Here is a 144,179-nt window from a genome sequence, read left to right as displayed (position 1 = left end):
TTTACTTTTAATTGTTCTTTATCTTACTCGACTACACGATTTAGTGTTTTTATGTAAGTATGTGATGTAACAAAATTTATAAAAGGAAAAGCTGACTGACTGACAGATCTATCAAGGCACAGCTTAAACTACTGTACAGATCGGGCTGAAATTTGGCATGCAGATAGCTATTATGACGTAGACATCTGCTAAGGAAGGATTTTTGGAAATTCAATCCTTAAAGAAGTAAAACAGGAGTTAGAAATTTATGTAGTCCACGCGGATGAAGTCGCGGGCATAAGCTAGAATCTAGATACAACATAAACTGGGATAAAACATAGCCTTAATGATTGCAAATCTCCTACCGGAGGTTGGCAGTTATTAAGGCTATCTGGATCTTATTTATTGCTGCCCTAAACAGTGATCTTGTACTCATGTTAAACCACTGGCGAAGGTTCTTGAGCCAGGATATTCGTCTACGGCCAGGTCTACGTCTGCCTTTTATCCTGCCCTGTATTATAAGCTGCAGTAGTAGTACCTACTTTTTAGACCTAAAATTAATGAAGTATCTTTCGGCTCCAAGGTATCACGCGTACCTATACCTACACTTATTTCTGTGCCTACAGTGAAAGAAACTTTTTCGTGCAACTAGTAGGCTGTGTTTATCTTTCACGGTACAGCGCTAAATGCCAAAGCTTTTACGCGAAGTTAAGTACATGAGTAATCCGATTACAGTTTCCCCACAATCACTGCGTTCAAGATAAGACTCGTGGATGGAAGAGAAACCTTACATAGAATTTTGTACTGATATATTAAGACTGCTCCACACTCGCGCGTAAATCGTGATTGTGAATAATTCTGCCTGCGATTCTTGAAATCTGCGCGAAAAACATAATATCCCTCTAAACAGTGGCGGAGAGATCGTTTGTGCACTTATCCGTATTCGATCCGTATTCGTGATTCTTCGAAGTGGTTTCCATACAAATACTTACATTCTATTCGTATTTTTTTGACGGATTTGTAAAATTCTGGATGAGTGCACAAACGCCCTAAGGGTGGGGCGAAGGGTGCGATCCGCCCCAGGTCTCAGATCTAGAGAGGCCTCCAAGTCTTGTTTCAAACCTCCAATTATAAACCAAAATCCATAATAATATGTTTACCAATATAATGAACGCGAAAGTAGGTATATATTTTGTGTTTCATGATTCTTGAAACCGATCTTGATGTTTGGTACAGAGATAGCTTACATCCTGGAGAGCTACTTTTAAATCCGCAAAATCAAAAAGTTGCTTCAAAAAGTAAACACGACCCTCCTTTGGGCTTCACCGCAGTCGGATAAAAAGTAAGAAACACGACTGCTCTGCCGTATTGATTTTTAAAAAATAGCCAGTTGTCACTCGAGATAGGATTCTAATATTCAAATCTGTTCAGGAATTTAGAAGATAAGTATTATAGTGGAACAAAGAAATTCATAAACAAATATTATTATAACCGTGCTAACCCAGTGCGGGCGAGTGCGGGTGACGTGTGGGTGTACGGGGCCCCCCCCCCGCCTTATACCCCAATTGCCATATCAACCTGTCGCGGACTATACATAAGTACCTATATTCCTTTTTTAGGCACACGTGAAAATACTTGTTTAATCTAATAAAACATCTACTTCGTCCCGCCATATCATGATCCAATATTAGATACATTTTCTAAGTTATTTTTTTCCAGCTTTTATGCTCGGGTTCCAGAGCATGGAGTCTCGGAGGCTACATAAAGTTGAAGGTAAAAAGCATCTATTATCGTAAAACGTGTCAGAAGCGTGAATCCAGTCGACGTTATATCATTAAGTATATTGGATTTACGTAGGTAAGTATTATAAAAATCACAAAGGAGATTGAACATTTTGCTGGCTTCAGGTTTTGAGTTTCATTCTTGGGTTTTCACCCACCTCCTTCGCACGAAAGCTGTGCGTGGCGGATTCTTCGACAACTGTGCATTTTAGCCATTAGTGAGGCAGTGTCAACCAGTGATTGCTAGAGTCAGATTTCAGTAACTCCATAATAAGTATACCTATCATCGTGAACCTATTGAGAATTTTATAGAACTTTATTCCATAAAATCTGTACTTATTTGTAAATAAAAGGAGAAAGGCCAAGCTAGTTTCATCATAACACGTAGAAAAGTATCTTACAGGTAGGTACCTACATAGGTACCTTTCTATTCTTATAAGTGATTTATGGAAGAAGACCGGACAAGATCATCTAAAACATATCAAAAACACATTTATACGGCCGCATCGTAGGTATTTACTCACGAAGGCGAACTTTTTATGACCCACTGTTATTAAATGTAGGAGTAAAGTTTTTCATAATATTATCTCTGTGTTTTTTGGCAAACCTTTATCGTTTATTATTATAATATAAAAAAATATATCATAAATGCGAAAGAGTATCTTTCTGTACTAGCAAACCATCTACTTGACAAGGTGAGCGTAAATCGAGCGGGATAAGGACAACGCTTTACTATATACTACTACTACTACTATATAGGTGGTGGCAGAGTAAATAATACAAATTAAGTACTTAATCTGTGGTAATAGTAGGCAAGTATTATTAGGGTTCCGTACCTCAAAAGGAACCCGTATACTATAAGGGTTCCGTTTTTCCTTTTGGGGCTATAGGGCTTATAGGATCACTTTGTTGTCTGTCTGTCTGTCGGTCTTGCAAGAAACCTACAGGGTACTCCGTACTTCCCGTTGACCTAGAATCATGAAATTTTGCAGGTAGGTAGGTCTTATAGCAGACATTCGGGGAAAATTCTGAAAACCGTCATTTTGTGGTTACATCACACAAAAAAAATTTAATTGTGGTCATGAACTAAAAATTAGTATTTTCAATTAGCCTATGTCACTCAGGAATAATGTAGCTTCGTACTGGAGAAAGAATTTTCAAAATCGGTTCAGTAGTTCCAAAGATTACCCCCTTACAAACAAACTTAACGACATTACCTCTTTAGAAAAAAAAGTACTTAGAAGTGGGCAGTCACTTATTAGCACTTTAAAGTATCTTGCAAATAGAAACAAAATAGCCAGACTGATCGATTGAACATCTATATAGCAGGCGGCGACAATTTGCGAGTTATGACATTCCTATTACATAACTGATGGCTTGTTGACGGCTAATCGAACGGCGCTGAAATATGGCTCGATCGTTATCGACTATCAATTTAGGAGTAGGCACAGATGCTGTGCACATCATTATTAACTGTGTAGCGTGGGTATGGTTAATTGGTATTGACGTCATAATGTAAGTTGATTTATTTTACGGACGTGACATAATTAAGGTCACGTTGCACATTAGGTGGTTAAAGTTATGTTACGGGTACCGTTAAACTTTGACCGTCAATGAAAGCACATTGGGTTGACAAAGTTAGGATTGGATTTTTATAATCCCGTGGAAACTCTTGGATTTTCCGGTACAAAACGTAGCCTATGTGACATAGGCTACGTCCATCCCCGGGATGCAAGCTATCTCTGTACCAAACATCAGAACCAGTTAAACGGATGGACCGTGAAAAGCTAGCAAACAGACATACTTTGGCATTTATAATAATATTAGAACGGATTAGGAGGTAAGTATTACTTATTGTGATCTTCCAAACGTTTCGAATGTTTCATAAAGTACCTACTTACCTAATATAAAGTAATTTGGTATTAATTTGTTAAACAAAGGGCGACTAAGCCTAATCCGAAGTAAACGGTTTTATGTCTGGACCACAGAACTTAATATTTTTTTAATAGAAGTGCGATCTTGTCGCTGCGTAGATGACTAGTGAAACATCAGTGATTTAAGTGAATCACTTTGTCTTGAATGCTGAGATACTTACTTAAAAAAGCTAAGTGTAACCGAAATAATGACCATCGTACAGAGAAAGGTTCCATTTTTCAAAGAAGATACCTATACTAGTGTTCTGGAAGGCAAGATTCACGGAAAAAGAGCAATAGAGAGTTAATAAAGAAAACTTGCATGACGCAAACTTCGCCGTGATGTTCTCAAATGTGTATGAAATCTGCTAATCCGTACTTACGCAGCTTGGTGGACCCATACTCACTCCTAATGGGCCGGCAATAGATTGAGATGAGTGAGATATTAAAAATCAGCGACACGCTATTCTGACAAATAACCTTTCTAATAAACTTATTTAGAACTCTGTGGTCTGCACCAAAAGCTAGGTAATTATTAGGTAGGTACATCTGCTTAGGATAAGTCCTTTAAAGCGTTATTAATTATTACCAAGGGAACAGTTAAGTAAAGTCCCTTTAAGCAAACCCTTTGTTTAAAGAAGCCTTTGCATATGACCACATCAACAAAGTTTCTTCTAGCTTACAACTATAACACAAAAAGGTACAGTACGCGGCAGAAAGTAAAATACATCGGCCTTTAGAATGACATTCCGGCTTTGTAGAGCGTTTTCTCTGTCATTCATTTTGTCGGTCTCAACGACAGGGATAACGCTCTACAAATCTGCTATCTCCTTCTAAAGGTCGATGTACATAACTTTCGACCGCGTACTGTGATTAGCATGTTTAACCCGAACTATCTTAAAAAGCCGACACGGTGTTACTATTTCGATTAGCTTATTTAAAATACTGTGGTTTTAATGCCAACGCATATAAGTCCCGCAAATTGCTATTGCGCTGGAACCATGTCTCATTAACTTCGAAATAACGTCATTTTGACGTAAGCCGAAATAAAATATACCATCAGCTCGAAACTTCAGTCTAGTGCTGACGTCACAAAAAATGGCAGCCACGCGCATTAGCAATTTGCGGGAATATACAGACGGAGTGGAGTGAAGTGGATTACAGTAATGGAATATAGAAAACTCCAATGCCATACAGTTCTATAATGCAGGTGTTATGTGCAAATGAATAAACTACATCATATCATTATGTCTAGTAGCATCATACTCGTAATATACCAAACAAACCTCCTTCCTCCCACGTACTATCCCTCCCCATATATGTAGGTACAATTTGGCGCAGGTGCACGTAGCAGCCATGAAACTATAATTGCCTATGTATTTTGTGCGTGTAGTGCTTGTTTATAACCTACAATAGATTTTTGATTCAATAGTTATAGAATTTTGGATAGAAACGCAGACTAAGATGATAGAAACCTTAGAATTAGATTCAAAAGAGCAAGGTCATCAGGGGCGTGCAGGTCATAGAGGCATAAATGCACTGCTTACCCCAGTTGTAATAGCTCAATGGATATTTTTCATTTTGACCTGCCAATGAACAGATTCCTAGCTAACTAATGCCTACCCTGGCTTCAAACCTGTACACGCCACTGAAGGTCATGTACCTAAGTATGTGTAGTATAGAAACACCATCCATACTAATATTATAAATGCGAAAGTGTGTCTGTCTGTCTGTCAGCTTTTCACGGCTCAACCGTTCAACCGATTTTGACGAAATTTGGTACAGAGATAGCTTGCGTACCGGAAAAAGGCATAGGCTACTTTTTACCCCGTAAAATCAAAGAGGTCGTCCATTAGTATCTAAGAGGTGGCGCTGATTTATTTGGTTCCAAAACCGTGAAAAGTTTTGTTCGCTTGGGCATATCTTGTCATTTATATCGATGGCTGCACATGTTTCGTTAACCCCTACGCTAGAGAAACGTTATGGTGAAGGAGTGACACGTTTGTAAATTAAAGCCACATCAAATACGAACTGAAACGATACTGAAAGCAGTCGAACGAGCGCGGAATAGTCAAATGATTGTGATTTGCTATTCACTAAAACCGCACGTTGGACCATGGACGCTGACATCCCTTTACGTCAATAAACAGCAATATCGAGGTCATAACAAAGGCATACCACATTTCATAGCCAAACAGCTCGGGGATTTTTTGTTGTAGTTCATGATACATGAAAGTTTGTAGTAAAGTTTGCATTTACTTATGTGAACTTAGATCTGCTACTTAGTCTGTGGTGAATTATTAAAGACACGGATTTGATGATAACTTGCTAAGCCTACCTAATCATGTCAATATTATAAACTTTGATCATATAATCAGTCCTCTAACACCTTGGGCTCGATTGCGGTAGAATGACAGCTACAATGTCACGATCGCAATCACATCTGTGGCTCTACCGCGGTTGTTTGACAGCTACAATGTCACGATCGCAATCATCTCTGATTGGTTAATGCTCGCTCACTATTGGCCACAATGCATTGTTGCAACAAGAATCGCACAAATTCAGCCAATCAGAGCAATTGAGATTGTAATAATGATTGATGCAGGTTTTAGACAATCGCCCTACTGATTGGTTGTCGCTCGCTCACTTATTGGCTACAATCCATTGTTGCAACAAGAATATCGTAAATTCAGCCTATCACAACAATTGCGTTTGTAATAATGATTGGTGCAGGTTTTCCGGAATCGACTTACTGAAATATAGCGGTAAAGCCGAAAATAAAAGCTCGTCTACAATAACCTTGTTATACCTACATGACAAACTTCCAACTTTCGTCAAACTTATTTTTGTCTTGGCAGGGGTATGGCAGTTTAATTAAATCCATAGATAGCGGTTATGACGTAACCCTTACTAGTTTTTTACGTAGCATCTCTCATTGGAATCCTAAATCACTTGGCGGCAAAGATTTGCCAGTAAGGTGGTAACAACTAACAAGCCACGGTCGACCACCAGATGTCAACTTAGAAATTATAAATTCCCACTGTCACTATCACACACACCCGCTGTACTATCAGACCCTCCAAAAAGACCATAGTAATCAAGATGTAGGGTTTAGCTTTTTAAAATTATCCACTAGCTCTTTGATAATCATGTTTGACGGCATTTTCACGGCATTTCACCGCCTTTCCGACGTGCCTCGGAGTCCACGTCTCGTTCAGCTGTCGACCCACGTTTAAAGTCTGTTCACTAACTTAGTGTCGCTACACCCGCAGGCGAATTTATTATTTTGCTTTCACTGTGTTTGTTAAATAAATGTTTTCTATTCAGAGTAAAATAGAATACCTGCTATATTATTCTTATGATTATTGTAATAAATAATAAACACTAGTTGGGTAGTGACACTATGTTAGTGAACAGTCTTTATTACTATGTAGTACATATGTATTATGTACCAAGGTTCAGTTACATGACAGGCGGTTAAAATTATGTTCCTGTTACCTTTGACCGCCAATAAAAGCAATTTATAGGGAATGTCCGAATCGTAATACGGATTTAGTCAATATGGTTTTGCAAAATTTCATGGAACAAGGGACTACCTTAGAACTTAGAAGAACTTTACTATTGTTATGTTACTATGTTATTTACCTACTACTTTTAAGTAAGATTTTTCGTACCCGAAGGGTGCAGACGGGACTCTATTACTGAATAAGCCTCCGCTGTACGTTTTTTTTTTTAAATAGATAATATAGCGAGCAAACGAGCAGGCGGGTCACCTGATGTTAAGTAATTACCGCCGCCCATGAACATTTGCAGCACCAGAGGAGCCGCCGATGCGTTGCCGGCCTTTTAGGAATTTGTTGGTCCGCCCCTTGAATGACCCCATGTTATAATCTAGTTATAACGTCTGTCTTAAACTCGAACTCAAATCATTTATTCAGATTGGGTATTATTGTATACACTTTCTGATGGTCAGTTGCTGAATTTGCAATACAATGATGTAGTGGTGATAATTTAATTACGTAAACTTAAAACTAAAGCTACGAGCAGCACGTAGCTACGCAGCACACCGCACCGCACTGTGATTAACAGATAGACAGGCATAATTAAAAAAAGTTCCGGTTTTGATAACGTGTACGTAGATATAATGCGCGCGAAACAAGTTGTTCAAACTGAACACGAAGCATCATATCATATCGTGATGATTTATGTCTATACGATGTTAGGTAGTCCAATATGAAGTCTGTCGCAACTTCAGGTTGGACTACTTACTTGTTTTGCGATCACTGTAAATAACTTGAACTAAATAAAACCTTCTAACTAAATTTCTTGAAGATAAAATTTCAATTTATTTGTATTACGAACAATTAAGCACCATTACACAACTTTTCGTATCTACGTACCTTAATCACAGTGTAAAAATAGATACAGTGAGACAACGCTTAGCGGGCGGCCCAGCTGGGAGCGGGTGCCGCCTGCGGGGCAACCAGCGTGTAGAACAAACTCTTAATATTTATATGAAATTCGAAGGAAGACGCGCGGACGTGTTCTAATTGAGAGCGGGTGCCGAGCGCTATGGAGAGCATGGCATCGCACCCGCTGCCCACAAGACGCATCCGCTCCCATCTGGGCCGCCGACTCATTAAAGTCTGCGGATAAGCCGGCTACGGCGTAGCACCTACATAATATACTCCATCGTTCGAACGACTGATCCACTAAGCTCTCCGTTCGGTATAATTCCTTCCTCGTCTTGACCCTGTGACTACGCACTCTACGCAGGTTTAGTATGAGGTTTTATAACTCACCAACACATTGATTAGGAGTCGAGCGAGAAAAAATCCGTCAGGTAATATTAAACGTCTTTGATTTACCGAAACTCAAAAATTCAGTACTACTTACTGGTTTTACAAGGTTTCTGCTTGGAGCCCTAGCTGTATATGTGTAGATGAACTTGAGCTTTAAAAAAATATTTTAAAGGTCCATTTTAATTTAACGTTGAATAGTTTGACGCTTGAATTCTATCAACGTTGGTGGGATATAAAATCTCATACTAAGCAGTAAGCACGCTGTTTTGATGTCATCGAGGACCGACTGTGTTAAGTATTTCTATACTCCAGCCTGTAGGCAGCTGTAAAAGTATTTGGGTTTATTAAAATAATTCTGTTGACAAAAGTCCTAAAGCTACGGGCGCGGATTAAGTGTCGCGTGAGTAAAGGACAAATCGAGTTGCCATCTGGCCTCGGGGTTACCCTTCGCTCCCGGACCGGAAGGGGCCCAAATGTTTTACTGCCCTTAGAAAAAAACATCAGCATTTTATTTAAGTTGATCGCATATATGAGAGCCGCAAGACGCCGCGCCGCAAGAGCTGTCAGGTCATATACGTGCTGAATGCAAAGTATATTTCAAATGCAAATTACAGCATCAGCAGGCTATCCAGCTCCTTGACAGTGCGGATCTAATACAAATATTATTTTTCGATAACCTCGAACCCCCAAATAGGCGTCCGAAATCGCTATCAACGCATTCTTGATCTTGTAAAAGATAATTTGAATAAAAACTTTTCTGTTTTATTAAACATTCTTGCGACATATGCGCTGCAGTACCTACTCTGCGATCAGCATAAACATCAGCGTTTTATTTCAATGTACCCACGTGTACTTTTGGTGTTTCCAACTCGTTCTATAGGCACTTATGTCCGACCGGAGCTTACAGGCACTTCACTTGGGAACGGCTTGAGGTAAACCGTAGACCTCAATTTTAGTCCGTACTCTAACGGGTTTGTTTTGATTTTACAACTGTGAGAGGGTTGTGGGTTAGGTATTTTCTGGGTCACACGAATGTATAGGCAAAAGTAGACTTCGATTCGAGGCACGCGATTGCGATACGTGACTAACTATCGTGCGATCGATTTCTTCTTCTTCTTTCTTCTTGGGTTTCTTTTCAACACTTTGACAACCTCCCTGGCGCAGTCGTGAGTGCTGTGGTCTTATTAGTGGGAGGTCCCGGGTTCGATTCCTGGCAGTGGAATTTTATAATTTCTCTGGTCTGGTCTGGTGGGAGGCTTCGGCCGTGGCTAGTTACCACCCTACCGGCAAAACCATGCCGCCAAGCGATTTGGCGTTCCGGTACGATGCCGTGTAGAAACCAAAGGGGTATGGGTTTAATAAAAACTGTCATACCCCTTCCAGGTTAGCCCGCTATCATCTTAGACTGCATCATCACTTACCACCAGGTGAGATTGCAGTCAAGGGCTAACTTGTATCTGAATAAAAAAAAAATCTTAGGCATAACCTCCATTGTACATGAGCCCAGTGCGGCTCCAACCAGCCGAATCACTCCAACCACCCGAGGTCACTCCAAAATCCTAGCAGACCACCCAGGTCGGCGAGGACTTCGAATATAGTTGTTGGGAGGTAAGTAGGTTTCTTGTTGGGAAGATACACCGCTGCATTTGAGCAGCAGGTACGTGTTCCAGTGTATCGGCACTCTCCACGCATGTTCTGCAACCCGGGACCGTAAAAAGAAGCAAAGGATAGAGATAAATGGACAAAAATTGTAGAAAAACCAAGACCTAAGGGTTATATTATATGTTCAGTAAAGCCAGTTGTTTTTCAGGATTTTCAGCTAGCAATACAAGCCACTCTCGCGCCGAACACCGGACTATCCTGATTGGTGGATAGCACTGATATATTCGCATCACACGTCATAAGTGATGCATTAACTGTCCGTTGCAAGTCACCGTGCGTCACGGTCGTACATACATACAGAGCGTCTCCCCACGCCGTGCGTGAGAAATACAAATACAAAACATTCGAATCCCACGTTTTACCCCACCGGTGGACAATTGTGCTGTGCCGTGCCCATCCCTTTGTGTGCTGGTGATTTTTGGACGTTCCAAATCAAGCGGTAAGTGGTAGTTTTGTAAGTTGTAGATTTTGGGAAACTCTGAGCAACTGAACACCCATTTTCCTAATTTTTGATAATTATAACAGGTCCTTCGATAGCTCTCCAACAATATATTCCCGAAGGATACTGCTTAAAATATATTAAACTTGCCAGAAATCCATACTAATATTATAAATGCGAAAGTGTGTCTGTCTGTCTGCTTGCTTTTCACGGCACAACAGTTTAACCGACTTTGATGAAATTTGGTAAAGAAATAGCTCACATCACGGGGAAAGAGATAGGCTACTTTTTATCCCGGAAAATCAAAGAGCTCCCACGGTTTTAAAAACCTAAATCCACGCGAACGAAGTCGCGGGCATCCTCAAGTATAATATATTTAACTAGCAAACTGATCACAATTTACTGCCATGTACGCGCTCCATTTATGCAAAATAAGCGCTTCGCTCGCACTGTCCACTAATCCTGCATTGGAATGGAATTTGAATGTGTTCTACACTAATTGCTAGGATTCTAACGTGTTTAAAAATAATTGAATTGAACTGAAACCATAGAGATCTGAAACATTCTGTAAGGTGGTTGTCGCAACGCAATCTGACATGACGATCGACCAATCGGAGCGAGTCTCGAATGTCAGTCAGACTGCCAGTGCGTCACGACAGACTAGTATACTCGTCTTACACGTCTCCATACAAAATGTATGAATTCGATAGTCTTCTGTCACATCACGGTAATCCACAGGCAATAACACAGTAATGTGTTTGCACGTTACATTTCCAATCCAACTAATTTTATCATTTGCAGTGAAATTTGCAAGAAAACATATTATAATTACTTAATTAGTAAACTAATGACAATTTATTGCTCTATTTGCGTGAAAGTGGAACTAAGCCCGCCCTCAATTTATGCAAATAAGTGTTCAGACCGTGCTGGCAGCGTCCACTAATCCTGCACTGGAGTGTAATTTGAATGTGTTCTACACTAATTGCTGGGATCCATTCAAGGAAACATCGGTACTTGTATATGCGTTTAATGGGGTGGCCTTCCAACATCAATGGTTTAAAGACACGAAAAAAAAGTTGGGAAATGCTCTAAAAGTTTTGATAGTTTTTGTGAAATGGTGATAATAAAAAGAATATCGAACAGATTTTGTTGTGAGCTGCAGTAGAGGAGCGGAGATCCTACGCGTGTTTCGCAATGTGAAGGCTTTCACACAGTTGAATTACGACCTGCACGAAAACTCTTTCGCCGTTAGTACAGAGTCGCATGTTAAAGTCTTTCGGTCACGTCTGTGTGAAAAAACAAGAAATTCAGCCATCCCTATTACATTTGCCCAGACAGCAAAGTAAGGAAAGGATATGGAAAGGAAAATAATAGCATCGCTTTTAGGGTTCCGTATCCGAAGTGTAAACGGTGCAAGCTGTCTCTGTACTTTTATTCAAAATCGGTTGAACGGACCGACGTGAAAGCTAGCAGACCGACAGATACACTTTCGAATTTATAATATTAGTATGGGTAGTTAATTAATGCATGAATATTACATAGAGAGAGACTACAAGTTTAAGTGGAGGAGAAATTCCTGGGAAACGCTTGGTAAATACATAAAGTGACGCTAAGCAACCAAGCAATGGCCTTCCTGCGATGCAGAGATGGCTTTAAGAATTCTCTTTTGCATCCCAGAGTGGTAGTTAGCGTTTGAAAGCGTATTTTGAGTTTCAAGAGCTTAAATTTATAATGTAATTGCTGTCGAAAACTTGATGTAAAACGGATTTTAGGATTTAGAAAGAATACAGAGAAACTGACTAAGTACCTAAGTATTTTCTCTATAACAAGCTGTTTCTTAGACGTTTCTCTCTTTATTATAGAAATAGGTAAACAGAAAAAAAGCATAGAATTGCTAATGTAATTTAAATTTGAGAGTGCTCAATTATTTTAATAAGTCCTCAACCAGCGAAGGATAAAACATAGAAGCACCGCTATAGTGGCCTAATGAAAACTCTACCGTGGTGGGCGGTGCATATACTCTACCACACGCGTCTTCAATTTGATTGATCTTCGTAACTATCCTCGCAACCAACCTCGCATTACACACAGTATGAACATATTATCATGGGCCTGTTGCGATTTTAGCTAATTTAGATGGTGGAAGTTACGTATTTGATAGACCTGACCTGAGATGTCAGTTTTTAGCCTCTATTTTCGAATGACAATAATGGTTAGAAACACGTCCTCTATGATTTATCGTTCGCTGACCTCAACTATTCAATCCACGCGGCCGAAGCCGCAAGAAAATGATACTCCTTTACCACCCTAAAACTTGTTTAATTTAGAGGTTCTTTAATTAATTTTTATGATATAATAGAAATATTTTACAACCGTTCCAAATTTTACAAGACTGGGACTTAGAAAGCGGTTTTGTTTGAAACTTCTTTCTTTTTGTCCGCAAAATTGTTCCCGCCGGGCAGAATTTGTGTAACAACTAATTATATTAGACCCGGTGCTACGATTTATCATTATGTAAAGCTTGAAACACACCAGCGAGAGATTGACTCATTTTAAAAGCGCACGCATAGTACGCGACCGTTGGAGATCTCAATCGGGTGGAGACACCTCGCACACCCGCACACATCTTGACCTGTCGCGTACTATAGATACGCGTGTACCTATATTGAAGTATGACGCGGGTGCGTGGATCAACGCGTAAGTATAGTCCAATCCACGAAGACGCGCCCCACTATTTTTCGTGCGGGGAAATCGCGGGTGCGGGAAGTGATCTTTGCCTAATTTATCTTCTTGTGCGAGTGCCCACATCGCTGATCGGTGCGTTACAACTTACGATAGAACTCACAATCTAACAGCACATAGCACATTTGCGTTGTAACAGATTGGGACAAAGAGCGCGTCATCATGGATTGAAATATCTATACACTTCATTTAATTAAATATGTATTGTAAATTCCACCGTAAGGAACATTACATAAAGCTGACGTTTTCATGCTTTAGGTACTGTGTGTCGAGTCGGAGTGGAGTCTGAGTAATGTGCGAAGACCTTTAACGTCGACGCGTTAGTTAGTATGCGGTAGTGAAACTATTAAAGTCTTTATGCTATTGATGTAAATGGCAAAGGCCTTAATATAGCATTCGAAATACGCTGGTGTAAAGACGTAATAGTTTTGCTACGCATGCAAATGCGTCGGTGTACCAAAGGCGTAATTAATTCCTCGGAAATATCAAAAGGAAAAACCTCAAGTACATGGTACTTATAACATTCATAGTATAAGTACCTACTTATTTCAGTAAATATTTAAGTACTTAATGTCGAATAGTGAGTAGGTATTTTATTGTAGCAATTCAAAACGTACCTATTACGTAGAACTATTTAGTTTGGGTGGGTTCATAATGCTTTATCGGTTTTTACCTTAGCGGTTGAAAAGTAAACTATGTGGGCATGAAAAGCAGATGAACTTTTGACAAACATGTTGGGTATCAGCTCTATATTGCTATTATTAGAGATGGTGACATTTTCCAAGCTGTACAAAAAACGAAATTTCCCGTGAAATCCAAAAAATAGCTGCATTCATATCATTTAAGAAAAATTAAAATTTCTTTGAAAGCAAAAGATTCCCTTTTCTGAATTTTTTTCACTTCCTCTACATTTTATATGCTACAGTTTTCATCAGCTACAATGTCACAAAGGAGCTAATTATCCGACGTCCGTAACAAACGCCCGCAGTGGCTCCCGTCATCTGTTCTGCAGAAAAACAGACGTTTTATCTGTCAGACCGCCAACCGCAGCAGTTTCCGCACTTGTCATGTCTTTACAAATTCTCTTTGATGTCAATTTCTTGGCATATTGTAGCATACAATAGTGGTTCGCTTCCAACGTAGCGAACCACTATTGGTTTTCACATAATTTTTTTGATTTTTTTGAAAAAAACTGAGAGAAAATCTGCACTCTTTTACACATGAAACATCAATTAAGTATTATGTGTTTTTCTATTTGAAGAGACATTTGGTTTCTGTGCATTAGAACCATAAACGTCATACAACTTCCTCTAACTATGTAGTGTGAAAAGGGAGTGTTAATTTTTTATATAATAGGTAGGAACTGTATTTACACATTTACCAAAGAGCGCCCACCGCTTGGTAAGCCGCACGAGACTTAGGTATATAAAGTCTGAGCAAAGTTAAAAGTACACCCAATACCTATAGCTCTCAGCTTTATTATTTATTTAATACAATTTCTATTTAATAAAATTCTTGAAAGGCCGGCAACGCATTGGTGGTTCCACTGGTTGCAGTAGCAAATGTACATGGGCGGTGGTAAGCACTTAACATCAGATGACCCGCCTACCTGCTCGTTTGCTCGCCATTTTCATTAAAAAAAAAAGAATTTAATTTATTGTTGTACAACGCATCACAAACTTTATTAATTAAAAATAAAGCTAATGAACAGGCCTTTTTTTAACCAAAGGAATTGTGCCTCATCAGTCATGTCAATGAGATTTTTCGGGTTAGCGCGACGCGCCGCGTGCCGCGCTGCGATGGCGAATATGTAAATGGAAGGCTAAAATTGTTACGCAAATAAACCCCTCAAATATTTATACCTCTTACAATTTTGACACCCTTTAGCACCCCCTCGGGTATGGGAAAAATATTTTTAATGAGAGCCTACATCATAAACCTACACAGTTTAAAGTGTAAACATGACTTCCACAAGTAGGCGAGCAAAAAGGTCATCAAAATGTTGCCATTTTGATAATGAGAACTGTGGCATAAAAGGTCCTTTAATAACATTTTTCCCATTAAAATTTTGACACCCCATTTTACTCCCTGGGGTGTGAATTTTATAAAAAAATTGTAATTAAGCTGGGTTCCTTTTAAAATAATGAGTTTACCATTCAAACTATATTTTCATAAGCTAGAGACTTGCAAAGAGAAAAATACTTTAATATTCATATTTAAAATGTTGTAATATTGTAGGTATAATTTATAAACTAAATAAGAAAATAAATATCATTTCATTAAACACCAAATCCACCATGATCCAAACAAACATTCCTCCCAGTGTTGGGGACAACACGCAGAGAAACTTTCAGCTTTTATAAAATAAGAAAGTTCTGGCACCCACTGACTCTCTTTTGAAAGCAAGAAAAACATTTATATAAACTGAAATGCGTAAAAAGCACACTCTACGCGGCCCATAGGACCTTGTTACCATGTACTCTGGTGGTAACATGCGTAATGTTTATAATAGACACTGGCTATAGTACTCGTATAGCCAAGGAATCCAAGGCGCTAAGAAAGGACATCAAATCAAGAGTGAATAGGCATCTTCTAGGTAAGCGCGCTTCACCTTAGGCTGGCATCATCACTTGCCAGCAAGTTTGATTGCGGCCAAAATGTTAGTCTTTAAATTAAAAATAAATTAATAAAAATCTATTAGACTACTTTTAAGATTCAGTACACAAAGAGTAAAAACGGAACCCTATTAATGTTACTACTGTATGTCTATCTGTTTGTCTGTCTGTCCGTTTGTCTATCTGTCCGCGTGTCACAGGTCTCTAGCTCGTAGTTACAAACCTAAAGTTTTGGTAATTCGTGTAGAACGTTGACCAAAATCCAAATGTTGAAGTCTTTTAACGTACCACCAAAGTCCAAACACGGCCTGAACACGGCCAACTGCTACAAATGTTCAAATAACATAATCGAACCTAACCTATATAAGGCTGTGTTCGAGATGCAATTGCGTATATCAAGCCTTTGTGCTTGGCAAGCGACGTTCTCCCTAATCGATAAGTAAATGGGCGATCCGACCACGTACGAGTAGACTCAGAATTTATGCGTTTATATTCCCCTCGGCCCGGAGAGCACGTTAAGCCGTTGGTTCAGGTACGTTATCATCCTACGCGATAATAAATGTACGAGAAGATTGATACCCCGAAAACACTATTACATATTTATCGTATAGGGAAAGTCTTTTGGGAACTATCGTATCGGGTATTTGTCTATTACTATTCACTACTCGTATTATAAATGCGAAACTTTGTTTCTTAGTTTATTGGTCTGTTGGTTTATCCTTCTACCACATCGCAACGGATCGGCGCGATTTTGCATAGGTATAGTTAAAGACATAGAGAGTGACATAGGCTAATTTTTAACTCGGAATATAAAAAAGTTCCTACGGGACTTTCAAAAAACCCAAATCACGCGAACGAAGACTTTCACCATAACATAACATCAATATCATCATGATCAGCCCATTGCCGTCCCACAACTGAGCACGGGGTTTCTCTCAGAGTGAGATAGGTTGACGCTATGGTCTGCCACGCTGGCCCAGTGCGGTTTGGCAGACTACACACATCTTTGAGAACATTATGGAGAACTCTCAGGCAAGCATGTTCCTCACGATCAAAACACACGGAAACAGAGTAAGCCATAGAACATATTATGCAGCGTTGTATTTCCATTAAAAGTTTCAAAATTCATTGTGAAATCGATCCTATATAGTTTTCAATTGTTAGAGACATATGGGCCGCTCGTGAAAACCAATCGAGTTTACCTTTATTGCCTATTCGTTGAATTCCAATAAAATTAAACGACAAACTGCAAAAAAGCTCGCAACTACTGCATATTGATGAACCCATATCCGTTATTCATTCCGACTAGAGCCTTTTTATTCTATTTCGCTCACAGCTCCAATTCCGGATGTCGATATCAAAATACAATTGGTAGTCAGTCGCCATTGTTTTTGTCGGATGTGTTTCCAGGGCGGTTTTGTGTTGTAACACGATTGGCTGCCCAAAAAAGGGGTTTTCAGGGTTCATGTATTGTATGTGAGTTTATTTACTCTACCATATTATGATCTAATTGCCTGAACAGATTTGGATGTAAGTATGGTTGACGAAATTTGGTACTGAGGTAGCTTGCATCCCGGCAAAGGACATATGCTACTTTTTATCCCGGAAAATCAAAGAGTTCCCACGGGATTTTAAAAAATCTAAATCCACGCGTACGAAGTATTGGGCATCATCTAGAAACTAATAAGCTGTCTATCAAAACTTATCAGTTCTTAAGTATGTAGTCGGTTCAGAAACTAATGCAGAAATCTATAATCCACACTCGGTGTCGGTTAGATAAGCTTGATTAATGTTTCTAAGCGTCCCGAAGGAGCAAAAGTAACATTCTATAGATGTAAGTGTGAAAACTTGTTGTTTTCCGACCCTAACTTAATAAATATAGATAGGTAAACCTACATTAAATGTCGTCAGGAAAAACCTCCGACCTTGAACTTGCGCAGTGGGTGATTTATCGATCTATAAATAATAAATAATAATAAATAAATAATTTATTGTTTCACCAAAATAACAACCAAAATTAGGTTAAGCCACCGATGCCTAAAATAAGTTGTACACTCGTGTTATAGGCATCAGTGCTCTCCCCTTACAGACTAGAATATTAAAAACAATAAAGGAATGAAAAATATTAAACAAAACAAAAACATTTTTGACATTAGGTTATAATAATATGAAGTTTAATATATACCTACATATAATCATACTATATAACCTCTCTGGGAAATAAACTAATATAGTACCTATAGTGTATGTCTGTTTTATATGTGTGTGTATGTGTGTTATGAGAGAGGGTGTGTAAGATACAAAAAGTGTGAAACAGTTTCGAATACAGATACGTTTAGAGGATATTTGGAGAAAATCTTTAACTTCAGTTTCTATAATTTATTTAAAAGTTGTAAGTAAATTTTCGGTGTCTTCATAAGATAAGTTATGTAAGTATGAAATTAGTGTTTTTTTGCAATTAGTTCTATTTAGTGGGTAGATATGTGTCAATGCATTAACTTTATTATAAATATGAGGTCCCTGGAAGCAGTAAAATTTTTCAATGAAAGCTGTTTTTAATTTATGTGGTATGCTTGCTACTTTGTGTATTCTACGATTATTTAGATGAGAAGTATCATACGTTAGTTCACTATGCTGTTTTAATAATATACTCAATATGAACAACTTTCTTACTGAAAGAACTTCACAATCTTGATAAAGCAAAAATGTTGGGAACCGAAACGGGCGAAAAGTGGAAACCTTTAAAATTGTGCGTTGACCAACTTCAGCTTTCATTAAGATGGTTTTAGACGCTCCTCCCCAAGACGATATGCAGTATGTAATGACAGATTGGCACAAGGCTAAATATATAGATTTTAATATTTTAGGTTCAACTACATGCCTGAGATTTTTGAAAATGTAGATCATTTTATTCAGTCTAGTCCTTAGTATATTAATATGTTCCTTAAAATTTAAGTGACAGTCTAGGGTCACACCCAAATATTTTATATACTGAACTTTTTCCAATATTGGACAACTGCAAGGGGAAATAATAGAATGAGAGCATGAGTGAGCTACTATATGGAGATTATCGGGTAAGTTAACGGTTTGACGTATTGAAAAGGTGATATATTTGGTTTTATTAATGTTTAGGGACAGAATATTATCATGAAGCCATTTAGTAACAGTGTCAAAACCCTCTTGCGCTGCCTCAAACACCAGCTCCTGCCAAGAGTCCGCAGCGAAGACAAGTGCAGTGTCATCCGCATACGATACAATTTGCCCCTGTCTTAGTTGTAAGCGAGTAAGATAATCAATGTATATCATCTGGATGGAGTGAAGTGAGATTAAAATCTAAATCCACGCTGATAAAGTCGGGGGCATGATCTATTTGTTACAAAGATACACGCCGTATACGGATATAGGCGGCTATTTATATGATGCAAAATAAAGTTCTATTGGGATTTTTAAAACCTAAATCAACGCAGACGAAGTTGCGGGAAGTCTAGGGTTGAAGCCAGTCAGAAACTGCGCAGTTAAATGCAATTCATTATAAAACCATATGTGTAGGAGACAGAAGTGGCGTGGAAACCATTTTAATGCATGCAAATAGCTGATAACCTGCACGAACGAGGTGGCGAAGAGCTGAATTTATGCATGTGCGGTCTGGAATTGAATGTATATTTTCTTATTTAGATGGAAATTTCGATGTATTATTAACTGAAAGTAAGTGAGGTCAAAATCGAAAGAAAAGACTTGATATATTTAATGAAAGATAAAAAAAAACTATTTTTTTTTCAACTATACAGATAGGCTTGAACTTGACTGTCAGGGTGATGATGCTGTCTAAAGTAGAGAGCGCCTGCCTAGGCCCTAGAAGGTGCCTATGGTCTGCGTCAAACATACTGGGGAAATGCTAAATGTGTTTAAACTATTTATTAATTAAAACAATTGTACATTGGTTGTAATTAATTGTTTTTTCCAAAACAAAAATTCTTGGAAGGAAAATTTTGAAATTTTGAATCAAAAACTTAAAGCAAGTTAAACAATACCTGCTAGGTATCCTACATAACACAATTGAGAAAATGGAAAAAAGTGGAAAAGAAAGAAACTCGTTATTGCTGTTGTTTTCGGAGAAATTCAAAGCCAAACTTTTATTACAAACTTTTAGTAGTAGCTGTACAACTACAGTAAAACTTTTTAAATACATGGATAGGTACTTCCCGCTATGAAAGATGAACTAATTTAAAATCCTCGTATACTGGATTTCATCAATCCGAACATCGTCATCGGCGTCCACTCTTAGGCCAATATCGGCGGCGCCACCGCGGTGTCTTGAGCTACTAAACGAGAGACACCAGAGCAAACAACAGGGTTAGAACAATCTCCGCATATCAATAGTGTATAGGTACGTGCGAATGATATCTTGATCATCGCACGAGCAGTGTGCGGACGTGGCATCCCTGGTAGCGGAACTGGTGGTCAAGTTTTTGTGCCGGCAATAGCTCTTACACATTAGTGTTGCGCTACCAGCGGGTGATCCTGGTTGCCACCACCAAATTGGTTGTGCTCCGTAGATGATAGAGCTTTATGTATTTATTTTGCTGGTATTGCGACTGGTTACACCACCACTAGTGTCCTAATGAGATAGTGTCCTCAGGTCTTCCCTAATGAGCGCCACCATACGCAACCCTCTTCCTAGGCTCATCCCAGTCACTATACTCTCTATATCGTCGGTCAATTGTGTTGGAGAGCGCCCCACACTACCATTCTCGCTTTGCAAGTAGACATAATAAATAGTCCCTTTCAGTGAACAATTATTATTACTGTTCTAAAATGATGATTAATATCTAAATAGCTACTAACTCCTAATTAATCCCCCACAAACGAAGAACGCCTTCGCTCTCTCGTAGTAATTAATTACAATAAAACGAAATAGATTTGTCGTCAATTACTCGTATTAAGTAAAACATTAACGCTGCAAGCTTTAGATTAGCTATTTAATTAATAGCACTTTTTCCCAGGTTCGTTACCAACGGATTAGGCGAACTGCATAACTATAATAATATATCCTTAATCGACTCAGTTCTTTTTACTTGATAATGAATAAAAATTTTATTAAAATTGATCTCTATTTCATTCCTAAATAATTCAACCGCGACGCGTGCGCTGAGTCCCTGTGAAAAAGGACCCCGGAAAGGTTCGAAACTAGTCGGGTTAACGTCGACTAAACACGTGAGTAAAGCCGGGTGTGAGACATTTGTATAATGGAAATCACTCACGATAGTTTAAACTCTAAAATTTAAAGCTCTTTTTACCATTACCACTTAAAGTCCTTTACGTTACAAAGATAGATCCTTTGTAACTGTTGTAGGGCTAAAAATATTTAATACGTTCTGACCCTCTAGTAATTGGAGTTTTTAGAGTGTAGGCGTTTGGTTTGTTTAATTTTTAAGTGCTCCTTTCCTTTTCTGGAATTGGCCAATCTTATTTTGTATGAAAGTATAAAGCTGATTGTATGTTCTTCTTTTACATATTTCTTTTTGTGTCTTTTTATTTTTATTTCTTGGTGTACAATAAAGAATATTAAAAAAAAAAAAAAAAAGTAGATCTATGCCAACATAATTTTTAAAAAGAGTACCTAGGTAATTAGTAAAGTAATTTCCTTTTTTATAATCTTTTTAATTAAATTTCCTTTGATTTTATCGGTTTGACGAATCAAATTATAATAATAAAAACTACCAACCATAACGTTTAACAATATGAAACAATGATATGAACCAATTATTTTGGATAAATACACACATTTTATTCTTTTGATATCCAGAACAAAGATACGGATATTATACGAGTTGTAGAATGTCTTTGGAATGCGGAAATTGCTAGGAATATTGTTGCAAGTAGGTATATTGTTTTTATTTTCTCACATTCCTCACTGCCTTACTTAAAAAAAAATAGACAGAGGCGGTTGTTATAATAAACGTTAACCGAAATAGGTAGTAAAGGAAAAGCTTTTTAATTTTTTTTTCAAAATGCAAAATGAACTAAAAATCGGTCAAGTGCGAGTCAGACTCGGACACAAAGGGTTCCGTACCTTCGTACAAGAAATAACACTAATAATAATGTCACTCGGGATGATGTAAGGATTCAAATGATTCTACCCCATACCTGTTCAGGTATTTAGACGTTATGGCGGAAAAAAGAAACTAACATACTCACAATGAACCCTGATAACATTACACTCCTTTTTTGAGCAGTCGGTTATAAAAATACTTTGAGCTCAGAAATATCAGACACAAATAAAAAAATACTAAGCAACATCAGGCGACTAATGGGCAATATTCTTGACAATAATTAAAATGCGACAAGTCAAAGCCAAGAGCTCGGAGAGTTGCCGACAATTATTAGGTGAAATCCATCTGAAGACTTGCTTTGACTCAAATGGGTGAAGATAGATCGGCCGCCTGTGAAACTTATTGAGTTTGCATTTTTGTTCCTTTGTCGAGAATTCCAATAAACTTAATGACACGACACTTAATTGCAGGGAAAAAAAAGCATACATATTAAGTAATTTTATTTATTAATCGTGTTCAAATGACCTACTACGGAACTTTGATGACGACATTGATGTAGGAGGAGAGTGTCTGTCATAGGTAAGATACTTAATTGGTTACCTACGCTGTTTTTTGACATTTTATCTATATAAGAACAATTAATGTCAAAAAATAGACACTTAGCGATTAGAGCGTCCATGGTTTTACTACGGAACCCTAAAAATAATTTTTATTTGGACGTTTACGATTGATTGATAGAGATGGATCCAGTACTGAAATAACTTGAGGCCGTCTGACGTAAGTAAATGGTTTGATGACGTACCATAGCATAGCAAGCATAGTACCTATTTAACTATTTAAAAAAAAGCGAGCAAACGAGCTAGGCGGGTCACCTGATGTAAATTGACTACCGCCGCCCATGAACATTTGCAGCACCCGAGGAACCGCTAATGCGTTGCCGGCCTTTCAGGAATTTGTTGATCCGCCCCTTGAATAACCGTATGTAATCTACTAGGAATACCGCCGAAGGGCGTTGGTTCCACAGTTTGCATGTGCGTGGAAAAAACTTGCACTTGGACCGCCCGTTATGCTAGATCCTGCCACAACGGGCGGTCGAAGTGCCCTAGGCATCAGGTGAGGGTGAAATTGCTTATGGTGATTCATCATCATTATCATCATGATCAACCCTTCGCCGGCTCACTACTGAGCAAGGGTCTTCTCTCAGAATGAAATGGATTTGGCTATATATACTACGCTGGCCAAGTGCAGATTGGCAGACTTCACACACATTTGAGAACATTATGGAGAACTCTCAGGCGTGCAGGTTTCCATGTGATGATTTCCTTCGCGATTAAAACAAGTAATGTTTAATAGCTTAAAATACACACATAGCTCCAAAAAGTTAGCGGTAAGTGCCCGGAACCGAACGGCCAACCGACTAGAAGGCCGATGTGTTAAACACTAGGCTAGTACAAAGATTATAATACTTTGAAAACTTCTTTTAGAGATGGCAATAGTACAAGAATATTTGAAGACATTTTGTATCTCTCTCGTGACCTCACGTACATCACAGAAGCTATGCAAACTGAGCTCATAAATCATAACAGCTCAACGACAACAAGAATAGCTGGCTCCCGAATAGTTAACAAGTAACTACGAGTTACCCTCCCCAATGTTATATTGTCTCTGCTCTCCTACCACGTATCTTCGTCTTAGTGTATCATTCACGACTAAGAAAAGTCCAAAAGTCGTTTGTGGGAATCTTTTATAACCAAACTAGGTGATACCCGCGACTACCGCGTGGGATTAGGTTTTTAAAAAATCCCGTAGGAACTCTTTGATTTTCCGGGATAAAAAGTAGCCTATGTCACTTTCCAGGTCTTTACCTATACCCATGCAAAAAATCACGTCAATCCGTTGCACCATTGCGACATGATTCAAGGACAAACCAACAAACCAACAAACAAACACACTTTCGCATTTATAATAAGGGTACCTATTGATTCCGCTTGAATTTACACAAGTAAAAAAAAACCTGAAAAAAGCATATCCCACAATCGATGATTATGTAAATTATATAAGACCGTGGATTTGACTTGCAGCTCGCTCCAGCGATTACTTGCATGGCATAAGTTCAAAAATTGACTTTTTGAAAAGAACAATCGCCGAGTTTTTTGCTGGTTCTTCTCGTTAGGAAAGGCATTCCAAACCAGAGGTAAGATCCACTGGTGCGAGATTGCCATGCTAGCACTTTGGGAACCCAACGTCTGTCGTTTTACTGAACTATGTGCTCTACCCATTGCCACTTCAGCAGCGCAACCCGTCGAGCTATTGTCGGGTACTCCGGTTTTCCTACTGATCTGCTCATTTCTGATTTGCGCTAATATAAACGGCTACAATTAGGCCACCACTTTCAAAGTCCACCCAAAAGCTCCCCATGAATCTTATAAGTCAATATTATGCTAATTGAGGCCATATTTTTAAGGAAATCTGAAAAGCAATTACTTCCAATCTCCCCAATAAAGAAGGAGGAATATTAGTCATGTCGAAATTATTCATAACATTCGAGAAACTAGCTTATGCCCGCGACTTCGCCCGCGAGAACAACCCAGATTTCAAATCGTTATTTTACCCTCTAAAGGGTGAATTTTCAAAAATTATTTCTTAGCGGATGTCTATGTCATAATAGCTATTCTTCATGCCTTCCAGCCCGATCCGGATAAGATCAGTCAGTCAGTCAGCCACCTATTTTATATATTTAGCTACGAATAACAATTTAATAGGTATATATGTTATTTGTAGATATTTAAGTAGATAAGACGTATTATGCTAATTGAGGCCATATTTTTCAGGAAATCCGAAAGGCAATTGCTTCGAATCTCCCCACAATCTTCCCAATAAAGAGGAAGAGAAATATTAGTCATGTCGAAGTTATTCCTAACATTCGTTTATAAGGAAATTTATGAAAATCCATTCCGTCATTGGGAAGCAGATTTGTCCCGCGGCATCACCTTACGCCCCACCCTCATACCCTCAGTTATGGTGACTTTACTCTCCATAAATGACTTGAGACTTGAGAGTCATGATTCGAACCGACAAGAGGTATCAGATTTTCATAAGTTCTAAAAATATTAGAAAACTAGCTTATGCTCGCGACTTTGTCCGCGTGAACTACACAAATTTCAAACTCCTATTTTACCCCCTTAGGGGAGGAATTTTCAAAAATCCTTTCTTAGCGGATGCCTAAGTCATAATAGCTATCTGCATGCCAAATTTCAGCCCGATCTGTCCAGTAGTTTGAGCTGTGCGTTGATAGATCAGTCAGTCAGTCAGTCAGTCAGTCAGTCAGTCAGTCAGTCAGTCAGTCAGTCACCTTTTCCTTTTATATATTTAAGATTACTTTAAAATATCGCTTTAAAATAACTTTATTGATCTACTGACATACCAAATAAATTATACAAGGGATAAATTATTACGGTCCATCATGGGTTCATCTTTTATTTATATTTGACTAGCTAATGCCTGGCATGCCTATTGCGTAATGCGTACCAATACAGACTCACGATTCTGACGTAGTACCTAATATGTCGGAAGCCTTCACGTAAGTGCCAGTAATAACTGTACAAAGTTTCAACTCAATCGGACGGCAGATGAACGAACACAATATAAACGCATGGGTAAAACCATAGATAAAAGATTCATTCCTCTTCCTGCGTCGTTCGCTCAATTTTGAGGATCGTGGCTCCCCTTAGATCCAATCTTTGCTACGATGTTTTTCCATTTCCACTGTTTCTTGCCGCGTGGCTTGCATCACAGACCGACCGCTTCTTTTATTTGGTCTGAGTTCTGACCAACGTCTCGGGCTACGTCCGCGTAGTCTCTTTCCTTCCTTCCTTCCTAAAAAGAAAACGATTCCTTATCTGTAGGTAAAACGAACATACGAACATTAATTTTGTGTATAGATTAACTTTTTTTTTTCAAATTCAATTTATGTTTTAGTGCAACTTCGCGTGTTAGTTTTACCCACATACATATTATATTACCTACCAGTGGATCAATGTAGGATCTAACTTCCTAAAACTCTCATCTAAAGTTAGAGGTAATTTTACGCGACATTGCACGTGCTAGTATATAATAATATTACTACATAAGTATTTCTCTATGTATACTTATTACACTCAAGATAACTACACTCTGGAAGTAAACAAGTGCTGCACAAAGTCATGAGGCTATTGTAACCCATAACGGGAAAAAGGGCTTTTATCTTTCAAACAAGCACACTTTCCGACTTTTAATATAAACGTTGGTATTCCTAATGCGTTTCAAGTTTCAGCATGTACAGCATTCATGTCCGCATAAAGTTTTCCGTCCGGTTACTCGTATGTTTCACATGTTGAAATCGAGCCTTCCGTGTTCGACGTAAATTCTTTTTTACGTCTATTCATATTCCGTATTCCGTGGAGTTGTAAAAGGGATGCAGGTATGGGAGATCCGGGCGTGTGACTCCGGCCATCCGGCACGGGTAGTATATCTCCCCCTCATCTCTCCCCTTCATTATAACCGGCCGGGTCGCAGGGGTGCGGAGGGAGATCCAGGGTTGCCAATTACAAGGGCACTTTTCGTCCGGCCCATGAGGTAATGAAACACGCCATTAGTGTCTTCATAAAGGAAGTCCTTTATTACGGCCCATGAAATATGACGGATTCGGAGACCGGAATGAAAATTTCCATTGTGTCGAAAAAATCTTTAACGACTTCCAATTTACAAATCGTTTTTGTATGGAGTTGTGGCTTAATATTATGTGTTTCCAACGGGGAAGGTTTCGACATTAATGTTTCCAAAGTTTTTTGGATGTTTTTTGGGTGGAAAAACAATGCATGTAAAAAAAACTTACAAACGTTGCGGTTGATTTTGAAAACTGTCTGTAAACTGGTTATATTTTGGAAGATAACTAACGTGTACTCGTACAAGTTGAGCTACTTACGAATTAATAAAATAATATTTTTTCTATGACAGATCTCCTGTAGAATTAGATTTTTGCAGATGACATCCATCGATTAGTTCCTTCGAAAAAGCATTTCCCTTTCTATTAAAGCATCAGTAAAAGCTTGTTTTTATCTTTTAATTCAAAATTATACCTCCACTACTCACATAAAAGCTTCAATAAAAGCGTGTGTAAGATTCTGTTAAAGTTTATTTTTATTTTCCTTTATTAAAAATAGTATCCACACGTAGGTGTATATATAGATATAAGCTTCTATAAAAGCTGTAAAATTCTGTTAAAGCTTATTTTTCTTTTTCCCTATTAAACATTTTATAACACACATAATAGAAAATTGCCAACATGCCACTATACATGGCACCATAATATTGTATATCGAATCTTTTAAAGGAGCAACCGCCAAGTTTCTTGTTGGTTCTTCTTCATTTGGACATTCAAAAGTAAAAGTTTATTTGAATGAAAGATATTTCTATTCTATTCGATTCTTTATTTTTATACTATTCTATTGTATACTTTGTAAATTTTTTCAGAATATTATTTCCAGGTACACTTTGTGACGGGGTGTTTTTGAGCTAGTCCTGGCAACCCCGGGCGCACGGGGCGCTGGGCGCGTCCGGGCGGCCGGCGCGGCAGTCCGCGCGAAGCGGCGCGGTGGCTTAGCGCTCCGCAGTGTCCCAGCCGGCCGCCCTAAGGTACGCGGCATATCTGTTGCGCACAACAATGTTTATAAATGCCTACTCACACACTTTCAACTTCCCTAGTCTTTGTTATCTTTGCGTAGATTTTCGCGCGCTTTCGCTTGGGTACTTTGATACCTTTGGTGTGATTTTCTTTTGCTGCATATTACCTATATAATTATAGAGTTATGTATTACTAACAATTGATATCATCGATTGTCGGCCTAAAATTAATATTAATTTTAAGGTTTTTCATTGAAGATGTTTTCTTTGTTACCTACTCAAAAAATATATTTGACGGAACTATTAAATCAATAAATTGGAATTCACATTGTATATAAGCTTAAAGTGAATAATCAAAAAAAAGAATTAAGCTATCGACTATATCGGTATTTTGTGTGTTATAAATAAAAGTAAACCTGGAAGCTACAATGAATTAATCACAAACTGGCTGACACCTGCTATAAAAAATATCAAATGGAGATAACGGTTGATATTATCGATTGATAAATAATATTTTCAGTTTACAATAACTGAAGTCTCATTATGTTTTTAAACTATTACAATGAAACCAAAAGGTTGAACACGCACATTTGATATCGAAGATCGATTATTCTATATTCTATATCTTCTATTAATAAAATTCAATTGACTATTGAAAAATTGTATTAAAAATCACTATTCCATTCAACATTCCATAGCTTTGTGGCTATGTATAATTTTGATATTACTATTTTACCATGGATTTAGAAAGTAATAATAATGATGATGGTGATAGGTAATTTTACTAACGTTCCAAACTCGCTTTGGTCTGAGAAGAAGCCGATAATAAACTCAGTTTCCTTAAATAATTGAAGCAAAACTTTTTTACTCTTTGTTGAGCGGTATATATACATCAAAAATGGTACACTATATTTTGATACACTGAAAACAAAGACGTGGCCCGGAAAAGATGAACAGCGCTAATAGTCCTATTTGTAGAATTGATCCTTAGAACCCAAAGAAAGATTTTTATTATTTCGAAATGAAAACATACCTAGAGCTTAATTTTAACGTACAGCAACAGTATTTTAGGTGGGAGTACATTCTAAATTTCTAGTAACAAAAAATATAATAAAAGATATACTTAAATTAGGCATGTACCATAAAACGGGATACGTCCGATCCCTGCCATCAAGCGTTGTATTATGTGCATTTCTTGTTGGCAGAGACGGACCCCATATTTAACACTTATATTTAAGTTGGTCTACTTTTAGATATTTCTTGCTATATGTGTCATAAGCACGTATGATGAATCTGTTTTGACTACAAGGATTTAAGAAATGGAGCCATAGCCGCGCTTTATTGCCATTATGCCTGCACTCTGCCAGTATGCGCTACTCCTAAGAAAACACGAACTAAATATAATCATCATCATCATCGGATGCCATCTTCAAATTGAAGTTTGGCGGTTTGTAGCAACTCTGATAAAAGTGTTTTTCTACATGAAAAGAAAAAGATGCATTCGATTGCATCGTTTTTGATAGTTAAGTAATTGACATTATATTTCCATGTCCTTCGGTTCATTTAATGTGTATTTTGCGACCTCTGGACATTTATTCCCACCTCGTCTGAATATTTTAAAAGAAGTGCGACGTGTCCTACTAAAGAATTCCATTTTATTGTAAGTGGTGGAAATACTTATTTTCATCCATGTCTACTAATATTACAATGTGAAAGTTTTTCCGTCTGTTACCATTTCACGGCCGATCGTAACGCTTAACTAATTTTGACGAACATTGGTATGGAGACGGACATAGCCTACTTTCTACACCGGAAAATCAATTCATAAAACGACTGTATCGATTAGTAGATTAAATTGATTTCTTATCGAATCTAGATAATTCGATCCTTTTATCATTAAAATTAAAAGTTTTCTATCGCTTACATTTTACTAAAGAATCATTGTTTCATCTTAGAACTAATCAGACCTGGGACGAGGGACGAGAGATAACAAAAGTTGTTATTAAGGCTTCATTGTGCCCTGGTTCAGCCAACCTGGACTACATTATGGCTATATCCGTCGAATTTGAGGGAGAAACAATCACGATGAATTTTAATTAGATAACTTCCCTTTTGGATTGGAAACATTTGCTAAAGCTTCGCTTTGAAACCTTATTGTAAAAGTATTATCCGGGTGAAGGGGCGATGAGGGATTTTGTATGAACCCCGACCCACCCTCCAACAATCATAGGGTCTGTGTCAATATGTTTATGAGGATCTAAAAAGACAAACTACCTACCTTTTTCAGTTGCAAAATATATGGGGGTTTCCTATACTTAATAAAAAACATTTCTGCAAAAATGTGTTTATTATTAACAAAAATCTCTCTCATATTTCTTATACAAAAGTATATTTTACATGTATACATATTAAAGTTTTTTTACAAAATACTTGGCTATTGAACTGAAAAATCATTTTTAAGTGCGTCGAATTCTCAGCCGAAGTGATACCCGTAACCCAAGATTAAGTATAATATATTCATACACTTAGCATTTAATATTATAGGTACCTGAAGAAAATATCAAACGTTTTTTATGGTCCCCAATAAAATAAATATTTAAGTATCTTATATGATTACATGACATTACATGACACACTAAGAAAATATTGATGTAAAAAAATTGAATATCAATTAGATAAAATCCTAAAACCCCCAGGAATATTTGAACATCGCCTGAGTATTAAAAGTCAAAAGTCAAAAGTCAAATGATTTATTCAAAATAGGTAATAAATTACTCTTTTTGATATATAGAGATATATAGTGGTGATAATTATTACGCAAACTTAAAACTAAAGCTACGAGGGTTCCAAACGCGTCGGTCTGAGAACGTTAAATTCTGGTTAAATTGGAGAAATTAAAGTCTGGTTTTCAGGATCCAGTGGACCAAAGTTGCTCAAAGTTGGGTGAGTAACTGTATACATTAGGCCTTATAACTCTAAAAGTATCTTATCGATCCAGTTTTTGCGGAAGAATCACTCAAACATAATATTATGGTTTTAATTCGATTCAAAAAAGAAGACTTCTCAATTCAACCTGTATTAGGTATTTACGTCTTTTACTTCAGATTTATTTTAATCGCTTATAACATGGGTCGGAATCCCGAAAAAGTGCAAGCTTTACATTTAACCCTTTAAAGCTTTCTCGAGGACATGGGTCTTACATGACGAGAGGTTGTATGACATAATTGTTTATGATTATGAGACGTGTCACAGATGTAAATATAATAAATATAATTCTATCTTGTGTCCTATCACAGTTCGGGAAAAAATTTGTTAAAAATTAAAAAAAAAGGAAACTTATCACTAGATTTTAGACTTTACAATTTAGTTTAGTTTAGAGTTAGAGATTGTGTACCTGCAACAGAATTAGTTACGTTGTCTACTTTTAGACGCTTATTTGTGTAAAGGTAAAACCCCCTTAACAGCAATATGTCACCAAAGTAAATAAACATCAGGGAACATGTGGCTTTTAACAATTCATAGGGAAGGGTAGGTTTATTTGAAGGAAGCTTTTAAGGCTTTTACCCTTAAGGCATGCTACTTCATAATGTAATAACTTTTATAATTTAATTAATTTTAATAGTATGTTCATCGACATTAGAAGAGTATAGGTCGACTTCTACGGTACTTACTGCACAATATGTACCTACCTAAAAAAAATCTCAAACAAGCATCGGTGCGTATTTCAAAACTTTTGCAATTTGTCCAGAAATTGCTGTGAAAATTTGATGGTAGAGCGCGTAGAATCAAATGAAGCTTTTGATTAAGTTACCTTTTTTTCAGTTCTTATTTGTTTTGATTTAATTCCCTAAGGCGATTCGAGATTCGAGCCGAGATTTTTGCTAGTTCTTCTCGGAAAGAAGGGTATTCCTAACCGGCGCGGTAGATTAACTTAACCTTTCCAAAGCACTTGTGAAAGTTTATTAGAATAAAACATTATTCTATTCTAATTTTTGATTTTGAATTTCGAACATCGAAACCGAAAATTGTAACAAGAAACTTTCCCACCAATTATCTCTGAACATCTCACACTGAAACTCGAATTATTTATGGTATCTCCGATTGATACATTGCTTACACGAAGCTAGCGACCAATATATATATAGCCAAGTGCGGATTAGCACACCTATAAGAAAATTATAAAGAACTCTCAGGAATGCTGGTTTTCTCAAGATATTTTCCATATTTAATTGCTTAAAAGTTAAAACGCATAATTAAAGTAGTACTTAGACCTCAATAGAATTTTCTTTCCGAACTGGTGGTATATTATCATTAGTGGCACATGCAGTTCTGCATGAAATAAATAAACTCATTTAATTTAATTTCAAATTCATTTCTTTAAAGTTAGACATGCGTGTCCGAGACCGAACTCCAGACCCCCGAAGTATTAACCACCATCACTCCTTATATTGCAATATCACCGCTTATATCCCAACTAGCTTATGCTGGCGACTTCGTCCACGTGGACTACACAAATTTTAAACCCCTAATTCACCCCCTTAGGGGTTGAATTTTCAAAAATTATTTCTTAGCGGATGCCTACGTCATAATAGCTATCTGCATGCCAAATTTCAGCCCGATCCCTCTAGTAGTTTGAGCTGTGCGATAGATCTGACAGTCAGTCAGTCACCTTTTCCTTTTATATATTTAGATTACTAAACCGGTGTACAATAGGCAGTAAGTACCTATAGGTATTGGGTTTAAAGCGTGGATGATAAGCCTCAATGGCTGAATGATTCAAGGAATGGACTTACAACCAAAAGTCGTTCAAATATCATCCGCTGTTCCACTATTTTCGTACTTACCTACTTCTGGGAGCTTTACGCTTATTTGGTGGGAAAAGGGAAATATATTTACCTGATACCTACTTGTTATTTTTCATTCGGTGGTTCAGCAGTAATGACAAAATCTTGTTTCATCATTAAAAGTAAAGAAATATTATATTGCGGAGTCTCATTATGCGAAGATTAAATGAATAGCGCCCCGCAATATTTTTAAAGACTAGTTCGTCATACAAAATTTTGTATGTCAAGTTTATTTACTCAAAATCTTACGCCCAAGGCTCTTATTATACTTAGTAGGTATGTTTTCTCCGCGATAATTGGTATAACATAAAGGATGATTCAGGTTACACCGTGCTTAGGGCGGGTCGTGTGCTCAACCGAGCGCTTTCAATATTTTTCAGCTTGGGCCTGTGCATTGCGCAAACGGCACACTTGGGCACACTTTTGGTGCGATATAGACCGCGGTGCGGCGAATAGATCGCTATTAGCGATAAACCTTTGCACACTGTGAAGTTCTGTTCCTAGTTTTTTTGTTTAATTTCTTCTGTGTATTCTTTGGTGTGTAATAAAGATTTTAAAATAAAGTAAATATAAATAAATAGTCCTTCGTTTATGCAGCGCAGCACCTAAGTACACAAAACTCAATGAAATAAATTGACAGGACTTAAAATAGCCCTATCTTAAAAGGATGCCACCAATCTTCTTTCTTTCTTCACTCTGGGTTGGTTTCCGCACTTTAGCGTTTCCGTCTGTTGTGCGTGCGTTGCCACTCTCGCCACTAATCTTGTTTAATATTTGTCTCATCTGGGCATCGAAATCTGGGGCAAGGCACGATCCGAGTACGGTGTAGTGGGAATTCACCTTAAAGCATTGCTTCGTGATATATAGATATTATTTGGGTCGTATTTTGGTTAGGTGCCGTATTTTACTGAAATAGAATGGATAACGTTCGTCGCAAATGAGGAGACTTAATTAACGTTCACTAATTAGAAATTTTGTTGTTAAATACTTTAATTAATCTGCATAATAAAATAAACAAGTAATTTATTTTTAGAGCATTTTATTTGCAATAATTTGTAAAATATAAATATCCTAGTGGAAATTTCACGGACTCGTAGGTACAAAGTGATTCGCTTCCTACTCTAACGTCCTGCTAGATTAAGGAATGCCCTTCTTCATTTCGTCTTCGTCTTCGGCACCATTTAGGCAACGCACTCCACCTTAGGCTGCATCCACGCTACATCATCCTATTGCAGTCAAGGTTAAGCCTATATAATTTCAAAAATAATTGATCTACTTACCTATACTCTTTCAGACTATCCTGGATTAGCAAGTAAAGCCTTAATTCAAAAGTACAATACCTAAGTAGGTACTTACCTGTATTCAACGAGATATCCGTTTCTTTTACTTTGAATAGAAGAAAAAGATATTCAATCTTAATAGTCCCGTTCTTTCGGAAGCTATATTTCTAAATAACTCGCTCGCTCTATGCCTTGAGAAATGTTCGTGAGAAATGTTCTTGAGAAATCCCTTAATTGCATTGCGGTGAGTTAAGTACTATACCTAGAAATCTTAGAGATAAACTTCTAATCAACAAGGCATCTGTTTCTTTTACTTTGAATAAAAGAAAAAACGATATTCAATCTTAATTTAGTTGAAAGAACGGTGTTTCGAGAGCTATATTTCTAAATAACTCGCTCTTAGTTCCTTGAGAAATCCCCTTTGCATTGCGGTGAGTTAGGTATTGAAGAGAGTGGTCTTGTATGCGGGAACCTTGAGAATTTACTCACTTAGCAACCGGTCGTAGTATGGTAGTATCGGACCGAAGTGTTTCAAATTATTTATTGAGGGTGTACCGTCTTATACATGAATTTATATCAAACTGAAGGGTTTGATGTGCAAACTAAAAAATGTTGACTGTATATTGCGGCTAATTTTGCTGTACACAAACTCTTAAACTAAATTAAATAACCTGCAGGTATAAATAAATCTTGCTAAAATGCTTTTTCGCAGCGAGCATTGTGAAAGGGATAGCAATAAATTAAGACCTGTCATTTTAGTTTAGTTAGAGATTTCGTACACCAGTTTTTTTTTTTTTTTTTTTGATTAGTCACAATGATGATGTAGGTATTCGATAACCTAAGAAAATAAAAAAAAAATGCCAGTCAGTGAGGCCTGTCGACAATAGTGAAAACTTAAAACGGTTTAACTATGATATAATAGTGGTTTTTTTTGGATTTTCAAATAACATTAGCATGTTGGTGACGTGACATTGCATCTTTTGCTTCAACTAGGTACATATTTTGTAAAAACATAGCTGTTGAACCCCTTTCCACCAGAGCTAAGCTATAAGTTACCTATCTTATGAAAATCAAGTGATCATATTGGTGGGTTTCACACACATCCATAGCTTAGCTACGTAGCATAGCATATCTATGTGGGAAAGGCAGCCTTATTCTGTGCCACTTAGCGCCAGTCAGTTATGTTAAATCCTCCGAGGGGTTATAATGTCTCGAATACATTATTTTATTTACAGCCACCACCCGTATAATAATTCCGAGAGATTCCAAGAAAATTAATCAAACCACTCAAAGCTTACTTCGGCTCTAGCGCACAACGTCTATTTTCATCTATCGATTAGTACCCTACGGGCTACAGTCTTTTGCTTGGTAGGAATAAAATATCAGAGATAATTGGGATGGTGCCTATGTTCGCTGTTAGTTTTAAGTTTGCTAACCATTTAAAATTATCGATTTTAACTAAAAAAACACGTCAAATGTTTATGACGTCCCATCTTATTTTTCATACTAGCTTACGTTCGCGACTTAGTCCGCGTGGACTAACACAAAAAATTAACACAAATTTCAAACCCCTATTTCACCCCCTTAGGGTTGAATTTTCAAAAATCCTTTCTTAGCGGATGCCTACGTCATAATAGCTATCTGCATGCTTTCAGCTCGATCCATCCAGTGGTTTGAGCTGTGCGTTGATAGATCATTCAGTCAGTCAGTCAGCTTTCCTTTTATATACATATATAGACAAGCTCCCATACTAAGCAAGCGCTTAGTCGTCATGCCTATTTCTATAGCGTTTTATTTTCCTTTTGTAATATAAATCTAAAGAACTGAACCTACGTTTGTATGAAGAGCATTGGGGAGCGCGCTAGGGAAACTTCTGTTAACCCATACTCATGAAGTTCAGCCGCTGTGCCGAATGAATATAATAAATCGTCCCTGTTTAACTCCGCTGGCTTTATTATTGAGACATAACTCACGATTTCAATTTAAATTTTCCACTCATTTGGGCCGAAATCCGTTTAATTTTAACAAGTCCTCATTAATAACTTGAAGTTAACGAGCTTTTGAAACGATACCTACATTAAATACATACTTCACTAAAGAATAAAACATTGCTAGCCTACAAGCAACAGGGCAATACGCTTGGTAATCCCTCACTTAAATGAGAGTCGAGAGCTGTTCGCCATCAGAAGTGTTCTGGCATTAAATAGCCCTCTTTTGTTTAGGGTCCATTCACGAAATAGCGATAGCGTGTCAGTTAACTAATATAACCCCCGTTACCACTTGTCGATTGTAGTTTGTCGTTTGTCGCTTGATGTCCCAGTGGCAGTACATTTTGACACAAAATCGGTTTCCGACAAGTGTGAACAGCTTCATATAAAATATCCCGCTCTCTAAAACACCAAGCGATAAACTACAAACGACAAACGACAAGTGGGAACGGGAGGTAACTAACCTCTTTCGTAGGTAGGTAAGTACTATGAAATTCGTTGGTTGCACAGCCATGAACATAATAAAGAGTGTAGACACGTATCATGACATGACAGTAATTTTGGTATCATGACATGTCTGACACGTGTACTGCACTGTACATAATAACATAATAATCATAATAATATTATTAGAAGGCAGAATAGCACACCTACAGATTTGCTAGATTGAATTCTGTAGAATATACGCCGCACCGTAAACATTACGTAGCAATGGAAAGCAAACGTACCCAATTGTATTTTCTTTACAAGAAAATAGAATTATGATTACCATATTAAAGTAAAAGAAAACATATAGGTACCTATATTTCAAAGGTTCCAGATTTATGATATTAATATTATTAAAGTATAATCGTAAAGATTTCATGATGCGATACGTATGTAAGATAGAAAAAAAAACGAATAAGTAGATTTTTTTTGTTAGGAGCTAGGTACGTGTCGAGGAGAATTCCCTTTTTATAAAAGAAAAACCACAAAATCATGACCAACTTTTCTTCAAGGTTCTACGAAATGGTGATACTAAAACTTCTTTTCGTTAACTGAACATACTGGTTATTTACCAGGGTAGAAAAAAACAGTTATGTTTAACTTACCGCCTGTCACTTACCGCCACGACGGACACGGACATGACGAAACAATAATGATTACTTGTTTTGTGTTGTTTGTTTTGTTTAGTACGGAACCCTAAAAAGTTATTAAGTACCAAAAGATAGGATGTTTTTAGAGAGGTTTTTCTATATTCTATGCAAGGATAGGGCAAGTTAGCTAGTAAAAAATAAAACACCAAAGCATCATCCAAACCTGCGCCACCAAAGCGACTACGAAGCGGGAACGTCAGCCGCGCGGCGGTGATCTCCTACATCACACACCTCTGCGGTTACAACTTCGTGGACACTCTGATGTGCTCCGCATAGCGTCCTGCATCCCGCGTTCATGACGCATAGATGTGGCTGTAGCTTTATTGAGTTGATACAATCTATACTAATAAATACAATAGAAAAATAAAAAGTTAAATAGGTATTCAAACAATAATTCTATAACCCGATTGTACGTTGTTTTCTTTAAAAAATATTTTCATAAGTACTTTTAATTAAAATATTTAATGCAGTTTTCGAACTTATTGTTAAGATAAAAGGTTTTTCTTTGCGAAACAATCCATTGTACGAAGCTGTTCAAGCTAATTAAGGCTTTAGCCATGCCTCGTGCACTTTTTGTGATTATTTGCATTTTACCGCTAAATTGCGCTCTGCAATTTCAACCGCTATTTACTCAGTTAAGAAATTAATTCTGGTTTCTTTTCGGTATTTTAACTAAAGTCTGAATTTATTTTCTATTCTAGATCCATACTAATATTATAAATGCGAAAGTGTGTCTGTCTGCTACCCTTTCACGGCCCATCCGTTCAACCGATTTTGACGAAATTTGCTACAGAGATAGCTTGGATCCCGGGGAAGTTATAGGCTACTTTTTATCCCAGTTAATGATAGAGTTCCCGTGGGATTTTTAAAAACCTAAATCTAAGTCGCGGGCATCATCTAGTAATAAATAAGATGGACTACTTACAATAATTATTATTTTTATTGTTCAATAAGCAGTGCCGTGCAGTGCATAGCCAAGTGATTAAAACTTTGGCCTTATATGTTGGGATGTTCGGCGTTCGATCTTGTGCACGGACCTCTAACTATTCGGAGCTAAAGTGCTTTTTAAGCAATTTAGTAGGTACCTATAAATTATTATTGGTTTAATAGTGAAGGAAATCATTGTGAGAAAACTTACCTGAGTCCTATATGTCTTCTATTTTTTAATTTTTACTACAGTGCGACAAGGCTCTCTTGGCTCTTGAATGACATTGACAGGGGGGCGCTGGTGGAGAACAAAGGCTTAGACTATTCAAAGAAGAACAAAGGAGACACTTGGCGACAACGTTAGTTCTGATTTTCGCCACGCGCCAGGAGAGTGTCGCACTGTATTTATTTGTTGTTATAGCAGCAATAGTTTAACACACTGTGAAAGTTTTACTCTCTACCTATAACGGTTCATGAGATACAGACAGACCGGACAGCGAAGGCTTAGTAATGGGGTCCCGTTGGCATACTACGGAACCCCAAAAAATTATAAAACAAAGCTATGAAGGCTTTAGGAACCAGAGCATTTATTTTCTTCTCCTACAGTTACTCATATTTCTCATTACACTTTAATCGAATTACTCGCTTCATTTTTCTTAGCGAATGAAGGCGTGTTGTAATTCGTCGCTTTTGAGTTACAATGGCGGCTCGACCCGCGTCTATTCATCTCGCGTGCGACCGAAAGCGCAGCGAACAGCGTTACACCTAACAATAGGTTACTGGAATTGGTCGACAAAGAGAGAGAACTCATGCCCACCACCATGCAAAGGAAGCTCACTTTCTGTAGAAATTTACAGACAAGAGGCTAATTATTTATCATTCCCAATATTAGCGTTGGAAGGTAGAATAGAGTCTTGGACTATAGTAATAAAATGATGTGATTTTTTGTATAGTGGTAGTTTATGGGGCTTAGTTACTCAAAGTTATTCAGTCCTACCTATTATAAAGTCCTGCTCAGTTGGTTCTGAAGCTGTTACTTCAGCTTCGGAACCAACTGAGCTATAATGATAAATGTTACGTCAGTTACTCTGGTTTCCTCATTTTTTATTTGATCACGTGGAGAAACTCCAAGCATCCATCTCAACTGCATCTTAGCGGATGCCTACGCCATAATAGCTACCTGCATACCAAATTTCAGACCAATCCGTCTAGTAGTTTGAGCTGTGCGTTGATAGATCAGTCAGTCAGTTGCCTTTTCCTTTTATATATTTGGATTACAGAACTCAGCACTGCGTTACGAAGGTCATCAAAGGTACAATAATTGTATAACATGCGCAACTGAATCAGCCCTTAGTTCGTGCCTCGTCAATGTACGTTCATCGCGATCTTTGAGGCAGTATTTTGTTTGTATCTTGCTTACTAGGAGCGCCCTTTGTCGGCTTTACGGCAATTAGAGGGAAACGCTTCGCTTTTCTGCTCAAGTATCTTGATTATTTTTGTAGAATGTTCTGTTGAATAAAATAGAACTCTTTGTGTTTTCCTTTACAAAAAAGAAATGTTCGAGAATGCTTAAATTACTCGTGTTTGTACTTACACGCTTGTTAACATGTGATTTTTTGAAGCGAGGAAAACTCTTTTAGAAAGTGAATTTCGCTTTTCGTTCGTGATTTAACGTATTTTTCGTAATTCTGCTGCACTATTTTACAGAATTAATATTTAAACTTCGAAAAACATCCGCTTTATCTGCGATGAGTTCGTGATGTTATTAAGATCCCTCTTGAGAGATGAAGTCACGTGTATCTAGCCTATACTAGCGACCTCGTCCGCGTGGACTACATCAAACCCCTATTTTACCCCCTTAGGGATTGAATTTTCAAAAATGCTTTCTTAGCAGATGTAGACGTCATAATAGTTATCTGCATGCCAAACAGCTCGAACCATCCAGTAGGTAGTTTGGTTTAATCTGTACGTATATGCAATATCAATCAGTCAGTTTGTCCTTTTGTAATGCCGTCCTATCTTTAATAGTGGAGAGGTATAAGAAGAACAAATAACTATCGACAACCCATTTAGTCTGAAGTGTAAGGTCGTAAAGCTCTCCGTAGAGAGATGGACCTTGCAGCCCGTCTCTGTAAATTCCTCATAAGATATTGTTACAACTTACGAGGCAATAAAACTGAGGGACAGCTTCAGGCTGAGAATAACTCCGCTGTCGTCCGCCATTACACGACTCAACGTTTCATTCCCTAACAAGTGACGTCACAGGGGAAATTCTTACTTGGAAGTTGGAACCACTATTGTCTAATTGTGTATTTATGGTGTACACTCTAACAAACTACATGAAAAACTATCATCGTCATCATCAGACTTCTATTGTGCCGTAGACATCTGCTAAGAAAGGATTTTTGAAAATTTAATCCCTAAGAGGGTAAATTTTACCTAGGCTTTTAAATTTGTGTAGTCCACGCGGACAAAGTTGAGGGCATAAGCTAGTATTTAGATAAGATACTTGGGCCATAATAAGGGTCAACGCATATAGTTAGACAGTCTTTTTATTATATCTACTGTTGAAATTAATATACTGAAAACAAAACTTTGGACTGGGCCAGTCCTGCGCCCTATACCGCTGCCTTTATAAAAAAAAACTAGCTTTGAATTGATATCAAGAAAAATAAGCAAGGTCTGCACCTTCGCTGTACTCCACCCTGTCTGTATGCGTTGTGCATAACTCGAATACATCATAATTATATTATAATAACTCACTTGTTTACGAGTAAGCAAGGTTTAATTATATCCGAATAGTTTTCTTTAACAAACCCTAACTATTCCATGTTAACTTGTCTGCATTGACTTAAGTTAGTTAGGTTAGCCGTAATGTTATAACTGCAACACCGAACACCACCCCTGGCGGGCGATTTCTGTAACAACTTTCTCCCACACATATTGAAACTTATTTAATTTTAAAACTCCCAAGTGCATAAAATAGCAGTCTCCTTTGGAACTTGTAGTTCAAGTAGGTATGAGTTCAAATTTTGAGTAAGTAAGTATCTATATTGTTATTAAACAATTACCTTTGTTGATACTACCCTACTTGATATCGGACTTAGAAAGGACTTGAAAAGTTATCAATTACACTCGTATTTTTGGCGATGTTGTATAGCGTCTAACTCTCATAGCAAAGTTTTTTTTCTGACATTTTGTAACGATCTTTTACAGATGATCTAGGTATATGCCAGCCCCATTGCATCGTTACAAATTTAAATTAAAATCAAACTACATAATTAAACCTAAAACTATAACAATTATTTGAGAGAATTACTAACAAAGTTGTGTAGTATTAAACTGATCCCATTTTTGGTGACACTCGATTGAGTTCTTTTCTTTTGATTAAGATTCCATCTCTTATGGAGAACAAAAAATCTCATCAGATAGACACCTCTCATAGATTCCATCTCTGATGGAGAAAAAAAAATCTCATCAGATACTTAATATCAAATCGCTCGCGATAAATGTTACATTCTTAGTTAAATTTACTTTATAGCAGACTTTTTAACCAAAATTGAATTATGTATACGGAAATATTGAGGGCGCCATTTTTTGAAGCACGCTTGAAGGCGTCAAAAGGCGCGTAATCCCCAGCTAAACGTATGTGTCACACAAGCGTACGAATTTGTCTTCACTTTTTAAAATACAGTAATTGCAAGAGCTTTGCCTGTCTCCAGACATTTTTAATATCTTTGTAGAAACAAGACACTTTATTTCAATTTCTCAGGTAGTTTAGACAGAAAAAAGATTTTTCTTTATTTTATTAATGCAAAAAATCCGTTGCATTAATAAAAGTAAAACGTACCTTAGTAAATTAGTTCCAGCGAGGGGTGCTATAAGAAAATGTCATGGCACAGGTGTTTTTAACTTCTTTCGGACACGCTCGGATTTTAATAATTACAAGGAAGCAAACTTTATTCCCATAAAATATTGATTAACTCTTCTAACCGCCGTACTCAGAGTCGCTTAATCGTTACTTATGTTTAGTTAAAACGAGACAGAGCTATATCTCTCACATAAGTCTGTCTCGTTTTAACTTAATCCTAAGTAATGCTTAGCGACTCTGAGTACGGCTGTAAGTATATATTTTTCTTTAGACATGACCAATTTTACTGATGACGCATTGGTGAGCGCTGTGGTCTTATTCTTATAAGTAGGAATTCTTAGGTTTAAATTTTAGTTTGAATTGCAGTGTAGGGCAATTCAAAAAAATCTTTTAAAAAAGCTTGGATTTGACTCGCTCCAGCAATGCACGGGGCTGCAATGGCTTGAATAGTACGGTATAATAACATTGTAAATTGAAAAATTAAAAAGAGTTCCTTGCTGGTTCTTCTCGGTAGGAACGGCATTCCGAACCAGTGGTAAATTAAAACTACCTGACTATTCATAAGCACTTGTAAAAAGTTTACATGAATAAAAAAACTGAATGAAAATTCTATTCTATTCTATTCTGATCTGTTTTGGTGATAAGCTTTAGCCGTAGTTGGTCATCACCCAATCGCTAAAGTTGTATCGCCAAACGATTTAGTGGTCTATAGAAGAATCTGGATGTACTCACATGTTTTTCGACGTAAGACACAGCGGTCCGTGCAGGCCGCGGCGCGTGCGGCTGAGTCCCTGTGAAAAAGGACCCCGGATGGGTTCGAAACTAGTCGGGCTTACGTCGACTAAACACGTGAGTACAGCTTTTTAGTGGTCTGATACGATGCCGCGTAGAAACTATTCAGTACTGTAAACTGCCTTGACTAACCTGAGCCGCTTCCATCCCTACCTCCAGGTGAGATCGCAGTCAAGGGTTGTCATTGAATAAAAAATGAAAATTCTACCAAACAGAATAATTTTTATACATATAGGTACACAACATAAATCGATACAGAACTGAAATTTAATATCACTCTACGTAGGCCGCTGTACCTATTGATTTATCGTCAGTTATCGAAAAAACATTAATATTGTCAATGGGTTGATCTACCCTAACCATACCTTACTAATGACAGAATGTACTTTCCTATGTATTTTAATATTTCTTTGTTTACATAAATACTCGCTGCGTAGCGGTAATTCAAAACCTTTGTACTTTGTACTATATCGATACTTATTGTAAAACATCATTCAAACCTGTACCCGTATTATAAGATTTTACGTCTCACCAAACGTTGCTAGAATTCGAGAATCGAAACACAATAACATCAAAGTAAAATGGACCTAAAGAGACTTGAATTGAAGTCAAAAATTCAATGCCACTGATTTAATTTCGCAACGTTTCCGCTTGGAGTGCTTGCTGTAGATGTGTAGACAAACTTGAGCTTAAAAACAAGGTATTTACGATCCAGTTTACTATAACGCAGAAGTGTTTCGACTGTCGAATTCTAGCAACGTATAATACTACGGGACGTTAGTACTATTATATTATATTCTGTGCTACGGGTACTGTACCCGTAGTACAAGATTTAACGTCTCACCAAACGAAATCAAATTCGAGAGTCGAAATACTTCCGCGTTACAGTAAAATGGACCTAAACAGCCTTGAATAATTGAAGTCAAATATTCAATGCCACTGATTTTAATTTCGCAACGTTTCCGCTTGGAGTGCTGGCAGTAGATGTGTAGACAAACTTGAGCTTTAAAACAAGGTATTTAAGATCCAGTTTACTATAACGCAGAAGTGTTTCGACTCTCGAATTCTAGCAACGTTTGGTCAGCCGCGCGGAGGTCGCCTCCTACGACATATTTAGTCTCACCACGTACACCTACGCGATTACAACGCAATTCGAGCGCGTCTGCAGAATGGGATGCACGTCTAGTGTATTCAAAATAAGGTTCCCGATTCGCATTGTAATCGTGTAGGCGTGCATATATTATAGAATCGCGTCGTGGACGCTCCCGCATCACATCCCGCATCGCGCGTTTTAGACGCGCAGGTGTGGCCGTAACTTACAAAAGAAAACAAACAATTATTTGATAAACTAAATAATTAAAAGTTATAAACAATTCAATAATGCGATTATATCGCAATTGATTAAATGATTGAATGTATTCGAGTAGATATTTTACCGACATTTGTATTGTAGACTTCCACGCACCTACGTTCCCAATTTCCCTAACCTAATTCCATTATTTATTACATTATTAGCCTTTCTAATTTCCAGCAACATCAGGCTGAGAACAAGAAAATCTTATGTTTAGTTTTACTTTCTAACATACATAACTAAACTAAACATACATTTTTACATAGTGTTTAATCACCATGACTTATCATAAAAACAGGCCATTAAAAAGACATTATCATGACCGAAAGCTGTAATGTCCTATTAATAAAGTTTCCGTCTTGCAATTCCCTAAACAAAGCCAGGAGAAACTCAAAATTCCCGAGTCAAGCTTAAACTAAACAAATTAAAATGCATTCAAGTGTAAATTTGGGAGGACATTTTATTGCGCGAAATATTTTCAAAGTGACAGTGAGGCATGGTTTCAGCGGTTAATTATCTTCAGGCCCCGACTAAATAGCGCTTCGCTTGAGTCTTGAAGTATTCTATTCTTCTCCTAACTGAATGAAATTCTTTCGTGGACTTTTGTTGGGAAAAACATAATGGGATAAGCAATTTTATAAAAATAAACTGTTAGGTACCTATATAAATGTCACGTAGGGATAGTTCATACATACTCGTAGCAAAGTCATTGAGTGATTAAAGTAATATTAATAGAGACTAACTGACCCGCCTCAGCTTGCCCTTTCATTTAATATGTTGCACGGTCGGGTTTGCCAAACTTTTTTTAATTTTCTGACTTTGCCCCCCCAAAAGTGACCCCCCATTCAAAAATTATTTGTTAACGTTACACGTCCGTGTTTGGGTCACAAAAAATTCATATGTGTACCAAATTACAACTTAATCGGTCCAGTAAATTTGGAGCGTATTGACTGTAACAAATGGACCAACAGACAGATATACGAGTCAGACAAATGGTCCTATAAAGGTTCTGTTTTTCATTCGGTCATACGGAACCCTTAAAAGAGATACTATAGATGAAGGATAGGTACTTTATTGGGGTTTTGTTTCTCTTGGCTAGTACAACAAACTGGGAAACATGCGGGTAAATGTGCGAATGGAATGAAGATTGATATGACAGCTGAGGTGTCCGATATGAGTTGGCGCGGCGAGTACAATGGACAGGTGGTTTTTATTGTGCCACGTTTGTGTCATAATAGGCGAGCATGTGATAGGAAAATAGAGGACAAAAGGCAGTGCTTGATAAACTGACGTTTGATAAGAAGATATACTTTTTTTACAAACTTTGTATTATTAACTTTGTTTTTAAATCCGTAACGTACATAATGTAAGTGAATATTCTAACATTAGAGCTACAAGGGAAACTTTGAAAACTTATGCAATTTTGATGATAACGCAATAACTAGTAATATGGTTGTGGTACTAGGTATTTATAATCAATATTGAATCAGATTAGGTACTTATATCAAGTACTGCTCATTAAAATGCGTAATGGTAATGCGCAGTACGATACTCATAAAAATGTTTTTAGTATCATCATTCATCATAAGGGCGGTTAGGCACTTATCCGATCCGAGTCCGTGAAAATACGTTCCGAAGTAAGAGTCAAAGAACTATTTGTATGGTAGTTTATGTCATATTATGACGTGGATATTTTTATATCCGTATTTTCACGGATTCGGATCGGATGAGTGCGTGATCGCTCTAAATTATGTAAAAGGAAAAGCTGACTGACTGACGGACTGATTGACTGACTGATCTATCAACGCACAGCTCAAACTACTGGATGGATTGGGCTGAATTAGAGCCTCAATAGCTCAACGGGTAAAGGAGTGGACTGAAAACCGAAAGGTCGACGGATCAAACCCCGCCCGTTGCACTATTGTCGTACCTACTCCTAGCACAAGCTTGACGCTTAGTTGGAGAGGAAAGGGGAATATTAGTCATTTATCATGGCTAATATTCTTAAAAAATAAAAAAATAAAAATTTGACATTCAAATAGCTATTATGACGTAGACATCCGCCAAGAAAGGATTTTTGATAATTCATTATTCAACTCCTAAGAGGGTAAATAGAGGTTTAAAATTTATGTAGTCCATTTGGATGAAGTCACGGGCATAAGCTAGTTTTAATATAAAATACAAGAGGGAAAGAACAAAAAATAATTAATACAAACAAATAGCTCGCCAGCTCCCAAATTATCAGTCCAGATTCCAAATAAATATAATTATACAGAAAGCAAAATATTAGTGAGCCTTGTCTAACTTATTTCTATTTAGGTTCAAATTAGGCATTACATTGCACAGGCATTATCTAAATTGTCTGTTAGGATCTAATTATATTAGCATTGTTGATTGTGTTACTCGCGTTAGTCAATCTTGTGTGCTACCAATCTTGTTGTCTTCTAATTAGTTATGAGATCGACCAGGCTTAGTCTAATTACTTTAGCTTACGATTATCTATACTACCAATTTATAACATAACTAGATGATGCCCACAAAGTTCCTGCTGGATCTATTTACTATCTCTGACTCTATTCGTATTTTTTTTGTTTTTTTCTCTTGTATTTTTTAGTGAAACTAGAGTAAGAAGGATTTTTTTAATAAACCGAACCCACCTAAATCCACACAGGTTTAGGTTTTTTAAATCCTGTCAGGCCCCTCTGATTTTTAAAATAAAATTATAACCTATGTTCGCCTACAGGATGCAAGCTATTTCTGTAGCAAAGATTTGACAAAATCGGTTAAACGGGTAGGCCGTGAAAAGGTAACAGACAGACAGACACAGTTTCGCATTCATGGACTAGGGCCTAGGGCACAAGGTTTGCTTTAATACAATAATAATAAAATTTAAATAAATTATACAACAACTATGAAGTGCTACGCCGTTGTCTACGAAAATGCTACGAAAATAATATTACACCAAGTACCTAACTAAAGTTTGTTTTGTTTACAACGTGGGGGTTTGCGTTATAAAAAAGGTTTTCAGAAATATCACCCACCCACCCCAATCCTACCCCTTGATTGGTCAGCTAGATAAAAAAGATAAGAACTGTGACCTTTCTCCCACGGATATGAAATTCTGTAATACCATTGAATTTAAAACCCTTTTCTGACTAAGCCTTTACTCCATTCAAAAAATCTCTGTGGCTTTATTCCGAGGAACCTAATTAAGGTTGTCTTTACAAATCCTTCCTCAGCGACTCATTAGTACACATCTAGTTATGTAACGAACACAAAAATAAACTGTTTTTTATTTTTGATAAGCTAACCCCTGCTTACGATCTCACTTGGTAAGTAATGCATCATGCATTACTTACCACAAGGTGATAAACTGTTATGATTGACTGGCCGACTGACTGACTGACCGACTGACTGTTTGACTGAATGATTCATTGACCTATCAACGCACAGCTCAAACTACTGGATGGGTCGGGCTTATTGGTATGCAGATATATAGCTATTACTAGCTGATCCCCGCGGCTTCGCCCGCGTAGATTTAGGTTTTTAAAGATCCCGTATAGCCTATGTCACTCAGGAATAATGTAGCTTTCTACTGGTGAAAGAATTTTTAAAATCGGTTCAGTAGTTCTAAAGATTACCCCCTACAAACAAACTTAACGACATTACCTCTTTATATAATACAACGGGCCGTGCAGCAGAAATCGTAATATTTTAATTTCGCCATAACTTCAAAACCAAACGTCCAATTTTAATCATTCAAAGACCAAATATTATCTCCATAAACTGTTCTTAGTGATGAAATCATTTATTTTGATAAGGATTAATAGCATGAGTAAAATAAACGCGTTTAAATGTAGTCCAAAAAAAATTCAAGATTTTTAAATAAAAAAATGGTTGCTGTGCCTCACTCGACATAGATGGGTATAGTGTGTCGCGGACTTTTTTGTAGATATTTATAAGATCTACAATTAATTAGAACATTTTATGGTTCTATCTTTTATAGTTTAGGCAGCGTACGCAAAATAAGTAACTTTTCTGGTTGATTTTTTACACCTTGTGTCCGAAAAACCCAAATATCTTACGGAACCCTATTTTTTTCCAAAATAAAATATAGCCTATGTTACTCGTGGATAATGTAGCTTTCGAATGGTGAAAGAATTTTTAAAATCGGTCCAGTAGTTTTTGAGCCTATTCAGTACAAACAAACAAACAAACAAACAAAGTTTTCCTCTTTATAATATTAGTGTAGACAACGGGCCGTGCAGCAGAAATCGTAATATTTTAATTTCGCCATAACTTCAAAACCAAACGTCCAATTTTAATCATTCAAAGACCAAATATTATCTCCATAAACTGTTCTTAGTGATGAAATCATTTATTTTGATAAGGATTAATAGCATGAGTAAAATAAACGCGTTTAAATGTAGTCCAAAAAAAATTCAAGATTTTTAAATAAAAAAATGGTTGCTGTGCCTCACTCGACATAGATGGGTATAGTGTGTCGCGGACTTTTTTGTAGATATTTATAAGATCTACAATTAATTAGAACATTTTATGGTTCTATCTTTTATAGTTTAGGCAGCGTACGCAAAATAAGTAACTTTTCTGGTTGATTTTTTACACCTTGTGTCCGAAAAACCCAAATATCTTACGGAACCCTATTTTTTTCCAAAATAAAATATAGCCTATGTTACTCGTGGATAATGTAGCTTTCGAATGGTGAAAGAATTTTTAAAATCGGTCCAGTAGTTTTTGAGCCTATTCAGTACAAACAAACAAACAAACAAACAAACAAACAAACAAACAAACAAACAAACAAACAAAGTTTTCCTCTTTATAATATTAGTGTAGATAACGTGGACAGCCATTCAGAATGGATTTTTGAAATTCAACCCCAGGGAGTAAAATAGGGGTAAAAATTTGAATAGTCCAAGCGGACAAAGTTGCCGACGAAAGCTAGTACATTATAAAGCGTATTATCACAATCACGAATAACTTATTATGTAAATGTAAAAGCACTGTAATAAACTCACGTCACGGAAGCTTTAACCTGTCTATAACACGCTTTTACGTAGGCGAGAATAATTTTGTCATAATGCTTTTTATGGCTCAGTTTTTATAAAGATCTGTGATACATTAAAATTGTTATTTAACGAAACTGAAACTCAATGTTTAACTGTATTTATTAAATAGACTTAAGAAAGATATATATATTTTAGTAATTAATTAGGTATTCACATAATAGGTACCTAATTACTGACACTTAATGAACCATTTAATAATGTCTGAATAAAGAATTAATTCTTATTATAAATTATTATCAGAGCCGTGATAGCCTAGTAGTTGCGACGTCAGCATCCTATCGGGAGGTCGAGGTTCGATCCCGGGCACGCACCTAGAACTTTTCGAAGTTATGTGCGTTTTAAGAAATTAAATACAGCGTTCGCTTTAGTGGTGAAGGTAAACATCGCGAGGAAATCTGCATGCCTGAGAGTTCTCTATAATGTTCTCAAAGGTGTGTGAAGTCTGCCTATTCGCACTTGGCCAGCGTGGTGGACTTAGGCCAAACCCTTCTCATACTGAGAGAAGATCCGTGCTCTGTAGTGAGCCGGCTATGGGTTAATCGTCATGATGACAAAATTATTTGAAGTCATTTTTACGAACTTAAAAATCTTTTCTTTTCACCAGGTTATCAGTTCAATCAAGGGGTGTGTTAAAAATCTTTACATTTAATTAAAGCTCTAGTGTCTAGACAATAATGAAGACACTGACTGACTCGTATACCTTCTAGATATTCTAGATATCTAGATATCTACTCGTAGATATTTAAATTAGCTCAAGGAAGTCAAAATTCAGATTTCAAATCCCTTCCGAAAGTCAAGTACATTGTTAATTCCAATGAAAACATTTGTATGCATCAACATAATAATGTAGGCTGACGCCAAAAGCAAAGGCAAAGCCATTAGAACGATTCCGGCTTAATTGAGCCCTCTACAGTGGAGAGGGGTGGTTTAACAAATACGGCGGAATGTAAGGCGCATCGCTTACTGCACAGTTGAGACATAGAATAGAGAAGTAACAGAAGATGCACTCTATACAACACTCTACAACAGATACATTCACACAGATGCATGTGTCAGTTCTGGATAGAGACATCTTAAAGTTAGTTACGAACACAAAACAACATAAGTAGGTAATTAATTTTTTTTAAAGTGTTGTTACACAACCACTTACTCATAATATATTATGATAGCCAGTGTCACTAATTCTGTAGTACAACTTCTAAACTTAATTATATGACAAGTCTAAAGTATTGATATACATATGAAGAATAGCAATTCTTTTAGACCTGTCAATTTAGTTCACTTAGTTTACAGATTGTGTACAATAGAATTAGCCACAATATTGTGAATGGTTGTGTAACTTCAAACTTTTAAAGTCCCCGCAGACCACAAACTTTTTATCGGCCGATAGTTTGGTCGGTTTCTTAATCAGTATGAAGATGTATGTAGGTGCGCAAATTATAACGATTCCATCTTCATACTGATTAAGAAACCGACCAAACTATCGGCCGATAAAAAGTTTGTGGTCTGCGAGGACTCTTAGAAATGTAATTTTAGAATAATGTTTTGATATACATTAAAATTACGACTCTGTTTATATTTTTGAACGTGCGTACGGCAAGCTCAGCCTAATAAGCTCAGCCGACATGCCGACATTTGGCTGACTAAAGCTTACTTAGTCTTGATAGGCGTGTAGGATATAATATTATGCATCCATACTCTATAAATATTATGTAAGTGCGCTAAGCAGGGAGCAGTGGCAAAACGTGGCAAATGCCACGGACGAAGTGCGCTAGTTTACCGTGCGTTATAATGAGCGGACCTTCTGTTTTGTGATATAGGTGAAGTCGAGGCAACGTGAGGTGTTATCCAATAAGTTGAGGCAAGGGATTTTATGCCTTATTACACTATTGGCACATGTCATTATCGTCTAAAATGACCGTCGAAAGTCGAGAAAAGGGTGCGCTATCGCTATGACGCACACCCTACATGCTATCTTTAGATATAGTAAGCGGACTACATAGTTACATAACTTATATTGTGGTAATCCGACCTACCAAACTTCTCCAAGACACACTATCTACTGGTAAAATACTTGATTCTTTCTTTACTTTTAGTTTCTTTACTTTCTTCTTATCTTTTAATTTTGTTTTTTATTACTAGCTGATCCCACAGACGTTGTCCTGTCCAATTTTTTGCTATCCATAATATTACTAATTAACTCTAGAGGGAATCCTCAAGAGTTAATTTTGCGAAATATTTCTTACTCTCCTAATTTTTTCCTAGTAAATTTTCCATGACCTACGAAGTACGAAACAAAAAATAATTACATACGTACTTTATATCCTTCATTTGAATCGTGAGTTATGGTCTTGAGCTCATACAAAAATCCTATAAAATAATCAACGTTCAGTTTTGCTTTTTGTTCTGGTAAACTTTTCCGATTTTTCTTTCCATCAGATATTTAAAAAAAAAATGGCTTGTCCAGCCGTTCTCAAGTGATGCGACATTTTAACATTTTATTTATTAGATTATATTATAAGTACCTACTTAGACTAGAAAAATATTTACTACCTACCTACCATTTCTGTATTTATATTTTACGAGTTAACCTATTATAAATCATAATGAACACACTTGGATTGTAATTTATCGACGTATTTACTTGAAAGCTCTCACTAGATTGCCTGCTCTATTATGGTTGCACATAACAACTTGGTTCGTAGTTTATAGTTACAAAGCAATGTTCCTGAGCCAAGCACTGTGTAATATGGCTTTTGGTTGGATAATTAAATATTGTAAGGCAAATGCATTGTCTTTGTGGGTATTTGCGCAGTGAATTTAATAGCTTACTCTATATTGCAATTTCCATATTATGCAGTACAGTTTTGCCGTATAATGTTGTTTCATATTAGATGATACCAGCGACTTTGTTTCCGTAGATTAAGGGAGATCGCCCATCGAGACTTTTTGCAGCGATATAGCCGCAAAAGGTCGCGAAGTATGAAGCGTCGCTCGCTGGCCTCACCTTTGCCCACGATTCTGTAAGTAGGTAGGTATCACTTCCGCTTTAGCAATAAGGCCGCCCTTGTACCTTTTTGTAGGTATATCGGTATGGATACTTTATTCTATCTATATCTTCCATACAAAAGGAAAAGCTAACTGACTGACTGAGGGATCTATCAACGCACAGCTCAAACTACTGGATGGATAGGGCTGAAATTTGGCATGCAGACATCCAGATATTCACGTAGACATCCGTTAAGAAATGATTTTTGAAAATTCAACCCCTAGGTTTGAAATTTGTGTAGAGAGTTTACGTGGACGAAGTCGCGGCCATAAGCTAGTCGTATATAAAAGTCCCAAACCACCGGGCGTTGGGAGTTAGTAGGTAAATTAGTGACTAGGAGTAGATGGGTACCTGCTCGTATCGAATATACGGGTGGCTCCGACATCAGTGGCGTATACCTTCTCATATATTTAGACAGTCAAGAACCAAGTTCAAATAGCTAACCTCGGTGGCAGAAATCTTCTCACTAAATTTGTTTACTGCATCAAGATTACACCAGGACGAAGCACCTCTCAGAATGTAACTAAACCACAGTTTAGCAATAATACAGTAAAGAAACGCACGTCACACGCTGTCAAACTGATGTGCCTCACAACATTTTTACTAATCATTTCCGATTGGCTTAGACTTTCTTACTGTTGACGACCGCCCTTGCGCAGTGGTGAACTCGGCAGTAGTTATTATTTATAAGTTGTCTCTGGTCTGATCTGTTGGGAGACTTCGGCCGTGGCTAGTTCACCAGGCAGTACCACCCTCCCGCCACAACCGTGCCGCTATAAAGTCATTTAGCGTCCATCGTTTGTTCGTTACGTCTACTACTTACTAAGCCAAACTTAGAAACTGAAATAAAAGTCATCTTTAACATGCCTAGATAATATTTTTATACTAAGTAAATCAGCAACACCGCTATTTAAACTTCGACAAAAGTAGCAACGATGCCACGTACCTTAAAAACCGAACACTCTTAGTTTTGAACTGTATGATCTTTAAACTACGGCTAACCTGACACTCGGCGATATAAATTTTCTAGGCAAATTGAAATTTTCTGTCGCGCTGTAAGCATATTTTATCTAGTATTTCATCAGCGTTTTTTAAATTAAATTGTATGTAATCTCCTCAAACGCGTTTTTATGAAAAAGGCAAAAAATTGAATCGGTTTTATAATTTAAATATATCCATTATCCATACTATTGATAGCGTGTCTGTGTCCTAGCTTTTCACGGCCCATCTGTTTAACTGATGATGATGATATTTGGTACAGAGTATATTATATCGTGGCGACAGACATAATATGCTACTTTTGGTCCCGAAAATTGAAGTTGCAGACAGCACTACTTGGTACAAAGACGCCTTGCATCCTGGAGAATGTGCTTCCCAGGGATGCGTGCTACTTTTACCCAGAAAACCAAAACGTTTCGGTGGAATTTTTTAAAGCATGAGATTTTGCAAAAGATTTACATAAATTCCGCCTAAGCGTTACCAGGGCAGGTCTGCTAGTTATGAATAAAATATCACTATAGTCTATACCATATAATTTACAAAGTTATTGTTAATTAACTTTTTTATATAAATACATATAGACCTTATAAAACTCCTTGCAATAAGAAGCTCTAGAGACATTCCAATTGTTGTGAATTAAAAACGATTTGTCTTATAGCTGTACGTTTTGCTTGTGAAAGCGTTGGAAATGATAAATGGTATGGGATTCGCATGACTTATAAATTGAAATTGAATAATGAGTAAATTATTTCATTGCTCTGTTCGCAATCTCATTTGATTAATGTTATTGAAATCTGTATCCATACTAAAATACATTACAAATGCGAAAATGTTTTTGTCCGTCTGTTATACCTTTTTACAGCCCATCCATGTAAACGTTAACTGATTTTGACAGAATTTGGTACAGCGATAGCTTATTTTCTGGAGACGGCTGGTGCGAAGCCGTGTAGAAACTGATCAGGGGTATGGGTATGATAAAACTGCCGTACGCCATCCACGTTATCCCGCTTCCTTCTATTCTAAGACTGCATCATCATTTTTCATCAAGTGAGATCGCAGTCAAGAGCTAACTTGTATCAGTATAAAGATACCCACGGATTTTTTTATAAAACCTATTCATGCGGATTAAGTCGTGGGCATATTCTCTATTCAGCTCAGAGATAGCTTACATCCCGGAGACAGCCACAGCTTACTTTTATCCCGAATAATCTGAGGGTTCCTATTGGATTTTTAAAAAACCTGAATCCACGCAGTTGGATTTGCAGGCAACATCTCCTTATTTAGTATTCTGTGCTACTACATAGCCACATTACTCAATTCTGTGATCTGTCGTGTTATTCGAACGTGTCGTGTTCGTAATCCTGACACCGTTCGGCTTAGTGTTCGGTGTTCACGTTGAGCTTTACAAGACGCCTGGGTGAATCAATTTTGGCGCTTTAGATTGTCTAGAGTCTGCTTTATGTATACCGAACTGTATAGCTACCAATCCTAATCTAAAACATTTCACTTTGACTTTGAGTATGTCAACTCACAGCTCAAACTACTGTATCGATCGGGCTGAAATTTGGCATGCAGATAACTATTATGACGTAGACATCCGCTAAGAAATGATTTTTGAAAATTCAACTCCTAAAGGGGTAAAATAGGGGTGGACTACATAAATGAAATGTGTGTAGTCCACGCGCACGACGTCGCGGGAATAAGCTAGTACATAATATATTGGTCCAGCTATACCTCGTCAAGTAGGCATGCATATACTTACATAGTCTTAAACATAATACAAAAATAATACTACCTACGACCATCACAGACTTTGAAACCATATGTAACCCAAGCTGGTTTCATTAGAAAGACGTAGGTGGTTTTAGACCACTGAAACAATGCATTAGTTACATTCTTTTTTTAGCGTAGTAGCGCACACCGTGTACCTATCTGCTGTTTACATATAAAAAGAAAAAATGTCCAAACACGTATTTTCTCAAAAAGATAAAAATGTGACTTGGATCCACTTGAATCAATACGGTTCTACCGCCTATTTTATATTATTTTAATAACCGTGCAATCCAATTAGTAGTAAAAAAAATTATGATACGCTTTAGTAGCCCTTGTGGTATCTTTCCGTATAGCTCGTGAAATTATAAGAGCCGGGAAAGTCCATACTAATATTATAAATGCGAAAGTGTGTCTGTCTGTCTATCTGTCTGTCTGTCTGTCTGTCTGTCTGCTAGCTTTTCACGGCCCAACAGTTAAACCGATTTCGATGAAATTTGGTACAGAATCCCGGGGAAGGACATAGGCTACTATTTATCCCGGAAAATTAAAGAGTTCCCAAAGGATTTTTAAAAACCTAAATCCACGCGGACGAAGTCGCGGGCATCATCTAGTGTGTAATATATGAAATATTTCGAAATATGATTATGTCAGTCCAGTTAAGGGTAGTTTAATAAAGTAACTTTACATGAAACGAAAATCGCTGCGTTGAACAAGTGTATTAACATAATTTTAAGTTAAACTAAGCACTCTATTTAACTTATCTAGTATGTCAATCAATTCCAAGGCTGAAATGTATAGAATCTATCTGTAAAATTTACAATATAATTACATTTTAAGGCAAAACTAAATTTTTATTTATGTGGAATTCCTATTACGCTACCGACAACTTTTTTGAAAATTGCCCAATTATTTAGCGATAAGTTACCAACATCTGTTTTCTATATTCATCTAGCAATTTTGTTGATAAGTTACTTAGCAATGTTGTTATTATGTAAATAAATTGTATGGTGTAAGCTACTTATTGATAGATTACAGATAGATTGATTATACGGCAGAAAAAAAATGAAATTCAATGACAAAATATACATAGATACATTATACCTACTAGGTAGGTAGGTACTGGCTGTATCCTTTCACAATTAGCAGATCCTTGGTCATAACAATTTAGGTGGATCCCTGCAGCATCAGGATTGAGTATGGATACGAGTACATAGCTGTTAAAAGGGATTAACCATTTCACAGCTAGTAGTGATGTGAAAAATCACGTGAAAATCTTTTTCAAATGAAACACTTTTTGAAGTAACAAGTCGGAAAGTCGATGCAAATGTAGTGCGAAAGTTCACTTTCCATGAAAAACCAACTGTGAAATACCACTGCTTGATCATAATTCTTTGTTAAATCAATGTAGCATAGGACTGTGATTGCTCAAAATAAAAATTCAACAGTGAAACCTCTGTGAAGGAAAATAATAATTTCAACAAATAAAAATGGTTTAAAAGTCGGTAGCAACAATGCCTATTTCCGATTGCCAATGAATTAAAGGCTCAAATAAGACTTAAACTAATCGAACACTACCACAGTAAGGTTTCAGTAGTAAATAAACATAAAAATCGTTGAACTAACGAGGCTAACCAAGCAAACTGTATTCCAAATTAAATAAAGGTTGTATTATTTCGTGTTGGCATCGTATTGACCCGATTTTTCGCCATCAACGCCAGACGTGTGCCTACCAAAAAATAACAGAACGAATTTCATCCCGATTCCTATTTTTCTTTTACCTTTTACATTACCTTGCTGTTCATGAATTTATTCGTTTGTGCATATTACATTACAGAGGATTTTCTGTTTTCATGTGGAAACATTTCATACATTTTATGATAACATTTTCTTCCACGAGTGAATTTCAAAATTTTCTCATTATAGATTTTAGATATGACGTAAGATTACTCAGGAAATATTAAAAAAACGTTTAAATACGAACCAATGCCCACCACTTCCCAAAATCTCGTGGGAACTCTTCAGTTTTCCGGGATAAAAAGTAGCCTATGCCAATCCCAGAGATACGTGCTATCTCTGTACCAAATTTCGTAAAAATCGGTGAAACTTGAGAGACTGACGAACTCTTTGAAAATAATATTATGTTTCTTGTAAGTTTCTGTACCTATTATTAGAAGTAAGTTCAGCTAAAAGGACATTTTCATGCTCGTTAGTGTCAGCTGAGACCACGTACCGACTTAATAAAGTGTACCTACCACTTTTCGCAATATGTATTAGATAGGTAGCCTAGGTACTATGTATATAGACATATAATAGTACATTAAAGCGTCCGGAGCTTAACCTATCGCAGTGTCATGAATATATTATCTTTTAAAATGTCGCCTGAAATCAGGTTTGTTAAGCTTCGTGCATTTTTCATACAGGTATTCTAAAAGTTTCATATCCCTTTATATTATGTAACAGGATCTAATGAAAATCTCGGTAGTGAAACTAGAGGTTTGCAAGCTTGCAATTTGTAACAATGAAAATGCACCCGCTGCATAAGATAAGATTTTAAAATAAAATTGCCTTGACACAGGATGGCTGAGTAACGGCTGAGTATCATCATGATCAACCCATTGCCACACACTACTGAGCACAGGTCTCCTCTCAGATTGAAAATGTTTAGGCCATAGCCCGCCACGCTGGCCAAGTGCGGATTGGTAGACTTCACGCACCTTTGAAAACATTATGGAGAACTTTCAGGCATGCAGCTTTGTTCAGGCATGTTTTCCTTCACCGTTAAAGCAAAATGATATTTATTGTTTAAAATTTACAACTGCGAAAAGTGCTAGCCCGGAATCGAACCTCCGACCTCCCGAATAGGAGGCCAACATCTTAAATACTAGGCTATCACCGGTTTTAAATAAAAATATTTTCTACTAGCTATTGCCCGTGACTTCATCCGCTCGGAATTAGGTGTTTTAAAAATCCCGTGGGAACTCGTTAAATTTCCGGGATAAAAAGTAACCTATGTCACTCTCCAGGTCTATATCCATGCAAAAAACACGATAATCTGTTGCACCGACCGTTGCGACGTGATTGAAGGACAAACCAACAAATAAACACACTTTCGCATTTATATTAAGGGTACTCTTTTCTTGCTTCGTTTTAAACCTCAATAGCTCGACTTACGCGGCGAAAAGACATTCAAAAGGCGTTTTTCCCACACTGTATAATTTACCTACTTCGTTCACAATACATTAACGTTCCCTCACATAATGCGAAATGTATGGAGACTTAAAAATATATCCTTAATCGGACTAGGTATCTCTGAATTCCGGAATCGTAAAGCAAAAATTATTTTTACAGATGTTCATTTGATTAATTTTCTCCAATACCTAACTGTAGAAATATTATTTCGCGTTGAGTGCCAATCCATGTTATTGCGTAGTCATTCCTCCAGAGCCACCAAACCCACCGGTGATATTCAAACTCGTAGATATTATATGTATGAGTTAACAGATTATGGATATTTTAGCGTTTAAACTACCGTGAGTGATTTCCATTATAAATACTATCTGTCCCGGCTTTACTCACGTGTGTAGTCGACGTTAGCCCGACTAGCTTCGAACCCATACGGGGTCCTTTTTCAAAGGAGTCCGTCCGCGCACGCGCCGCGGTTTTGACTCGAAACCTCCTCGAAACTCCTTGAAAAAGGACCCCGTATGGGTTCGAAACTAGTCGGGCTAACGTCGACTACACACGTGAGTAAAGCCGGGACAGATAGATTATGGATAAGTATTTTATTGAAATTAAATAATTTCGTTAGACTAAACATTATTATCGAAATGCGTTTGTTAATTTTAATAATATAAAACACAAAAATATTTCAGCCTACGTCCGTTCAAAGTCTATACTTTGAAACCATCCAACCACCCACACCGGTCTCATTAGAAAGGAAATAATGCGAATATGGTTTTAGACAAAAAAAACAATGCATTAGGCACATTATTTTTGACGACAATCAGAGGACATGGCAATCAGGGTGAGACGGAGGGACCCCCTGATTGCCATGTCGACCTGTCGTGAGTATGACGTTATGGACCTTGAAACCACCCAACTAATTGTGTCCCAAACCGGTTTTATTGGAAAGGCAATAATGCGAAGATGGTTTTTTAGCGTGGTACCACACACTGGGTATCCGCTAGTCAATAATAAATATTGACTACAAAAAGCTTTCTGAAATAATCCGTCATTATTTATCGTGTTTCAAGTGTTTCAATTGTATTGACACGGCTGTGGCGTGTTTACCCACAATCAGATGCCCGTCGGTAATATCCACTTATTTGTGAAACCGGAAAAATATTCCGTGTTATTTCACTTTTAAAGCTTCCGTACCTCAAAAGGAAAAACGGAACCCTTATAACATCACTTTGTTGTCTGTCTGTCTGTCGGTCTATCAAAAAATTCGGCCCTGGTGATTTGCTATAAGTTTGTTTTGAAAATGCTGCCAGCTGCCACCAAATTATGGTATCTAGCTAGGTATACCACCTATTCCACGTAAAATCAGAGATGTAAAACATAACGCCAAAATATTCAAAGCCAATTAAAACATCCTTTTAAAGCTTATTTAATCTTACCACAAACAGAGGAAAATGGCAAACCAATATCGTAATTTTAAATCGATGCAGTAAAGTATTGGAAGCAAGTTAGTGGTTTTAATTTTAGCACCAAGCTTTCTTTATTTAACAAGTTTCTCGAAAAATTTTGATATTTAAAGATTTAAGGGCAAAATTTCTTTCTTTATTTTGAAGGATTTGTTAATTCCTTATACGGTGTACCTCCACAATAACATTTTCCCATTTGGTTCAGAAACGATAAGGTCTTAAGATTTTATTATTATCAACTACTTAATAAGTTTAAGGAAAAATAATACTTCTCCATCTTTAGACTCCTGTCATTGTATTTTTAAAAAATCAATACCCTTATTATAAATGCGAAAGTGTATATGTTTGTTTGTTGGTCTGTCCTTCAATCACGTCCAACGGCGCAACGGATTGACGTGATTTTTTGCATGGGTAATAGATAAAGACCTGGAGAGTGACATAGGCTACTTTTTTCCCCGGAAAATCAAAGAGTTCCCACGGGATTTTTAAATCCTAATTCCACGCGGACGAAGTCGCGGGCATCAGCTAGTTACTCATAAAAACAAAGCCAATGAGTCCAAATTCGAATTTTCTGCCGTAAGCCATCAGAGTTCTAACTTATAATATCTATCTCCCATATCCATCATCAGCTGATAATGGAACCATAATTATCTATTGTCATCCAAACCACACTGACTGCCTTTCAAATGAAATTGGAAGTCGCCGAAAAATCATTTACCAATTTCAACGACATACCTACGAACAAAGCAACCTAATAAAAAGCTTTTATAAAATAATCGCCTACTGGTTTTTGTTTTTTATTCCGGAGCGCACAATAAAAGTTTATAATCATTCCATAGACCTATTTATTCCTCCAAGGATCATTCATTCAAAAACGTGAATATTTTTGCCCTGGACATTATTTACGAACGAGAATACCCGGCTGAGTTTGATGTGGGCTCTTCTCAGAACTAGGCGCGTTTGAAACCCTCGTAGCTTTAGTTTGTTTACGTAATTAATTATCACCACTATACAATATTATCATCCTACAAATCCAACAACTGAATATAAAAAAAACTACAATACTTTGAAAAATATTTGAGTTTGACTTTGAATACGTATTGGAGATGTCTCTGAACAAGTTCAAAGTTTTCATTAAACGTTAACTTCTGAAAAATCCTGTTGCAATGTAAATTGGGAATGATCAGTTGTTTTACAGCTTTAATAAAATAAAATAAAAATCTTTTTTATTCGTATAAACTTTTACAGTTCTAATAAGTTCTAATAAGCTTTAAGGGATTTTGTGAAGTGGTGATAGCAAAAAGAATACCCGGCTGAATTTGTTGTGGGCTCTCTTCTCAGACCTGCCCCCCGATTGTGTAAGAATATCGTATTCATCGTTATCGTAATCGTCAAAAAAATCTGCCTTTTGATTAGTTGATTCGCTGTTTACATTGTTGACGATTACAATAACGATGAATAGGGTTTTCTTACACAATTGGGGGGCAGGGCGCATTTGGAACCCACGTAACATTAGTTTTAAGGTTACGTAGTAATTATCTTACAAATTCAACAATTAACGATCAAAAAGTGTATAACAATATAGGTAGGTACCTACTACTTGAATAAATGCTTTGAGTTCGAGTTTGAGTTTTGAACTATGATATTTAAATCCCAAATCCACAACTTAGGGGAATTTTGTTACAAAAAAACAAAGGCAAATTAACAGTGCGTTCAGCTTGGCTAAAACACTTACTTGTAATAACATATGGTACTTTAACATCTCATACATGCATAATTTGAGCGTTTTCTAAGACTTGGAAGTCTGCTCCAATTTTAAACGGAAATATTATTCATCCTATGGTATTTCATACTTCGCACTTATTGCAAAATTTACTGCCTATTATTTCACCAGGCATTGGAATAACTGAATATCTTAAAAAAGGAGGGGAAGTTTGGGATAGAAACTCTTAGGGAATATGAAAGTATTATGTTTTAGTCGTAACCGGTGATCTAAAAGCGGTCATAGCCTAGTGGTTAGGTCGACCGCCGCGCCGTCGCGCGGGGGTTCAGTCCCGAGCACGCACCTTTAACTTTTCAGAGTTATGTGCGAAAACACCGTGATTAAACCTGCATACCTGAGAGTTCTCCACAATGTTCTCAAAGGTGTGTGAAGTCTGCCAATCCGCACTTGGCCAGCGTGGTAGACTATGGCCAAAACCCTTCTCACTGTGAGAGGAGACCCGTGCACTGTAGTAAGCCGGCGATAGGTTGATCATGATGAACTGGCTATTAACTCTAGTGTGACATTGTCAGTCCCCTATTCGGGAGGTCAAGAGGTTCAATTCCGTGCACGCACTTTTTTTTAAATAGAGATAGCGAGCAAACGAGCAGGCGGGTCACCTGATGTTAAGTGATTACCGCCGCCCATGAACATTTGCAGCACTAGAGGAACCGCCGATGCGTTGCCGACCTTTTAGGAATTTGTTGGTCCACCCCTTGAATAACCCACTTCTAACTTTTCGGAGTTATTTAATTATAATACGAGTGTATCACTTCTATAATTTATAATTTTTGTTTATGTAGCGGCAATAGGAATACACACTCTGGAAAAATTTAAACACTGTATGTTACCTATTACGGTTCATGAGATACAGCCGCTAATAGATAGAGAGTCCGTTGGCACCATTCGAGTTCAGAATCCTATATTTTCTAATCATTTGTCTTTTCAAGTGAATTCGGCCGACATTCTTCTGTGTACACAAATCTCTAAACTAAACTAAAATGGCACGTCTAAATCTATTGCTATCCCTTTCATAATGTTGCTTGCGGAAAAGGATAGCACTAGATTTAGACCTGTTAATTTAGTTTAGTTTAGAGATTGTGTACAAGAGAATCGGCCCCAAGCGTCATACCTAACTCTGTTAAATATAACATAGTTAGAACCTGAAAATCTGCTCCTTAAAATAAGGTTGAGCTTTATCCGGAGTTATGAGTTATTAGACATTTACTACGACATAAAACAGCTATCAGCATCAGCTATCAAGTTTCAGGGAAATGGCTGCCGTATTTTATGACGACATGTTATTATTTGTAACGGATCAGCGGTATTGACTTTATGTTGATAGTCTTTATGGTACAGACAGTTGCCGGCGACCTCGTTCGCTATAGATAAATTTCATTTCATTAGGACTTTGCATCAGTGTAGCTATCAATGAATTATACGTAACTAGGTGATGCCCGCGACTTCGTCCGAGTGGATTTAAGTTTTAAAAATCGCTTGGGAGCTCTTTGATTTTCCGGGATAAAAGTAGCCTATGTCCTTCCCCGGGCTGCAAACTATCACTGTACCAAATTTCGTCCAAATCAGTTGAACGGATGAGCCGTGAAAGGCTAGCAGACAGACAGACGGACAGACAGACAGACACACTTTCGCATTTGTAATATTAGTATGGATTGTAAGTGCATGGAAGCACATGTTGATGCGAACAAGATGTCAGCCTTCTATTATAGAGGTCTAGGTTTCAATCCCGGGCACGCACCTCTAATTTTTCGGAGTTATGTGCGTTTTAATCAAATAAATATCGCTTTAGAAAAAAAAATCGCTTGCTTTAACGGTGAAGGAAAACATCGTGAGGAAACCTGCATGCCTTAGAATTTGCCATAATGTTCTCAAGATGTGTGAAGTCTACCAATTCGCATTTAGCTAGAGTGGTAGACTATGGCCAAACCCTTCTGATTTTGAGAGGAGACCCGTGCTCAGTAGTGAACTGACAATAGGTTGATCATCAAGATGATGATGATGTTGATACTTAATAAGGTGATGAATTATAAGAAATGTAAGGCGAAGGTTATCTACCATATTAACAACCAAGGGCTCTATATATGGTCCATACCTAAATTTAGAAAATACAGGTCACGTGCGAGTTGGTCTCGCACACAAAGGGTTCCGTACCGTTGTAAAACACCTAACACTTTTATTCAGACCACTGCAAATTAATGACGGACTGTGCCAAGATATGTGGTTTAGTAAATTTTTTTTTTCGTGAAACATGTTTTTTGTGATGTAACCGCAAATTCAAGGTTTTTGGATTTTTCCCTTTACTTGTGCTATAAGCTATACGACCTACCTACACCTGCCAAATTTCATGATTTTAGGTCAACGGGAAGTACCCTATAAGTTTTCTTGACAAACTCAGCAGACGGACAGACAGACAAGAAAGTTATCCTATATAGGTTCCTTTTTTCCTTTTAAACGTAACCCAAAAAAACAGTATTAATCTACACATTTTAAAGCCAATTGTGTTATATCATTTATATGTATTGAAATCAGTATGTACAAAGAGATCGTTTGTGTTATCACAGTTTTTTACATCTGGTAGTATAATATCTATATATTATGTCAGATATCAAGGCTCAAGAATATTTGAAACTCAGCGATGCGCGAAGAACATTCCTCTCTACCAATCCAATCATTTTATTCACTTTGACACCACAAATCCTCTCTAGAGGAAATAGATGTACATCTATGCCATATTGAGATGTGAGAGTATCAAACACGAGGTTATAATAATACTAGCGACCCGCCCCGGCTTCGCATGGATGCAATGGGACACTAGATAGTGACTAAATAGATGTGATAGATAGATACTAATGTGGTATCAGGGAGGAGTGATTCTTCCGACATTTTGTTCAAATGTCGTCATATTTCAACAAAATAACAAACTAATATTAAACTATACGTAGGTATAAACCTTCCTCTTGAATCACTCTATCTATTGGTGAAAACCGCATTAAAATCCACAGCGGGAAGCAACTTTATCTTATACTATGTAGAGATAATACTAGATGATGCTCGCGTTTTCGTCCGCGTGGATTTAGGGATTTCAAAAATCCCGGAGGAACTCTTTGATTTTTCGGGATAAAAAGCATCCTTCCCCGGAATGCAAGCTATCCCTCTAGTCATACTGGCTATAGGCTGTAAATTTCAAGTCGCGCCCCAAAAGTCTCACATAACTGTATTGTTCCAAAATTACAGATTGTAACGAATTCAAACTTTTCGCTTTTTAACAACGAAAAGCTTCATAATTAGGTACATAATTAACGAAGTACACTACCTCGCTACATAAAGTTATATTGAATGTACCTAACGGGCCAAAATGAATTAGCCTGTTTCAAAAGTGGGTAACGTTTTTAATTAAAAAGTTTAAAAAGGTAAGCAATGGAAGTTCAACCCTGTACGCCGCGGTGGGACCACAGTAAAAAATTTGGTTAAGCACGTACCCTCTGAATTTTTGATAATCAAAGCCGCTCCCTTAATTCTACAGTCCCTCGGTGATTTTATGGCGTAAGAAAAGTAAGAGCAACTCACTTTTTAAATTTAACTGTAACTGTGTAACTTCTGTAGCATCGGCTTCCTAGCGTGCATCGAAGAAATGCTGATGCTGATGATTTTATATTTACTGTACTTACCCGGCAGGAAAGAGTACACGTCAATCTTTAGAAACAGATAAATGCCAGCTTCGGGCTCGCAAGTTTACTAGCATGTTTGCCATTTTGGTACCACGAGACTCCAACGTTTGTCGGTTCTCCGAGCTATGCATGCCACCCATTGCCACTTCACCATCAACTCCTTGAGCTACATAATAAGCGGCTTGCAAGTTCACTGGCAAGTTTGCCATTTTGGTATCTTGGGATCTCAATATTCGTCGGTTCTCCGAGCGACACATATTGCATTTGCAGCATTGAATCTCGTTTGGTTATGCCAGTCACTTTGGTTTTTACAGATTGTCTAAAAGATGTGCAGATTTATTAAACATATTTAAGTTTTTTTTTAACAAACTGAATAACTTTTATTTAATAAAACCTCTCTTATAAACTTAAATCTATGAATTAACTGTCTAAAAAAGGTTCATTTATGTATGTACTATGTGAGTTTCTTTAAATTCCATAATAACTTTTGAATGCCTGAACAGATTTGGATGTATGGGGTATCCTTAGAATGCTTACATCATCCCGAGTCACACTAGCCATACATTTTTTCGAAAAATATTCAACATGGCAGGGCAACAGTCGTGTTTTTCATTTTTTTGAAATTGGATTGATTTGAGGATTTGAGCTTACACAGTGCACGTACTTCAAGTAAATCTGATAACAATGATTTAACATTTTTAACGGTCAATCGGGTAATTCTATTCGCAGCAGTAGCATGAAACACGCAATGAGGAAGCCTGGTTCACTTTAAGTAAATTAACTCAGAAAGCAATATAAAAGTCACAACACGCACTAGCTTTTAGAAAAAGGTAAAGTAAAACTTTTCTATTTTCGTTTGAAGTGATTTCCGGTGACGGTGTGAGTAAGAAAATGCCCACTAAAGCAATTACTTTTTTAATTTTTGAACTGTCACAAACCATTGAATTATTATGTACCTAACTAGTACACACGTATTTTATTGGCCAAAAGTACCTAATAAATCAATCTTATCTAACACCTAATATAATCTGCCGATAAATCACTTAGCAACGTTATTTTTATCTAAAATTGTATGGTTTAAAAAAATATATAATATTATTTGCTAAGTAACTTATCGACCGATTACAGATAGATAGATTATTAATTTCGGCGTAAATCGAGCCTCAGTATTTGAATTTTCTCGGATTCGGATCGGATGCTGTGCGAGAAAGTTTCAAATTTCCACTGCACGGCCGCTCTTTGAAAGAATTATTCAGCATAGAATGACGCATGTGATTTCACGAGTTATGAGCTTATGAGTCATGAATCAAGAAACATCCATACATATATTATTATAAACGCGAAAGTGCGTCTGTCTGTCTGTCCGTCTGTCTGCCTGTCTGTCTGCTGGCTTTTCACGACCCATCTGTTTAACCGATTTTGACGAAATTTGGTACAGTAATAGCTTGTATCCCGGGGAAGGACATAGGCTTTTACTTTTTATCCCGGAAAATCAAAGAGTTCCCACGGGATTTGTAATAACCGAAACTTAGCGGACGAAGTCTCGGGTACCTAGTTTTAAATATAAATTTAACGGCATAATGATATTGCATGAACATTCAACGTACCATGGCTTACCTAGTAGATAATATTATGTTATACAGCACAGCAATATGTAATTAGGTCAATAAATAACGTATATGAATATTCTCGTATATAGGAACTAACTAATAATTAGATACTACATAATCGTGTATCAAAATGAGGCCACATATTAATTAGCCATGTTGTACTTACCATGTTCTCTATTATCTGTAATCTGTATTGGCCTAAGAGCCAGCGCGTGCCAGACCTTCCTTATTTTATAAAAGCTGAAAGTGTCTGCGTATTGTCAGCCGTGCCCGTAGTAGAGCCCTGACTAGGAGGCCGACGACGACTATCACCGCTTTTTTATGCTGTATTGTGTACATTTATTTGTGTACATATATATGTGTGTACATTTATTATTATTATTATTCAGATTCAAGTTAGGCCTTGACTGTAATCTCACCTGGTGGTAAGTGACGATGCAGTCCAAGATGGAAGCGGGCTAACATACTAATTACTACAATTATTGTGGCTGAAATTATACAGGCATAAAATATAATAATGGGTAGATTAATTAAATATGTATCACGAAATTTTTAAAACATACCTATTAAGTGTTATGGAATATCGGAATAAAGCTAGGGTGGTAATTATCGATATCATTTTATACTTAATTGTAATGGCCGAGTTTCTGAAATTACGGTCATAAAAACCTATTTTCACGTCATTTTCATGCAATTTAATTTTATAATACACATTCAATTTTACTCGGTACAAGCTCGGTACGATATCGTTATTGTTATGCATTGTGTGTTATTATTTAAGTTATATTGTGTTATTGTGTCGTGTAATGAAATAGTTAGACATGACGTTACGTTCATTGTACAGTCAAAGGCCAAAACTCGTTTAGCACCTTAATGTAGTCGAGTTAAAAGTGAATATATGTACATACAAATGAACGATAATTGCGAGTTTCTTTTGTACATTTAGAGACGAGATCTATCTCATATAAAATTTAATTTACATAATAAACTATTTACAGATATCCATGTTTTGAATTAAAAAAACTAGTCAAGTGCGAGTCGGATTCTCACAGGAAGGGATTTCGTACCATGGTAGGTACAACGTTGACACTATGTACCTACTTTTTTTTTTAAATTACATGGCAGCCATTTTGAAATTAGCCATCTTGGTCTTTTATTATTTGTTGTTATAACGGCAATAGAGACAGACACCCTATAAAAATTTCAACTCTACCTACTACGGTTTATGAGATACAGCCCGCTGACAGGCAGACGAACGAGCAGACGGACGGACAGCAAAGGCTTAGTAAGAGGGTCCTGTTGGAACCCTTCGGGTACGGAACCCAGAAGCAATCGTCTGTTTAATCATAGGCAAAAAAATGGCTTTACGCACACAATCACAGTTCAAATAGTTATTGAACTGTGAATCAGCTTTAATCGCTGTTCAAAACTGTGGTACCAAGCGGAGATTAAGCGTACGCTTCGTAAACTTTTACGAGGATTATCCTTTGATGATTGTTCAGCTTTGCTTATTTGTTTAGGGCTAGGTACCAACAATGTTTGGCGGGTTATTTATATGTATACAGTTATTTGCCCTACCACATTTCGAAGGTCTAACAAGCAATAAACATACCTACCTATATACCTTAAAGTTGTTTACGACAGATAGACACATCTTACACTTTGTAATGTTAGCACGGATTAAAAAATCAATCATCAATTATTTATCCAAGAAACAATAAAAAACAGTTTTTATACCTAGTTTTTGAACTACAGTTCACGGACAAAATCATAGTTCAATTAGTTATGGAACTGTGAATATTTGAACTTCAATTGCTGTCCAAAACTGCGTTACCAATCGTAGGTACGCTTCGTAAGCTTTTACGAGAATATCCTTTGGCTTTTCAGCTTAGATTGTTCAGTTTTGTTTATTTGTTTAGGGCAAGGCACCAGCGATGTTTTGGTGGGTTATTTATAGGTGTACAGTTCTTTGCCCTACCATATACATTCGAAGGTCTGTCGCTTTGTTCTTGCTTTTTGGAGTTATGTGCATTTTAAGTACATAAATAAATATCACTTGCTATAACTGTGAAGGAAAACATCGTGAGAAAACCTGCATGCCAGAGTTCTCCATAGTGTTCTGAAAGGTGTGTGAAGTCTGCCAATTCACACTTGGCTAGCGTGGTGGGCTATGGTTAAAACTCTTCTCATTCGGATGGACATGCGACGGTGATGACGGATTAGAGCTGCTATCACCCTAAATTAAAAGAGAGGCAAAAACAGGAGCACGTAGCTCACATTTCGGTACAGTTTTAAATAGTTTTTGAAATGTTATCCACGCACATTCACAGTTCAAATAAATTGAACTGAGGACTATCCATGACGATTGTTCAGCTTTGTTTATTTGTTTAGGACTGGGAACCAACGAAGTTTCGTGGGTTACGACTTGCGATGGTTATTTATATGTGTACACTTTTTGACCTTCCGTAGCTCAAGGGTCCGCAGCCGATTCGACAGGTTTTATCTTTTATTTTGTACTAGCTGATGCCCGCGACTTCGTCCGCGTGGATTTCGGTTTTTGAAAATCCCGTGGGAACTCTTTGATTTTCCGGGATAAAGAGTAGCCTATGTATCCTTCCCCGGGATGCAAGCTATCTCTGTACCAAATTTCATCAAAATCGGTTGAACGGATGGGCCGTGAAAAGCTAGCAGACAGACAGACAGACAGACAGACAGACACACTTTCGCATTTATAGTATTAGTATGGATATGGATAGTAAGCTATATTTTGACTGCAACTTCGCCCGCGTGGTCTGATTAGGAATTATTATCATACCTATGCTATCACAGGACTTTCAGAATTTTCAGAATCAAATTATTAGTTCCGGAGGTTACCTACCCCCTACAAGCAAACTTAATAATTTTGATCTATTTATATTATATAATTTTTTAAATAAATAAAAGATTGGCTTCCTTGAAATTAAATTAAGTTTGAACCGGCGACTTTTTTTACGGATTTCAATCCGCTCTTTTAACCGTTGAGCTTTATATAGATCGCTTTGCGAAAGAGTAGTCTGCTCTCTACCCCGAAAGGATCCCTCTTAGGAATTAATGATGATTGACTTAGTGTAGGTAAGATATAAAACGAAAACACAATAAAGTAGTGCCCCAACAAACCATTTTTACTAAGGTACTGTAGGTATAGATCTCTGGATTGCTGAAGTCCAAAAGTAAGTAGGTACAGGACGCGGCAGAAAATAATGTACATCGACCTTCAGAATGAGATTTTGGCTTTGTAGAGCGTTACCTCTGTCACTCATACCTTATGTGATGTTTTGTCAGTCTTAACGACAGAGTCAATGCTTTACAAAACCGCTATCTCTTTCTAAAGGTCGATGTATATTATTTTCTGCCGCGTACTGTAGGTACCTATTTCCCTACAGTAAATAAGCTTAGGTATTTTTCAGTTTTCATGAAAAAAAAATCAAATGGGCTTTGCCAAATAAGCACGGATTAGACCTAAAAACTTAGCTCTCGCAACTCTTAGTACTAAAATATACTTCTAAATAAATTAAAGTAAATTATTACTTAAATTGTTTAATTTTGAATAGACGCCGTTTGTGTACAAAAGTCAAATTAGTTTAGACAACAATCTGCCCTCAATTCATGAGGCAACAACATTAAAGGAGCTTCAGAAAATAAATTACAGTTCAGAAGTATGCGAAGTTCGTAATTAAAAGTTAAAAAGGTATACTTACAGTGGAAGTTTTGACGGTTTTTGACGCTATCGCCATCCGCCGGATAGACCGGATAGACCGCGGATAAAGGTGACCGCATTTATTATAAGGGTAGCACGATAATAGGGGTAGTGATGTGTGCGGGTTGGCCACAAAGAAAATTATCTTCTGTACCTCTACTTTCCGTAGCCAACAGATTACAGAACACTAACTTCGTCAATGTACCGTACTGCTTCGCTTCCTCAGATCATTATTTATTAAACTTCGCTACGGAACAGTACGATTTAGTACGAGTTCCTTCATCTCGTCAACATTGATAGATTTCGAGTAACGATAAAGTCAGAGTAAAATCGATCTAAATCATTCTTAATTATTCGCCCATCCATCTCTAGTTAGCGCCCCAAGAAACTCCTCTGTGACCAGCCCCTCAATTGTGTGAGTATAACGGATTGTGTGAGTATTCATCATTATCGTAATCGTCAACAAGTTCTGCCCTTTGATTGGCTGTGAAAAAATGTAAACAGCAAATCAACCAATCAAAGGTCAGAATTTGTTGACGATCACGATAACGATGAATACGTTTTTCTTACACAATCGGGGGGCTGATTGTGTTTAGAATTTTCAAATCTAATATCGTTGTCGAAGTGTACCAAATCGTGCTAAGGGTACAAGCGTAAGTAAGTACTATAAAGAGGGTAGGTGAAATATTGCTCGGGAACTTGGTCGTGCACCTGCGTTAATTATTTATAAGTTATGGATTTCTCGTCTAATGCCTTGCGTATTTTATTTTGCCTCTCTTTTGATAAATTAACTATCAAAAAATTGCTACTTCTTGTTGTGATATAAAAATAGAGGCTAAAACCCTTGTCAGTATTAAAAAAGAAAATGTGTTTTTCAAAGTTTCACGGCCGATTTACATTGGTAGGTACAAAACTTAGAGCCCGTGTTACTTTGTAACTAGACATTTTTTCATTTACAACTTTTACAGGAATCTGGCTTAACATAGACAAAAATATTAATACATATCTAGAATGTATTTATAAACATTAAGTTGGTTTGGTTAATATTCAAATGAGAAGAAAATATGTACGTTTGTATGGAAAGTGTTGGGGAGCGCGCAATAGTCAAAAATGAATAAGTATCTTCTAGGATCTTCATTGATTGCCAGCAGTTCAAATTGCAGCCATGCAAGTGCTATCACACTAAAGTGAACGTTTGTTGCTCTATCACGCAAAACTACTGGACAGATTTGGCTGGAGATAGCTTAATAGTTAAGTGCAGTCAAATCACACTTAAACTACTTTTAATCCCGGAAAATAAAAGAGTTCCCGCGGGATTAAAATAATACCTACAGTGCGACAAGGCTCTTTTGGCGCGTGGCGAAAATCGGAGTTAATGTTGCTGTCAAGTGTCGCCTTTGTTCTTGTTTGAATAGTCTAAAGTAGTTCTACGAAGTGGTACCTACTTAAAAATTCTTTGGTCTAAAGAGTCTAAGCCTTTGTTCTACAACTACGCCCCCCTGTCAATGTCATTCAAGTGCCAAAAGAGCCTTGTCGTACTGTAATATCCACGCGTAATCTATAAAAAAATTAAGTTGCAGGACGAGCTGTGCGACTGTCCCAATTTAAGATTTAGTTCATAGATTAATTATTATTGGTCTCGCTCCGCTCTTTTAGTTATTATAATAAAATACTAGAGAAAATCGAAGGTTCAAAATACCAAAAGCAAATACGAGCGCGTTACCGCTATAATGCCAAACAATGTTGAAACTTAGTGCAATTATGTTGACCGTGGCCGTAACTTTGTCCCTTTGTGCTTAGGCTAACTCACTAAGATGACTGTTGATGGAACTTCGCCGAAGGGTTAGCAAGTTTGTTCGTTATGCTGTACTCTGTACCCGTTCAATTTTAATAACCTTATCGTCTCCCTTTTACACGCGATTTCGTCCGAGTTTTGTTCTTTTTAGGGTTCCGTACCTCAAAAGGAAAAAAGGAATCCTTGTAAGCAGAGGCGGATTAAATGTCGAGAGCGCCCTAGGCAAGCACCTCATAAGTAGTTGCCCCTCTAACAGCCATATTAAAATTTTTACTAACTTCGAAAGAACGAGGAATCGTCTCATTGCATAGCTGGTAGTTGGTGATTACGCTATTCATGTGAACGAGTGAAGAACATCACGTCATGACACTTTGCTTTATTAAAGAAGAGGCAGTTTTGGTCACTCCAAGATAATATTAGTTGGAGTAATTAGGTGTGCCAGGTAAGAGAACTCTACATGATCACGCTCGCCCGCGCCCCTTCGTAACCTCGCGCCCCTAGACACATGCTAGTTTTTGCCTTAGGGATAATATGCCTCTGCTTATAAGAACACTTCGTTGTCTGTTTATATTTTGTGGTGCCCTTGAATAAGATATATTTTTTCTTCTGTAGGCAATTAATACATGTCCTTTCATACGCGTCATCTCTGAATTTTTCATGATGAGATATTCAATCTACCAGAATTCATCCTAACATGACCTAATTCGGGAACAAAAAGTGCTAATGTTTGAACATAATGTCTATCGCATATGTACTCGTATGTATATGCTTTTCGGAGGCGAACGTGTGTGGCATTTGAGATTAATTTATTTTGCCGGCGCTAAATACCTTCTATTGTATTTTGCCCTTCCGTTTCGGTATTTCATTCAGATATCTTTAACGTAGGTAGGAATTGAAATGAATAAGGCTGGATAACTTTTGATGTTCGTACCGCACGCACTGAATTTGCTGAAAACTTCGTGGACATACCTATTAGGCAAAAGACCTACCTATAACTGCAAATATCGTTCGTGCTTTAATAAAGGGCTTTGGGTACTAATTTTTGATATTTTTTGAATATTAATTCCGAGTTCAAACATGAATTTGGGAATTTTTGAATTCTGTTTTAACGCTGAAGCAAAATATAGTGAAGAAGCCGTCATGCCTGAGAGTTCTCTATAATGTTCATAAAGGTGTGAAATCTGCCAATCCGCACTTAGTCGGCGCGTGCAGCGTGGTGGGTTCTTTTTATTCTGAGAGGAAACCCATGCTCAGTAGTGGCACAGCATAATTAGATCATACAGCTGTGGTAGTGGGCTGGCGAGTACGATGGGTGAGATAAGTTTTTGGAAATGCGTTGTTTATTAAAAATAATTTAAGAAAAATTGCGGTCCGTCAATAATGTGCTTTAACTTTCAAAGATATCAAAGAAAAAAAATGTGGGTACATATTTAAATATTGCAAAGCATTATTTGTGCCCACTTCTGAAACTTTGACTACTTTACATGATTTACACAGAACTTTTTCTTCAATTTAAATATATTTGTGTAACAAAACGCCAGAACAACCAATTCCACTCAATTCTTGAAGTTATAAGGAGTAAAAGTAAACTTTTGTTTATAAGCAGTCGGAGAGTTTTTAATTAAAAGTTGAAAATGAAAACAATGGAGGGTTCTCGCGGTCGAGGGCCGGTTAAAGCTGGATAAGTGCTAGTCATTGCGCCTTTTATGTGCCTACAACTTGTGATTGCAGGAAAAGTGCCTCTGAATGAGGATTTGGCATTTTATTTTGAGTTTTCAACACGGTTTAATTCGTTTTAAAGGAGTTAAATATTTTTGTTTTAATTGTTTTTAGGGTCCGTATCTCCAGAGATAAAAAGAAACCCTTATCACTTCGTTGTCTGTCTGTCTTGGCTAACAAGACTCGTCAACGAAATCAAAACCTATAGGGTAGGTATTTCCCGTTGATCTAGAATCATGAAATTTGGCAGGTAGTATAATGTCTTGTGGTACAAGTAAAGAGAAAAATCCGAAAACTGTAAAGTAACATTTATTTTTTAGAAAAAATTATTTTTTTCGTACCACATGCTCAAAAAAGTGACATTCAATGCCACAAAAAGCGTACATAACAATAGTCATTTTTAATTTCATTCATCCCCTAGGGAGAGAATGTGATTTAAATTTGGAATACTTAGGTACCGAAATTTATACTGAACTTTTTTTTTTTAATTTACTAATTTACAGTTACGTGGCCTGAAGAGGCACGAAATAGAAAATTGTGGAAGGATCGGAAGGAGGCCTTTGCCCAGACGTGGGACAGCACAGGCTGATTTAGATTTAGATTAGAATTTATTCAAATACAAGATAGCCCTTGACTGCAATCTCACCTAATGGTAAGTGACGATGCAGTCTAAGATGGGAGCGGGCTAACCTAGAAAGAGTATGGCAATTTTTATTAAACATATACACCTTTGGTTTCTACACGGCATCATACCGGAACGCTAAATTGCTTGGCACGGCTTTGCCGGTAGGGTGGTAACATAACGGTAACAATTATTATTATTGTGTTAATTTTTTCGCAAATGGTACGAAAAGTAGAGTATTTACCTCGGTGATAAAGCTGTCTTAGTCTTGAGTGAACTTAAATCCCTCGCTACACTCAGGACTCGTCTTAAATCCCTCGCTTCGCTCGTGATTTAAGTTTTTAACACCCTCGCTACGCTCGGGAGTAAACCTCGAGTCCTTCGTTACGCTCGCGATTTAAATCGTCACCCGCGACAGAAGACACTGCTTTATCCCCTTGGTTAATAATCTACTATTACGTGTGAGAGTCCGACTTGCACCTGACTGGTTTTTCACCGTTGCACCTACCTCAGTCTGCCAATACCTCCTAACTATGAACAGTTTCCAAACTTTACGCCATCAAACTTAAGACAACTTTAACTTGTGTTGACCATCTTTGTAGCTTAATATACACGTTTGGAGCATAAATTTAGACAACTTCAATATTATACATATCAGTACATTGAGTAGACTACGATTATTATTTAGACCCCGCCGGTTGGAAAATTTAAATAGGTACTTAATTAAAAGGAAAGGGTGGGTGACTCACTGACTGAACTATCAAAGCACAGCTCACAGCTCGTAGCAGTGGTGCTGGCCGGATTGAGCTGTTTACCATCGAAATAGCTATTATGACGTAGGCATTCGTTAAGAAAGGATTTTTGAAAATTGGACTTCTAAGGGGGATAAATAGGGTTTTGAAATTTGTCTGAGTTTTGAAGTTATAACATAAAGAAGTGTTTTACGATTTTCGGAAGTTCTAGTGAAAAGGGAAGGCAAAAACTAGTTTTGTATACCTACCTATAAAATTAGACTGGCATACAAACGTACAACTCAAACCGCTGAGTCTAGAGACTTAAGGTTTTGCATGTAGTCTAAGTACCTACTCTTAGGTTCTCTCTACCGAAATCCACGTGGGCGAAGTCGCAGGAAAATGGTTGGTAAATGCTTTACTTGCTTGCTGTCAAGCTTTCAATGACTAATTGGGAAACCACCAAAATAAATGTTTATTTATTTGCAACGAATAAACGCCAGTGGAATTCGTGTACCTATAAAAATATCTCAATGGACTAATTATTATATTCATGCATGAATTGCCACGTTTAACGATTAATCATTTTTGTTATTAAATATGAAATGGAAGCACGGTCGGAAAATAATAATTAATTAGATTATATCTCGACTCTAGTATCATAAGGTCGGATGTGGATTTTTGCTACTTTTCAGGAGAGCCAAAACAAAAATGCTAGGGAAATCGGGTCATAATTTCTTAACTACTAGAGATACAATTTCAGTTGTTTTTGTAATATTTAACACTTAAATGTACCTATCATTAACCATTACTAGAAATACTTTATCATTAATAAATAAAATTTAAACTCACAATTTCTTCAAAATGGACGATATGCGACTTTATGCTGGTAATATTCGTAACTGTGCTAAAAAATTGTGTGCATAAGTTGTAAACCGACTTTATGGCTGCAATTTTTACTATTACAAATTTGAAATAAAAGTCGGATCTATTACTTAATATTTCATAATACGTCTTAACTGATTATACATAAGTAATATTCGGACAAAAGATCACAGTAGTTATCTCACAAAAATCATTTAGGAGTTTTGTGAGATAGCAACAATGTACCTATCTGATTTTTCTGAAACTGATTAGTTAGATCTGAAACATAATAATTGCATTCGCCCGATAGTCTGACCATTGCATCCGTGTAAACCTTGTGACTTCTGAATGAATGAAAATAACATTTACAAATTCACAAATAAAGCCCATTAATTAAAAACAACGGCCAAAAATTGGAAAAAAAATTACAAAGTAATTAGAAACCTACAGTGGGCCAAACATTTTTTGTGGAATTGCATACATGACGGTTACATCAATATAGAAATCTAAAACATGCCAACATAGCCTGATTTTCCTTATAATGATTAGGTACGTAAAGTAAGAATGGAGGTCAGCAGGTGCCTACTGCAAAAGTTGGTTATATTTTACAGTGGATAATGGTTTCTCATTATGTCGTATATTGGGCGAAAGCGGGGAAGAATTTTAAGTTTATATGTACCTATAAACATACTAATGAAATACAAAAAAGTCTTCTTTAAAGTAGTTTTTATAAAATAATAACACCCAGCATTATTGCGTTAGTTGTAGCCAGGTAATATATTCCGAAATCTGAAAATCCCCGCCGTTCTTATTTTTTTTTTTGATATAACAAACGCTCCTGATATATCACCTTTGTAAAGGGATGTGGTCTTTAAAAATATGTTGTAGTGCCAAATCAAACTTATCAAAAAGTTTTGTTTCCTTCGCATGTTCTTGTAAACTGTGATTAATCTCTTAGTTTAGTAATCTGCATTGTTTTCAGCTGTTCCCTTTTTTTCTATTTGTGCATGGATTACATCTTACTCCACGTAGGTACATGTTGCATTTTAGCATAAAGCTTGTGATTTATCATCTTTTAGTGTGGTAATCCTTATAATAATCATAAGTAAACCATAACGATTATCATGCTCCGATTATGACCGACACAATTATCAGACCACAAAGTCAATTCTTCAACAATTTCGAGAATACTTTGTTTCTTCTCTAGTAGATTAATGAAATAAGACAGATACTGTTTTATTCCTTCCGCTGCAGCTGATGTTTTCAGACCACATTAAAGTAGCAACACTACTGGTAGCATCATGAATCGTTTTTAAGGTGCAGAAACTACGCAGGTATAAGGATTTACTGTTAGTCAAATCCGGCATTGCCACTTTTGTAATAAAAAAAATACTTTCTGCTTTCTTGAAAATTCCATTGCTTCTGTTTCGACTGTTCTTTTTAACAGATACTTATTTAAACTGTTTTTTTTCGTGTTTTAGTTAAGTTTTTTTTATTTTTTTACTTTCACTTTTATTAGTTTTTAATTAATAAATTAATTTATACTACATTTATATTTAAATTAACATAATCTAAAGCTTCCTATAATTAGGTATGTTTCGTTAGAATCACTATCATCACATATTGTAGGTGCCTTATAATTTCTGCTCTCGATTAATATCAAATTCGGTCGATTATAAGACGGGTAAAGTAGAAGGGTTGAAGTGGTTGATTAGGTACTCTAATTTTTTAAGGCTACGTTAAAAACTAGGTCAATAAATTTTTGGGCAAAAAATAAAGCCTGTGGTAGCACATTGTGGCCTTATGTTTGGTGGGGCCACCACTTTACAGAGGCCGTATTGTGCAGCCTCTGTAGCAATTTTTTTGTAATATTTTTCATTCTCTGTTGGTTAGCATGTAGGAGCTATTGTACATCCCGCAGGCGCAGAGGATGATGATCCGGCTGCATCGTCCGATTCTGTCCGATTGCTTTGGGTGCCGTTTAGTGGCACTTGTAGGTTGGAGTTTATAACCAGATTGGGGCTTATAACTTGCCGATTGGGTTCTTCTTTCAGTCTCAAGGCGACTTGAATAACATTGGTCCAGCTATTGCCTTTCAAAAGTTTGTCCTTAATTGGATTTTCACCAATGATTGGGGGGGTCATCATCCTCAGGTAAGGTGTCAATATCATTGAATATGGTATCAATATAATCATCCCCAAAGGAACCTTCCTGTTCCGTAGAGTTTGGACTAGGTTCTTGGATGTCTTCCGTTTTTGTTAATGAACCATACGCAATGACTAGCGGCCCTGCAAGGTGTTCTTGTGCAGGCACTTGCCACGACGAAAGATCAGCTTGTCCCACATCGTCTATTGTAGGTGTCCCAATGCTCCAGTCTTCGCAGTAGTCATCTGATACTGGTTCCAAGTAAAGCCTGGGCGTACTCGAAGACGGTATGAGGACACCTTCCCCTTCTTCTTCTCCGTCTTCTAATAAAGCGTCAGTCTCAGTCTGGGAACCCGCCACATCCCTTGAGTTCAACGCGACAGGTTCTGTATATTTATTTGACTCAACTGCCGACTTGCGTTTCTTAAAAATGCAGTTTTTATTAAAAAAACATATGCATATTAAAAAAACTGATGATTTGAACTGTGATTCATAAAAAACACAATAAATGCACGGTTTTTTGCTTAGTGGGGTTTTATTATAATATATGTTTAGATTTCCATGGTGTGATTTTCGTGGTCCTAAAAGATTTTCTAGTCTACATTTTCAAAATGCCTTCAGCTTTATTCTGGCTCTTTACTTTTTTCCCGCAGTTTAGTCCAAAATTTTGGTGAAATAGGATGGATCTCTTACCTATTAATCACATCAACTTTAATGTAGTCACAAACAAAAAGCTTTATTTCAACTTACTTCCATGAATTTTATTGCAAAATTATTTATATTACAAGGCAAAAAGTCTTAAATGATTCACAGTCCAAATATTAATACAAAAAATTCGAAGCATAACATCTGTTGTGATTTTACCTAACAAAATTATTACATATTTTAGAAGCAGAAGTGCGTAGCTGCAGTACCAGCTAGTATTACAAATAAACTTATTTCGTAGCATAATGGTCGAACTCAAAATACATCTATAATTTTTCTCCATTGCTTTGGTGCATACATACGCAAGTCAAAAAATATAATTATGGTTCTCCAAATTTTTAGAATGTGTTCAGATACGACATTATGCATGTATTTATCTTTGCAACGAAAAGAGATAGAAATACTGGTGTCAGCTTGGCAGAAAGAGCCCGAAATGCTCATTACCTTTATGTAAAAAAGTGAGTTTGGTCGGAGGTACACATCCGACCTTATGATACTAGAGTCGAGATATTTATTAGTTATGTAGTATGTACCTAGCCATTAGTGTTACCTGGACGGTATGCTCTTGTATTTTTAGGTTTCCCTACCTCAAAAGAAAAAGCGGAACCCTTATAGGATCACTTTGTTGTTTGTCTGTCTGTCTGTCAAGAAACCTACAGGGTACCTACCTACTTCCCGTTGACCTAGAATCATGAAATTTGGCAGGAAGGTAGGTCTTATAGCAGACATGAGGGGAAAAATTTAAAACCGTGAACTTGTGGTTACATCACAAAAACTAATTTAATTTATTTTTTGTGATTTAACCACAAATTCACGGTCACGTGTCATTTTGTGGTCATGAACAATTAATTAGTGTTTTCAATATTCAAAGTAAGATAACTATATCACCTGTGCATTCTAAAACAGATTTTTATTTATTTTTATGCATCATAGTTTTTGATTTATCGTGCAAAATGTCAATAAAATACGATTGTACGGAACCCTCAGTGCGCGAGTCTGACTCGCACTTGGCCGGTTTTTTTATTATTTACAGTCTAGCCATTAGGTAGCTTTAGAAAATTCATTGTTTTGTTAGTTCATGACCACAATTTTTTTTTGTAACCACAAAGGTTTTCAGATTTTTCCCTGATTTACCTGTCAAATTTCATGACTCTAGGTCAACTGGAAGTATCCTGTAGGTTTCTTGACAGACCGACAGACAGACAGACAGACAACAAAGTGATCCTATAAGGGTTCCGTTTTTCCTTTTGATGTACGGAACCCTAAAAAAACAACTGTGGTTTGCACTACAGGTCTATACTGACACCACATAAAGGAAATCAGAATATTTTCGAATGCATAAAAAAAATATTTTTTGCAACCTAAGAATTTTTTGTCAAACGCTCGAAAGGTCGAAAGATTTCTGACACCCCAATAATAGTAATGGGGGGTAGTCTGGGGGGTAATATTTACACCCCAGACATCCAAATCTGCTCAGGTATTTAGAAGTTACGGTGACACTAAAAATTCACATAAATACATATACCTAGGTACACCTAGGTATACCTAGGTACACCTTAGGTACAACCTAGGTAGTCCTTTTTTTGAGCAGTCGTGTATAAAGTGATTTTTTCAGAAGGTAAAACAAAATAGAATATTATTCTACCTACTTATTTAAAAAAAGGGAAAATGCTTACACAATTGAATTTTGTTCCGGAATTCAATTACCTCCGCGTGTGTTTGACGTCCTGGCCGGAATATGGCACGGAAGCTGCTGATTTTGATTTTCTATAAAACCCTTTGCTTTTCTGTTCTCTTTGTTGATGAAAATGGCTTATGTGTTGACGGTTGTATTGTATTATTGGTATCATTGATATAGGCAAAATCTATTACCGACTAAGTATATATACTTGGTCAGAAATCCTGATATAATCAGTACCCTTATTGTAACTGCGAAAGTGTGTTTGTTTGTTGGTTTGACCTTCAATCACGTCGCAACGGTGCGATTGACGTGATTTTTGCATGGGTAGGTATAGATAAAGACCTGGAGAGTGACATAGGCTACTTTTTATCCCGGAAAATCAAACAGTTCCCACGGGCTTTTTAAAAAACCTAATTCCACGCGGACTCAGTCGCGGGCATTAGCTAATTATATTATTGATATCATTGGTATAGACGGAATCTATTGCTTTATTTTTCTTCTCAATCGTTCACTTTTGACAGAGTGGTCGTGGCTATGAACTATGACACTGCTGCTCGTGCGATCTGCCTCCAGCGACTTCTGTTGTTGGCATTATGTGCACACACTATTGCTTTATACTTGGTCAAAAATCTGATATACTTAGGTACCTATAATGATCGATAATACATAGGTATACTATACTTACTTAGTTTGCTTCAACGATAAACAAATCGCAGAAAACCTTCTTAGACAAACTACGTGTTTGTCCGATTTGCCCGGCGCTTTAGACCTTTTGGAGTTAGGTTTGTCAGTTCGGGGTAACAAGGTTGTAAGGACCGCATAGTATATATAGATTTAAAGCTAAAAGACCTTCAACTTGCATAAAACATTTTAATGCTGATTACCGTAAATGTACCGTATAGTACACTTTTTAGCAAATAAAGAATTTAATTGAATTGTTAATCTACGAGCAGCGTGCTAGCGTAAAAAACACATCTCTGTAAACTGCTTCCTACTTGAATTTGCATGCAACGCTCTTTGCATCCATTTCGGACGTTCGGAAAAAGGAAAAAAGCCGGTCAAGTGTGAGTCGGACTCGTATACGAAGGTTCCGTATCATCGTACAAGATATTATAACTTTTTAAACATGGCGGCCATTTTGAAATTCACCATCTTTATTATTTGTAGTTTGTACTTATAGCGGCACTAGGTGGACGGATCAGACGAGTCGCAGGGAGCCGCTGGATTCAGGCGGCGCAAGACCGTGGCGTGTGGAAGTCCTTACAAGAGACCTATGTCTAGCAGTGGACGTCTATCGGTTGATGATGATGATGATAGCGGCAATAGAAAACACACAACACACTCTGAAAATCTCAATTTTCTACCTATTACAGTTCATGAGGCTGACAGACGAACGGAGCTGAAGATTAGTAATAGCTTAGGGTTCCGTTGGCACCCTTCGAGTACAGAATCTTAAAAAGCTCCCCAAACAAACGAGCGTGTCGTTTCCGAACTACAAGTTCGTGGTTTGATTTAGACTAAAAGAATTTGCCTTGGATCGAAATTGAATTGCAAAGTAAATTGAATCTCATGCGCGTATTTTGAACTAAACTAGTTAAAACGCTTTTTTCTATTCAGTTGTTTAAATTATTAAATACCTTCCTGTGTTTTTGAAAGATTCTAAGCAAATATACATACTTAAGTATTACATTAAATAGATCATATTTTAATGGTTAATGTTTTTTTTTTATAATGTGGACACGAATGTGGATAATAGAGCTTGCCAGCTGTCAAACTGTTAAAATTTAACAAACTTAATGCGCGGGAAACTGCGTTTTGTTACCACAACATTGCTTCTTGATTGATATCGTCTAATAATAGTAGAAAAGTAAAAAAAAGCTGGGGATTTTTAATATTGGCTTCTCATTTTTTATGACTACATAAGTACCTATATGGGTGGTTAAACAGAATAAACAACACATAAAACTTTCAGGAAGCAATTTTACGTGTCGTAAAAACCTCTATAAAAAGCACTGCAACGTAATTGATTATTATGGAAATTTATGGCATCCCTTATTATACTTGTTATGGCGACGCTAAAAAAGGTCAAAGCCCGTTTTATTTTATAGTTTAGGTATGTACTCTTTCGAATTCTGATCTGATCTAATAAAAATAAAATAATTGCATAATAACTTAGATTAACAATCTAAATTAAAATTAAATAAAAACTACAATAAATAAGATCTCATCGAGATCAACGCAGCGGGGCATTGTACCCAAGATTCTGGCAGCATTAGGTACCCTTTTGGGTAACCAAACTAATTCTTTGTTCAAGATAGTTGCCAACTCTTGGGTCCCCGGTAGACTCGATCACATTTTTTAAAGAGCTCGAGTCCCGGGCCCCACGGCACGGCTTCAAGGTCTCCACCCCAAAAGACACAAAATATATAAAGTTCTATATTTATAAAGTCGCTTTCAATGATAGGTCACTTTTAAAGTACAGCCTTAAAATAAATACAACCTAATATTATTTTATGACTCAAAGTCGACACTGACCGGGCGATCCTGAAATTGTATTCCGCTTCGTGGAATTCTAGTTTTCTCTGCATTTGTGTTTCAAATGTCAATATTTATTCGTGATCGTAATACCTACATCTGCAGTTGTGACTTGAATACAGAATTGCATGATTAAAATACATGAATCTGAGCTCACAGAAGATATAATAGTACTAAAACCCTGTCTCAGTACCTAGTTACCTAACTATAGAACTTCACTAATCTCTGACGGAAAAGCTTAACTTTTAAGTAAGCAATGTCCATGCTTAATAATACGGGATTAGTCCGCGCATGTAGCTAAAATGTATATTTCACTGTGACTTTTAGAAAAGAGCTAACTAATTATTTTGTAGCTTGGACAAGAGTCACACTTTTTCCCACTTTTAAGACATTTTGAGGGGCAATTAGGTACACCATCTTCTAAAAGCATCTACGACTTGACCTAGGTACGACCACTCTATCAAGAGCTTCTTTAAAAGAAAATATTATGTACTTATATCTTGTCGTGTCCGCGTCCACATAATCTATAACACCTTTGATATTCCAAAAGGAATGCTAAGAGTAGGTAATTGGCACACAATAATAATATATTACAGTGCGCGAAACAAATAATCAAATCTGTACGCATTGTGCAAAACCAGATTTTTTTCGAAGATCACAGAGTAAGGACTAAGAATAGCTTGTGTATTGAATCCTCAGTCCACGATCTGCGCAATACATGATGCAACTTCAGATTGGCCTACTTTTTTGCGGTTATTGTTAATTGAGTTTGGGAAACAAAACATTAAGTACTTACCTAATTGCAGCATGACGTGATGTACTCGTAGACTCGATCGTAACAATAGGATGATCTTCTTCTGGGCTGGTGTCATGAGTCATGCCCAAAAACTGAAAATCCTTTATTACCTTTGTACGAGTATTGTAACAAGCTGTCGATTTCGCTCGTTACGCAGACGCAGGCGCAGGCGGGGCGGGCGTGCGTCGCGCGGATGCATGGCGCTGCTGTATCGCGCGACGCGGCTCAAAGACCGCGCGGACACGCACGTCTTCACCTTCGTGGTCACCCGCTCCGCCACTCGCGAGCCCGATCGCGACGTCACCTCCAAGGACTTCTGCTGCGCGCACCAGAGATGGGCCGTTGCCTTCAGTCGCACCGAGGCCGCTCTAGGTAAATATCTAACTCTAGCTTATACCCGCGACTTAGTCCGCGTGAGTTACACAAATTTCAAACCCCTGTTTATCCTCAGGGGTTGAATTTTCAAAAATTCTTTTTAACGGATGTCTACGTTATTGTGGCTTTCTGCATACCTTTCAGCCCGATCCGTTCAGTAGTTTGATATGAGAGTCGATAGATTAGTCAGTCAGTCACCTTTCCCTTTTTACCCGACTGTGGCGAAGCCCAAGTGAGTGTTATGTTTTTATTTAAATTATATTTTAGATACAAACACTATTGCGCACTTTAGAGCTTAATTTTCTCGTGGGTTCAGTGAGTGAAAAGCTTAGGTAGGTATTCGCCTGCAAATCGTGAAATCTGGGTCGGGCCAAATTATTGCGTTTTTCAGACAACTGAAGAAATTCTCAATAGCAATTCCCGGTGTTGTTAAGTTCGTGGTATCCCGTGTCCCGGTATTTAGGGATATTAGAGTTTTCATGAAAGTATCAAATCCATTTTCTAATACAAGATTTTTGTTCTCAGGCGTGTACTTGGTGTGGCGGGGCGTGTGCGAAGGCATGCGTGTCTACGTCGACTTCACTTTCACGTTGCTTAGTCGCGACCACTTCACAGCCAACGAGGGCTTCTCTGGCAAACAAGTCAGATTCTACGCTGGCTGCGCGGCGCAAGGGCGAGGCCGCTGCGTCTCGCTCACCGAACTCAACGCCAAGTTCGCGGACGCTCGCGGTGAATTCCAGCTAGAACTGAGCATGTCTCGTGTTCGAACCTTATATTCTTGTGAGTTGCGTGCTCCTCGTTTAGACACGCCTCCGATAGCTTTTGCTGGATTCGACTGGTCAGTGACCGCAACGGGTGGAGTCGGAAAAGAGCCTCTTACGTTGCGGCTACAGAGGTTATCTGGAGAAGGTCAACGCTGTCGCGTGCGCTACGCGCTCGCGCTCGGTGAAGGCGACCGTCGAGTACACTCTGGTCCTCTCGAGTGCTTATGCGATGCGGAAGGAGGCACTCCACCCTGGACACCACGTCCACCTTCTCGTCTTCTTCACAAAGGTGTTCGCTTAACCGTGGAATTGGTTTGGGCGCGAGCCTTAGCAGAGTTAGCAGTCCCGGTCGCAGGACGAGCGGCCACGTGCTACGATCGCGACAAGCAGGCCTGGGGGCTGCGCTGCGACACACATTCTGAGACCGTGCGACTACACATGCTGTATCGTGACGTGCACCACGTGCCACGTAATCACTTGCGCTACGTGAGCTGGTCGGCGTGGTTGGTGCGCGTTGCTCCTGCGGCCGGTGAACCGGAGGCGGATGAACTGCCCGGGGCTCCGTTCGAGAACTATTACGCTCAAGAGAGTGCGGACGAGGGACTGATGATGGAAACCGCGTTGAGGGTAGAAGATGTGACTCGTTCTGGCAGTCCGTTCCTGCATCCAGGCGGAGAACTTCGCGTGCGGCTCGAGTGGACCGACACATATCTCTTATTTCAAGCGACCTATCATGTCTACGATGACCTTTGTCGATTGCACGCTCACCAAATGAGGTAGGATATTAAAGCGCTGTTTTTATTCATTTATATTGCATTGCATTTTTTTTAAAAAGAATATTAGTATTCCCCTGTCCTCTCCAACTAAGCATCAAGCTTGTGCTAGGAGTAGGTACGACAAGAGTGCAACGGGCGGGGTTTGAACCGTCGACCTTTCGGTTTTCAGTCCACTCCTTTACCCGTTGAGCTTTTTTAAAAATTCTAACATTTCACTTCTATTGCTTTTTGCGTCAGAAGACGTCCGACAGAAGCGAACCTTGTCGGACATCTTCTGATCTTTCTGAGCTTGTGTGTGTGAGTGTGGGCGTGCGTTTGCTCGCGCGTGTGTGTGTGAGTGTAGTGTGTGGGTGCGGGTGTGTGGGTGCGGGTGTGTGGGTGTCAGGGTGTAGGGTGTCAGGGTGTGTGGGTGTCAGGGTGTGTGGGTGTTTGTATGTGAGTGTGTCTGGGTGAGTTGGTGGAAGGGTGTGTTTGAAACAGTAATGTGTCTACGCGCTAACGGCAGATAATGGTGACGATGACATGTTTTCCTGGTTTACTCCCCAAAAAATAAATGCTTTGAGTTGAAAGTATACCTAGTCTGTCTTGTTTGTTGCAGGCGTGAGATCGCGGTGCTGCAGGCGGAGAACTACTCGCTGGAGCGGCAGCTGTTCAGCTACCAGAAGACCCTGGCGTACGCGCAGGCGCAGGCGGGCGAGCCGGCGGCGGAGGCCAGCGGGCGCCGCTCGCCCGCCGAGCGCTCGCTGTCCACGGACACGGAGTACGCGTGAGCCGGGCCCCGGCAGCGCGCGCTTAGCCCGCTGACCGCCTTCTGCGAGCCCGCTCTCGACTCTTCTATCCTTTCGACTGATTCTAACGTTTTTGAGCGATTTATCTATTTTTCTAAACGTTTTATGGCGAGCTGCGCCCTCGTCCGCACCGCTTCTCGCCGGTCGCCTGCACTCTCGCCGCTCGGATCTATCGATAGCTGATTATTATATTCGACTACTTTTCTATTTATCTGTACATAAAATATATTTAGATATAATATATTATGTATATTTCTTAACTTGAAACTCGAATTCATATACTACGACAGTCGATTTATGAATAAAATAATTAAAAATTTATCTGCTGTTTAATTTGTTAAGCTTTAAGCTTTGTCACCGGTTGGTTACATTCGCTATCTGCTTATGACGAGTTTATGACGTCTATCTGGGCGGTCCACGTATCAGCGGATTTTTGTGATACCTAAGTATGGCCCATGCATCGTCTCTATTGGACCAGCTGCAGTCGGAGCATAGCGATTAGCGAGGGATGATTTTCATGATTTACATCATTAGAACTTATTGGACACGAGCCGTAATGTTAAGTCCGAGACACGAGTGCTCTGAAGTCTGACAAACCATTGATTCATTCAGGCAAATGGCTCGTGCTCTAATTTGAATTAATATCTCTTACTTCATACAAAATTCTATTTCAATAATTAAGTAATGACTCATTAGGGCGCTGTACCTACCTACAATGCTACATGCCTTGGACGTGACACCTGCTCTGCCTTGTGTCATTATTGTTGAAGTCCGCAGTAAGCTGTTATTTTTACGAAAATATTAATTGTTCATTACAATGAAAGTGGATAACTTAAGAAACGCGATTAACTTAAATCATTGAACATAAAATAGGTACAATTGTGACTGGCTGGACTACATTACTGGTTGTTAACCCCCCTAGTTAGCCCAAAGTTTCTAACTGGAATTCTATTTTGTCCAATAAGTCGCATTTGTAGAGTTACCCAGTTTCACTTTACATTATTTCTATAATGCCGGTAGATTCTGCAAAAATAAAACGCAACGGGCGGCTGACATTGACAAGTGACAACTGACGTCACGTCACATTACTGTCAAACTTTGTTTCAAGGTTTTGTTTGGTGCACGTTTTGTTTTTCTTCAAATTAAATTATAAATCAAATTAAAACAAATATACAATGGCTCAAGGCAAAATGAAAGTAAAGAGCAAGTTGCCATCAGGCGCTAAATCCAAAGTAAACAAGGCGAAAGGTAAAGCTGTGACGAAACGAATCAACGCTCCAGTGAAAAGTAAGGCTAAGGCTCAAGTTGTTGAGCGAAATAAAATGAAGGCTAAAGTGACTAAAATGGTGAACGCAGCGGCTGAAAAGCAGCTGAGGGCTTTAGCGACAGATACACCACAGCTTTCCGAGGCCCAAATGCGAGTGGCTAGTGCTCCCACAGCACCTACCCCAGCAAAGTGAAATAACCTCAAAATGTTCATAGGCCGTGTGTTTAATGGACCTTGCTTTTAAGTTTGGAGTATAAATTAAGAATTGTGAATTTTTTTATGTGAATAGTAGAATTTTAAATAAATTTAAGTTATAAATACACTATCCGTATCCTAAAGAAAGAAGATTTTTTCTGCCATGTTGAACATTGTGACAAGAAAAACTTGTTCAATCTTGTGGTGGGTGTCCTGGGATGGTTTTCATGTTGAGTTTATATATGCTTAAATTTTATATCTCAGTAAATACTGAATTCAGCACATGGGCTGTGAAAAGCTAGCAGACAGACAGACAGACACTTTCGCATTTATAATATTAGTATGGATGATGTTAAGTTCTATAGAACAAATGGGACCTACCCATACAAGTACATACACAAGTTTCTGTCAGTATAATTATTAAAATAGAAAATAAAAAATGAGCATAACATTTACAAAAAGTTGTGATTTGCATAATGATGATGATTTGATAATGTAATACAACGCCATCTATGTCAAAAATTAGCAACAAATCAAACCTGCGGTGCATGAAGGTGGTATTAATAATAGGATTTAATAGAATCAGTGGCGAGGAAGGTATCTACTAGGTAGCTTCTTCTTCAAGTGTTCCATTACTGAAGGTCAGCAGTCAGTTGGTTAAACTTCTTGTCCTTCTACTAGGTACCAGTACCTATTTAATATTTCTATGGGCGGACACCAACGGATTTGGTAACCTCCATACAGATGTCATAATGTCTGGAACATACGATTTGCATATTGCAATTTTATACATCAGCGGGTTGCTTGCCGTAGTTTGACAGCTATAGGTAGGTACAGTACGCGGCCGAAAGTAATGTACATCGACCTTTAGAAGGAGATAGCAGATTCCTAGAGCGTTGTCCCTGTCGTTGAGACCGACAAAAAGTCATCTATATATATAAAATTCAAAGTTCTGACTGACTGACTGACATAGATATCAACGCACAGCCTAAACCGCTGGTCCTAAAGACATGAAATTTGTAGGGTCTATTCTTTGTAAAGAGTAGGTATCCACTAAGAAAGGATTTTTCGAAATTCCACCCCTAAGTGGGTTAAATGGGGGATGGAAGTTTGTATGAAAGTCGGTCATTTTTCAAGTTATTTGCATGAAATTTGGTATTTGGGTTTTCGGTCACAAATGAAGAAATACATGTTTCAGGATTTTTGGAAAATTTGCCCATAAGGGTGGTAAAATAGGGGATGAAAGTTTGTATGGGATTATTGATATTATAATTGCCTTTAAATTTGGAAAGTAGGTTTTTTCTTGAGATTAGGTGTCAGCTAAGAAATGACTATGAGAAAATCCCCCCAAGGGATGAAATGGGGGTTGGAAGGTTATATCTGTTATTCGGTGCTGGTGCAGGGTGCGCATCCTGATGTTATGTTTGTTTCTGAATAAAAAAATGCCATTTGTTTCCTGTAGGCCACGCGGGCGAAGCCGCGGGCAGAAGCTAGTATAGGTATGAGTGACAGAGACAAAGCTGAAATGTCATTCTAAAGGCCGATGTACGTTACTTTCGGCCGCGTACTGTACATTGTATATACTCGACTGTATCTTGTGTGTGATGAACTCTTTTTATCTCCCAGTTGTTAAGTGGCGTCTGTTCCGCCGCGCTATTGGTTTGTCAGTCAAGCGTCCGTTTCGCAGGATGTATGGGAGTAGGTAACTTATCGATCTATTTGATGGTAAGATGTAAAGCGCGACCACACTGTTGTCTGTCCTGCCGCGCTATTGTTTCGTCCGTCAAAGTTGACTTCTTCCTATACTGTGGGTAGTCAGTACCCATGCACAGACACATCACCTCCACTTCCAGAGCTCTTTTTACCCGACGTGCCAGACGCTAGTCCCATACTGACATTATTAGGATTCCGTACATCGATTTAATGGTTGCGTACCTCAAAAGGAACCGTCCGCGGTAGCCAGTCTCTATAGAGATTAGCCAACTGCGCGGGAGATATCATAGCGCACAAGTGTGTACGCAAACACAAGACAGTGGGTGCACTCTTGACTCTCTATTCCCTCACTCTCATAGCCCGATGGGACAAAAATCGACACGACCGGAGAGAGATCAGGCGCATACACTGAGTAAGTACAATATTTTCTACTCACACGTACTTGGCTAGAGTGGCGGACTATGGCCAAACCCATCTCATTTCGAACTCATGTGTGGAGGAGACCTGTGCTCAGTAGTGGGCCGTCGATGGCATGATTATGATGAAGGAAAAATGAACTAAAGTATAGAAGTACATACCTACTATTAACTACTACGATCGATGGGTATTCTGGATTATATTTAGTAACGAGCTGATTCCCGCGACTTCGTCCGCGTGGAATTACTTAGGTTTTTTAAAAATCCCGTGGGAACTCATTGATTTTCCGGGATAAACAGTAGCATATGTCATTCTCCAGGTCTTTATCCATACCTATGCAAAAAGTCACGTCAATCCGTTACACCGTTGCGACGTGATTGAAGGACAAACAAACAAACACACTTTCGCATTTATAATAAGGATACTGATTTATAATTAATTTTTATAACAGTGTATTATACTAAGTACACTTCATAATTAGTACCTAATTAATCAGTTTGTACCTACTTGTTTAATATTCGAACACCCAAATCCATAATATCGTTAACCAACGCAACGCAGTTTAATTTATCCGATGTCGCAGCTGAAACTAATTTAAATTACTAATTACCTGCGTTTCGCGGTTCACATAATTTTACCTGGAGGAGGAAGGTATTAAATCTCGCACAGTGCTGCAACGCAATTTCCAGATAGGTATCTATAGTACGCGACTGGTCGAGATGGCAATCGGGGAGGGAACGCCCCGCACACCCGCACAGCCCTCGCGCTAACCCGGTACGGGCGATGCCGAGGCCGGTGCTGTATCCGTGCACGGACGCCACACGGTGAAGCATGAACTGCTTCATATAAAAAGTTCGTGATGTTTTGAATCCCTGCCTCGTCCGCGCTTCGTACGTGGCACGGCGCGCACCCGCCACGTGTTGGCATAAATCATCCTAGATCGTCCTAGACCTAGACACATGAAAGGAGGGTGTGTTCTCCGTAAAGAGTAGGTACTAGGTACGTATCCACTAAGAAAGGATTTTTCGAAATTGGGGTTTCCTAAGTGGATAGGCTAAATGGGGGTTTGATGTAGTCCACGCGGACAAAGTCGCGAGCATAAGCTATGTATCAAAATGAATCCCTATTTCCCTTGATCACACCATAACTTGAGAACGACTTTTTTTTTTACGCTGGGAAAAGCCAGCTAACCAGCCAGCCAACCAACTGGAGGGAATGTATGTGGGACTCATCGGCCGAGAAGCGACCGGAATACCCACTAAACCACAGCGGCATTCCTGCGTGTCGCCTGGCGACTGGGTCACGGGAACGCCGAAGCAAACCACCGCAACCCAGCCAGCGACGTCCGCCGAGGCGGACCCTCCAACGGGGACCCACTCACGAGGTCCCCCGTCACACGTCTGAGGTGCACCAACTATGTGCACCTCACCTCCCCAGGAGACCCAATGGGCGACAACGCAATCCCGCGCACGTCGCCCGCGTCTCGTCCTCCGCCTCGTCCACTATGCCCTCTGCTAGTCAGAGGGACACGCGGAGAAACCTCCCCCCTGCCAGGTCATTAGCCATGGCCAACAATATCCCCGAAGAGAGATTATTAGCCATGTTACCGGGGTGCACCGGCCCGAATACTGCTCTTCCCCTCGGATGCCCGATGCATCCAAACGGGACCAGCAGCACCCAGGCACACTGGGAGGTTACCTGGCTGGCACCCCATAACTTGAGAACGACTGTACCAAATTGGATAGGTAGGTAACCTACCTAATTCTTTTTTGTTGCGTTTGTAATTGTTATGACAAAGTTTATATGAAAGTCTTTTTTGGAAAATCCACGGGACAATACAATTCCCACGGGATGCGGACGAAGTTGCGGGCAACAGTAGCATAATAATTATTATACTTATAAGTACAAGAGTTATTGTAAGTAAGTACCTACTTAGTTCTATAATAATATTTTTTGGAGCCTTTGCACTTTAATTCCTCTTTACCTGCCTGAATTAAACGCAAACCTAAAAAGATCGTCCTAAATAACCCAAACCGGGTATTGAACCCGGAACCCGTCGCCCGAAGCCTGTGAGGCAATCGCCCGACGCTGCCTGAGGGAATTTGTCAAATTGCTTATAATTTGCTTCCGAAGAAAGTCTTGATTCAAGGTAGGTAAGTACCTAGCTGCTTATTTTTTGATGACCTCATCTGCAACAACTATAACCCGGTTAGGTATAGGTATCTTACCATAATATGTCGTATGTATTCTACGTCACCAGTACGTCACTGTAGGTACATTACACGGCCGAAAGTGATGAACATCGACCTTTAGAATGACATTTTACAATGATCTTTGTAGAGCGTTGTCTCTGTCATTCATACCCATATGACGTTTTGTCGGTCTCTACAACCGAGACAGTGCTTTACAAATCTGCTATCTCCTTCTTAAGATCGATGTTCATCACTTTTGACCGGGTACTGTACCTACCTATAGCTGTCAAACTACGGCAAACAACCCGCTGGTGTATAAAATTGCAATATGCAATGTGCATGTTTAAATATCAAAATACTTAAACAAAAACCTGCAACAGACATTCTGAGAGCAAGTACCTACGTACCCTAAATCGATTCGGCAATCTTTATTTTCGGGCCAAGATTAAATTTTTTTCCGAAGTCACTTCACTGTAATTCGGTGGAGTTTGAGGTTTTTTGTTTTAAATTATATTGCATGGTGCGTATGTGGGTAACGTATTCAAGGTAATGTCGCACGGTGAGTGAACGCACTGATAGGGATGCGGGATGCTCCGTTTCAGATATCGATTTAATCGCCTCTTCAAATTTATTGTGGGACCTGTGTTTAGGTAGGTAAGAGCAGTATCAAATCAAATCAAATCATTTATTTGCTGACTGTAGACCATAGGTACATAAATAAGTCTAAGTAAGATATGCCCAAGCGAACAAAATTTTTCACGGTTTTGGAACCAAATAAATCAGCGCCACCTCTTAGATAGTAGATACTAATGAACTACCCGTTTGAAATCCAGACGTCACTGCGGTTGCATTGGTGCTAAAGCACCACTGAATCGGTGCCATTTTGTTTGTTCAATAGCCCTGTCCATACGAAGTAATATATAAGTCAATGTTAATTACTTATTGTTTTGCATGCATTGTATTACGATCGATCAAAAGTAAGCCGCACATTATTTGGAAAGAGTGTGTTTTACCTTGAAGGTAAGTACATGTATAATTTCATAACAGATCTTTTTAGTAGATGCAGATTAATTTAAAATAAAGTTTTGGAAGAATTCTCATTTACTTAGGTACAATTAGAAAGAGATAGTCACGTTTATCCAGATTGATTTCTAGTAAGTATAGCTATCTACCTACGGCCGTAACAGGCACCTTATGGCCTACGCCCATTGGCGGTACGGCATTGCAAGGAATTTTCATGCGACAATAGATACATAATGATGATCATCGTCGGTACGAGCAATTTTGTGAATGCCTCGGCGTCCTTTGGAATGCTTCAGCAGCCTTCGGGATGCCGAAGCACGGTAAAGCTGTGCCTGCGCTCCGTGTCGTCGTTAGACCAGTAGAAGCGGACGTCTTGACCACTAAGCTATTACGGATCTAGCAAAATAATACCTACCCATCGGCCACGGCGATCAATCTACGTAGGATTAGCCAACTGCGCGGGAGATACTCACTATAGTGCACGTGTGTGCGCAAGCACAGGTACACTCTATTTCCTCACTCTCATTGCCCGATCGGACGGAAATTCGACACGACTTGAGAGAGATCAGGCGCGGGTCCGACGGCTTTACGTGCTCTCCGAGGCACGAAGCTAACACACCGCCAACTTCCTAACTCTCGGTACTGAGAATTTCTTACCAGAAAAAACCCAATATCTATTTTTGACCCCAGTACCTCGTCAGCTATAGTGGAACATGCTCACCGCAAGTCCAAAGAGGCAGCTAGTTGTTAAGTTTATTAATCAATCGGAAACATCGATAAAGTTCCCATATCAAAAATTATTCAAACGATCGGCACTGGCCCGAAGCGGCGTCGTGGCATCAAGGGAAGCGGGGAGGTGATGCGCCGATTTCTCCGAATAAGATTAATAAATGCAGGCGGGGCGGGGGACACCGCGGCTAATGACACGACGCTGCAGATATTTTTTATCGCGAATTTAAAACAAACTGGTTGCGGCGGTAGCTGGACCCCGTCCCGCCCTGGCCCCCTTCCGTCCCGCGAGCCTGCACTTAAGCCCTAAACAGATGCAACTCACAAAACGACGCAGGCGCTTGTGCTGCTAAAGGCTCTACAGTAGCCGGCAAGAAATATTGTACATCGACATTTACATGTATTGTACATTTAGCTTTTTAAAAATCCCGTGGGAACTCTTTTATTTTCCGGGATAAAAATAGCCTATGTCCTTCCCCGGGATGTAAGTTAACTCTGTACCAAATTTCATTAAAATCGGTTTAACTGTTGGGCCGTGAAAAGCTCAAGACACATTTTCGCTTTTATAATAATTGGTATGGATAGATAGCATATTGCTTTCATTTTAATTTGTGAGATCCTATCCTACTGTGATGTGTCCGACGGCTGTCGAGCGTAGTCTGTGCAGGCCTTGATAGCTCCTTTGCGCGGGCGCAAACGACCGCGTCGCACCAATTGTCACACCTACTTAGGGCTTTTGTTACGTAAATAGGTTCGCTTGTCATGCCTCGGCTTTCCTGGTTGCTGGTTGTCTATATTTAAATGTTTACTTTGTGGAATATACCGCGTGGTATAAGTTCCGCAAATTGCTAATGCGCGTGGGCGCACTTTAGTGCCGTCAGCACTAGACTTTCGTGCACAAGTTTCGAGCTGATGGTATATTTTTATTTCGGCTGACGTCAAAATGCCGTCATTTCGATGTTAATGAGACATGGCTCCAGCGCAATAGCAATTTGCGGGACTTTGTGTAGAGCTTTCGGTGATCTTTTTTTATTAATTTAAAAACCTCTTAGTTTTTCTGCACCCCTTAAAATATCTTACAGACTATTTTCAGGGTATTTACTAAAAATAAATTTAAAGTTTCCAAACGAAGACACATAAAGAACATAACTGAAAAGACGTTTTTCAGGATTTTATGGATTCAGATCAAAAAATGTTGTATACAAAGCTAGACAGACAAAAATTGGATAGAATAAATAAAACGAGGAACTGGCGAAAAAAACGGTGTAGTTACACTTCTGATCAAAATACTTTTTTCTTTAATTCAGATGTTTTTGGCCTTTAAATCATTTTCAAACAAAACAGCCTAAAATTGACTCCAAATATAGATTTTCAGAAGCTTTCAATAAGTCGTGCAACCACACCGTTTTGTTTACCAGCTCCTCAAGTTAATTATCATAGGTCTATATCTTTATTAGACAGAAACGAAGAAAATACCCAAAGTATTACACTATTCAGCTTTATAAGGAATGATAGGTAAATTCAAAGTCCAGTTAACAGAGATGCAAATACGACTGGTTATTAGTAAGATATCAGTCTGTCAGATGGTCCGGTCGGTCGGGCCAATGCAAAAAGGTTTCCGATCCAAGCTGAACTAGTTGGGGTAACGGTGCAGACGCGTGTAGTGGAGAGCACCGTTTTATATGGGTATTAGGAAAAAGAGGATTGAATAATGATGTCAACTGTTTTTGCTGAAGGATACTTCTCTACATAGTATAAAATAAAGTCGCTTCCCGCTGTCTGTATTTATGTATGTATGAACGCGTAGATCTTTTAAACTACACAACGGATTTTAATGCGGTTTTCACCAATAGATAGAGTGATTCAAGAGGATGGTTTAAATAGGTACCTATAGTGTAATTCTCAAAAAATTAGAGATCCCTAGGGAAATTGAAATTATGTGAATTAGGTTGCGCTTTTTACGCGTTTAACCGATTTTAACGAGAGGTAGATTGCAATGCTACCTTTTATCCCGGTAAACGGGATTTTTAAAAACCTATAACAAAGTTGTGGGCGTCATCTAGTATGAAATGTGTCTTATACCGACATCTATTTTACGTTACAAGAGACATCTATTTTATGTCTCCCATGTTTGAATACAACAAGAATAAAATTCGGTTGCATTTTACGTGAAAGCTGTACCTACTCTAGGTAGCTTTAGGTAACCTTCCTCTGACAGTGAGTAAAGCTATGGTCACACTAGTAGTGCGTGGCTGCGTGGTTGTACTGCTATTTAAAAAAACCTAACCTACTAGATAGGTCAAGCCCTTTGTGTGATCTACGCAGATGAAGTCGCGGGTATAAGCTAATCTAGCATCAAATATTTTCTCCTAATAGATATACCTAGTAGCTAGTCTACGCTAGGCTCTATAGCGGGAGGTTAAACGGGTCAGACGACAAGTGCCCTGTGGGGGCAGCCTCTATGATTTATGTATGTTTCCTCGTACCTACTGCAGGCGAACACGCGGAAGACTGCACATTTACTATTATTGGTGGTATTCCGTCATTACGAAAACAAATCTATTGTTGTTTACCACATAGGTATAAAGTCCCGCAAATTGCTATTGCGCTGGAACAACATCGAAATGACGTCTTTTTGACGTCAGCCGAAATAAAAGTATACCCGTTCATACTCATCAGCTCAAAACTTCAGTCTAGTGCTGACGTCACTAAAATTTCGGCGTAAGATTGCAATAAACACGGAAATAATTTTCGTGTTTATTGCAATCTTTGGACGTTGTGGCTAATTCTGTTGTATACAATCTCTAAATCAAACTAAAATGACGTCTAAATCATCATCATCATGATCAACCCGTCGCCGGCTCATTACAGAACACGGGTCGTCTCCTCTCATAGTGAGAAGGGCTTTGGCAACGGCTTGCCAAGTGCACATTGGCAGACTTCACACACCTTTGAGATCATTATGGAGAACTCTCATACATGCAGGTTTCCAGACGATGTTTAGGGATATTTTAATTACCTACTTAAAAATGCACATAATTTCGAAAAGTTAGAGGTGAGTGCCAGGTATCGAACCCCTGACCTCCGAATAGTAGGGAGACGTCCTAATCACTAGGCTATCACAGCTTACTCGAATTACTAAAATGACGGCCTAATTGCAGGAACACAGGATGCCATTAGGACGCTAGCAAAAACGAAGATAAGTGATAGTACCTACTGATGATCACTGATAACATACAACAACAAAAAAACTTTACTTTGTAAAAGTTCGCAATGTATTGCAATTAAAACATCTGAATGACGCAGGAGGTCAATGAACGTTGCATAGATGGGTACTGTGGGGTCAGTGCCGCGACAGGCGGAGCATTGACGCCGAGTTTTGCACGTTATACATTGCGGGTTTGAAAAATACTAAATCACTGAAACTACAAGTGTAAGGCAAATGGTTATTGGTATTGAATTGTTTAGGTAAGTAGGTAGTATAATAATAGCGCTAAATTTTTGCTAGCATTCTAATTATACCCTGTATACCTATTGCTATTACTTTCATAATGTTCCCAGCGAAAAAAAATCGCAGAAGATAATATAGACCTGTCAACTTTAGTTTAGTTTGGAGATTGTGCACCACAGTGGCACTACAGAATTAAACATATCAATTCAATCAAAACTGTCAATTTAAACTATTTTATCGATTATTTAAATTTTAATTTAAGTAGATTATTGAATACTTGCTAGCTTATGCTCGCGAGTTCGTCCGCGTGGACTACACAAATTTCAAACCCCTATTTCACCTCCTTAGGGGTTGAATTTTCTAAAATCCTTTCTGAGCGGATGCCTACGTCATAATAGCTATCTGCATGCCAAATTTCAGGCCGATCCGTTCAGTGGTTTGAGCTGTGCGTTGATAGATCAGTCAGTCAGTCAGTCAGTCAGTCAGTCAGTCACTTTTTCCTTTTATATATTTAGATTTTACCTTTGTAATTTAAAATATCGTTAATTCAGTACAATATCTTTCGTTTGAAATATTTTCTGATTTTAATCTAAGTATTTAGCTGTTTAACGATTTACCTAGAAGTGTTTAACTGATTTAGCATCAAATAGAAACTTGATTGGGACGATTAAAATTAAAACGTAAAAGGGTCGTAAACTGTGTATATAACTGAAAACCGCTCAAGTGCGAGTCGGACTCGCACACGAATGATTCCGTACCCATAGTGCAAGATTATGTGCTTTTTAATCTTTTATAATTTACACGGCAGCCATTTTGAAATTTTCATTATATTTGTTTTTATAGCGATAACAGAAATGCACATCTGTGAAAATTTCTAAGTCTCGATCTATTACGGTCATGAGATACGCTCGCTGACAGACATACAGACAGGCGGACGGACATTGGAAGTAATAGGGTCCTGTTGGCACTCCTCGGATACGGAACCCAAAAAACTTTCATTACAGGGCACCTGAGCGAATCATTAAAAGTTTGCATAATGCATCATCGTTACGCGTTGATGTCTTTTATATGCGCTTCCAATTATAGTCTTACGTTGATAACGATCTTAATTAAAATTAAATTAAATGGAGGCTGATATTTTCAAATAATTTACTTTTTCCGGTAATCATTTATTTTATAACTAAACTAGCTTATGCTTGCGACTTCGTCCGCGTGGACTACACAAATTTCAAACCCGGATTTCATCCGGTTAGGGGTTGAATTTACAAAAATCCTTTCATAGGGCATGCCTACATCATAATAGCTATCTGCATGCCGAATTTTAGCCCGATCCGTCCAATAGTTTGAGCTGTGCGTTAAAAGATCAGTCAGTCAGTCAGTTACCTTTTTCTTTTAGATATTTAGACTAGCTGATGCCCGCAACTTCGTTCGCGTGGATTAAGGTTTTTTTTTAATTTTGTGGAACTCTTTGATTTTCCGGGATAAAAAGTAGCTTATGTCACTCTACAGTATATCCATGAATAAATCACGCCAATCCGTTGCCTAGTTGCGACGTGATTGAAGGACAAACCAATTAACCAACAATCAAACACACTTTCGCATTTATTTTAAGAAGTAGTGAAATCAATGTTTGTCTGTCTAGTATCCCCGACTTCAGGTGGTACTTGGTAGACACGCAGGCGAAGTGAGCATTTGGCAGACTGCACAAACTTTTGAGAAAGTAGAACATTATAGAGAACTCTCAGGCATGCAGGTTTCCTCACGATATTTTCCTTCACAATTAAAGCAAGTGATATCAGTACCCTTATTATAAATGTGTTGGTTTGTTGGTTTGTCCTTCAATCACGTCGCAACGGGGCAACGGATTGACGTGATTTTTGCATGGGTATAGATAAAGACCTGGAGAGTGACATAGGCTACTTTTTATCCTGGAAAATAAAAGAGTTCCCACGGGATTTTTGAAAAACCTAATTCCAAGCGAACGAAGTTGCGGGCATCAGCTAGTTAAATTGCATATAACATAAAAAGTTAGAGTTGCCCTGGATTGAAACCCCGGCTCTCCGTATAGGATACCTAGCACCTTTTTTAAACAGTAAACAAAAAAGTCTGAATTTCTGAAGTGTTTGAATTTGTAAGGAGAGTTAAGTGATATATTTTTCATTTGACTCTTGAAACCCCTTGTTTCGTCCACTCAGGGGTGTAATTTTGAAACCCTTTTTAGTACGTCATAAAAGGCTTCAACACTTAGGTCATTCATGGATGGGGATAGTATTTGGGTGCTTTTATTTTTTTTATTCAGATACAAGTTAGCCCTTGATTGCAATCTCACCTGGTAGTAAGTGATGATGCAGACTAAGATGGTAGCGAGCTAACCTGGAAGGGGTATGGCAGCTTTTACTAAACCCATACCCCTTTGGTTTCTATACGGCATCGTATCGGAACGCTAAGTCTGCCAATTCGCATTTGGCCAGCGTGGTAGACTATGGCCTAAACCCTTCTCATTTTGAGAACAGACTTATGCTCAATAGTGGGCCGGCGGTAGGTTGATCATGGTGATGATGATGATGAGTGTAATAGCTTTTTTTGGTCCGATCCGGGCGTCAACCCCATGATCTGCAGCTGCAAAAGCTAGACTAATGTGGCAGCGAAATTAGGATAGGTAGCTGATGAAAAAAGCTTGTTTCAACCAGTCCTCAAAAGCCCAGTCCATTTTCACCCCACTTAGCCGTCCGTCTGCGCCATGACAGGAGGTGATATCGACGGGAGACAATAAATCCGGTTCTGCAGCGCTGCAATTAAAGTAGTGTCGCGGCGAGTTCGCGACCGTGCGAAAGTGAAGCGGGGAGGCGCGGAGGCTGCTGGAGGGGGGGGGGGGGGTCGTGGTAAGCGCATGATCACACTGGAGACATGGCATGGCTGATAAGCTCTCTTGCGCAGCTTTGCAACAACTGATATTCATACACATTCAAGTTTACTGGACGCAGCACTCAAGGACCTAAGCTAAGAAGACCTTAAACGATAACTGCTTAAAGAATGTCATCCCCGCGTCACACCCGGGCAAGGAGGTCTTGCCTTAAGGACCATACCCCTTCTTGATCCTGTTATCTCCTGAAAGTTATCCATCCTATAACCCCTGCTTTTGTAGGATGGATAACTTTGGTGATTAACACTTAAATGTTCAGGAGGTCTACCGTATTAATTTATCAGTTACAACGTAGCGATCCTACGGATCCACTATACGGCTCCTGCTGTCACTCTAGGTATCTGACTATTGGCAAAATGTAGTTGCAGCAAGAGTACCATACCCAATCCAATCCATCTGCCTATTTGCGTCCACTGCTGGACATAGGCCTTTCTAAGAGCGCGCCACCAAACACGGTCCTCCGCCTTCCTCATCCATCCGCTCCCCACCACCTTCTTCAGGTCATCGGTCCAGCGGGCGGGGGGTCGTCCCACACTGCGCTTACCGGTACGCGGTCTCCACTCCAGCACGTCTGCCCCATCGGCCGTCGGTTCTGCGACAGACATGACCTGCCCATTGCCACTTCAGCCCGCTAATCCTTTGAGCTATGTCGGTCGCTTTTGTTCTTCTGCGAATTTCCTCGTTCCGGATTTTATCCCTACCATACCATACCATAAGTTCAATCCAATCAAAATAATTAATGAGGTTATTATCACAACTTCTACGCTAAAGAGGCTGAGAGTCTGCTCTGGTGGATGAATTCCGTGGCGTTGCAAATTAACTAAGTAGTGCTGCGATGAGTTTGCGACATTTCGAAATTAAAGGAGGAGGAGGAGGAAGGCATGTTAGGACGGTCCGTTCTAAGATCTAAGTAAAAGCGCACCAGACACTAGTCTTTAGACAAAACTTGTGTTTCATACACTTAGCTATGCTAAGTAAATGTCAAGATCAAATTGCCGTTGCAAACTGCAAACAAATTTACATTGCAAGTTCGCTTCGCAATTTTCTGTATAGCAAGTGTTGTTTCCAGACAATTTGTTCATAACGCTTACGTCTAGAGTGCGCTGGAAACTGTTTTTCCAAGCTTTCCAAATGTGTTCCAGTCAAAAGGACAAGGAATTGTCTGGAGTCTACAATTTTTTTTTAATATTATAGAACAGCGCTTGGCTGCAATTAGACCTGGTGGCAAGTGATGATGCAGCCTAAGATGGAGCGCGCTTGTCTATAAGATGCCTATTCACTCTTGACTTGAAGGTGCCCATATTATAATTGGAGGGGAAAACTGATGCTGGAAGCCGCTGTTTGGTGCTCATAATCTGTGTGTGCAATCTTTTCGCCTTCTGAACTGCTCAAATAGAGCCATCTGCGAACGTGATTGTTCCGCAAAAGCTTTCCTTTGTATATGTTACATTTCTGGACAAAAAGCTGTAAGACAAAAAGTCCAAAGCTTGTGAAAGCTCTGCAGAACTGAGCTTGTCGTGTATTGGCCCATAGTCCCATACTCGTTCAACAGTTGTGACTTTGCGAGTTGTCAGTACACGCGCAGCCGTCGGCGCCGACGCATGCGCCTCGCAGCGTGCCATGCGTTAGCCCCATGGTGTACCCCGAGGCGTCCCGTTGGGGAGCGCCCGACACGATAGCGCCCCTCTACGATGACGTCTACCGAGGTCAGCATTGCAAGTACCGCGAATTGCATCCTTTGTTCTACTTCTAAGCCTGTATAACCTGTCAATGTATTTATATTTATTTCAATGTTTATTGGTGTTTTCTGGTCTTATAAAGTTGTAATCTTAATCCTTAACCCGCTTGATACGTAATCGAGTCTCTTTTAGATGTTTTTGTAAACTTTAGTTTTCGTTTAATCACTAACAATGGATTCTGCAATGATAATGTCTAAATGTAAGCCTATTGGAATACTAAACAATGATTATTAAATTATTTATAGCTTACTTAATTTTGTTATTAATATGTAAAAATTTTACCGATTAGTGAAAATTAAACAATCAGTTTATAATGTAGGGTTTAGTTAACTTAGTTCAGTATACCTAGAATACCTATTTGAATGTCTAACCAGAGCGGAGCGAGCAATAATTAATCTATGGTCTAACCTTAGAATTCAATAAGAAAAAAGTAACATATTTCCGTTACCTTAATTAATAAAAATGAATGAACGGAAACGGTAACAATAAAATTGGATAACTGTTAGTGGATTCGCACAAATTGACCGATTAGACAGGTTAAGTAACGTTAACTGAGGTCAGTTACTCGTCTGGTGACCGTTAATGGCATGGTTGATAACTTGCTGGTTATTGATCGCGTCATATGTTCCGGCAGTTAGAGAAAGCTGTAATGTGAACCAGATTCAACGAGATTATAACTTTGTTTTTTTGTTCATGTAACAAACTTAATTAGTTAAGTATACGCGACTAACCCGGTCCCAAGTTTGTGTTAAAAATATTGCAGTGTATTTTTATGTTTGTAAGTTCGTCTGTTTCCTTCTAATCGCTTAATTAATAAATGAACTGAATGCTGAAAACTCAATATGGCAGGTATACCGACCATCTATATTCTATATCGATCGTTTTCATAAATAAAAAAAATATATAATCGATTATATTAATTAAAAAATATTGTGTAAGGCTAGCTTTAACTTTTACTGTAGGTACCTACTGTATTTTCAATTTAAAAAATTAAATGAATTGAATGGAAAAAAATTATGATAAGTAGAGTACCTACTATCAAATAAGTAAAAAACGAAAAGCTTAATTTTATAGATTTAAAAATAAGTACCTATATGATATTTTATAAAATACTGATAAAATAACCATTGATGGTTTGACCATGGTAGCTAGCTGTATGTAGTATTTACACTAAGCAATATTTGTAAAAAAAAAAACAAATTGTCTTTCAGAAATAGGCACGTAAAGTTTTTAAAATAACTTTACTTAAAGTTTGGATTGTCCTCTCGTCGTTAAATTAAATTCTTAGTTTCGCAGCTTACTCCCTACTAAGTCTTGACTTGATAGTTCATAAGGTTATTTAATTTTAACTTCGTCTAATGAGATTTTAATTGGAATTTTAACTTCGTCTAATAAAATTTCAATTGGAAGTGAATTAGGTAAAAAGGTTACGTAGCCCATATTATTATAAAAGTTCAAGTTTGTATGTTCGTTCGTTCATATAGTTTAAAAGATCTTAGCGTAGATACAGAGGGATAAAACAGCGGGAAGCGACTTTGTGTTAAATACTAGGTATGTCAAGTTTATAATTAATGCGAAAATATGTCTGTCTGTCTGCTTGCTAACTTTTCCGTTCTGTTACGTTCCGTTCGTAGCCGTTTAACTGATTTTGATGAGTTTGCATCCCAGAGAAGCACTTTCAAGAAGAAGAAGAAGGTTATATTTTTAGCAACCTAAAGCAACACCGAAGAAGTCCCAGGCATCATCTATAGAGAGTAGAGACTAGCATCCTGAAAGCGAATATAGGCTACTTTTATCCCGGAAAATCAACGAGTTTTCTAAAAAAAAGGAACTTATGCGGATGAAGTCACGGGCATTATCTAGAATTCTAGGATGTTATATGTATGTCTGTACGAATTAAGTTGCTTAGTAGGAGCTATACCAAAATGATTGCGTTTAGATCGAACGTTGACCTATTTGCAAAAATCAGATATACTTAGGTACAAAAACTTTAATAATAACTTTTTTTCCATAATCTTATATGTACCTAATCATCTAAGAGTGAGATCTATAGAGCGCACTCTGACTTAGCTTAGACTCAAGACAGAGTTAAAACGAGACAGAGCTATATCTCTCACTTAAATCTGTCTCGTTTTAATTCAATCGTAAGTCTGAGCAAAGTCAAATTGCGCTCTATAGATTTCAACCTGAGACTGAGATCTATAGAGTGCACTTTGGCTTTGCTCAGACTTAAGATTGCGTTAAACCGAGACAGATTTATGTGAGAGATATAACTCTGTCTCGTTTTAACTCTATCTTAAGTCTAAGCTAAGTCAGAGTGCGCTCTATAGATCTCACCCTAAGTCTTAGAGGCATTAACACCTAAGATTGGGATAAGTGTAATATAAGATTGAGAGTGAGGATTTTAATGAAAACCTTTCAGATTTCAGTTTTCACCACTTAAATCACTGAGTTATTAAGGTTAGAATCATAAAAACCTTTATTATGATTTCTATGGTTAGAATTGTCATAGTGATACGAGGTTAGTTATCATAAATATGTTTATTTAATCCTTACTAAAATTAAGTACCTAACAAATTCACACAACCACGCCCTAGAATTTCCGATATTCCCAGTATTAAAACGTAAAATTACATCTATTACTTTAATATAATTGCCTAATTGGCAAAATTTATTACAGGTTCCCACGTCCACGGTTGCACAAAAAAACGTATAAAAAGTTAAATATGCATGTTGTAAAAAAGCTGTTATAGATTAGTTCGCATGGCAGACTGTCTGTTATAATATTTCTTTTGGGAAGTTCTTGTACCTAATAACTTTTTATTTTACGTACCTACCAAATATGTTTATAGTATATAGTGAATACAGCGGAACAATGCATATTAAAAGAAAATGTATTTCTACATTAAGTAATTAATCTAAATATATAAAAGGAAAAGCTGACTTACTAACTGATTGATTTACCTATCAAAGCAAAGCTCAAACTACTGCATGGATCGGGCTAAAATGCATTTAGATGGTTATTATGACGTAGACATCCGCTAAGAAATGATTTTTGAAAAGTCAACACCTAAGGGGATAAAATAGAGGTTTGAAATTTATGTGTAGTCCACGCGGACGAAGTCGCGGGAATATGCTAGTTATTCCAATAAAATTAATTCCCAATTAATCCAATAAAAACTATAGATAATTGTAAGTTTTATAATCATCAGATATTTAAATAATTACTTATTTTGTTAAAAATATTGAAATAAAATAATAAAATAAAATGAAATATTTATTTATAAGCTTTACTATTATCAAAACTTAATGTGAATAAACTGCTCCCGAAAATAGCAAATTACACAATCAAATTAAAAAAAAAAAAAAAAAAAAAAAAAAAAATTAAAAAAATATTATTAAAAATAAAAGACCTTATAGGACGTGGATTTGACTTGCAGCTCGCTCCAGCAATGCGCAGGACTGCAATTACTTTATACCTTTAATATTTTGTGTATGATTATTGAAAATCGAATCTTTGAAAAGTCCAACCGCAGTGGTAGAAGTATTAATTTTGACGGTTTAAAAGTACTTTATTTAAATAAAAAGTCTTTCTATGCTACCAAAAAGAACAAATTCCTTAATTGGGCAATATATTTTCGTGTATGTTCGCTCCGTAATGTAAGACATCAGCCCTCCATTTCTATGATTAGGCCTTTAAGTAGAGGCCCAGAATATATAATAGTACTAGTAGAGGGTTCAGTAAAAGATTTTCTCAAATTCCGAGCATCCTGAGCGGTGAGATATTGATACCAAGTGATTAAAATTTAATAACACGAGGCTCTACATGTTAAAAGCTTCTGTTAAAGCTGTTGAACTTCGGCATGATATAGGATTTTTTATGTTAAATACTAGCCGATGCCCGCGACTTCATACGCGTGGATTTAGGTTTTTAAAAATCCCGTGGGAACTCTTTGATTTTCCGGGATAAATGTACCCTATGTCCTTCCTCAGGATACAAGCTATCGCTGTGCCAAATTTCATCAAAATCGGTTAAACGGATGGGCCGTGAAAGGCTAGCAGACAGACAGACAGACGGACGAACAGACAGACACACTTTCGCATTTATAATATTAGTATGGATTAAGCAAAAATTTAATAAGTAAAATTCTTGAGGCTTATGCAAAACTAGCTTACTCCCGCGACATCGTCCGCGTGGACTACACAAATTTCAAACCCCTATTTTACCCTCATAGGGGATGAATTTTCAAAAATCCTTTCTTAGCGGATGTCTACTTCGTAATAGCTGTCTGCATGCCAATATTCAGCCTGATCGGTCCGAGTTTGAGCTGTGTGTTGATTCAGGAAGTTGGTCAGTCAGCTTTTCCTTTTATATATTATATAGAATTTGATCAAATATCTGATGAACATATTTATTTTACCATCCATCTAATAAATATTTTTTGCAATCTCTTGTTTAAAATTACCATTTATAATGTTTTACTAAAGACAAAATGTTATTATATGTGCGAAAGTGCTGAAAAATAGTAGTTACACCGAGATATAAAATCCGCATGACAATCGTTCGCCTCAGCGTGTTTCTTTGTATCTTTGTAGAGACAAATCCTATACAACTCAGTCCGTTAACACAGATCCTTTAGCAAAGCACTAGCTCGTTACAAGTTTCTGAGAAAACTAACGAACAAAAGCTTTAGGTATGGTTTAGAGAAGTGTGATTATTTATTTATTTTTATACTAGATGATGCACCGCGACTTCGTCCGCGTGGATTTAGGTTTTTTGAAATCCCGTGGGAACTCTTTATTTTTCCGGGATGAAAAGTAGCCTATGTCCTTCCCCGGGATGTAAGCTAACTCTGTACAAAATTTCATCAAAATCGGTTGAACGGTTGGGCCGTGAAAAGCTAGCAGACAGACAGACAGACACACTTTCGCATTTATAATATTAGTATGGATTATAATCGTCTGCTAGTTACAGCGTCAATTTATCGTCTAGATACGCAAGGTTTAGACATCTTTTGTGGGGTCGAGATACGCTTTTATTAGATGATCCCGGTTCCCGAAAGAGTTCTCTTTGCCATTCCATAATTATTAAACACTGTGTTCATATTGTCATATTTTGTTTAAAAAAAGAGTTTCTTGCCGGCTTTTCTTAACTTTAATATTCCTTACCTAGTACCTAGGTACCTATTAACTATGTGGTTCTCTACAGAAATATTATATGGCTTGATTTTAGTGCAGTTCATACCAATTCTAAATCAACATCGCATCACTATTGTGTCTTTAAAAGATAGTTGGGTAATTTAGGTCATCTTCCTGAATGATTTCTTCAAGAGCGATAATTCTATACCAATATTGACAAAAACCCACCCTACCTAGTATTTTTTCTATTAGTAAAACTAAGTAGGTACCTATAGCGGTTTCCCTGTTTGAAAAGTTACCTATATTACCTACTTGAGATAGCTTTATGTGAAACTTTACCATTTATTTCAAGCTGTTGAAGCTAAGCGTTTCAATTCAACGTCCAGCTCCCAACGGAGTGATAAAGATACGAATTTACGGAAGCGTCGACATTCGAAAAAGTCCATACTATAATATTAATAGAACTTTATAATATGTAGGTATAATGTTACAGTTACTCGTGGATTCAAAACTCTTATCACATCAAAAGTATTTTATGTTAAAAAAATAGAGTTAAAAGGGCTGTCTGACAATCTAACTGAATTATTAAATCATCATAAATAATGCATAGCCTCGATAACTCAGCGGTTAGAGGAGCGGACTGAAAACCGAAAGATCGCCCGCCGCCGGTTCAAATCCCACCCATTGCACTATTGTCGTACCTACTCCTAGCACAAACTTAACGCTTAATTGGTCAGCAATTAACTTGGCTAATATTAAAAAAACCGGCCAAGTGCGAGTCAGGCTCGCGCAACGAGGGTTCCGTACTACAGTCGTATTTTTTCGAAGTACCCTGCAGGTTTCTTGACAGACCGACAGACAGACAACAAAGTGATCCTATATGGGTTCCGTTTTTCCTTTTGAGGTACGGAACCCTAAAAAAATTGTACCTAAAAGTTGATTGTTGGTAATGGCGAAGGAAGTACCTTCAGAAAGATAGGAATCAGTTCGCCAGCGACGGTAGTGAGACATTTCCCGTGTTTTAACTTGGCTCAATTAAGGCTGAAGCGATTAAACTTGATGCGATTCAAATGGTGATTTTATTGTGTTTGTGAGTTCATTCCAAGCGGAGTAGGTAGTTCTGAACACGAACGCGTCTTAAATCTTGGATTACATACTGATTTAAAATGTAGGGTATTTTAAATCAGTGTTTATTCAAGATTACCTAAATTAAGTAGGTAACTTCAAGGCAAGAGTGAATAGGCGTCTTCTAGGCAAACGCGCTTCAACTTAGACCTCATCATTGCTTTCTTTTAGACGACAATCATTGTCGTCAAGTGCAAGCCTGTTGAAAACAGAATACTTCTGTTTTCTGTTATCTCTTTTCCTCTATAGCTAACAAAATAATTCTATGGAAACCAAGTAATTAAAGATAAGATAGCTAGAAGTCACCAATTCCCAAAAGTAGTATACTGTATACTAGAACTGAATAATTATCAGGATCACGACTTGTAGATTAATAAATACCGATTTTTCACAATCTGCGGATAGCGCAGTAGATTTATGGGGCAGATATTTCTCGCTTTAGATATAGGTATTACCTACCTGTATTACTTAGAAACTAAACGTGGACCACAAGTAGAATTTGTTTGACGGGATGACCAATTAAGAGGAGTTTATTCGGAGCACTCTCCATACAAACACCTTTAGAGCAAACTTTACCTAATAATAATTTTAGTGTTAGGTTTGTTTCAAAATGTTGATTGTTTTTCTCGACTTGGATGCGACCATGGAAAGGATAGCTTAAGCTTAAGCAAAATAGGATGCGATCCCTCATTGAACCTCGTTGCTAACCGTTAATTCCTTACAGGCCTATAATTAAATTACGCTTAAGCGACGTCGCTAATGGCGGAGTATTTGTAAACAGTCAACTCGGAGCTCGATACACGTTCGTGTGTTTCTGTAAGCTATTTTTAGAGCCACCGTCTGACTCACGATACACCTGTATTTATTATACACATACAGAGTGTTTTATTTATATAAAGGCTGTGTATAAAGGTTACAACAAACACGAAATATGACTTTGGCAATTATCAACACTTCTGATCAAAATACATTTTTTTTCAGCAGTGTTTATAACCAAGCAAAACGACTGAAAACTGTACTGAGATTATATTCAAAGTTTTTAATTTTAAAATGATACAATTTCAGCAGCTTTCATTCAGTTTTTAGCTGTTAAATTTAGTGACTGCTTCGACTGCGTTTTGGCGACTTATTGCGAACGTGGTATATCAAAGTTTTTTGTTTGCTATTTTCGAAAGTATGCTGAATACAACGTGCAGTCGCTGCATTGTTTTCGTTCATACACATTATAAACTTAAATTCCAGATTTTAGCTTCCGAAAAGCGATCAGCCTACTGATTCGCTAACTCAATGTCTGACTCTAAATGATTGCCACCGAGCTCATTTGACATATATTTATTTTTAATCTATTGAAAGTTTTCTATGAAAAATTATCTTAACATCACTCAATGAAACAGCAATGTAAACCAACCAACGAATGTAAAATGAATTCGATGGCTATCATTCAGATTTAGACACTGAGTTAGCGAATCACCCCGCAGATCACCAATCGCTAATGCTATAGATATCGTGTGTGCTCTGGCCCCTTTTATTTGAAACTCGAGAACTTTAAATTGAAAGAGGATATAATTTTACGAAACCTGCTGGTTGATGACATTTCTACTTTTATGAATGAAAATTTTGGTCATGATAAAGTTGTATCTATTATAATCATAGCTGATTGACTCATTGATCGTTATTTTACCCTTTTTTGGCACACAATTTTTTCACAAAAAGGATAAATAATTAAATTCCGATCGCTGTCATTAAATGATGGTACCTACTAGTTATAAAGGAAAAAATAGCGTTATCGGGTATTGACTTCGGTCTGTCTGGAGGTTTCGCAAATACGGACCAAAAAAAATTTACACTTTTTTGCATAATTAAAAGATATTAGTTGTATCCATGACATAAAACCAGCAGTGTATTCAATTTTGCGGCTATCGTTTGAACTCACTTTTAAAATTTTAATTGGTTAGAAGTAGGTACCTACTACCTACCTGTTAGAATTAGAAGCTGTCTTCGTTTTTTTTTTAATGACAAAGTTGCCCACAAGCCGCAGGTATTGTTTCATTGCTAATCTTTGATTATTTGAACAGAGTTGCCCTTTTCAAAGTTGCTGATATTCTTGCCAGGTCTTCTCAGTAAAATCTTTATTCCAAACCGGTGATAGAATCATAGAACTAGCATAAAAGCCTTTGTGCACTCATCCGTATCCGTGATTCATCGAAGTCGTTTTCATACAAATACGTAGGTACATTCGATTCGTATTTTTAACGGATCCGTCAAATTACGGATTAGTGCACAAAGGCCCTTGGAGACATTTTATTCTACATGAAATGATTTGAAATACCTACCTAGGTCCTAGGTAGATCGTATTTATTGACATTTGAAAAGTTCTAACAGTACTTACGTAGGTATTTCTTCTACTTCGTTTCGTTTGATTTTTAGCTTAGGTACCTATTTAGTAGTGCCAAGTAATAAATAAGGAGGTAGGTAGTTACTTACTTCCTATTTCTCTGGCGAAATCAGCACACAAAGTCACGTTCGATACAGTACCTTCGATACAGTTTCTTACTTTTTGATCTCATTCTCTTATTGCTATTTGCTATCGTTTGATCATCTTTAGGTAAGTATAAACGATATACCTAATATCAATAAGAGAACAAAAGTAGACGTTTCAATAAAAAAACTCACTATTATCTCGATGTTTCAATCTCACTGTCAAAGGCGCGATATTTCGATTGAGAAAACAATGTTTATTCGTGAAAAGGGGGAAAAAATCAACGCCAAGTTTTTATTGGAGAGCTTTTTCGTACTTATCGAAGCTTCCTACTTATCCCAATATTCTCCAAGCGAGACGACGACGTGAGACATTTGCAATATCGACTTGCATAAACTTGTCGGGCCGTGTAGCGGCAAGTGTGGGCGACGCCCGGTTGCCGATAAATTGGGTTTTGGTTTTGCTTTGTTTATAAGTTGTTCACTTATTTATTGTAGAGCATTTTTTGTTATTAGTTAAATGTGAAAAGCGTTGATTGCCTCGTGATAAGAAGCTATGTGCTTTTTAAGAAAATAAATATCCTCATGTATTAAATATGATAAAAGCATTACTAGCTCAACCGTTACAGGAGCGGACTGAAATCTGAAAGGTCAGAGTGGCCGCTGCACTTTTATCGCTTAAATAAAAATAAATAAATATTTTTTATTTCAGACTAAGGTCTATATTATAAAATTAAAAATACATTTAAGGTACCTAATGGTAAAGGTTTGCTTAGGTAGTTGGGTGGGATAGGGGAATATATAATATAATATAACATATAAACATATCACTTGCTTCAACGGTGCATATCATGTTTCCTCACGATGCATGAAACCTGCATGCCTAAGAGTTCTCAAAGGTGAAGTCTGCCAATCGGCGAACTATTGCCGTGCTCAGTAGTGGACCGGCGCCGCGCCGGCGCGATGGGTTGATCATGTTGATGATACTACGTTTAACTAACTGGAACCTAACGTTTAAAATGTTAGAACAACTAAACTTATATTTTCTAAATCAATTTCAAATGCGTTATCGATACTGTACCCGTAGTACAAGATTTTACGTCTCACCAAACGAAACCAAATTCGAGAGTCGAAATACTTCCGCGTTACAGTAAAATGGACCTAAACAGCCTTGAATTGAAGTCAAATATTCAATGCCACTGATTTTAGTTTCGCAATGTTTCCGCTTGGAGTGCTGGCTGTAGAAGTGTAGACAAACTTGAGCTTTAAAACAAGGCGTTTAAGATCCAGTTTACTGTAACGCGGAAGTATTTCGACTCTCGAATTTGGTTTGGTTTGGTGAGACGTAAAATCTTGTACTACGGGTACTGAAATTTCAAACCTACAAAAAGTTTGGAAGGAATACCAAACCGGTAGAAAGCTTTACTCGCCGAGCTTTCATGAATATTTTCCAAGTTTCCCGAGACCAACAAACCAAACTATGTTATTCAATTTCAGAATACTTATAGAACTGCAAAACGAACAGATCTTTTAAACACTTGGCAATATCTTTATTTTCAATTCTGAAAACTGCTGAAATTATCAGAAAATTTCAGAATACTTGCTTTAAGTTCACATCTTGTGCAGATTAAAAATATCATATAATTACCATCATCAGTTCTTCCCTAATGCGCACCTCCACAGTCCACACCCAACCCACACTCAGTGTTCCTCACTTCCCACCAGCCTCTTTATATCGTCATTCGTCGGTCCATCGTGCTGGAGGGCTCTCCACACTACGTTTGCTTACTTATACGCGGTCTCCACTTTAGGACTTTTCGGCCCTATGACAATGCCCTGACCACTGCTACTTCAGCTTGCTGCAGCTGCAGCTTGGGCTGTGTCACAAACTGACAATTTTGTTATGTTCTCGTCTAAAATATTATCACAATAAATGTCAGGAATTTTACTTAATAACCAGGAAATCTTAGATTGCATCTGGTAACAGTAACTGAAAATGTTCTCAATGGCTTATCTTGATATAATTGGACCACATTTACCTTAAAAGAAAATAAGCAATTTAGCGTTGAGGGCGGGAAATAATAAAAGATATCGAGTGAGATCAGCAGAAAAGCTTGACGTTAAGGCAATTTAAGTGTAGACGCTGAAAAGCTGAAAAATCGAGCTATTTTGCTGCATATAAAATATATTATGCATAAATATATTATGCATAATATATTTTATTTAAATTTTTTGAAAATTCTAATTCGAAGTGTTTGACTAGATGATGCCCGTGACTTCATTCATATGGATTTAGATTTTTAAATTCTCTCTCTCCTCTTTGATTTTCCGGGACAAAAGGCAGGCTAATCCGCCTTCGGGATGCAATTATCGCTTGTAAGTACATTTCATCACAGTCTTTTAAACGCAAGGGCGGCAGTGGACAACCGTGGAAGTTACCGACAAACAGATAAGCAGACATATTCACAGAAACTTTCGCATTATAATATTAGTAGATATATTTAACCGGAAATACTGACTTTTCAGTAAGATTAAAAGCCAAAACTACGTGGTGTTCTTTATATTCCCCGCGCGTATCGTAGCGCGTGTGGAATCGATAACGCGGCTGAATGGAGGCAATGGGCTGTCGTGCTAATCTTACTCTACTGGAAGCCTTTTCATATTTGCCGTATCGATAATGCGGTGTAAGTTTTGATTTTTTCAATCCCGTGGAATCTTCATGGTTTTTTGTCACAAAAAGTATTTAGTATAGGTAGGTATATGTCTACGGGATGCAAGCTATCGCTGTATTAAATTTCGTCAAAATTAGTTAAACGGATACGTGGCAGCGGATAATCAATACATTTTGATTTCATTTTTAAATGTAACAGATAGACAGATAAACAGACCGACAGATTATTAGTAAGTAAGAAGTATGTGACCGCAAATATCAACTTTTGATATAGGTAAAAAGCCAAAACATTACATATTAGGCCACTAGGCTGACTCGTGGTGTTCTTTATATTCCCCGCGCGTATCGTAGCGCGTGTGGAATCGATAACGCGGCTGAATGGAGGCAATGGGTTGCGGAGCTAATCCTCCTCTACTGAGCCTTTTCATATTTGCCGTATCGATAATGCGGTGTATAATACTTGTACCTGCTATCTTATGGTATTGATATTTGTTAAGGTACCCAATCCTTTTAAGTTTTATATTTTACTAGCTTAGCCCGCGACTTTGTCCACGTGGACTTCACAAATTTTAAGCCGTTATTTACCCGCTTCAGCATCATCATCAAATACCTTTTATCCCAGAAAATCAAAGAGTTCCCACGGGTTTCTTTAGCCGAATTATATGATATTTGGTACAGAAGTAGCTTGCGTACCTACCGGAAATTGACACAGGCAACTTTTTATCCCGGAAATTCAAAGAGTTCCCACGGGATTTTTAAAAACCTAAATCCACGTAGGAAGTTGCGGGCATCATCTAGTGTATGACAGAATATAATCCCACTTAGTATTTAGAGCACGTAGAGCGACGGGTGTCGAATTGTTAATAATTCGGCTTATCAGCGCGAGCGGTATATGCGGGCTCATATTCCACTAGAAGCCTTTGTTATGTAGGTATCCTAATTCCTATATTATATGAATTTAATACATAATATATAACGCGTAAAATTTAATTACTCACGCGCCATTTTAACTTTAAGTATCTGTCAAATTTCATGTCTAAAGTTCGTTTTAGTCCTTATTTTTAAAGGTGAACCCAAAGAAATTTTAAATACTAATTCTTAGTACAACTAAGAATTATTACTTTCTAAATCCATGGGTGAACCTTACTTACCTAAGTGTTTCCTGCCAATTATAATCTGGGTATTTTAAAACAAGAGTGAATAGGCACCTTCTAGGCAAACGCGTCCCATCTTAGGCCACATCATCACTTCCCATCAGGTGTGATCGTGGTCAAGCGTGCGCGGGAGTTCTCATTTTGTACGGACTAGAGTAGGTATATCCATATTCCACCATAAGGTTATTCGTTTATAAAATAGGTATGCCCGCCCATGCAAAATCAGGGCGAATTTTTTTGTACACCTATAAGTACCTACGCGACAGGTTGAGATGGCAAGCGGGATATGAGGCGTGGCGTTCCCTCCCCGATTGCCATCTCGACCTTTCGCGTAATATCATCATTCATCATCAACCAATTTAGACGTCCACTGCTGGACATAGGTCTCTTGTAGGGACTTCCACACGCCATGGTCTTGCGCCGCCTGGATCTCGTCTCCCTGCGACTCGTCTGATGTCGTCCGTCCACCTAGTGGGGGGATATAGGTGCCTAATATTAAGCTGAAATTAACACCTGAACAATTAACTCAAGCGCTCTTTAGTGTAATTTATAATTGCTCATTATCGTTAACCAGACCTATTCGTACGTGACAATAATTATTCGCGACCACAAAACGTTGTTGTTTCCGAACTTTATTCAATTAAGCATTAATTAATAATTGCTGACCTGTGAGCACTAATGAAAATTATTTATAGGAGCTTATTTAAAAATGTCTCCTTATTTATATGCTTCTCATATTTTAACTATTTTTGTGTATCTCAATTTATACACAAAAACCGGCAAAGTGCAAGTCAGACTCGCGCACTGAGGGTTCCGTACTACAGTCGTATTTTCGACATTTTGCACGATAAATCAAAAACTATGATGCATAAAAATAAATAAAAATCTGTTTTAGGATGCATAGGTGAAGCCCTTTCATATGATACCCCACTATTGCATTAGTTATCTTACTTAATTTTTATTATTTTATTAATATACGTTATTTAATTTTTTTGTGTGATGACCACAAATTCACGGTTTTCAGATTTTTTAAGTAAAACCGATTTTGACGAAAGGTTGGAGGAAAGGTTTGATGGAAGATTTTGACGACAGGGATAGCTTTTTATCTCGGACAATCAAAGAATTCCCACAGGATTTTTAAAAGCCTAAATCCACGCGGGCGACGCCGCGGGCATCAGCTAGTAATACAATAAATGTACAACTTTCTACTCCACGGAACTTGACATCTATAAGGCGACGTAGCTCGAGTCGTGAAAGCATATTATATAGGGCGAGAGCCGACCGGTAGTTTTTCTGCTTTCCTTATAGAGTACGTGGCCGAAAGTAATGATAAATTGGGAGAAGGACAGAAAGACAGACGCATCAATTTTATTTTATTTGTATCGTCATCATCAACAACCAATAGACGTCCACTGCTGGACATAGGTCTCTTGTAGGGACTTCCACACGCCACGGTCTTGCGCCGCCTGGATCCAGCGGCTCCTTGCGACTCGTCTGATGTCGTCAATTCACTTAGTGGGGGGTCTTCCAACGCTGCGTCTTCCGGTTTATTTGTATAAGAATAAGAATAATTTATTTTGAATTTAGAATTTAGAATTTATATGTATATATGTATACCTAGACATATCGATTATCGATCTAAGTATTTTATGTATATTCATTCCAATCAAAATCTTGCAGCAATCTCTAGGACTACAGACATTTGTAATATCATATCGGCACTCGGATACACAGCTTTCGCTTAAGATGAAAAACATGTCATTTTCCGCTTACGTAATATTTATAGACTCGCTTAAAGTTATACCTATAGTAAACCAATTCTGATATGAACTAGCTTTTGCCCGCAACTTAGTCGGTGTGATACCAAATTCAAAGCCTACTTAGTACTCGAGGATAATGTATAGTAGGCGACAGGTCGAGATGGCAATCGCACAGCCCCCGTGCTAATCCGGTGCGGGAGAGCAGGGTGACGTGCAGGTGTGCGGGGCGTCCCCCCGGCCTCATACACCGATTGCCATTTCGAACTGTCGTGGTTCTACTAGGTATATCTATTAGTGATAAACATGTAAAAAAATTGAATCGGATTATTATATCCTCTACATTCAAACTTACACTCAAGTTTGTAATATCGCATTACCACTCGAATAATAAATGAAGACTTAATGTTTGTCGAAATCAAAGTTTTTTTACTTAACTAACTTGTTTCAGTTTTCTTGATTAATTGTATTTTATTTTTCACAAGCTGATGCCCGCGACTTGTCCGCGTGGAATTAGGTTTTCAAAAAGCCCGTCGGAACTCTTCGATTTTCCAGAATAAAAAGCAGCCTAAGTCACTCTCCAGGTCTTTATCTATACCTACCCATGCAAAATTACGTCAATCCGTTGCACCGTTGCGACGTGATTGAAAGACAAACCAACAAACAAACACACTTTCGCATTTATAATAAGGGTACTGATAACAGAACTTATACCTGCTAATTTCCCTTGTTTCGACAGTAGATACAAATCATTATCATTGATGAACTTAATATTAAGGATTCCGGATATTTCTCTAAACCAGTTATGCATCATGATTCATGACCTAAGAATTCCCGGCCGATATAATATCATCATGTTATAGAATTCAAATATACCTAATATCTATCTAGATTTTAGAAGCATACGTCCTCGTCGTTAGATTGTTATTATAACTTCACTTGAGGTGAGCTCTTCCGCATGCATGGTAAGTGGTAACCCAACGGAGAATAATATGATACATTTTGGCACTTAAGGAGTTATAGAAGTAAAATAAGCTGTGATAGGCTAGTGGTTAGCACGTCCGCCTTCTAATCGGAGGTCGGGGGTTCGATCATGGCACGCACTTCTAACTTTTCGGAGTTCTGTGCGTTTTAATTAATTAAATATCACTTGCTTTAACGGTAAAGGAAAACATCGTGAGGAAACCTGCATGCCTGAGAGTTCTCCATAATGTTCTCAAAGGTGTGTGAAGTCTACCAATCCGCACATGGCCAGCGTGGTAGACTATGGCCAAATCCCTTCTCACTCTGAGAGGAGACCCCGTGCTCTGTAGCGAGCCGGTGATGGGTTGATCATGATGATGAGAAGTAAAATATGAGGACAAAAATCATCTCTAATTGGCTACCTCTCTCACTACAGGCACATACTTATACCAAGAGTTCCGCCAATTTCAACAATTTCGGAAAGTTATAATTATCATAATCATAAGTTATGTGCTCCATAACTTCGCTCAATTTATAAATTGACATCAAAAACTTCTGCAGTTTTCTGAGCATGTTATAAACAAAATTCAGACGTGAGTTATTCCTGAAATAAGTTTTTCCATTACAGCCGACGGAGTACTCTCAACGGTGAACGTAGTAGAGGCGTTACAAGAATTCTGGCAAGTGAAGGCTTCGAGAAATGGCGGTGCGGCAAGCGGCGGCAGCAGCGGCGCGCTCGTCATATACGAGTCCGTGCCCGCCGCGCACCCGCCCTACGTATGCTACGTCACACTGCCGGGAGGCGCCTGCTTCGGCAGCTTTCAGGTAACTATGACAAGGTGGCAGGGCGAGCGGCGGCAGCGGCGCGCTCGTCATATACGACTCCGTGCCCGCCGCGCACCCGCCCTACGTATGCTACGTCACACTGCCGGGAGGCGCCTGCTTCGGCAGCTTTCAGGTAACTATGACAAGGTGGCACGGCGAGCGGCGGCAGCGGCGCGCTCGTCATATACTAGTCCGTGCCCGCCGCACACCCGCCCTACGTATGCTACGTCACACTGCCGGGAGGCGCCTGCTTCGGCAGCTTTCAGGTAACTATGACAAGGTGGCACGGCGAGCGGCGGCAGCGGCGCGCTCGTCATATACGAGTCCGTGCCCGCCGCACACCCGCCCTACGTATGCTACGTCACACTGCCGGGAGGCGCCTGCTTCGGCAGCTTTCAGGTAACTATGACAAGGTGGCACGGCGAGCGGCGGCAGCGGCGCGCTCGTCATATACGAGTCCGTGCCCGCCGCGCACCCGCCCTACGTATGCTACGTCACACTGCCGGGAGGCGCCTGCTTCGGCAGCTTTCAGGTAACTATGACAAGGTGGCACGGCGAGCGGCGGCAGCGGCGCGCTCGTCATATACTAGTCCGTGCCCGCCGCACACCCGCCCTACGTATGCTACGTCACACTGCCGGGAGGCGCCTGCTTCGGCAGCTTTCAGGTAACTATGACAAGGTGGCACGGCGAGCGGCGGCAGCGGCGCGCTCGTCATATACGAGTCCGTGCCCGCCGCACACCCGCCCTACGTATGCTACGTCACACTGCCGGGAGGCGCCTGCTTCGGCAGCTTTCAGGTAACTATGACAAGGTGGCACGGCGAGCGGCGGCAGCGGCGCGCTCGTCATATACGAGTCCGTGCCCGCCGCGCACCCGCCCTACGTATGCTACGTCACACTGCCGGGAGGCGCCTGCTTCGGCAGCTTTCAGGTAACTATGACAAGGTGGCACGGCGAGCGGCGGCAGCGGCGGCGCGCTCGTCATATACGAGTCCGTGCCCGCCGCGCATCCGCCCTACGTATACTACGTCACACTGCCGGGAGGCGCAGTGGCGTGCAGCTCATAGAAGCATAAACACACTGCTTACCCTCATTGTAATAAATCAATGCTTATTTTTCATTATAACCTGCCGTAAAATAAGTTCATACCTAAATGCATACCCTGGCTTGAACTCCTGTGCACGCCACTGGGGAGGCGCCTGCTTCGGCAGCTTTCAGGTAACTATGACAAGGTGGCACGGCGAGCGGCGGCAGCGGCGCGCTCGTCATATACTAGTCCGTGCCCACCGCTCAACCGCCCTACGTATGTTACGTCACACTGCCGGGAGGCGCCTGCTTCGGCAGCTTTCAGGTAACTATGACAAGGTGGCACGGCGAGCGGCGGCAGCGGCGCGCTCGTCATATACTAGTCCGTGCCCACCGCTCAACCGCCCTACGTATGTTACGTCACACTGCCGGGAGGCGCCTGCTTCGGCAGCTTTCAGGTAACTATGACAAGGTGGCACGGCGAGCGGTGGCAGCGTTGCGCTCGTCATATACGAGTCTGTGCTGAGGCATAGGAGGAACAGTTTCGGTTGTATCTACATAAATTGTCAAAGTACTCAAGAGATACAATAAACAAAAATACCAAACTTATTCTAGAACATAAAAATTACAGATCGAAAATATCATCTAAACCACCGCAACGAGGCAGGGTGCCCAAAACGCTGGCAGCGTTACCTCGTTGAATGGCCAGACTAATATGCTGACCGAGGTAACTACCAGCCCTCCGGTCCCCCGTGGATTCCGCGAGACGGGATGAAAGGTCCTTAAAAAAGGATCTAGCATCCTCGCCCCACGAACCCATGGTCTCCACCCCAAAAGGCACAAATATGAAACTATTTTCTATATTCTCATATTTGCGCCTCTTGGCCCTTTCTGCGTTAGTAGCCGCCGCTCCGGCCGCCACGGAGGTCGCCTGTACGTGTGACAGCGCCAGTGTATTCTATATACTCAAGAGATTCGATCTAATAAAGATTCTGGCAAGGTTATGGGGATAGAAATGATTTAGAACGAGGTCAAAGGTGTAATTCAAAACCACCCTGCACTGCACCTGCACTATCTAGATTGGAGTGAAGTTTGGGATATCAACTCTTGTACCTTTTATACTTATGTGATTTTATTCTCCTCAACAGAATTGTCCCACAAAAGCTGAGGCGCGGCGCAGCGCAGCAAAGATTGCCCTCATGAACAGCGTGTTCAACGAGCATGAGTCTCGACGTATCTCAGAGCACTTCATCGAGAAGGCGGTGACGGAAGCGCGCGCGTCCTTCGCTGGGGACGCGGCCAGCCACCACCAGGATCCCAGCGCTGGAATTGCGGCCTTTAGGTATATTACAGAGCGTACATTGACGTTTTCCATCCACATTTCTAATGGCCCTTCCAGCTCCATGTTTCCTGATGCGTACCTATAACTTGGAATAACTTAAAATCAGTGAATAGGCTGCATCTTTGAGGCAAGCGAATCCCAATTTAGACCTCATCATAACATTATTTTCAAAATAGTTTTAATGCAGTTGCAAAATGAGGCGAAAGCTTACAAATCTAATATGGTATAACAACCTGAAAAGCTTCTTGTTCAAAGAAAAGCTAAATTGGTCAGTGATCAATATAATATATCCTAGCATGGGTCATACTTACGTATAAGTTTGCCCGTTGCTCCAGATACAGTTCCTAGTATTTCTTCGCGGGTCTACAGGATTTCTCACGATCTTTTCCTTTATTGATGAACGCGATTCTTAACTCTGAATATCCATGCAATAAATAATTCACCTGTACATTTTTGTATCCGTAGGTTTATGCTAGAAGCAAACAAAGGCCGCACGATGCTGGAGTTCCAGGAACTGATGACGGTATTCCAGCTGTTACATTGGAACGGTTCGCTTCGTGCCATGCGCGAGCGGCAGTGTTCGAGGCAGGAAGTGGTCGCGCACTACTCCGCCCGGGCCTTGGACGATGCGATGCGCGAGCAGATGGCGCGGGAGTGGGCGTCGAGGGAGCGGGAGGCGGCAGGGACGGGGGGCGGAGTGCTGCGGAACGAGCTGGCGCGGGCGGAGCGGGAACTCCGCGCGGCGCGGCTGGCGGCGCGGGAGCTGCGCTTCCCGAAGGAGAAGCGCGATATACTGATCCTCGCCGCGCGCCTGGCTCCGCCGCAGCAGCAACAGTGATCTCACGGCGCGACTCTAAACATTTTTTTGTTATTTAAGTATAGTTTTATAGTGTAAGAACATTGGTGTTTTATTTCGTCATCTTTTATTACTGACCACTTACAAGTTAGGCTTTTACTGCGATCTTAAAAGACGCGATAACAATCTGATATGGAAGCGGAAGGCTACTCTGGAAGGCTATACGTATAGTAGTTTTTACTAAACCCATACCCCGAATTGATTTCTACGCGGCATCGTAACGTATCTAAATCATTCGGCAGCACGATTTTGCTGGTAGGATGGTCACCATGGCCAAAGCCACCTTGAAGACTCTCATCTTGACCCTTCAACTTACTTGGTCGTCTGGTCTCGCTTTACGACAGTTAAGGAACTTCTAACAAAACGTTGGCGCTTTGATGTCACTGGCAGGCGTCAAATGTTGTATATTTGACGCTAGATTAAGGCCCTAATCTACTCCCCATTTTTCTATTTTTTTCTTTTCACGTCGCCACAGTCTAATATTTGACATATCATCGATTCAGGATCAAACCTAGAGTTCCCTCTGGTCTGGTCTAAATGCTAATGGGATGACTTCACAACTACTTTTCTCACGTGTGGGTAACATACATTATTTCATAATCACCCCTAATTAATTAATATCACTCGCTTTAACGGTGAAGGAACACGTCGTGAGGAAACCTGCATGACTGAGAGTTCTCCATAATGTTCTCAAAGGTGCGTGAAGTTTGCCAATCGCACTTGGCCAGCGTAGACTATGAGCTCTGAAGTGAGCGGACTGTGGTTTGATCATGATGATTGATGAATCACACCCGATAAAGTTAAAAATAGCCTCGATAGCTCAACGGTTAAAGGAGCGGACTGAAAACCGAAAGGTCGACAGTTCAAACCCCGCCCGTTGCACTATTGTCGTACCTTCTCCTAGCACAAGCTTTACGCTTAGTTGGAGGGGAAAGGGGAATATTTAACAGCAATTAACTTGGCTAATATTCTTTTTTTTTTAAATCTTGTCTATGTTCGGATTATTTTTCTAAATATTCCAGTTATTCTGTTTAGAGCTAAATACATTCGGTATTTATAGGTATAGGTAAGAGGAGTTGCTGAATAATTTCAGACATCTTTGAAAGGTACCACAACACCTACTTACTAGCTATAAGAAAACAACCAACGCTTTGGCACTTTGGATTGCTTATCGCAATTTATCTAAGGTACCTCTACCTTTATCTAACTTAATTTATTCCGTACAAACAAAACAAAATCCGGAATTGTAGAGTGCAGTTTCTCACACAGTTCGAAGCTTTGTGCTATCATTCCACGTCTTATCAGTAAATCTATTCACTATTCTCTTAACGGCAGCCCCTCCGTCACTCGCTCCATACAAACGTAGTTTGGTTCTCATTTCAATATTAACCAATCAAACTCTGGTGCTGCAAATGTTCATGGGCGGCGGATCCGCTTACATACTTGCAAGCTATTTTTATTTTTAAAAAACTCAATGTAATTTCGTAGACTCGTTTTAGGAACTAAATCCATATCCATACTAATCCATACTTACCTTGCGAAAGTCTGCCTGTCTGTCTGTCTTTTCACGGCCCAACAATTTTACCGATTTTGATGAAATTTGGTACAGAGTTAGCTTACATCCCGGGGAAGGACATAGGCTACCTTTTTATCCCGGAAAACCAAAGAGCTTTCACGTGATTTTTAAAAACCTAAATCCACGCGGACGAAGTCGCAGGCATCAACTAGTAAGTAGATAAGTATATCTGTAATTTGTCAGATTTCCGTAAAAAGCAACTAGGTACATAGTTTTAAAGTTTTAAAGATTTGAATGTAAATTCTTGAGACCGTGTAACTTTGAAACTGAAAATTTTAACGGAAATCTGGTAAAACAGAGAAGTAGATATTATTCCTCAAACATATTGTCTACAAAATTCCATTGAGTTCGATTGGTTATTATTCGTGGCAGATGCATTTGACGATTCAAAAGTACTTGTAAAAGTTTAATTGAATAAAAATGTTTTGATTTGATTCTAATAGGAGTCAAACTACGTTTGTATGTAGCGCACTACGAATAACAAACATCGTCGGTGAACCGATAAATCGCTCGCATCGCGCACGCGAATTTATAATATAGAAGCTTTGGTGGGTGCGCTAGTTTATTTATAAACGCCTAAGAAACTGTTTAACTGATAATGTATCAATTGCTAAAACCGTTGGATCACTTGAGATTTGAGAATTGTATCTGCATGTAGGAGTAGAACTGAGGATCTATTTTATAAGAAAGGATTTTCGATGCGTTTTCAGGCAATGAAGTAATCTATGCGCTCGGAGAGTCTACGTGATTGAATCAGAAATTAAGAGATTCGTAGAAGAACCAATCTGTGATAGGCTAGTGGTTAGAACGTCCGCATTCTAATCAAAGATCGGGGGTTCGATTAGTAGATACATAATAATTCAATAGTTCGATCCCGGGCACGCACCTCTAACTTTTCGGAGTTATGTGCGTTTAATTTAATTAAATATCACTTGCTTTAACGGTGAAGGAAAACATCGTAAGGAAACTTGCATGCCTGCGAGTTCTCCATAATGTTCACAAAGGTGTATGAAGTCTACCAATCCGCACATGAGCAGCGTGGTAGACTATGGCCAAAACCCTTCTCACTCTGAGAGGAGACCCGTGCTCTGTAGTGAGCCGGCGATGGGTTGATCATGAGAAGAACCAAAGTAACTGAGAACCGGAATGGCGACCCCGCAGTGGAAAGTAAAACGTTGGCAGATCTCCCACTACGACCTACGTGGATAAACAACAAAGGTACAGTACCTACCTAGCCGGCAGGAAATATTGCACATCGAACTTTAGAAAGAGATTTTTGCTTCGTAGAGCGTCGCCTCTGTCACTCATACCTATGTGACGTTTTGTCGGTCTCAACGACGGAGACAACGCTCTACGTAACCGTTATTTCTTTCTAACATTCGATGTGCAATATTACCTGCCGCGTACTGTAAAAAACAAATCTCAGGGAATCGCTGGGTCCGCGGCGTGTAGAGGTCCACAAGAGACCTAGGTCTATCATTGGACATTGACGACGACAAAGAAAGTATTGTCAGAAGTTCCTCCCGCGGTAAGGTCAGGGCGCTCAGTATTTATTTTGAAAATCCTAGCTCATTATAGCCGTACCTAATAATTTTTTTGTACAAATAACGGCCGTCGGCTTTATAACGATTTAAAATGCCAACGGATTGGTTTTATAGTTAAAAAATTAAAATTGATTTATTTCAGGTTAACATACCCATAATTATTACAAGTGAAAATTAATAAAAATAAGATACTAATACATAAAATAATTTATAAAGAAAAATTAAATATGTAGTAAGTAGGTATATTTCATTAGTACTCGTAAGTATATTTTTTACCCAAATTTCAAACCCCTATTTTAGCACCTTAAGAGTGTAATTTTCAAAAATCCGGCGGATGTCTAGTGTCTACGTCATGATAGCTATCTGCATGCCAAATAGCCCGATGTCCAGTAGTATGAACTGTACGTTGATAGATTAGTCAGCTAATCCTTTTCCTTTTATAATACCTTCCTATTCAGATGTTATAGGTTTCGGAATGACCGGAATCGTAATAGCTTTCCTGTTCAAAACTAATTCAATTTCGCCTTAATTATAATAGGGGGCATTCAAGCTTGTCCTCGGTAGCTCAGGATTTCCGCAATTAGGAATGGAAATGGGGATTATTGAAATGCAATGTCGAGCGTTATTGCGGCCGAAATTGGGTCAAATGTACTAATTCACAGTTCACACATTAATTAATCACTCATACCTACTCAAAATTTTCTTATTGAAGTTTTACCTTAATTCATTACTTTTTACCATATTAGTATATATTTTATACAAGTAGTCCATGTTTTTACCCTAAGTACTTTTTTGAGTCATAGGGAGTTTGCTAGGTACTTTTATGACCGGGCATAGCGACTACCTGGTGACTACGATGTTCTTGTCCCGCTCGATTAACAGTGACAGACAGCTATAGCCATTGATGTTGGAATCCCCCTCTACTTGATGAAGCATGTGGGCGGGGTAGGCGAGCCGCGGATATGAGCAAACGCACATATCAAAGTCTTTTGAGCACATTACTATGGGCCATTTTTGCCCAATTGTCACCGTGATTAGAGCTGCCGTACAAAACTCGAAAAGATGCCGAGTTTTACTGTAATTATAAGTCGTAATGCGAAATAAAAATGTGAGTCCGGGTAAATAAAGGAATTTCTTTCGTCCATAAGATAAAAATCTACTAAAATATTTGTAGATCGAGGCATAATCTCGAAAAATTATATCGGTTGACAATGTCAAGAGCGTTCATACACAATTACCGATTTTTTAGGAATTATTCATGTGCGAAGTGCTACAGATATTAGGAGTAATAACGAATAACAAGGTTGAAATATTTAAGAACAAGCCTTTTTTAAAGATCTATTGCTAATGAATTATTAATTTTATTGAAAAATAATAATCCTATCGAATCCTTATTCTTGCGGAAGAAGTTTACTAATTATACGATTTTGAGTGCGACTTTAGTCCGACAGTGCGTCTTTAGTTAACATATAACCACGAAAAACACATATAATAAACACATTCTCTGGTTATTTCTAACAAAGACATTTATTTCTAACATACAAAAACTACAGTGATATCAAAACTCAGTCTTTCACGCGGTAAATACTCAAAGCCCCGTTTGTTTAAGATAGTGTGCGAGGTGGCTCGCGCGGTTTTCATACAAAAGTAACTTCATCAGCGTTCTATAGTAGGTATTTATTATTCTAGGGCTATAGCAGTGTCCTTGTTTATACCTACTATAGATGATTTATTCGCTTGTAGGAAGTGTCGGGACTCGGGATATATGATATATGTACTTACTTAATTGAAAAAAGGTAGTAAGTAATATTTGTTCATGAATACTTACATTTTAATTATTTTTTGTGGTTAGCGGATCACTAGGAAATAAACCCGTAGTGAGGATGCAATCGATATCACAATCTACCCGTATGTTAGAATAAGGGCTAGCTTTGAATAGATATGGCAGTTCTAAACCCATAGATAACCAAAACAAGGAAACCCTTCCAAGCATAAGTATTACCAAAGGTAATAATTGTTTCTTCAACTTGAAACTAAACCTTTACGAGGGTTTAAAACGCGCCCTGATCTGAGAAGAACTCCACAAAAAACTCACCCGTGGATAATTAATTCGTAATCATCAGAACATCCAGTATAGATTGTGTCAACACGGAGACACGGTTGCGAAATGATTATTCTTAAACTACTTACTTATATTATAGCCTACGCGTTTATCAGGTGCTTACTTTGTTGCAAGTAGGTGGGTACAGTGCGCAAAGAAAATTGCTACTTCTGGCACTCGAAAGATTTACTAGGGAATTCAACCTCAAGAGTAGGTACGCATATACAACCTTTTGCTTGAAAACAAAATCGTAAACTGTTGTCTTAAACTATACCCTTGCAAAAAATCACATCCACCGGTTGCTCCGTTGCGACGTGATTGAAGGACAAACCAAAAACCAACAAAGCAACAAACAAACACACTTTCAGTTCGGTTTAAAGAATTTATTCTCAAAAAGAACATACTGTTCACTTTCACATTTATAATAGGGGTGGTGATTGAACACTTGAAAAGAGCAACCGTCGAGTTTCATGCTGGTTCTTCTCGGTAGGAACGGCTTTCCGAACCAATAGTAAATGAAATTGGGTATTTGACTCGAATTTTTTTATTACTTTATTATAAACTAGAATAAAAATAATGACGTAAACTGAAAAAAACTAATTAAATCGATCAAATAACAAAAAAGTTATAAGCATTTAAATATTTCACAGATTGATTAGACAGAGATATTTGACGATTCAAAAGCACTTGTAAAAGTTTACTCGAATAAAAATATAGTCTATTATGTTCTATGCATTAAAAATGCTGTTCTAAATAATATTGTGAAGCTGCCTGTACCCGATCGCGGTGTCTTCCGATAAATTGCACTGATAAAGGTGTTTGTAGATCCCCGCATATTTTAGCACCGCGCTCGCGATAAAGTGTGCTGTTTTCCTACTTCAAAGCTTTAGGAAATAAATATTAGTGCCACAGTAGAGCACCTACCTACGGGCTCAGTGTATTTTCAAAGCATGAAGGAATATTCTACTTTCTTCTACATATTACTAAAAATTGTGAAAGTAAAGGTAAAGTAAAATATTCTTTATTCTACACCAAAACCAAAACAATAGAAATATAACAAAGATGTTTGCAAGTACAATTGGCGGCCTTATCGCTAAAATAGCGATCTCTTCCAGGCAATCTTAGGGTAGAGGATTGTATAAAAATTAAAGAAAGCGGAAGGGATGTACTTACTAAATTAAATTAAATAAATTGAAAGGAACAATAGAAAGTGTGTTTGTTTGTTGGTTTGTCAGTTTGTCCTTCAGTCGCGCCTGAATCGATATAATTTTTTGCATTTTTTTGCATCCCGCGGGATGCAAAAAAATCACTATTTAATTAGTTGTTTTCGATGAAATAAAATATCGTGAGGAAACCTGCATCCCTGAGAGTTCTCTATTACGTTCTCAAAGGCGTGTGAAGTCTGCCAATCTGCACTTAGCCAGCCAGGTGTACTGTCACACCCTTCTCATTCTGAGGAACCTTCACCCGTCCTCAGCAGTGAACTGGTTAGATGATGATACCTACCAACCTACATATAGTAGGACAAGGCTCTTTTGGCACTTGAATGACATTAACAGGGAGCGTAGTTGAAGAACAAAGGCTTAGACTTTTCAAACAAGAACAAAGGGGAAACTTGACGGCAATGTTAGTTCCGATTTTCGCCACGCACCAGAAGAGCCTTGTCGCACTGTACACGCGTATGTTACTTATACGCATCCCCATCCTCTAACAGGTTGTAATAAGTACGACCATGCGGGTTACATGCGCATGAGACCTTACTTGGGTTACTTGCGCGAGCTACATGCACCGTGTACACGCACCATTAGCGATTCGACACGGCGACAGTGCGGTGCACCAGTCTGTAGGACAGGTGAGTCAATATTAACCCGCGCGTGCATGAGTACTACACCTGATTACACACATTGACTGCTCTTACAGCGTATCGCAAGTCACAGCACTACTTTAAGCGCCCTATCTCATTAGGACACCATGGTGGCGCAACCAACCGCCTGTCCGCCTGCTCGTTTGTTCGCCATTTTTATTTAAAAAAAAACCAGTACCAACAAAATGTATACATCTGGGTCAACTGGTGTTCGCTTGTATTTATTGTATTACTAACTGACGCCCGCGACTTCGTACGCGTGGATTTAGGTTTTTAAAAATCCTGTGGGAACTCTTAAATTTTACGGGATAAAAAGTAGCCTTTAATGATGTAAAATGTCCTTCCCCGGGTCGCAAGCTACCTCTGTACCAAATTTCGTCAAAATCGGTTGAACGGTTAAGCCGTGAAAAGCTAGCAGACAGACAGACAGACACACTTTCGCATTTATAATATTAGTATGGATATGGATTACAAAGATTTTCACCACAGTTAGGTGAGTTAGGCGCTATTCTTTCGAACAATAAAAAGATATCTAAGTATTAATTTTTATTCCATGCTCTGTTACGTTTCAAAGCCTTTTACATAAAAGGAGCTATTTACTTTGATCTCTGACATAATTGCAGGACGCACGCACGCACTCCCTGAATTACTTCTACTAAGGGAGGCTATTTCATATCTATCTTTATGTTCGAAGTTACGATGGATCGTGGATTTTTAGGGTTCCGTACCTCAAAAGGAAAAACGGAACCCTCATAGGATCACTTTGTTGTCTGTCTGTCTGTCTGTCCAAAAAAAAGAAAAAAAATATATCATGCAAAATGTTTAAAAAATACGACTGTAGTACGGAACCCTCGTTGCGCGAGCCTGACTCGCACTTGGCCGGTTTTTTTTAATTCAGATACAAGTTAGCCCTTGACTGAAATCTCATCTGGTGCTAAGTGATGATGCAGTCTAACATGGAAGTGGGCTAACCTGGAAAGGGTATAGGTATATGGCATCAGCAGAGGTATCGCGAGCATCACCTAGTTAGCAGTGGCGTGCATAGGGTTTAAAGCCAGGGTAAGCAGTAGTTAGGTAAGCCAGTCAAAGAATAATGAGCATTGAGCAATTTCAACCGAGGTAACTATTTCTTGGGTAAGCAGCGCTTTTATGCCTCTATGAGTTGCACGCCACTGCTAGTTAGGCTATAATTTCTTCTGTGTGTGCTTGTAACGTAAATAACAATTTAGTAACAACATGTGACAGTAACTCTGTGGTCGTTACGAGTACGTTTTGTTTGGTATCTTTATCATTTTCCAGAGGCAAGAAATAAGCGCGGGGGAAGTTTTATCATGTGACCTACTTAGGGGAAACTTTTGATCTCGGGGTTCGAACCCTTAGTACGAGTTTGCACATCTCGGCAACGTTCAAAGCTTTCGAACATCAAAACATTAAAAAGTCAGAGTAAAATTGACCTAAAATGAAAATTCGTCTTATTTAGTTTTACAATTTTTCTGCTTGGGTCGCTGATTGTAGATTAATAAACATTATTAATAAAGAATCTTCCGACGGAATTTTGGCTAAGGCGGACAACTACATATTATAGTTATCTATGCAAGGTATATTAGAATGCACATAATAAATATATTATGTACGCAAACACAAGTAGGTACACTCTCTATTTCTTTATTCTCATACTCTGATGGAATGGCAATCAAACACGAATGGAGAGAGATTAGGCGCAGGACCAATGCTTTTACGTGTTATCTGAGGCACGGGGGTGTAACGCTACCAATTTTCCGATCCCGGGTTGCAAATGAGAATTTCTTGACAGAAAAACAAAGTATTTTTTTCCGACACGGGAGTCGAACCCTCACTAACTCAAACCTTAAAACAAGGGAGCTGAGGCAAATTTTACGCTAAAGTTATACCTACTTTATAGTATTTCGATACTCGAAATGTATTGTCGAGGTGTTCAACTCGTACTTAAGCGCAGGAGTCTGGAGTACACTTTATCACAACGCCCTCGCGGCTTCACTCCAACTAAATGACAGGCCGTCTAACTTTGTGAATAGTACGAAAAAGAGTTGTTTTGAGGATTTTTCTTTTTTTTTTAATGAAGAAACTTTTTGTACGACACGAGCTATTGTGGCGACAGTGGGTGTACCTAGCTGTCTTTACTTTGTCCTAAGTTCTACTGTAGGTATATCATGTCATAATGATGCGGACGGGTACAACATTGCAAAGAGTTCTCTGATATATTATATGCAACTGACGAAAACTTAGCATTTTTTTTAATACTGACAAAACTCTTAACTTACGCTGAGATCTATAGAGCTGTTAAAACGAGACAGTGTTATATAGCTGGGATACATCTGTATCTTTATAACAGTGTCTCAAGTTTGAGCAAAGTCAAAGTACGCTCTATAGATCTCATAAGAGTTTTTTGCATATTGTAGAGTTAAAACAGTTTTGCCAGTATTAAAAAAATTCCAACTTTTCGGCAGAAGCATATAATATATCGGATTTGTCATCCATATCTATAAATGCGAAATTGTCTGTCTGACTGGTTGTTACCTTTTTACGGGTGCAAATATAGCTTGTATCCCGGAGACATAAGCCGCTTTTTATCGCTTAACAACAGAAAAGTTCCCGGGATTTTTTTGAAACGCGGGCATCATATATTTAAAAACTGGTCAAGTGCGAGTTAGATTCTAGCACCGAGGGGTCTGTACTACAGTCGTATTTTTTCAACATCAAAAACTATTATGCATAAAATAAAGACAGACAGACTGACAGACCAGCAAATAGACAGACAACGAAGTGATCCTATAAGGGTTCCTTTTCCTTTTGAGGTACAGAACCCTAAAAATGAATAAAAGGTGCGCACATACAAGACCAGTGGTCTTCAAAGTATCACAACTCCTATTATATCACTACCCCTATTATAAATGCGAAAGTATGTTGGGTTGTCCTTCAATCACGTCGCAGCGGAGCAACGGATTGACGTGATTTTCTGCATGGGTATAGACTATAGTCAAAGACCTGGAGAGTGACATAGGCTACCATTTTTATCCCGGAAAACCAAAGAGTTCCCACGGGATTGTTAAAAACCCAAATCCACATGGACGAAGTCGCGGGCATCAGCTAGTAACTTATAATAACTCACCCGGGTTAGGTAACAAAGTAAAATTCGTTAGGTTAAAAGAGTTTCAAACAAAACTTTTTAACACTCCCTTGATCGGGTCCCCGGCCCCAATTAGCGTCACCGCTTGCTGGAGCGAGTCCACCCTTCACCAAAATGGCGGTCAACAAAAACCACATCAGCCTCCTTAAATTGCAACTGCGATTTTTGAGACAATTATCACTTTTTATCCGCCTTTGATGCGTTTTGCTGTCTCAAAAAAGCGGACGCGCGCAAATTTGGTTTTTTTTTCATTATTCTTTAATTTAAAAAATGTCCGCCAACGTTCGTCGGTGCATTGCACCGTCAAAGCTTTAAAGTACTTTTTGCATAAGCTCGTCGTTGGAGTTAGTGAGAAATATTAAAAGGTATAGTACGCGACAGATCGAGATGGCAACCGGAGTGGCAACGCCCCGTACACCCGCACAACACCCGCGCTTATCCGGTGCGGGATAGCGTGGGTGACGTGCGGGGCATCCCCCCGCCTCATACCCCGATGAATCGAGATGGCAGGATGGAGTACTATACCTAGGTTCTTAATGTGCCCATTAAAAACAAAATGGTTCAAAAATTGCTTCAATCGCTAAAGGGAGGGATAGCTCAGGAGATAGGTACGTAGCTGCCAATAGGCGTAGATAGATAGGTATCATTATCATGATCAACCCGTCGGTGATCCACTACTGAGCACCGGTGGGTCTCCACTCAGAATGAGAAAGGCTTAGGCCATAGTCTGCCATGCTCTTCTAGTGCGGATTGACAAACTTCACACATCTTTGAGAATTCTCAGGCATGCAGGTTTCCTCACGATGTTATTCTACACCGTTAAAGTAAGTGCGATTTAATTGCTTAAAACGCACCTCCGAAAAGTTAGATCGGGTAAAATAGTTACCTTATCAAGCTTACTTTGACATCAATTACCTACTGTCTAGAAAGACTACAAAGTACTCAAAGAGATCAGCAGCGGTAAATTCCTCCAAGCGTTGGGAAACTTTGTAAAGAAAATGCATTAGGAAGCGTGAAAACTCTTTCATTCACTTAATGAATGGGAACTACTGAGCGGGTGAAATTGAGATTTACTTACAATCGCCTTTGATTTCGTTATTCTATTGTGTGATTTTCCTCTAATGTGTTTGTCTAACTAAGGGGTTGTTTATACAGAAGTCACGTGATGACATGACGTGACGAAAATTAAAATGTGTTCATGAATAAATAACTAGTTTTTCAATTTTCAAAGTAAGATAACTATACTAAGTTGGGTATCATATAAAAGGGCTTTACCTGTACATTCCAAAACAGATTTTTATTTATTTTTGTGCATAATAATAGTTTTTGATTTATCGCACAAAATGTCGAAAAATTCGATTGTAGAACGGAACCCTCGGTGCGCGAGCCTGACTCGCACTTGGCTGGTTTTTTATCTATACATAGGTACACTTCGCTACGAGAAGAAAGCAAGTTAACTTAACTTTTCTTCCATTTCCTTCTTTCGTCGATAAAAAAAGACATGGCATTTTATCTTTTGCATGGAGCAATTTGAACTCTACGATCCGTTAAGAGTGACCTAGTAGCTAAGTGGGTTAGAATAATCTCTAATGAAGTTAGAATAGGCAAGTAATCTAGTCTATGTAGGTACTAATCTATAAAACTTTATTCAAGCTTAGAGCTAGCGCGCACCACGGTGAATTTCCGTACGTTTTTTCCCCGCAAAATCTGTGAACTATAGAACTTCTGTTCCGTGTATAGAACTACATAGTAGCGCGCGCACTGCGGAATTGTTTTATTCAAGCTTAGAGCTAGCGCGCACCACGGTGAATTTCCGTACGTTTTTTCCCCGCAAAATCTGTGAACTATAGAACTACATAGTAGCGCGCGCACTGCGGAATTGTTTTATTCAAGCTTAGAGCTAGCGCGCACCACGGTGAATTTCCGTACGTTTTTTCCCCGCAAAATCTGTGAACTATAGAACTACATAGTAGCGCGCGCACTGCGGAATTGTTTTATTCAAGCTTAGAGCTAGCGCGCACCACGGTGAATTTCCGTACGTTTTTTCCCCGCAAAATCTGTGAACTATAGAACTACATAGTAGCGCGCGCACTGCGGAATTGTTTTATTCAAGCTTAGAGCTAGCGCGCACCACGGTGAATTTCCGTACGTTTTTTCCCCGCAAAATCTGTGAACTATAGAACTACATAGAAGCGCGCGCACTGCGGAATTGTTTCCGCACCGGATTTTGATAAGTTAAATTCACGGATTTAACGCACCGCAACTGGCCACACCGTGGTGCGCGCTAGCTCTTATGGACTTGATTGTTCTATAAAATATAGGAAAGTAACTGTTTGTTCAACGAGTAGGTACATAGAAGAAATAAAAAATAAAAAAATTTTATTTGCAAATAGTTTTACGTAATTCATTAGAAACTGTAAAATAGAAAAATAAAACTTGCCAGTCAGATCAAAATTCAGTGAGATGGGATTTTTTTCACTTTTTGAAGCCATTTTTACATAATATCAAAACAAAGTATAGTGGTTATCAAAACAAAGTACTTGTGAATTATTTAAAAACGAAGTAAGTAGGTATAAGTAGTTCGGATTAGGCTCTCGTAAGTCATAATAAGTACCTATAAGGAAAGGCTACTTTTCACAAGCGGTTAAAAGAAACGCTTACTTTTATAGATAAGTTAAATATTAAAATACTTATGTCGAATTTTTTCAATCTAGCAATTTACTAAAAGTTAATAGTACTTAGTAAAAAGTTCTGTACAAAAGTCTTACATATTGTCAATATCTAACTTGTAACATTCGTATTTTATTATAATAACAACCATAAGAATAATATAGTATTCTATTTTAAAAAATAAATGATGTCTATTCTTAGAATAGACATCATTTATTTAACAAACACGATAAAAAATAGCAAAATAAAAGCATAAGTGCTTGCGGTTAGTGAACAACTTTTACCATTAATTGATTTGGACAAGAGTAGGATAATAACATTACATTTTACAATGGTGTTTTTAAAAACACGCTTTGTGATTATGTATCGTTTTCAATCTGCGACAGATTTTTACTTTGCAAAAACATACATGCGTCAGCGGTTGCGCTCCAACATCAATAGAGTTTTGTTTACAAAAAACAAGTTCGCGAGCGGTTTTGTAGCTGCGGCAGACGTCGTTATCACGTCGTCAATACTCGTCACATTAGCATCAATGCAGACGGGGTGGGTGACCGCGTTCGGCGGAGCGGGCGTGGGAGCGACGCGCGCGCAGTTTTTGCAACTACCCGCTACGCAGCTCTCGATCGCAGGTAGCCAGCCCGATATAAGGGGCGGTCTACATCGTGTACAGTACGCGCGGCGAGAGTTTGGCTTTGACCGTTATTGCGCAGAAATCAGAAATTGGGTATCAACGGGCAATTAGTGGGGTGCGGGGCGGGTGTGTAGGCGCACGCGGTGCTCTGATTGGCGCTCCACTGCTCCAGTCGTTCCCTGCCTCTGTTTGTACAATCACGTTCACAAGTGAATTGCTATTTTCGTTAATTGTTTATTATATAAGAATCTGAATAGCACTGCTGCTAAGACTTTTTTTAATGTTAACTTTTGTATTTAATAATTATTTAAGTTTTCTTTTGTTTGTATGTACCAATTTTACATGTATCTTGGAATAAATAATTTTATTAAAAAACAATTATTTAGAATTTTCATCGCTGTCTCTGTAAACTTTAAAGGAAATAAACATTTTATATAAGTAAAATAACTATCAATAGTTTTAATAAATGAAGAAGTTTATCTATTTCGTATTATTTTCTAGCATTATTACCACTGTACATGAATTTTGACCCACTCAAATATCCAACCTGGTACATAAAAAAGGAAAAGTATTGTGTGCGTGACAGTACCCATGCGCAGTAATCCCCTCCACCCGAAGGTCAAAGCCAAACTCTCGCCGCGCGATCTGTACCATGGTTATTCAATCTTATCATCATTTGGTGCTTCATCTTGCTCGACGTTCAGCCGGAGAAAGCTTTTGCGATTGTGTTCTAACTTCTAATTTTTTATTGCAAATGTTAGCGACCTCTGTAAAGGTGTCTTTGAAGATTGCGCTGGCACCTATTAGCATCGCGAAGCAGGCTTTTCATGATGACTTTTCAGAAGACGTCTCGCACTAAATAAAGCGCGGAGAGATAAATAGAGCTTAATTGAGCTCAGCTTTTTAAACTTTGACATACAGTTGAAATTGTTGTACCTACTGAAAACATGGAGTGCACTCAAAGGATCCGAGATGCGCCTGAGCGTGTCGTGTTGCCACTCTTATGCCAAAGTAAATAAAGCTTAGTTGTTATCAAGAAGGTGCTGCCGCCTCGACTCAGCCAATCTGCCTGTGTGTGTTGTGCCATACGCTTTAATAATTAAAAAATATATATTTAAATACATACCTTTCAACCATTTCTTTGTTTTTTGTACAAGTCGTAGAAAGCTCTAATAGAGTAGATCTATAGTATAGTCTGACTGTTGCGTCCAAGAGTAGGACAGATCATAATACCATAATAATACGCAGATACTGAATCCGTTTACATATTATATATTAGACTAGTGACCTGCCCCGGCTTCGCACGTGTAGCTTATTACAATTTTCGTAGAAATCTCTAATTTTTTGAAAATAAAATATAGCCTATGTTACCCAGGAATAATGTAGCTTTCTACTGGTGAAACAATTTTCAAAATCGGTTCAGTAGTTTTATAAAGATTACCCCCTACAAACAAACTTACAAACTTTATCTCTCTATAATATTAGTTTAGATGAAGACTGCTTTAATAAAATGAGACTGCTTAAATAAATCTTACACGATATTAACAATTTTAAGAAAAACCTTTTTACCTAAAAGACTCTCAAATTAGAAATATTTAGAAACAGAAAAAACTTGTCTCTGAATTTAAAATTAATAAATACATTTTATTCTTTAGTTGTTACTAAGTAGCTGATGCCCGCGACTTCATTCGCGTGGAATTAGATTTTTTAAATCCCGTGAGAGCTCTTTGATTTTCCGGGATAAAAATAGCCCATGTCACTCGCCAGGTCTTCATCTATACTCATGCAAAATGCAAAATCACGTCAATCCGGTGCATCGTTGCGATGTGATTGAAAAACAAACAAACAAACCAATAAACCAATAAACTAACACATTTTCGCATTTATATTATGGGTAGGTAGGTGGTATGCACGGGTACGCGTTACAAAAACCAAAACACCCCTTTTTAACACGGTATGTGTTTTTCCGGGCTTAAACCTATTCGAAACTTACTGGGTGGACAGCCATCATCACATCGAAAATGAGTTGCAGGGAGCCGCTGGATTCGGGCGGCGCGAGACCGTGGCGTGTGGAAGTCCCTACAAGGCTGCGATCTATGTCCAGCTGCAGTAGACGTCTATCGGTTGACGATGATGATAGTTGAACCTTTTTTAGTTTTTTGGTTAAGTCTTAACTTTCAGAGGCGGAATGCAATGCAAGAAGTGATCTAGAGTCTAGATTAATTTTAAATTTGGAATACCAAAGAGAGATTTAACAATTTTTATTTCAGGCAGACAAAGTCGCGGATATAACTTAGATAAAATATTAACATAAATTATTAATATCAACCTAAGAGTCGATCTGCATTCATTGTTTTAAACTTAAAAACCGGTCAAAGTCTATGCATTGTTGCCAAACAAGTTAATACTTTTCCTTTAATTTTTAACCGACTTCAAAAAAAGGAGGAGGTTCTCAATTCGTCGGAATCTTTTTTTGATAATATCATTTTAGTATGCTAATACAAGGCCGGTTTCTCACCTAAAGGTGAACTTTCGAGTCGAGCGTCTGTCGCGCCAGTGACGCTGCGTCAATGATGCCGTGACAGAGTGGTATATTTATTATGTACTTTACTACTAAATGATGCCCGCGACTTCATTCGTGTGGATTTAGGTTTTTAAAAATCCCGTGGGATCTTTTTGATTCTTTCGGGAAAAGGTAGCCATTTTAACTATACAAATGCAAAAAATTGCGTCCATCTGTTGTTACGTTGATACATGATTGAAGAACAAACCAATAAACCAATAAACAAACACACTTTCGCATTTATAAGGGTAGTAGTGATGCAATTGTAGAGATCGTCATGCGAGCAGCGAGCGCAGCGACAGTGACGCCTTGTCATTCAGTCAGGCCTCAGGCTGAGATTCAATAGAGCATACTTTGATGTTGCTCAAACTTATTAAGATTTTAGACTAAGAAACCAATAATATATGCCAGCGATATAACACTGTGTCGTTTTAACAATGTCTTAAGTCTAAGCAAAGTCAAAGTGTGCCCTATAAATCTCAACCTCAGTGTCGCTCGAACGACGCGACGTTCTCTATATTTGCATAGCTACCACTCTGTCGCGGCGTCACTAACGCTTGACTCGAAAATCCACCTTAAGTCGTCTGTCTTCATGACAGGTAACGATAAAGATGTAACATAATTATTATGATATAATGTAGGTATTTCCTTTAATTTTTTTATATAAGATTTTAATTTAAACCGAAAACATATTTTATTCAAATAAAATGATGATTTTGAAATGTTTAATTTTTGTGTACAATAGTTAGTGTAGTGTACCTACGTTGAACAAATTATTTGACTTTGACTTTGGCTTTGTCTGTACGTAGCGTTCAGTGTAGCCCCAGCTTAACATCCTTATAGCGACACAGCTCCCCGTATAGTAGGTGCATAATTGAACCAATTATACGACATTATATTTATACTAATGTGTGTATAAGTTTTTTTGTTGCTTAAAATCAACAAGTCTGGCCGATGTGTTCGTCCAAATAAAGTTGCAATTCTGCTACGAGATTTTGAAAACAAGTCCGTGGTTTGATAACTTGGGTTCATTATACTTGTGTTATAATAAAACTACGTAGAAATCTGGGTGCTCATAATATGAAAGGTTCCGTGCATGATTTATATGCTCCTCTTTCCTCGCCAGTCAATCTTTTTAAGAAACCCAAATAAAAATCCTAGTACGTAATTTCTGAGATTAGCGCATACCATGACGAACTTGATTCTTAGGGGAATCAATGAAAAACGTATTTATACAATGTATTTAACTGCTTCTTACATTAAAATAATTAAATTAAATTCGAAAAAACTTTATTGTTACCAAAATTACAGCGAGTAAGAATACAGGATACACTTAAAAAACAAAATTAATCTTACCTACTTACACGTTTTTTGTCTACAACAAAATAGCGCAACACTGTTTTTTTTTTGCTTAGTAACTAGTCGTAGCTTAGAATGATTTAGCAATTTAATAGGTTTAAACCATCGATATAAATGAAAATATATGGTCAAGCGAACAAAATTTTTCACGGTTTAGGAACCAAATAAATTAGCGCCACCTCTTAGATACCTACTAATGAACGCCCCGTTTGAAATCCAGACGTCACTCAGCTTGCATTGGTCCTATATCACCAATGAGTCGGTGCCATATTGTTTGTTGAATAACCCTGTCCATACGAAGTAATATATATAAGTCAATGGTTTAAACACATGATAATATGTTGGATCTTTCTATCGCTACATTGAAGTACCAAAAATAACTTTAAGGCTCGTATTGGTAAACAAAGAGGCCAAGTTCAAGACTAAGGTCAAGGTAAAAATCCACCGTCTTTGGACAAAAGTGAAAGGTTTTGCGCCTATTCATTCATGCCAAAGAATAAAAAGCCTGCTTGCGAAAATCTGTCGTTGTTTCCGTCCGCTCCGATGATTTATATTTACTTGAACCCGTGTACGAACTGGACTGTAAGAATTTTAATTCCATCTTAGACTGTGCCGCACCCGTGCTATGCTCTTCGGGCTCAAATGTCATACCTACTAGAGACACAGTTATACACTAGAGAGCACAGGCCACAGGCACACAAGCACAGTGAACTGTGGAAACTTGTAATAAAACATCGAGGCTCGACGTCACTGTCAATAAAGTCAAAGGTTACCTACGTTTGACGCATCGTCGGGTAACTACAGTCCATCAAAGAATTTCTAAGTACTACTTCGTAGTACAGTCCATTTTTCCCCTGACGTTATATTTGGCACCATTGTAAATCATACAATAATAAACCCTAAGCTCTAAGGAATAAAGCAAACAAAGCAATGGTGCCAACATGATGTCAGGGGAAAAGTTATAGTGAACGGATTGTAGAGAGCACAGGCAGTGCCTGTGCACTGTGGAACAGTCCACAGTGAACTGTGGAAACTTGTATAGTTCTTGCTTTTCACGAGGGCGAGTGGCTTATGCTTGTGTTAAGTTGTATCGGTATAAGTAAGGTATGTAAATGTGTGCGTTTGCGAGCGCTTGCTCGCGACTGATTGGTCCGACATGCACGCAAACTTACACAGTCCTTGTAGGTATACGACGTAACCACAAGTAAAGTTTCGTGAAAACAACCCTTCGTGAATTGCAAGAACTGTAACAAAACATCGAGGCTCGACGTCACTGGCAGGTGTCAAACGTTACCTACATTTAACGCTAGTAGACTGTGAAACAACGGAAACAACTATTTTTCTTTGATTTCACGTCACCCATAGCCATATTTGGCATATCGTCGATTCAGGATCAAACTGAGAGTTCCCTCACTCCAGTTCACTCTGGCACAGGCTTCATCTCAGAATGAGAAGGGTTTGGCCATATTATAATCCACTACGCTGGCCAAATGCAGATTGGCAGACTTCACACACCTTTGAGAACATTATGGAAAACTCCCAGGCATGCAGGTTTCCTCGCGATGTTTTCCTTTACCGTTTAAGCAAGTGATATTTAATTGCCTTAAACGCACATAACTCCGAAATGCTAGAGGTGCGTTTGAACCCCCGACCTCCCGAATAGTCGACGTCACAAGGCTATCGTCCCAAATGTATTGACTTTCAACTATCGTCGCAAATAACTGCACTTGTTGCTGTTCTAAAGCTTCCATCAATTTGACTGCGGAACCCAAAAGTTGGATCGATCTCATTTTTTACTGAATATATAAAATGCAGTTTCGTTAATAAACTTTTTGCAGTATACTCGTCTCTTATTTGTTTTAGGTACTTTAGGTGGGTACATATACTTATTTATTATGAAATTGACATAATAAGGGAGTTTGTGCACTAATTCGTATTCGATTCGATACAAATGAACGTACGCTTGTGCACTAATTTGCTTCGCATTTATACGGATCCGTCAAAATACGAATCATATGAGTGCACAATCGTATGTACATTTAGTATGATGGCCACTTTGAATCGTATTTTTACGAAAAACGAGTAGGTACGAATCGAATACTAATGAGTGTTCTAAGCCTTTGTTCTCCAACAGCGCCCCCCTGTCAATGTCATTCAAGTGCCAAGAGAGCCTTGTCGTACTGTAGGTTACTTTTTATCTCGGAAAATCAAAGAGTTCCTACGGGATTTTAATAATCTAAATTCACGCAGACGAAGTCTCGGGCATCAACTAGTTTAGGATAAAATCAAGTTTCTTATTTTCTATATTCTTCCACAGCATTAATTTAAATCCATCATTATCACGATTAACCCAGCGCCGGCTTCAAAGCACGTGTCTCCTCTCAGAGTGAGAAGGGTGCAGTTGGCCATAGTCTACCACGCGGACCAAATACGGATTGGCAGACTTCACACACCTTTGAGAACATTATGGAGAACTCTCCAGCATGCAGGTTTCCTCACGATGTTTTCCTTCAACGTTAAAACGTTGATATTTAATTAGGTACCTACTTAAAGGCACATAACTTCGAAAAGTTAGAGGTGCGTGCCCGGGATCAAATCCCCGACCTCCGATTAAGAGGCGGCCGTCCTAACCACTAGGCTATCACCGCTAGTTAATTAAATTACCCATTATTATTGTAGGTAGGTACTTAGTAACATTATCGTTGATCAAGTCGGTGCCATGAACGATGGTCGATGCACCATAAGGCAATCTGCTAAAATGTTTGCTTATTGACGACATGTTATCGGAGAATGCACGCGAGCCACGAAAGCTTTCAAGAAATCATTATCTACACGTGTTCCTATACCTATACACTTTAGTGATAAGCCCGCCTTTGCACGCTAACACGAACATTTTACACGACTGCCCGAAGTCCAAGTCAATCCGTTACGGAGCTAACAAAACAATAAACCAACAAACAAAATACACTTTCGCATTTATAATATTATGGGTAAGTACTAAGTAGTGATTGGTGCCTAGTAAACCTTGTATTACAACCGATAGACGTTGGGGTCTCAAGGTGCTGGAATGGCGACCTCGCACGGGAAGACGCAGCGTTGGAAGACCCCCCACTAGGTGGACGGACGACATCAGACGAGTCGCAGGGAGCCGCTGGATTCAAGCGGCGAAAGACCGTGGCATGTGGAAGTCCTTACAAGAGACCTATGTCCAGCAGTGGACGTCTATCGGTTGATGATGGTGATCAAACCTTGTTTTCGCTGCGAAAAATATATAAAATCGGGTAGCTACGTACGACTTACCGGAACTGTCAGGATCATCAACATCATCATTATCAACCGATAGACGTCCACTGCTTGACATCTCTTGTTTGAGACTTATTGTGAGTGCTTGAAGATCAAAATATCTTCGAAGTGTGTGTTGCCACTGCCAGTGATGACATTTATGGATCCGATGACATGGACACTTACTGTGGGCCTCATAAGAAAGCTCCGAGGCACTCAGCGGTCGAAAGTGAAGCTCTACGTGATCAAATCAGAGAAAAGGAGAGAGAAGCTGAAGTGGCAATTGACGGGGCACATAGTTCGAAAAACCGATGGATATGGCGGGTCCAAGGTGCCAGAATGGCGACCCCGCAAGTCACACCGGAAAACGTAGCGTTGGAAGACCTGGCAGAAGGTGGACATACGACCTTAAACAGTTCGCAGAGAGCCGCTGATTTTGGGCGGAGCAAACACGTGGCGTGAACAAGAGACTACCAGGATATCCACTTAAAACCCAATTATATTTGCGCCCAATGATCCAAATCCTAAAACAGCGGGACTCCAAAATGTCATTTATTTTTAAAACGCGGGCCAAATCGTGGGAATCTTCATGTAACCTTTAGGAAATACAGAGAGACATACATTGGACATAAATTGAACGCACATACAAGCATGTTCGTACCGCACGCATCGTAACGAGAATTAATTAAACATCATACACTGTAGGTCGATCGTCGCAGCGAATAATACTTAACTATATCAATTATAATATTATGTAAAAGGCGAAACTAACTGATCAAAATCACAGGCATATTATATTCACAAGGAACAACGTCAATGCAGACAAATCTAATGAACTAAGAACCAGCGCGTGCCAGACCATAGTTGTTTTATAAAAGCTGGAAGTTACTTTGCATGTTATTCCCAACACAGGGAGGAATAATCAGCGACTGTAAAGTTTGGATCATGGTAAGTTTAGGAGATAACAGGTAATAAAGGTGTAAAAAATGTTACCTATAAAGTCTATTTTTTTTCTTCGGAATAGTATTAGAAATCACGTCATGCATTGCCAGACGCTTAGTATCGTGGCAAACCCCTGCCAGACATCCTTAAACTTTAATAATTTATTAAACTTTAGGCCGTCTAGCTGAGCAGATGTCTGGGACAATTTGCAGAGAAATTTCAGCTTTTATAATATAACGAGAGTCTGGCACGCGTTGGCTCTATCTCAATAAATACTTACATGGTACAACGTGCAGAATGTGATGTACAAGCCCGCCCTCCTACTACAGTATAGGTACAGAATAAGCAAATAAACAAGCAAGCATACGCAAACACAACTCTACTACCACACAAATCTTCTAAAACACACACAAAGTGTTTTCGCAGATTATGTGCGCCAAAGAAGAAAATAATGCAGTGCGTACTGCGTGCGGTGTATTAAGATCAGCAATCAGCTTTACTTATGAAGTATACCAAGGCTTTTAGCAATATCTGCACGTGGTTAGAGCAAAATTAAATCGGTGAACGGACGGCGAAGGTCGATCGCGCATCGAACGGGTCGTATCGTCAGCCTTTACTGGATTGCCAAATGGTGATTCATTGTTCTTGAGCACAATTTTAGTACACTTTATTAAAATAACTATGTTTGGTTTAAAGCTGCCTGTCCAATAAAGCAGCGCTGAGATGCGACTAGTAGACCAACCAGATTTATTAGACTGATATGACGTGATATCTCAATTATCCGATACTCACAGTAAGGACTCTCATACGAAAAGTATGGTAGAGACCACAGCCTCTTATAGATAGACTTCTTAGCTTAGCTTGTGTTGTATCACTAATTCACTACCCATATTACAAATGCCTAATAAATTATAGTGTCTGTTTGTTGGTTTTTCCATCAATCACGACGCAACGGAGCAACGGATCGACGACGTGATTGTTTGCATGAGTATAGTTTAAGACCTGTACCCGTA

General features: G+C 38.4%; 2 protein-coding genes and 1 long non-coding RNA gene across 3 annotated transcripts; 2 read left to right on the top strand and 1 right to left on the bottom strand.

The window, feature by feature from the left end:
- The first annotated feature begins 27,589 nt into the window (after positions 1–27,589).
- On the top strand, positions 27,590–86,793 carry LOC117991550 (uncharacterized). The gene is made up of 4 exons (XM_034979147.2): positions 27,590–27,659; positions 83,938–84,152; positions 84,681–85,695; positions 86,294–86,793. The coding sequence occupies exons 2-4, from the start codon at positions 83,978–83,980 to the stop codon at positions 86,463–86,465; spliced, it is 1,362 nt and encodes a 453-aa protein (XP_034835038.1). The 5' UTR covers positions 27,590–27,659; positions 83,938–83,977; the 3' UTR covers positions 86,466–86,793.
- Positions 86,794–101,996: 15,203 nt separating this feature from the next.
- lft (Limb expression 1 family member lowfat) lies at positions 101,997–121,510 on the top strand. The gene is made up of 4 exons (XM_034976119.2): positions 101,997–102,099; positions 118,048–118,244; positions 120,419–120,612; positions 121,078–121,510. Exons 1-4 carry the CDS (start codon positions 102,027–102,029, stop codon positions 121,448–121,450), a joined length of 837 nt encoding a protein of 278 aa, XP_034832010.1. The 5' UTR covers positions 101,997–102,026; the 3' UTR covers positions 121,451–121,510.
- Positions 120,605–126,742, bottom strand: LOC138403838 (uncharacterized). The gene is made up of 3 exons (XR_011237997.1): positions 126,684–126,742; positions 121,056–121,465; positions 120,605–120,691 (listed from the first exon to the last, which is right to left on the bottom strand). It is a non-coding gene; the product is annotated as an uncharacterized lncRNA (long non-coding RNA).
- Between the last annotated feature and the right edge of the window lie 17,437 nt (positions 126,743–144,179).

The sequence above is a fragment of the Maniola hyperantus genome, chromosome 2 (genome assembly GCF_902806685.2).
Source record: "Maniola hyperantus chromosome 2, iAphHyp1.2, whole genome shotgun sequence".
In the NCBI taxonomy this organism is placed as follows: domain Eukaryota; kingdom Metazoa; phylum Arthropoda; class Insecta; order Lepidoptera; family Nymphalidae; genus Maniola; species Maniola hyperantus.
This window is presented reverse-complemented; position numbering and strand designations above follow the sequence as displayed.

Bases quoted from the DNA above. Each gene is read 5' to 3' on its own strand.
- LOC117991550 (XM_034979147.2), top strand. From the start codon at position 83,978: ATGGCGCTGCTGTATCGCGCGACGCGGCTCAAAGACCGCGCGGACACG. The intron at 84,153-84,680 runs GTAAATATCTAA...TTTTGTTCTCAG, and splicing joins TCGCACCGAGGCCGCTCTAG to GCGTGTACTTGGTGTGGCGG. The intron at 85,696-86,293 runs GTAGGATATTAA...TGTTTGTTGCAG, and splicing joins TTGCACGCTCACCAAATGAG to GCGTGAGATCGCGGTGCTGC.
- lft (XM_034976119.2), top strand. From the start codon at position 102,027: ATGGTGTACCCCGAGGCGTCCCGTTGGGGAGCGCCCGACACGATAGCG. The intron at 102,100-118,047 runs GTCAGCATTGCA...TTTCCATTACAG, and splicing joins CTACGATGACGTCTACCGAG to CCGACGGAGTACTCTCAACG. The intron at 120,613-121,077 runs GTATATTACAGA...TTGTATCCGTAG, and splicing joins GCTGGAATTGCGGCCTTTAG to GTTTATGCTAGAAGCAAACA.